This window comes from Podarcis erhardii (genome assembly GCF_964252035.2).
Source record: "Podarcis erhardii genome assembly, chromosome: 9".
Taxonomy (NCBI): Eukaryota; Metazoa; Chordata; class Lepidosauria; order Squamata; family Lacertidae; genus Podarcis; species Podarcis erhardii.
The window spans coordinates 57844980-57989158 of NC_138512.1; the positions used below are offsets into that span (position 1 = coordinate 57844980).

The following is a 144179-nucleotide window of genomic DNA, read 5'->3' on the forward strand; positions in this document are numbered from 1 at the left end:
GCTTTAAAAGTGAACTTTCAACGCCACTGTGCGTCAATCAAGATGAAGGGAACAAATCATTCAAGTAAAGTTGACACCACTCAGAAGTATCTTCAAGTATGGCTATAGTCAACCTGATAATCCTATACAAGCAATGTTATGTCTGCTCCCCCCTCCCCCCAGTTCACTGAGGCAGGGTTCTGTACATCAAAATTACAACTTTTATTTACAATACATATTTCTCCTCCCGGCCCCACTCCCCCTTCCCAAATTCCCAAACTAAGTTTTCTTCTGCCTGCAAGCAATTTGGCAAATGACGGGGGTTGGATACAAGCCCCCACTTCGGCATGTGGATGGGGTCTTCCAATCACAGAAGGGTTGCCTGACACTTTGCGTCTGAAGTACCACAAGACAAAAAGGGAACTGAGCAATGTTCCCGCAACTTTTTGCAGAATTAGCAGCACCCTAGCTGCTCTAGAACCGAGCATGGCACAGTGTTGAACTCTCCTGCACAAACATGTGCAGAACAGCTCTACCAAAAATGTGCATGTTGCTCATGGTTCTTTGGCAGGGCTGGATTTAGGTTTGATGAGGCCCTAAGCTACTGAAGGTAATGGGGCCCTTTATATGTCCAGCTGTCCTTTGTCAACAACACTGTTTTTTGTGTTGATATATGGTAATTTATGGACCTAATAGGTATCTAAAGCCATTTGCACATAACAAAATATGTATTTTATCAAAGTAATTGATATAGAAATGAGCAAACCAGTGATATTTTAGGGAGCAGGCTAGCAGGCAGGGCCCATTACATACATCATAAGAGCCTACACAACACAAAACACTGTTGCTGTATGTAGGTTTTATTTTATTTGTTTTTTATCTTATATTTTGGAAATGTACATCCAGGTTTTTTTCTTTAATTTTTTGGGGCCCCCAAGAGAGTGGGGCCCTAAGCTATAGCTTGTTTAGCTTATACGTAAATCCAACACTGTTCTCTGGAATCCAACCTAAAACCTGTTTTTAAATTGGCACTTCTCGCCTTAAGTCAGCAAAGAAATGGTAAATGGAAAAACATGATATTACTGGAAGATGGTTTGATTAAGTGGATTTAGCAGCTCCCACGTGGAGCTCCACACAAGCAGAGGCTGTTTGGTTTGGATTCAATGCAATGTTGAGAATCATCACTGACCAGGTTTTTCTCAACATGCAGCAAAGCAGAGCAGCCTTGGCTTGTACTGAGGTCTCAGAGATTCACCCAGCTTTGGGTGATTGCAAGGATGCTCATTAATTAAAGTTGCAAAGGTTAAAGATTTGTTTCCAAGTTAAATATTCAAAGGACTTGTATTTACAGTGTGGTGTTGGCAGTAGAATGAGGAGGGGATGTCTCTAACTGCAGTTCTCCAACATTCAACGATGATTATAATGCTGCTTTTAAAAGGCCAAATTCAGGCACTGGTCCTGTAATGGTCAATATTTATGTTGCCCAATTACACACAGTGCTATCGGTGGGACAATAAAATGTATAGAGTGAAGCAGCAACTTGTTTCATGGGTCAGGGTCTTTGCCTCATAATATATTGCCCAGCCAAACATTGAGGCATTAGGCCTGCATTTTTCAAAAGCAAGACGTCCTAAGAACATTGCTTGATCAGACCAACATTAGCCAATCGGATGCCTCTGGGAATCCTAAAAGCAGGACATGACTGCAAAAGCCCTTTCTCATGGTGGGTCCTCTTCAGCTGCCTGGAGGCAGCATAGAGTCACCTTGACTAGAAGTAGCCACTTATTCCTCATAAAATTGTCTAATCTCCCTACTCACAGCTCCTGCTCCCGCCAATTAACTTTTAATCTCCTTGGAAACACACAACCCTCTAGCAAATGGTCAGTTGCCAAATCCTTGCCTCCACAACAGGAACGAGGAGTCTGTGGCCAGCTCCTATCTTCCCTAGCTCACATGGGAGTTGTAGTCCTGCGACAGATGGGGAACCAAGTTCCCCCCTTCCCCTGCTTTACAGTTTCCCTTTTGACCGCTCAGTGCATTCTACTTTCCATTTTGTGACTGGGCCATACAACCCCTCCCAGAAGAAAACAGAGTTTAAAACGTTAAAACACTCTCATCACTGTATAAAGGAGCGGATGAATTTACACAAAATATAGCTTTAATCGCCATCAGTACATTTACAAGTATTAGAGAAAGATAAAGATTGAATCCTCAAACAATAGAATAGAATAAAATAAAATAAAAACCCTCAAGGATAATATTTTGATCAACATTCACAACACATTCACACACCCTCGCACAATAGTCTCTCTCTCGCACACTCACTCTCACCCCTACTCTCTCACACACTTGGATCATATGTTGGCTTACAAAGGAGATCATGAGCTGATATATCCCTGAATTTTTAGAACAAAAACATTTAAAAGTCGAAGTTCAAGTTATACTTGCTATAATATCAAGTAGCGAGTGAGAGAGAGAAAATATCTTGTTTTTCAAAGAATCAGGGGGGAAGAGAGGGAGGGGAAGGTGATATAACAATGTTATAAGCTTCCGCTCCCAATTTAACATCCTATTGCCAACTAGTGTTGAGGTATATGACAAGTAGGAACATCATTCAAACATTTTAATGTATTTTTAGATCACATTATATTTTAATAGCAGGCTGAGTAGCACCGTGATGTGAATTCAGCTCCAAACCCATATATATATATCTATGTATATATATATATCTAGATATATAATAGATTTATATTTATATATTTGTACAGTATTAAAATACTAAAGCATTAAAAAAAATTGTTTACAAGTTAAGTTACTTACTATACATCTCTTTTGCTTGCATTTTGTTTAATACAAATTACCAATTTAAAAACCCACCACAGCAAGCCAGCTGCCTGTTCTGTATCCTTCCCCCCCCCCCACGACAGAATCGCACAGAATAACCCTGTATCTCGTGTCATCTTGATTCTACTCAAACCTTCCTAGCGAAGATGGGCACCTTACACTGAGCAGTGTGACGTATACGGTAACATAAATAATCCATTGAGCACCTCAGTCTGCCCAGCTATTTGGAGAACTTTTATGGATCCTTAAAAAAAAAAGTAGACTAAACTACACAATTATCAAGTCTAACCCATGCTGTTAATTATCCGAAGCTAATATTAAACAAAAACAAAATGTATATATGATTTGAGGGATACACTCATCAACATAATGGTAAGGAAAAACATGTTCACAGTACAGCTGTGTAAGATGAGCACCAAGGAATTGGAAGATTTGGGGGGGGGGAAGTGTGTTGTAAAGGCAATGCCTTGCATCCATTCAACCCAAGCATGATTCTGCCTTTAAAAGCGGGTGTTCCTCTTGTACACCAGTAGATGTTTAAGTAAGAGGCTTATCTACATAGTCTCAACCCCTATTTTTAGGGGGGGGGGGGAGGAAAGGATGCTGCAGGGAAAGGGATAATCACGCTCCCCTGCTACTTCTCAAGACTGAAATTGCCCCTCCCATTTTTATTTTTGAAAAAGCATAGTATTGGGGCTCTTTTACATGGATTTGCCCCAAAGATAAAATAAGTTTCTAACATGTTTTAGTACCCCAGTGGTGTTTGCCAATGCTTCAGGCAGACAAAGTACTTTTCAAGCACCATTAAATAAAACAAAACAACCCCACACATTTCTATTATTTTTTCTTCTTAATCAGGCTTTGACTTGATGGATGCCTTCAAATGAGATCCAACAGAGCTTATATGGGCATGCAGCCTAAGGGCTATTGGGCTGAGGGGTCTTTCTAGATGACCCAAACCCTTGATTTTTGCCTTTATCACTCAATTTACTTAAGTCAGCAGTATGCTATTCCGTCTCTGCACAATAGATTGTAAGTCTCCTTGCTGAAGTATAGCACCACCAAGAAAATATTTTTAAAATCCAATATTTCCAGCAGAAATATAGCAAGCCAGAGGAAGGGATGGGCTAGGAATTAAAAGTGAGAACTAAGAACACAGAAACATAAGAAGAGCCTGTGAAATCAAGCCAATGGGCCACATTTTTCAGCAACCCATTCTCACGGGGTCTGAGGGAGCAACAAGGCATGTTGCAGTGCTGTGGTACTGCACTGATAATAATAATAATAATAATAATAATAATAATAATAATAATAATAATAATATTTTTTATTTATATCCCGCCCTCCCCAGCCGAAGCCGGGCTCAGGGCGGCTAACAACACTAAAACAGTGCAACATTATAAAAAAATTATAAAAATTAATTAAAATCAAAATTGATGGCAACCATAAACTAAACTTTTGTAAAGATTGCCAAAGGAGGGAGTCAGGCTGCGCCCTGACCAAAGGCCTGGTGGAACAGCTTTGTCTTGCAGGCCCTGCGGAAAGATGTCAAGTCCTGCAGGGCCCTTGTCTCTTGTGACAGAGCGTTCCACCAGGTTGGAGCCGCAGCCGAAAAAGCCCTGGCTCTAGTTGAGGCCAGCCTAACCTCTCTGTGGCCTGGGACCTTCAAGATGTTTTTATTTGAAGACCGTAAGTTCCTCTGTGGGGCATACCAGGAGAGGCGGTCCCGTAGGTACGAGGGTCCTAGGCCGTATAGGGCTTTAAAGGTTAAAACCAGCACCTTAAACCTGATCCTGTACTCCACCGGGAGCCAGTGCAGCTGGTATAGCACCGGATGAATGTGATCTCGCAGCGAGGACCCCGTAAGGAGTCTCGCCACGGCATTCTGCACCCGCTGGAGTTTCTGGGTCAGTCTCAAGGGCAGCCCCACGTAGAGCGAGTTACAATAATCCAGTCTGGAGGTGACCATTGCATGGATCACAGTGACTAGGTCAGGGCGAGAGAGGTAAGGAGCCAACTGGTTAGCTTGGCGGAGATGGAAAAATGCCGCCTTTGTTATAGCTGCAACCAGCGCCTCCATAACATAACCCTACCCATATAGCATCTAAAGTAGCCTTAGTGAATTGCCCACAGCTAGCAATTCTGACTGCAGTCCCAAACAACCATAAAGCTCATGGGAAATGAATTTGCACCCAGCCAGAGGCTTTTTAGAATTTTTTTACTGCAGTTTCCCCACAGGGTTCAAACAGGGAAGTCTAGGATTGTGACCACTGGGGATTAAATTTCTTTTGACCCTGAGTGCTCAGAAAAATCTGTCAAAATCTTCACAGTCATTTGGAAACGGGGAAGTTAAATAAAATATTAACACCAGGGAGTACCTTCCATGCAGTTAACAAGTATATTTAGCAAAATTACAAAGAAAATGCCTTTCTTCATCTTAATTTATTTTTAAAAAATCAAAACTCAAACAAGTTTTATTGGATTTGCTGAAAATCTGTTCAGCACTCCCTTCTCAAATTCCTCCTTTTTTACTCAGTAAACTAGCCCATTGAGATGCTTCCCTGACATTAGCCAGGTCTTTATTTTCCGCAAGGTACTGAATGACCATTCTATGGTAGAAGTGGTGTATAGCTAAGCAAGAGAGATAGCCAGTTAGACACACTGCAGTAGTATCCTAAATTCTGATGTTATGTAGAGAATGGCTGAAATGATATGCTACATGCATAACTGTAACAAAAGCCGGCACTGACTTTTTCTAGGGAAACGCTCGCTAGGGAGGGAGATAGTGGCACCTCAGTGAGCATTTCAATTTCAAATATTCTGATTCTTTCTACTTTGAGTTAAGTATTATTTACAGTTGTACCTTGGTTGTCAAACGCCTTGGTACTCAGATATTTTGGCTCCCGAACACCGCAAACCCGAAGTGAGTGTTGCGGTTTGCAAACGTTTTTTTGGAAGCTGAACGTTTGATGGGGCTTCCACAGCTTCCGACTGAGTGCAGGAAGCTTCTTCAGCTGATCGGAAGCCACGCCTTGGTTTTTGAACCATTCTGGGAGTCGAAGGAACTCCCAGAACAGATTAAGTTTGACAACCAAGGTACCACTGTACTTGATTTGGGGGTGGGGTGGGCAGGGGCCCCACTGGCTATACCCATGGAGGAGAAGAGCATGCAGACCCAAGGCTTGATTCTGCTCATTCATGTACAGTAAACAATGTCTTAGTGTTATGTCCTAAACAGGCTGCTGTCTGGATGCTGTCTTTGAAACTTCCATTGCTGAAAAGGGAGACTGCTGTTCAGTTTAAAATGTTGCTTTTGCTTCTTTGCCCATGCAACCAACTATAATGAAAAGCTCCAGAGAGCTTCACACAAAGTCACCCGACTGCTCATATATAAGCTTTGCTGGATCTTGGTCCTGCCTGAGCACAATTCCCATATTTTAAAAACTGGGTGTTTTTTACTTTTAAGCACCAGATTACAAACAAATACAATTTGGATACAAACACAAAAATAAAAAGGTCCTGTTTGCCGTTTAAGGAGAGCACAGCATACTTTTTAACGTTTTCATGGTTATAAAAGGCATTAAAACTGTTCAGCTGCTGCATTAGACACCATTCTTATACATAGCACCATGTTTTAGAATAGCCAAACAAATTCAGTGTTTTGCTTCGTATTCTTTATGTAATATATATGTCGCTATCCTGATTAATAAAAATCAAGTCAAGATTAAGATTACAGCAACAAACAAACCCCTGCATGTTAAAAAGCTGCATTTCCAGTATTTCAGCACATCATAGATTCAGCACCAGTTGGTAATTTAAAATTTCTGCTACTGAAATACTACAGTATTTTTTACTTTAAAAACAAACTTCTCTTAATTAACTTGCTTTCATTTAAATGGTCACAGATGTAAAAATTTTAAAGGTTATGCATACAGATTATCTGTCTTCCAGTAAGTAGTCAAGCCAGTATTTCAGCGTTAAATTTGCATAGGGTGCTTTGGTTTTTAGTTGTTAACGTGTTACCTGTGACCAGTTATCAAATGAATGTGGTGGCAATGTTACCTCTTTTGCTGGTACAAGGAGGTTTTCCCATTGACAAGTTAAAAAGAAAAACGAAAAAACAAACAAACAAACAAACAAACCCTGTCTCTTGCCCTTTTCCCTTGTCTCCAGCCTAGAAAGAACGACTACCTACCAACATAAAAACAAAAACAAAAAACAGATGAGGTAATGAACGAAGATCTGATGTTTATATATATCTGTTGTAAGGCCCTGTAACCCGTGTAAAGGCATATGGAGATGTGGTAACTGTGGAGTTTGTGGTGAGAGACATAGTCCTTTGTGCAAGAGACCTGATGAAACGCATGTAGGTTGGCTCCAAATTCTCATTCAGTTCAGCCGGCTCCCGCTTCACTTTTTTGCCATGCACTTTCTGAGGCACATAATCTGGCCCGTACTTTTCGCAGTCCTCCTCTTTCTCCCTCGCCTTCTCCGCCATCTTGGCCTCCCACAAAGCTAGGCCGTGCTTTGGCTCGTTCATGCTTTTGTGCTGGTAGAAGACGAGCGATATCCTTGTGGGGTGGTTCCTGTTCGGGTTCTTCAGCGGGGTCGTCGCGTGGAGCTCACGTTTCGCGCACTCTATGAGAATTGACCCGTGCGACGGGGCAACCGCCACGCCACCTATATCTGGATCCAGAAAGCTCTGCTCATTGTCTGACCAGACGTCATCGGGATCTTCTGGCGGGAGCACCTCAGTTTTATTTGCGCTTTCTTGGGAAGCGGTCCGATTGTGGTTAAGACCTGGAAGCATGTTTGACAAGCCATTTTGGTTATTCTTGTTCTGGAGGTGGAGTGGATGAGCAGGGCCACCGAACATATCAGCGGCAGGGTGGTAGTCATGTGTTAAGTGCGGAGGGGGGTAGAGATGGTCGCCATTTTTATTCATGTAGTCCACACTTGGATTATTTAGATTTGATTTCAGTCTAGAGGCAATGTCCATAAAAGGACCATCAGCCTCATGTGTGGGGTAAGGAGGGAAGGAACCTGCATGCTGAATATTTGGTCTAATTGTGCAACTGTTGAGAGCATCTACCTGCACATTTTGGTTTCCATAATTCAAGTACCTGGGTCCAAAGTTCTGGTTGTTTCCAAACCTATGCTGATATAATGTATGAATTGGAGGTAGACTTAGCTTAGATAGAGAGTCTTGGCTCTGATACCTAAACAAGTCCATATGCTGAGGCTGAGACGAATAGGAGTTGTAGTAGGAGGAACAGTTCTCCAGAGGCAAGTTTCCGTTGCATTGATAATGCGGATATTGGTTATTTTGACCCAAGTGTACAGAATAGGGATTCACGAGACCAGGAGAATTCAAATAAGCTCCTGCAGGTTGTGAAGACGTTGGGTAGATATTCATGGGGCTGGACCCACCATAAGGATCTGAGGCATGTGAAGAGTTTGGATAGGGATTGGCTGGATTTGGCAAACCCATGTAGAGGTTTGTGGGACCTGAAGCAGTGTATGAGTTGATGTGGTTTGACTGAGGTTTAGTAGGGAGGGCATGATGTGGATGTTGGTAGAGCTTCTGCTGTGTCATGGCTGGTCCTGAAAGACGTAACAGATCTGTGGAAGGGGAAAGAGAGAGGGGAAGAAATAGCTTTAGGAGGTAAGAACACCAATTATCACAGGCACAGGAATCATTTTCTGGCTTCTTGTGTATCAGCAGGGGCACTGCTACTCCAACCACTCAAAGATGTTGGTGCATCTCAGCACAGGAGATTTCTCCCCTGCTATTAAGAACATAAATAATACCACCACGGGTCAGTCCAAATGCCCATCTGCTCCAATATTTTGTTCTCAAGGTGGCCAATGAGATGCCCGTGGAAATCCCACAAGCAGAATAAGGAGACAATAGCATTTTCCTACTTGTGCTCTTCGGTGACTGTTATTCAAGAGGCGCATGCTGTCTTGGAAACTGGAGATAACATTTCACCATCATGACCAGGAGCAACTGATAGCCTTATCAGTGTATCTAAGGCTGTGCACGCATTGCCAGCTAGGCTGCTCTCTCTCTCTTTAAAAAAACAACAATTTTCATTAAAGATTTTCTTCGTTTACAAAAGTGCGTGCATTGTCTCTTTTTTCAGGTTGTGTTTTCTACATTTCAATTACATTTGTTGTGAGACATTAGTGTTATATGCAGTATAAAGCTGGAGAAGAAAAAGGGGAGGGGAGAAAAAGATGGCCCTACTGAACATCTTTTTCTCAATTATGTTCGAAGCTGATTTAGAGAGAATGCATGAATATGCAGAATTTCATAACAAATAGCAGGACAGCTACGGATTATGGTTAATGTCATGCACACACTGCTTCCCAAATCAGCAATGAGAGCACACTGGTTATAAAGAGCAGTGTGTACACAGCCCAATTCCCTTTTAAACCTGCTGGTGGTTGCAATCACCAAATCTTACATTCGTCAATTCCATAACTCATCTATATGCTGTGTCAGTGGTTCCCAATTAACTAAGTACTGTGGACCCCTTGTTTTTCAAAAGCCAAGCCATGGACCCCCTACTTTTGAAAATTTTGACATATCTATGGCAGTTTTTGATATGCGAATGGTGCCATTGACCCCCTGGGGTCTGTGGACCACAAATTGGGAACATTGTGCTATGTAAATAAGTACATTCTTTTGTTTGTCTTGAAGATCCCAACATTCAGCTTCACTCTGGATTCTAGCATTATGAGAGTGGGAGAACACCTCCCTAGTCATTTTCTCCACACCACTTACAATCTTGACTTCCTTTCCTTGATTTCTTTCTAAGCCCAAACTTCCCCCAAATGAGCAACCTTTTCTCATAGGTAAGTTGTTCCAGACCCTTGATAATTTTGGCTGCCCTTTTCTGTGCCTTTTCCATCTATTGAAGAGAAAGCAGGGATGTTGCCTCTTCCCAGCACAGCCATAAGAACGTAACATAAGATCACACCATCTATCCCAGGGGTCAGTAACCTTTTTCAGCTGTGGGCTGGTCCACCATCCCTCAGACCATGTGGTGGGCCGGACTATATTTTGGGGGGGAAATGAACGAATTCCTATGCCCCACAAATAACCCAGAGATGCATTTTAAATAAAAACACACATTCAACTCATGTAAAAACACCAGGCAGGCCCCACAAATAACAGAGAGATGCATTTTAATTAAAAGAACGCATTCTACTCATGTAAAAACATGCTGATTCCTGGACCTTCTGCAGGCTGGATTGAGAAGGAGATTGGGCTGCATCCAGCCTGCAGGCCTTAGGTTGCCAACCCCTGATCTATCCCAACATCCTGTTCCCACAATGGCCAACCAGATGCTTATATAAAGCCTGCAGGTAGTGCTTGGGCCCTCCATCTCCCAGTTCTCAGAGGTGGTTTTCTAGGACTCAAGGAGGCTGCAGGAGAGAAAAAAGCCCCACTGCTTGCTTTTCTCTGGAATGAACTGTCTGTGACCTCCACAATGTAAGTGCAACACAACAACCCCAAACCATCCTGCCTAGCAAGTTGTTAAGTACGGTTTGTCTTGTGAGTGTAAGAAAGTAAGCAAGGAAAAGTTAAACAACAAGAACCCCACTGTTTGTATTTCTTCGTGCTTGACATGGCTAGGGAAAGAACATCCTTAGGAGATTGTATACACACAGCTTTTTGCAGCTTATGTCTTGTTTGCCCACAGAAAAAAATAGGAACCCTGAAGGCTGTAAGGGCATTTCTGCGCACTAAGAGGTTGTTCGGTCTTCATACTTATTCAAGAGGCCCATTCGGATAGAAGCCTAGGGGCCAACCTGGATATGTTAAATGCATTATTGCTATTCTCCCCCCTTCTGTGCACTTTAGAAAATGTAAATGGCACCCAGGGTAGCTGTAATAGGTGGGGAAGGACAACATAAACCTTAAAAGCTCCCCTCTCAAATGACGCTACTTACACTGGAATGAAAGCTCCCACTAGATGCATTTTTAAATATATATATATGTTTAAGATCACAGTAAGATTGGCCCCAAATAACCTCTTGAATTATTTACTTCTAACATACTTTTCACATGCTTTATCAAGGAAAAGGCAATGGAATTGCTGGGTGGCCCATCGGCTGCCTCCATCTGCACATCAGGTGAATGCTTGAGGAAAGCTGCTGCCAGTCAAAGTAGGCATTATTGGGCGATGAAGAGGGACACATTGCCTGAATTGGTATAAGCAAGTATGTTTAAACAACTATGGGTTGAGGTCTATAGCTTGAATCAAACACCGCTTTGGTGTAAGGAAAGGCGGTATACAAATACCTTAAATAACTGAAGTTGTTCACTGAACTATAGAAGACACTAAAAGCTGAACACATGCACTGCCTGCCACCTAACCTGCCTCACCCTTATCTTGAGTGTAAATAATACAAATGGCACAGGAAGCAGCACCATGACCCATGGTGCATACTCATTACAAACCATACCTGCTAACTGCTTTGCATGACCCGATGCTTCTGAGATGGCCTGCTTTTGGCGTGCTGCGTTCGACTTCTCTCTCTCGTGTTTGCTTGACCCATTATCCATAGCAGCAAGCTTCTCAGTGGCTGCTTTCTTAGCTTCCAACTTTTTTTGCCGGCAAGTCTTAACTGGCTCCGAAAGCATCCTTACTTTTCTCCGGAAGGAACTAAGGACCTGGATGCTGCCGTTCCGTTTTTTCTCTTCCTGACCTTCTGCACTTCCGAACTCGTCCACATTGGAGATTTTGTACAAAGGGAGCACATGCAATTGCTCATCTTCGGGTGTCTGGCCAATTTCACGATTGTCTTCTCTGGTGAGCGTACAGACCTGTTAAAACAATGAATGCCCTCTTAGCATGACAAGAACACAAAGGTCTGTCATATGGCATGTGTCTCTAATGGGCTTATTTGCTTTATTATCCCATCTTTTCTGCAACAAGGGCAAGGTGGCATTCTCTCAACAGCTCTGTGAAGCAGGTTAGACTGAGAGAGTGGGGGCCACAATAGCAGTCATGAAATATGACTGATCTTCAGGTGAGTCAGAAAGCAAAGAGACGTCCAAGAAAGGGGAGGAGCTCACATCCAGTTAAGGGTGACATATCTGCCTCTTCAAATGACTGAAGCATAGCAACACCCACCTAGTGCCATTCCAATGCCCACTCAAGAACTATTGATGGATTTATTTATTACATTTATATCCCACCTTTCCTCCAAGGAGCTGAAGATGGCATTCATGGTTCTCCCCCTCTTCATTTTAACCACACAACAACCCTGTGAGGTAGGACAGGCTGAGAATGTGTGACTGGCACAAAGTCACCCAGTGGGGATTTGAACCCTGGTCTCTTGGGTCTTAGTCCAACAATCTAACCACTACACCACCCTGGCTGTCTTTAGAAGGTTTACTTAGGACCCGTCGTGATAAAGGGAGAGAAGGGACACTGGATTAGTTGGCATACCCAAAACATGCTGTTGGGAGTTGAAGCACACGACTTTCTGAGAAAGTCCTTTGCTTTTCTCAGCTTTAAAGGAATGTGCTTCCCTCTGCCTCCAGCTGGGAACTTTAAGAGTCTCAGGATTCAAATGAAGATGTCAGATTTTGCACTTTTTGCAAGTTAAACTTCCCATTCAGGAGCTGATTATAACCACATAGCTCTTGAGCTCTCCTAGTCTTATATTGTTTCGCTGTGTAATAAAAGCAAGGCTAGGAGCAAGGATTTTAAGAATGAACCCTGGGAATCTCCATCATCTTTTAATTAAAAGTCTGGAGGGTTTCACATTCCTCTTCATATAAGCATTTTGCCGTTCTCACTCCCCAACCCCCCCCCCCGACAGCCATCATGTGCCAATTTAATAGAAATACAGATTATGAAAAAATAATGAACTTAATAGAGGAAATTAGTTCTGCATGAGTACGGCTGCATGCATCACTGACTTACCAGTGTGCTGCCATTCTGCATATTATGCAAGTCCCTGTGAGCATGAGCACAGAAATCCAGGCAGGCAGTGACCCCTGAGAACGGACGGCCTTCTTTTAAACCCAGACGGCACTCGGGTGCTCTGTGTTCATATTCAATCTGAAACAAAACAAGCGCACACATGCATTACTGAAATAGTCTAATTTAAAAATGCTGTATTATCCCAGAGGAAATCATAGTCTCAGCTGTGTTTGTTTTTATTTTTTTTGACCTAGCTGGATTATTTTGATTTGTCATGTGGAGTGCAGGGGCCAAGTAACCTCTCTGGGGGGATATCCATTACAGTGTTGAAGTCAAAACCTTGTAGGGCAAAGACAGTGACGGAAGACCACCAGACTCCCTGAAGTCAGCACTGCTAATAAGCTACCAAGTATAAGACCTCAGGGATGGCCCAATGAGGAGGCAGAATGAGACAATGATGTCAGGCATATGGAAGTGGCAAACTGGCTTCCTTGGACCTCCTCCTTAACTCATTACTGGGCAGGTAGGCTTGGCAATGCATTCTGGGTGAGGTGACCTGGAGAATGCCAGTGGCACTGCTTTCTGTAGCAGCTAGGAAGCCTGCTCAAACTTTTTTTTTAAAAGGTGCTTGTTGCAGCTTACAAGAAACTGTAATTTTGTTAGTGGGCTTTCTACATGCCATGTCAAGCCTGAGGAATCTCTCCCTCCCCTCCCGGTGGTTCAAGGAGCCAGGAGAAAACAAAAAAGCTTTTAAGTATGACTTATTCAGTCACTGCGGTAACAGACAAAGAATTTCCCGTTTGCATCCTGAACGGAATGCAAGATGCGACGCCGCGTGCGCGGGTTGCGTTTCACCGCTACCATGCATGTGCGTGACATCATTTTGAGTGTCTGTGCATGCGCGAGCGGCGAAAGCCAGAAGTAACACGCTCCGTTACTTCCGGGTTGCTGCGGAGCGCAACTCGAATGCGCTCAACCCGAAGCGCATTCAACTCGAGGTACGACTGTACAGGAGGAAAGAATCAGCAGCATCAAAGAGTCCCAGTCTTTGGGTTCCCACATTGCAGGGGTGCCAACTTAAATAAAATATTGTGGGGCCCAGGTAAGCCCTGCATCACATAATTGAACACGGGATGTGGTGCACACACACCACTTGAATGGCAATGCACATCAACTCTGGGGCAGGGGTCTCGGGCCCCTCAAATATTTTAGGGAGGGGCGAAGGGACCTTGGCCTCTAGGAGGTGGCTCCTATGCCACTTTTGTGCAGAATTTGGTGGATATATATATATATATATATATATATGTAAAATAGAGATTATGGAATAGTATTAGATGTGTGTTGTAATCAAATGTATTGGGGCAATTCAAAGTATATAAGGAGCATCTCATGGAGTGACATTATACTGTGTGAAATGAAAAAATCCCAACCTAAGTCTACTAGCAGAGTTAATTTTTTGGACCACTGCAATCAGTGCCATGAAGAACATGCAAGATCAACTGCTGCCAGAAGCTGAGGAATTCTGGTGTGGGGAAGATCTGAATCTTGGGAAGTCCTGGGGAAGTCTTTCTTGGGGATTCGGCCATTACTTTCAATACAAGATCATAAGAGGTCCCAAATAACTCCTTAACATGTTTCATCCATTGTTCGGCTTCACATAATTAGAAGTAATTTTTATCCCACTTTCCTCCATTATCATAAGTACATTTACAACAATTCTAATTTGCATTAGTCACAGCACAGAGTGATCTTAGGAGTGGTAGCTATTTCCAACTAATTACCCTAAAATAAGAAGCATGTGGTGTTTAAATGTACTCTAAAGATGTTATTCAAGCTTTTTTTAAACTTCAGATTCCCAAGGTCTCTGCCAAAGACTTATTATTATAATGAAACTTAATGTGATTGCAAAATAAATCAGGTTGTTTTAGTGTTGATAACTAGCACCCCACCCATTTTTTAGCCTACCTGGTTGTTGTACGCATCAGGTGCCAGTTTCTTGTAAGTGGGTGCCATCAGAGTCGAGAGAGTTTGCAAATTGGACTCCAGCTTTTCTTCCTATTTTTCAGTAAAGGAGTGATTTTGCGTGTTAACATTCAACTGTATTAAGTTTACATTGTAGCCCTAATTATCCATTACAAGCCAAAAAAGGGGGAGATGGAATGGAGATATTGCAATAGATTAAGTTACTGCAGTTACAATATGCAATGCTAGTAAATCAGCAAACACAGAGGAAAGTTAAGGTTACAAAACAGAGGAATTTTGAATTTGCAAATAAATCAGGGAAACTGCTGGCTTGGCAGCTAAAAAATGAATGAAGGGGGAATGGAGAAAAGATGAAAAGTTTGTTTCTGTGCATGTGTGTGAGAAGGGGAAGGAGGGAGGGAAAGGGTATCCTGCTCACTTCTGACCTTGACTCCACCCATTACCTGCATTCAGGCCCTGCCCACTTCCCCCTAAAGGAATGCAGCCCCTGATTTCAGAAAGGTTCCTCACCTTCCTGCATCAGACAGAAGAGGTAGATGGAAACACTTAGAAATAAATACCATTCTAGGGCGGAATGTTGTACTTTGACAAAACTTAAGACCAGACTTCCGGGTTGGCGCCTCCGGCAATGGCGGAGTTCCTCCGATCGGGAGGAATTTGCTCCATGGAAATCAGGGTCTGACCGCCGCGGTGAAGGCGGAGACCCACTAAAATCACAGGCGGGAGAAACCTGTGAATGTGGGATTCGGCTGGCACCTTTTGTGCCTCCCCTACTTGTGGGGAGACCCGGTTTCGGGGATCTGGAGCGACGTGGGGTGAGTGGTGCGGTGCTTCGAATTGACTGCTTTTTTCACAGAGTGAAGCCGCATTGCTGTTGCTGGAGAGCACTGACTTTTTCCTGTGGACAATTTGACTTTAAACAACTACCCGTGAGTAGAACGGAAAATTGGATTTACAAAAGTCTTAATTTGGTACCGAAACGGGAAGGTTTCAAACAGGAAGTCCGCCTTCCCCTTTTGTAAATAGATTGAAGCAAAGAAGCTGCAAGCTAAGGTCTTGGAAAGCCTTATGTAAAGGATTAAACTTCCATCGATTAAAATCATTAAACCCCCCTTGGAAGCAGGAGAAGAGGGGGGAAGTTTTGGATTGTGTAAGCCTGCAGGAGAGAGTGATAAAAATTAAATTACCACTGCTCTGAACCTGGAAACGGGCTGCCAGTAGATTGACGTTTTGGGAGAGTTCATTGACTGTGAATAAAACATGTTGACAGTTAGTTAAATAAGAGAAATATATTGTTTCCATTGTCCTCTTCTGCGTTTAAAAAGGAGGAAAAGTAACTGAAAATTGAAACTAACTTTACTTTTTGAACTGTGCTTGAAAGGATTGATACAAGTGGAGACTGTTTCCCTCTAGAGGGAGCTTTGGAAACTGTTACAAGAGTGGAGCTGGGGAATCTCCAGCTGCAGGATAAGAACTGTGAGAATCAGGGATTGACCTTGGACCATTTAAGAATGTCGACAGGAGAAGCCTTAGTGACTGCATTATGTAAGATAAGCTATTTGTTGGAACAGCTTCACAAGAAGACCGATGTTATGACTACTAAAATTGATAACTTGGGACAAAAAGCGATTAATTTGGGACAAAAAGTGAGCACCAATACAGAAATTATTCAGGATTTGGTACAGGAATCTATTTCAGCAGAACAAATTGTGGAGAAGGAGAAGGAGAAGGAGAAGGAGAAAGTTGTTGTCAAACCTAAAGTAATACAGGTGGAAGCCTCAGCCTTACAGAGGCAAATTGAGGACTATAAGTTGAGGCCTTTTATGATTGATTCTAGAAAAAGTCAGATTTTGAGGATCGGAGCCCGGACTGGACTGGAGAAGGAAAGCTGTAAAGATCCCTCCATGCAGGGATTAACTGAATTTTGGGACATGGACTTGGGTCAGGAGGAGACTGGAGTTCTGGGGGCCTTTGGATTTGGAGGAATCTTGAAACATGTTCTGAAATACTTTATGGATCTTAGCTTTAACTATGGAAATCTGGCTGACCTGTCGAGGAGGAATAAAAATATTGTTGGGTCGGAGTTTTCCCGAGATCTGCTCTATAGCATCAAAGAATATGAAGAAGACCTGCAGAAGGGACTTGGAAAAGAGTTAAGAGCCTCGGACATAAGATCTCCAGGTTGATGGACTGTATGGACTGTATGGAGTTGACGGAAGTGACTGGCAGAGTCCGAGATGGGGGAGAGGAGATGGTGGAAGAGAATTGGAAAATTTAAAGTCTGTATTTTGAAATACTGTAAAATTAATGAGTGATAGAAAAATGTTGGAATGAAATTTTATGGCCTTAGTAGAAATGTTATAAGGAGTTAAGCTTAAATATGTATATTAGTTTTAATGGAAATAAGATTAAAAATATGTTAAGATATTTATATGACAGAAAATAGAGAAAGATGGAAAGGAATTGCTGAAACAATTAATAGAAGTGGAATACAAAAAGGGAGGTGAGAGGAGGTCGATGAAACAAGGGAATGAAAGATAGAGTATGGAAAAGGTGTGATGTATGTTTTTTGTTTTGTTTTGTTTAGTTTATTGTGTTTAATTTAATGTGTTAAGGTTGTGTTTTGTATTGTTTATATATTGTACTGTATTGTTTTTTCTCTTTTTTGTTTTCTTTCTCCTGTCTTTTTTTTCTTTCTTTTTTGTAAGCTTTAAAAGTAATAAATATTATTTTTTAAAAAAAGAAAAGACAAAACTTAAGACCATCATCTGACACTGTGAGTCATTTTATAAAAATTGAGTTTTGTCTTATCTTATCATTCATTCATTCATTCATTCATTCATTCCCAACCCTTTTCCCTGACAAAGACTCAAGGCAGCTTACTGATTAAAACAAGAACTGCTAAAATCATAGGGGGCGGGGAAACCAATAATTTAAAAACCATTAAATATGGATAGGATTAAAACTATATATAATCTATTAAAACCATGCAAAGGATTACAATAAGAAAGCACCAGCCTTTATATTCAAAGCAGTCAGTTCCAACAAGAACACCTGCACTTGCAGGCAGAAGGACAACAAAGAGGGAGCCAGTCTTAACACCTCTAGGGTGGGGGTTCCAAAGTCTGGGAGCAGCTACCACAACTAGAATAGAAATGCTTTGGAGAGTGCCACACATGCCATCTATTTAGTCCCTACCTCTCTTGGATCATCCCCCAATAGTTTAAACTTCCTTGGGATCTTGCTTCTGGCAAACTTGCACCCATTGTAGTACATACTCCACGAGCAGCCGAAGGAAAACGATGCGCCACAACTCTCGGGGTCCAGGCCTTGGCATGCGCAAGTTCGCCTAAGAAAGGAAAGAACTGCATTTGTAGCAACCTAAAAGCATAGTGTGGACACCTGCAAAGAATCCCTGCCTGGAAAAAATTTTTACACATCATAATGTTTTTGCAGCTATATGCACTACGCCCAACTTCTGCACTCCCTGAAGAACCCTTCAACAGGCCTCTAATAAAAGTTCGTAGGAAAGGAGAGCCACCCGTTGGCCATGTGTCTAAGGAAGTCTTGGCCATGATGTTGTTGCAACCAGAGCAAACTGCAGACAACTGATCATCTTCTATGAAAAGCCTTTAGCAGTACCAAGAGTGGTTGTAAGTGAAGTCAACTGCTTGTGTTCTACCTTCATCTATAGATATTTGATACAGAAGCAAAACAACAACCTTCTACGTGTGTAGGGGGTGTGTGCGTGTGCACGTATGAAAGTGGTTTCCTTACAAGCTTCTGAAAACCAGCAGTTCACATTAAGGTTGCAATTCCATACATACTGTGAAGAAGAACCACTCAACTCAATGGGACTTGTTTCTGTGTATTCATACATAGTATTGCACTGTAAACAATTACTTTATTAAAAAATGAAAACCAAAGGAAGGCATCTTAGCTCTGAATTATATTGAATAGGTCCAGAGATCCCATGAGTGGTGGGACACTCATGAAATGCTCCAGCTGATAGGAGGAGGTAAGGTGTGATGTCTACTGACTTTCCTTCCTGCAACACCTCCACTTCCCAAATTTATTCCCAGTGGTTTTGAGAGACACCCAGAACATTCTGGGCACAAGCCTGCTGGGAGGCTGCAGAGGGAAAGAATGGCCAAAAATCGCCTCCATCTCTTTCTATCTGCAGATCAAAAGACCCTTCTGCAAACAGAAGGACCTCACCTGTTTGTGGAAAGGCCATGCTGGAGCCAATCCTATGTATTCACAAAATTCCAATACACCTGGCATAGTCGTGCAAACCCAGTACACCATTTTTACCATGCCTTGGAAAGAGCTCCCTTGCTATAGGGTATTCTTATTGGTCTTCTATGGTCCTGTCTTTGTTGGTATTGCAATAGGTCTTGTTAAAAGCCATCAAAGCACATGGCCAGATGAGCCATACAATAATCCCACCTGTCTCACTAAAACTGTGTAGCTATTCAGGGCATTGAAGATGTATAATAAATACATAGTAAGGGCTAATTTGGAAAGACAATTTATGTCTTAGGGAAGCTTTTAATGTTTAATAGATTATTGTATTTTAATATTATGTTGGAAGCCGCCCAGAGTGGCTGGGGAAACCCAGCCAGATGGGTGGGGTATAAATAATTTATTATTATTATTATTATTATTATTATTATTATTATTATTATTATTATTTCTATTGGAATACATTTCCATGAAACCATATGATTTCCTTAGGAAAATTGGTAGGGGAACACCCAACAGGAAGTTGTCTTCATAATATGACTGGGGCTGCAAAGACACAATACACTAAAATACACCCTCCCACAAAGAATCCTGGGAAGTGTAGTTTGCCCTTCCCAGAGCTGCAGTTCCCAGCACCCCAACAAACTACAGTTCCCAATATCCTTTTTTGTGTAGAGGGGGAAATGTGTTTTAAATGTATGGCATGTATGCAGACTGGGTAACTTCATTGAGCTAGGCACCACAAATGAAGCTTGCTCCCTATATGGTACTCCGTGTACTGGGCAGAATTTGTTGCAAGAAGTTTGATGCAGCAAGGAACATTAACAGCATCATGGTAGACATGGAACTAGACTCCAACCACTCATGCATATTGTCATGGCATAGTCCCAAAAGGGGTGTGCTGCAGAACTGAATGTGATGGGAATTGTGGCAATGATAGAAGGGAGGTGAAATGGGCTCTCTGTTAAACAAAGATGACTTTCTTGGTTACTGACAACATAAAGACAATAACTTCAGTGAGACCAATGACTAATGTCAGCTAAGAACATGAAAAGGAGAACATAGGATACATGACTTCAGTAGGAATTATTGTTCCTTAAATCTAGGCATTCAAGCTATAGCAAGATCACATTTTGAGAGAAACAAGTACATACTTCACTTACTCTTCATTTAGAGCACAGCGACGGTTTGTTAGCGTGCCATACTTCCTTAAAGTTTCGGAGAGTTCGGAATATAGCTTGTCTGCTAGGCTTCGAGAAATTCCTTCCCACACCAAGATAAGCACTACTATCACTGCCATTTCACAGCTGTGGCCTGCACGTTCCCGTACCAAACAAAGGAGTTTTTCTTCAGTGCTACTTCTACGAATCACCTGCAAATACAACCCCCCAAAAGAAGTTTTCTGGTTTTTAGTGAGATGCAAAATAGGATAGAATGTCTGTTTAAGGAAGACATTTATGCTCATATCCAGTCTGCCTGTAGCACAGTTTACTGCAGTGTTGTGAGCAGAAGATCTCAATGTAGGGCTGGGAAAGACCCCTGCCTGAGATATTAGATAGATGTCAATCAGAACAGACAAGACTGGGTTAGATGGACCAGCACCCTAAATAAATACAAGGTATTTCCCAACTTTGGGAGGCCTTTAATTGGAGGTACATTTCCAAAATACTATACTTTCCTTAGCTCAGTCCAATACTATTACTAGGTTACATTTAATCTTTGTATACATTTTGTTTTGCAAATTTTGCATGATTGGGCAGCCGTGAACTTTGAGATACAGTCTGTGTTTAGGTATTTTTTTATATATATAAACTCATTTCAAAGTTATAAGACCTCTTTTGACATCTATCCTAGATCAGAGGCTTAAAAAAAGTCAAAATGGTAATATTCTCTTTTAAAATGATCTGCATATTTACAGCAAACAAATACTAGTATTCTTTATTAAACTTAAAAATATATTTTATATGATCAAGTGGAAAAAAGGCTTACCCATTTAGCTATAGGACATCCTTGGGCACTTTTGCCTTCTTTCCCTGTATAGACAATCCGCTCTATCCTTATGGCTTTGCCTTTCTGTCCATACCTTTAAAAATCCAAACAAATGAATAAAAGTAAGTATTAACATTTGAACTGAGCAACAGAGATTCACATGCAGTGTGTGTGTGTGTGTGTGTATATATATATGTATAGAGAGAGAGAGAGAGAGTCGAGTCAGCCTTGTGCCATTATTTGTCCATTCTTCATCAAATCACATCCTTTACTTGTAGCTATTATGTGTATACACGATGCTTCAAGAAACTCACACCATACTTTTCAGGAGACAATACATTCATTGAGATTCCTGCATTTGCAGGGGGTTGGACTAGATGACCCTCAGGGTCCCTTCCAACTCTACAACTATATGATGTATCTATCTGATCTCCTTGCTCAAAAGAATAAAGGCATGAAGTGATCTTAGAAGAATATTAAGACCTGCCCTACAGGGCTAAAGCTATTTGTATAGCATTTGAAGCACAGCAGCTCTAAGAAAAAAAGAAGCTTAAACATTGAACTAATTACCTGAAAAAGGACTCTGCTCGTCATTTACATCTGATAATCTCGTGTTTTATCATATCAAACATATATGGAAATGTAAGTATGCAGAGGAAAAGGAGGCAATGTCTTGAAAAAAGGTGGACTGTGCTTTAAATTTGCTGCTAGGTGAACAAAGGCCCCCTTAAATTTGTGTTGAAGAGAAACAAGACCTAGAGTCCAGAATTTAGCTAATTTCAATTATGTGTGCCTTACATATAATGAAATCTCATCTGCATATAGCATTTGTTTGGCTGCCACTTGATTCTAACAACACAGAACAGGAAAAAAAACCTCACCCCGGCATATCAGATTAATGTGCTGTAAAAAAAAGGGGGGAGGGGTACTATGCTGTAGAAATAATGATCAAGTTTCCAAGCCAAAACAGGTCATTTATTCCTTTATAGAAGGCATCCCCAACCTTCAGCCCTGCAGATGCTTTGGACTACAATTCCCATCATCCCTGACCACTGGTCCTGTTAGCTAGAGATCATGGAAGTTGTAGGCCAAAACATCTGGAGGGCCGCAGGCTGGGGATGCCTGCTTTATGGAATTCAATAGATGGTACTAGATTCCTTAGCGTAAATAAACAGAAGGAAGATGAACTCTTAATTGTGTTGTGGTTTTTGTTTTGTTTTGGTGGAGTAGCCTGTTTGAGGTTTTCTTTCCTTGAGCTGCATATGCCTTTTGCCATCTCCCCTATGTACCTTGGCATGTGTGGTGGCCTGACTGGGAATGCTAGGTCCTTTCCTGCTTTTACAGTCAATGCCAATTCGCTAATTTGGCATGCTGGCCCTGTTGCTGGCATCTGCCTCAGAGTGGGCAGATCAGGACAGCAAGCCAGCCGACCTGTCAAATGTTGTCGTCCTCCAGTGAATAGCAATGTGCTGGCAAAGCAGGAAGAGCCAGCCTACCAAATAATTACTTGGGAGTATGCAATTGTGGTCTTCTTTGTGTGCAAATACCAAGTGTGTGTGTGTGTGTGTGTGTGTGTGTGTGTGTGTGTGTGTGGAAATCCTGACATACACAATGGATAAATTTTAATCTGCCGTGTGCCATAGCAAATTCATTACCGTTCTTCCATTATTTCTCTAATAGCAGCCACATTAGGGCCAGCTCCTAGATGGGTGTAGAAAGGGCCTTCGTCTTTTTCGATAATCTGTTCTGTTTAAAAGAAGACAGAAACAAACAAACAAACAAACAAACAAACAAAAAGGGTTAACACTGTATGCTTTTGAAGATGTCTTTAAAAGATATTACATAGAAAAGCATAGGTTCACCTTGTACACATATTTTGCTCACTTCAGGAAAAAATTCTCTTGGCAGGTCATCTGTGCACCAGATCATACATGGACTGATAGAAGGGCTAGGGGAAGCGTTACTATTTTCACTTGGGAATCGTTTTTTTAAAAAAAACTTTAAAAATGCAAATAGGGAATTATTGTACCAAACAAGAGAGTGAGCAATATTTGGGGCAGTTCTAATGCATAATGCCAGATGAACGATATTTTTTTTTTATATAAGGCATGGTTAATACAGTTACTGTAATAGGGGCCAATTAGGATATTATCTGTTCCCGTTACCATCAGGAATCAATAAAAGTTATTGCTGTGGAATAGCTAATGGAAGAAAATCAGATAGGGCATATTTTCGACTTTTGATATGTCAGCACCTCTGCTTGTTGCTTTTTTGGTGCAGAAATATTGGAAGGTGAAATCCCTTTATTACAGAGGCAAGAAACCTATGACCCTCCAATCTCAACTCCACAAGTCCCATTTTCCCTGATCACTGGCCACACCGCCTCGGGCTAATGGGAGCTCAAGTCCAAGAAGAACATCTGGAGAGCCACAAGTTCCCCATTCCTGCTTTATTACATCTGGTTCGACCATAAAGAAAGGTTGGAAATGAGTCTAGATTTTCATTGATAGTATTAGCCTTTTAGCTTTGCAGCAGTTCCTGCTATCTATATATGCACCCCAAGGCTCAGTTATTAAATTTTTTTAAAAGGTAAATTGGGGTTCAGATAAATTCCTTTAAAACCATCTGTTGAAAATGCAAATGTCTCAGTGTGACCAGTTCTATAAAGGCAGAGCAAAGTTTTGTACTATGCGTTGAAAGATTCTCATGCATCTGTGTCCATTATTCCCATTGTGGTACATACATGGAGGACAACTGTTCAGGCCCAAATTGCATGCATCTTGAAATGTTTCAAATAAAATGGGGCATGGGGATGTACCAATGGGGTGTACAATAGAAGAGGATGCTAAATGTCCTGCTGCTCTTCTGTACCCCATAGTAAAGGTAAAGGGACCCCTGACTATTAGGGCCAGTCGTGGCTGACTCTGGGGTTGCAGTGCTCATCTTGCTTTATTGGCCAAGGGAGCCGGCATACAGCTTCCGGGTCATGTGGTCAGCATGACTAAGCCACTTCTGGTGAACTAGAGCAGTGCACGGAAACGCCGTTTACCTTCCTACTGAAGCTGTACCTATTTATCTACTTGCACTTTGACGTGCTTTCGAACTGCTAGGTTGGCAGGAGCTGGGACCGAGCAACAGGAGCTCACCCCATTGCGGGGATTCAAACCGCCAACCTTCTGATCGGCAAGCCCTAGGCTCTGTGGTTTAACCCACAGCACCACCCTCTGTACCCCATAGCCAGATGCCAATACAGAGAGGGAGAGCCCACCTGGAGAAAAGGGCAGTGGCTATAGAGGGAAGGACCACAAATGGAGGATTCAGAACCCTCAAACAATGCACTTATTTAATACATTAAATCACACCTCTATCCCTTTGCTTTACATGTGGTGCTATGCCAAAGGTCTTTTATGAAGACGTTATCTTCTATTATGTGCAATTTGGTCTTAAGTCATTCTGCAACAACACTTTTCCAGTGTCCTAATTCACCATGACAAAACTAGATGCAATTTCCTCATTTTACTTGCACGGGTTATTTCAAAGAGACAGTTTTCCATTCTGTTTGCCTAGGAAATCATCTTGCATTTCTGGCCTTGTTCAGGTGATACCTTCAGAGGAGAAATCATACCTGCAAGGATCTCAACTCCACATGTGCCTTCACCTTGTCCAATCACACCCATATAATCTGCTCAGAATGTAGCGAACCAGCCATCTTTTTATGCCCATATTTGATTGTGGGGAAATCTATACACCATAAACCACTCCCAAAGACAAGTGAAGAGTGGATCATGGAGTCAGGATGATTCCATAGCCAACCACATGTTGTATAGCATCATTCAACTCATAGTATTTTCCATGAAGGAAACTGAAGGACAGAGTGGCTGGAACTGCAAGAGCCTGAGATACTTATAATTTTATGGATAAGAAATTCCAACCTGTGAACTGAGAAATGCAGTTTGGGACATTTATTTGAGAAGACAAGGGAAGTCTTCGCTATAGTAGAAAGGGGAGAAGGGTGGTGTGAGGAAGGGAGCTGGCTGGGCTTGGAAAATTATAGCAGAATAGTATTATCGTATTCATTTAAAAACAAACCCTGAAATATCAAACTCAACTCACCAACGCAGCTACATGATGGGAAATCGTACTGAGTTTTGACAGGTGTGTCCAGTAGGTTTTTCACAGGAGTATCTAATAACTTGGAAGGTGACTCTAAAAAATGATTGAGAGCTGTTCCAGCAGCCGTTCTTTTGGTTGGTGTTTTTTCAATGGAATGAATGGGCTGTTGATCTAAAGAGGCTGCGTGGCTGTTGAAATCTGCAGCGGCGGAATTCCTTGACAGAATAGTGATGGGTCCCACAGTTTCAACTTTCACATGTTTCGGTGATTTGATAGTAAGGGACTTGTGATCAAAGGGCGTTCTGACCTGAAACTGTTTCAGCTGCTGCTCCATGGTTTCGATTATACTCTTTTGTTGCATGTTCTCACAACCAAAGTGCTGAATCTCTTGTTTAATTGTTTTTTTCCACGCTTTGTTCTCCAGCTGCCCAGCTGATGGAGGGGTGCAGACATTCAACTTGGAGCCAGCTTCAGCTTTAATAGGCTTGTGTCCTACACCGTGACAGGTGTCAGATTTGTTTTGTTGTTCTTGCCTGTTTAAGATGTGACACCTGAGAGCAGCATGCTTCTGAAAATCCCTTTGAGGTTGAGTTGGAAGTTGGCAGCCTCTCTGATCAACTCCTGTATGGGACGCCGATTGCTGACTGTAGGGTACGTACCTTTGCTGAATCTGGGCTGGTTGTGGGCTACACATGTTGCTGGTCAAATTAGAATATCCCTGTGTTTGCTGGAAGGGTAGTTGTCCAGCTGAAGTTGGTGGAGACTGGGAAGCTTCTTCCTGAAAGCAATGGGGCACATCTTGTTTGGGGGCCATACTATGTGTGTAATATTGCATATGCTGTAAGTCATGAGTTACATTTTCTGCAAAGAGCTCAGTGTTCATAGGCTTTTCTTTTTTCTCAGAGACTAAGTGCATGTTGTTCAAGTAGGAATGCTTCATAACAGTATTTGCTTTGAAAGCATGATTGTAAAGGGAATCTTTACTGTTCATATCGGACACCGGTCCTGGCCTGACCTGGGAGTTTTGCATTGGGAAGTCAGTTGATTTGAAGTAATTGTTTGCAGTTTCAAAACATTCTTCCAATTTAAGCTGACTGAAAGATGTCCCCTCTAGCTGCTGCTCTTGTCTGCTTTGGGAATGAGGAAAGGTCTGAGGAAGTTCTCTGCTCTTCATGTGCAATGATTGCTGCTGGGAGCCCATGGTTAGCTGTGGACTGTGTGGCAACTGTGTTGGCTGGGTCTGGAGCATCTGTTGCAATATATGTGAACGGAGGAACTGTTCATTTTCCAGTGGTGGAAGATTTAAGTGCTGTGGCTTCATCTGTGACTCCAGGGACTGTTCAGTGTGGTGTTCAGCTTGCGGCTGAAAGTGGAAGTGCTTTGCATTTTGCTGCTGTTCGTGGGATTTGAGCAGAGTATCCATCTTTGTAGGCTGTGGTGAGTGCTTTTGGAATTGCATTTGCTTCTCAGCTGTAAGATGAGGTGGCAGCTGTGTTGCCTCACCCTTGTACAGTGCTGGCATCTGCTCACATTGTGTGATGTTCTGGAAGCAAGTTTGCCCTGTAACCTCCTTTGATGCATTGGGGCTCCCAGGATATTCTTTTGGATGGGTCTGATCAGCTGAATTTGACTGAAGCTGAAGCATTGTCCTTAAGAGCACCTCATTTGATTTTTGGGGAGACTCACTGGGGCGAAAGTGAGGGGAAGATATTCCTGTCCAAGATGTTTGCAAGTGAGGGTGTGACTGATGCATCTGATTTTTCACCAAGTCTTTTTCATTGCTAGTTATGGTCTCCTGGTTAATTTGGCCCAGGAGATGTTGATAATGTTGTTGCAACTCTTTACTGCTTCCTACTATTTCTGTGTCTTGAACCTGTGGCTCCAGTTTTGACTGCAGTTCATCAGGATATTGTTGCCTGATGCCTGATGCCATTGCAGAAAGCATCAGATCTCTTGTTTCATTGCCAGTCTGTTGTGAAACCTGAACCTCTTGTTGAAGACCCTGTTGAGAACTAAGTGCTTGCTGGCAAAGGCCAGGAATTTGTGCTGCAAGCTCCCCCTGCTGCTGCTGCTGCTCTCCATTCTTCTCTTTCTTCAAATGAGTCTCTTGACTTTGGGTCTCATAATGGTTATGCACTTCTGAAACACTCATGGAAAGAATGCTGTTTATTTCTGGAAGAGGAGAAGAAGCTGCAACAGGAGGTGGGCTGAAATAACTCTTCTTGAACATGGGGTCTTGTTGGAACAAAGCACCATTTTCCTCTGCTGGCTCTGCTGGTCTCTCTGAGCTATTGTTATGAGCTTTCATATTGCTGTTGGGATTTAGTGAGAAATCTTGACTGGGCAGTGAGAAATCTTGACTGGGAACCTGCCCCATGTTTCCTGGAACATCAGTATTCTCTGTAGGGGACTGGCATGCATTTTCGGATTTTTGCTGCTCCAATTGCAGTTCTGGTTTCTGAAAAGTGTAGCAGGCTGGCAATGTGGATATCTTACTGCCGTCTTCTGTGCTGCGGACTTCAGTGGCCACAGAATCTAGCACCTGAGGCAGCTCAGAGTTTGAGGTTTGTGGGGAGTTGATCTGCCCTGAGGTATGGGATGAATGTGGTGTGCCACAAGTCAATTCATTAGCAGCCTGTGTGTTTATGGCATTTGTAAGAGATGTGGTTTTCTGCATTGCAATGGACACATGATCCGGATTATACTGAGATAGCGTTTTCTCAAGAAGTTCACCATGCATGTTTTCCATAGAAGAGGCAGAAACTATAGCACCATTAGGCATTGACACCGCCTTGCTCTTGCAGAGCAAGGCAATGTCCCTGTTGTGGCAATTCATGTTTTCACTCTCCTGTTCATTCTGAACCTGGGGAGCAGGAGGAGTTTCTGAAGCACCACGGTTGTTTTTGGAGGACTGTATGAGAACTGAAGCTGCATCTTCTTCCATTCTAAAACCCACCAAGTCCTCCTCGCTGCATGAATTGGGAACACTCGGTTGATCACTGCCATCCAAAGAGGTTTCTTTCCCTCCTTTTGCTTCTTCATCTTGTCTAAGCTTTTTGTTCTGGTGAAGCCCGTACAGAGAAGGCTCGCTGAAAGTGCGTTTTATCCCACCATTTTGCATATACCTGCCACACTCTCTCTTTTCTTGCAGAAGGTCTGGGCTTATTCTGTTATTTGCATTTCCTCTGACAGCGTGCTTCATGCCATAGTTGGCCTTGAAATGCAGCCACGTGTGGTCGCCATTGACTTCAGCCTGGCCCTTCTCTGCTGGTGGGCTCCCATTCTGTAGCTTCACTGACAAAGGCTCTCCCTGGCAAACATGAGAAGGATGTGGTATTAGAAATGGGCTCAAACTACTGCCTTCAACATGGCTGGTTCTATCCTGTTCCATCTGGCCTACTCTGGGGCCATCCACAAGGCTGCCCTCCTATTGTATCTGAAAGAGAGAATGGGGGAGGGGGGAAAATCCATGTTTATTTGATGCACGCTACACAACCCCACATGGCAATTACACACTTCATCTAATGCACTTCCCCTTCCTAGATCAAGAGCCTCATAGAAATTGTGACAGTGTCTAAAAGTGCTGGGATATACTGTATTTTTCGCGCCATAAGATGCACCCGACCATAAGACGCACCTAGTTTTTAGAGGAGGAAAACAAGAAAAAAATAATTCTGAACAAAACAGTGGATGCGTGATTTTTGTGGTGCAGGCTATGTGATCTGATGGTGAATTTGGGGTGACCCAATGCAAAAATCCTGAGGATCCATGTGGATCCACGCTTTGTAACCACATTTTTGCACCATTGAGGCCCACCAAAACAGTGGATGCATGATTTTTTTGGTGCAGGCTATAGCCATGGACATGCTATGTGATCTGGTGGTGAATTTGGGATGACCCAATGCAAAAATCCAGGGCCCACGCATTTGCTCCATAAGACACACAGACATTTCCCATTACTTTTTAGGAAGAAAAAGGTGTGTCTTATGGAGCGAAAAATACGGTATATTATGTCAAAAAATATACAGCTGTGCATCTTTCTTGGAGAATAGCAACATGTATGGGAAGACTCTAGAAGCGGTCTAAGAATTGCAAGCTCTCTTTCCAAAAGAGAGATATTACAATCAATGCTATAATGGAACTCAACAGCTCTGAGACTGAACAGATGATGGGTTGTTGTTGTTTTTTAAATGCTCTCAAAAGCAGTGAACACAGCTGGACAGATGTTCACTCTTTCATCAGGGGAGAAGACAGCACTAAACAGCTTTGAGCATTCTGAGGTTCCAACATCAAAGCTTAGAAGAGCACCCACAGAGAATTCAGAGTCCCAAGTATGTCTCTGAATACAAGTTGTTGGGAATCACAGTTGATGTTGAGGTGGAGCACTGCTGCACTCAGGTCCTGTGTGTGGGCTTCCCATAGGCATTGCACTGCCCACTGTGAGAACAGGATGCTGGACTAGTGGACCTTTTGCCTGATCCAGCAGAGCTCTTCTTATATTTGGAGGTCTGTGAGCTCCATCTTGGGACAAGCCAAGTTTCAAATCATATGAAGTTTGTCATTAAAAACACTGCTGCTAGTGAAATGGGATGTGAACGCTTCAATATGATTAATTAACACCTGCTTGAATTATTAAAACAGGATATTTGCATGCAAAGATTGCTTGCTCCCTTTTCTGTGTGATGTTTGAATGCTGTGCTCCACTTTCCATGGTTATTTCTGCCTTGTAATGTAAAAAGTAAAAGAAAACAGAAATTCAAATTTTTGCAGTTATCTAAAATGACCACATGTGAAGAAAAAACCAAAACATCTTAGAAAGTCCTCTGTATTAGATCTCTGCATTTAATAAGTGAGCTGGGGTGAGGCATTCCACACCCCAAAAAAATCCCATTAATTTTTTTCACTTGTGCCCTTTATCTAATATTGGGCCATAAAGACAAACAATAGGTGGAGGTGGAACTGTAAATATTGAAGTATGTCCCTCTGAAAGTGCAAGCTTTCATTCCAACAATTCCCACACAAGTTCAAAATTCTGAATTGCATTCATATAGTGCACATCTGTATGGTATGGTAAGCATGGCGATCCAAAATAATCCTAAATAGATCCCTGCTTTACTGTCCTTCATGGGACAGGAAAGCAGCTGGAGGAAGAGAAGTGGGCAGAGGCCAGAGAAAGAACAGTGAGTGGAGGGATGTTATTTTTGCATCCTTGGGACCCCCTGGGAAACTCACTAGACCTGCAGGACCCAGGTATGGAAAGTGTTATGTACTGAAGTTCTCACCCTGGGCCAGCAGGGGGATACTGTAGATAGTTATGCAAATGAAGGATCAAAAGTGACGTTCAGTGATTGGATAGTTTTAGAAAGTTGCAACAGTTACATTGTTCTGGAGCTCTATATAAGCAGGCTGACTGAGCTCCTCAGCTCAGTTCTGTTCCAGCTTACAAATAAAGAGCTGCTTTGGAAGAATCGCTGTGTCATCTGATATGTTCGCCCACAACTTAACAGAAAGTGTAGCTGACTGCTGAATAGGACACAGCTATAGGAAGCCCCATCCACCCCAAACACCAAGGCTAGAGACTAGGGGCAATGTTAACAGTTTCCAGGCACCCTTTGTGAGATTTTTGTGGGTGAACTATGCGTTTGTTTGGGCCCTGGGTGGGTGAGTAGAACCCAGGCGGCCGAGAAGGAAGGTGTGTCAGAAGGATGTAAAATTGATTTTGGTTCATATTTATTAATAATTTCATATTTTTATTAATGCAACTGTATTTTTATAGTATTTAAGTTTCTCATGTTTTTGTTGTCTATAAACTACTTATAGTGCATGCATATGCGTGTGTGTGTGTGTGTGTGTGTGTTTACACACATGCGTGCGTGTGCACACACACAAGTAAATAAGAAATAAAATTCAGGGGTTGAGAAGGGGAAGGATTGTGCCAGTTCTATATCAGCATCTGCCCACCATTCATGGTAGAACAACTGAGAGAGAAATTAGCCAATGTGGAAGTCAACTGGCTTATTCAACTGAGTTTGGGACATGGATAATATGTCCTTTAGCAAGGAAGAAATCACAGCCAACTTGAAGGTCATCTAGGGATTTCTGTTGGAGTTGGGTCACTACCAATATATTGAGTAGTTGTGTCACTGCTCAATATATTTATTTTCTTTCCAAAATGGTGAATTAGCAATCTGTAAATAGCTGGACAAATCCCTTCCCCTTTTGTGTGAAGTAAATTGTACCTCTTCCAAAGCAGAGTCTTTCCCCAAGTATAGTAATTTGTATTTCCTGCCCCCTTCAGTTACTGAACTCCAGCCAATATACTTATCAGCTTTACTTACACACACATACACACACACACAGGACCAGCCATAGTTTATTAGAAATTCATGGCACATCAGTAGCATCTGCGAAACAATGATTACATCTAGGACCAATTCTGCAGTCTAATCCATCATAATTATGACTGGCCTCTTTGAAGATGTCATGATGCATGACTTAGAACAGCACATTAGTGTGCAAAAGGGATAGGGATCGTATTTGTCCAATATGAATTTTAAATAATTCCACCCACACCAATTGACACTTTGTGAAACATGGAAATGTTGATATATTACTTTTCTCATATGGGGCATAAACTATTGCCAATTTAGACATATGCTGCTACTGTTGCTTTTTAAAAGATGCCCAACATCTCTTTTAATGTGCCTTCAAGTGCACCACATTGAGAAAAATGCGAGACACTACTTTTCAAGGAGGGGGCCAGGACCCCTCAAAATTATGTGGCTGCTGTCCTCACTCAGACACTTGCTAAATCACGGGGGCAAGCTTGCCCAAGACAGACAGATGCCAACAACCCTGACATTTTACTTCTATGCATCTACCACAATTCTCAGTCCAGCTGCTCATCTAATGAAGTAGGCTGTTGCCTGTCAAAGTGTATAGCATGGTATGTCATGAAGTTGCTATGGTGACAGGGGGCCTTTTGGTTTTCCTACTGTTACAGACTAGTGTGTTTATTTGTCTGGAGTTTCTTACACATTATTCGTTTGCTATATTTATATATTGCCATTCAACAGATGGGTTTTACAAGAGGACTGCATAGCAAAATTGGTCCATACCCTAGAACATCTTAACTGTATGATCCTTCACTACATTTTTTTTTCCTCTCTCTCTTTTAAAAAACTGGATATTCCTTACACCATGTAGGTGCAGTTGGGAAGGTGGTATCGGTGGGTTTTGGTGAAGTGGTTACCTGAAGGCCTGCAATGGCCACAGGGAGAAAAAGGTCTCCCTGGAAATATACTGAACTCTCTTCTCCTCAGGAACATTCCAGAAAGGTTGGCGAAACCAAGACAGCATTGAATGGCATAAGCTGCTTGCTCAAAACACACTTGGGAATACATATCAGAGGGAACAGGTGCCTAATCTTTTTATGGAAACATTGTCACAGCAGCATACCAAGCATGGCTTCCGCAGATAGAGAAACCATTCAAAAGTGTGATCTTAAAACTAAGTCCCACAACAGATGCACAGAGCTGCATAGAAACTCAACACTGTACGAAAGAAGCAATGAACCGGAATACCATAGCCAGTTGATGTTCTAGTCTGTCTCCCCTTTCCTTCCAAAAGGCCTGTATCTGCAAATGCATACACTTTCAGTGCTTATCACAGTGATGATGATGATGATGATGATGATGATGATAATAATAATAAATCTGATACTACTTCTGCTGGTGCCTTTCCCGGGAAAATCAGAGGCTCACTATGTCAGGTTCCTACTGGAAGACCGGACAAAAGCTAGAACGTTGGCAGTGGCAAAGTTTCTATCGGTGGCTGAAAGAACAAATGAGCCCTATATTCTAAACAAAATGATTAATTAACCTGGAGGTAGGCTGTATGAACTGTGTGTTGATTTGCAATGTTTTGTTGGGTCTCTGGACCGTAATAAATGTTGTTGTTGTTGTTGTTGTTGTTGTTGTTGTTGTTGTTGTTGTTGTTGTTGTAATAATAATAATAATAATAATAATAATTTTTATTTATACCCCGCCCTCCCCAGTCAAGACCAGGCTCAGAGCGACTAACACCAGGTATAAAAACAATTGATTAAAATATTATACTTTCCATTTTATTAGTCCACTCTCTTTAAGGTCTCATTATATTAAAATGGTATGGGGGGCAAGGAACCCTGCCTACATCTGTACATGGGCATCCATGTGAAGTTTTTTGTGGGAGTGGGTAAAGCACTGAAAAGGATGGAAGAGGCTAGATTCCTTCACACACACAAATGAGAAGAACAGTACCTGTACATTTTGACTCTTCTCTCACATTCAACATATGCTAGAAACTTTTTCTTTAAAGAAATGAAAGCTGGGAATTATTATTCATCCAGGGTGGGAGCATCCCCCCCCCCGATACGCATTCATCTGAAAGAAATCAGTCGCCCACATTTCACTGCTGGTTAGTTCTAGTCTTCACCAGCTAAGGCTTGGAACTACAATTCCAAGCAGTTCCACAGGGGCCTTTTGTACCGCTCTCCCTCACTTTCCTTTTAAAATGTTTTCAAAGCTTTGAGAATGGCACGTTTGACTTTGTTCTGGCAGTTTGCCATCTACTGCCAATTCAGTTTCAGCTCCTAATCTTCCAAAGTACCTAGAAACCCAATTAGATTCAGTATAATTTTAGATGGCTGAAGGAGTACTGAGTTACTTCCTATATTTTCAGATATTAAGGGAGACATACGAAAGGTTAATGAAAAAATGACCCTCTGTCGATTTTTCCACAGAGTTCCCCTTCATAGCCTGCCAAAAGCCAGTCACAAGATGTTATTTCACAGATTGGTAATTGTCTCCCCAAAGCATGGATGTAACCATTGGTTCACAAAAGCATCAGTGTGGCTAAAATGGATTATTTCTAAAACAGGAGGGTTTTCCTGACTTCGGTTTGGGTGCTGAATGAAGCTTTTATGGTCTATCCTGATAGCAATGCTCCTCCCCACCATTTTTAGCAGGTCACCAAGGAGCTTCATAAAGGATGTTAGGATGAATAGAAGCATTAATCTTATACCTTTGCTCAAGCATGGGAGTGAGGAAAAGATGTTGCTTCTCTGAAAGCAGTGAAATACTTTTGATGCTTTGAGACCCTGCAGATAAATGCCTGAATTATAAGGGGTCAGGCCTCTATGGTGACGCATTTATAGAATATTGGTAGATAGGCTATGATTTGGCTAAAAACTAAGGGGAGTCAGGAGGTAGAGTTCATCAAGGAACTCTGTACCTTTCACCCAATAATCTGAACACTGCTTTGGATACTTCCAGTTTATAGTTCACAATCAACAGGCATTTCTAGGAACACCACTTTTTAAACATACCATTTACTTAACCTGGGGTAAAGGTAAAGGTAAAGGGACCCCTGACCATTAGGTCCAGTTGTGACCGACTCTGGGGTTGCGCGCTCATCTTGCTCTATAGGCCGAGGGAGCCGGCGTTTGTCCGCAGACAGCTTCCGGGTCATGTGGCCAGCATGACTAAGCTGCTTCTGGCGAACCAGAGCAGCGCATGGAAACGCTGTTTACCTTCCCGCTGGAGTGGTCCCTATTTATCTACTTGCACTTTGACGTGCTTTCGAACTGCTAGGTTGGCAGGAGCAGGGACCGAGCAACGGGAGCACACCCCGTCGCAGGGATTCGAACCGCCAACCTTCTGATAAGCAAGTCCTAGGCTCTGTGGTTTAACCCACAGCGCCACCCGCATCCCTCTAACCTAGGGTAGGGTTAGGCAAATAAGTCTATCTTGGTTTCTCATTTTTCCAATCCTGTTTTCAGTGCATCCCATTTCCACATACATCTACAATTCTTTTTCTAAAGTCTACATGAATATTTGAATGCACTTTCATGCAATCTCTTCCAATAGACACATTTTTGTATGCAGTGTTGCCTAGTATATGCATTTGTGCAGGCAAGTTACCCATAAAAGAACGTATTTTAGCATGCACTTTACGCTAACATACACATTTTTTAGTGCATTCTTTGGCTGGGAAAAAAACCCTGTATTGCAAAATTCAGAGAAATGTGAATATGTCTCCTAATATCAAAAGCAAACAAATGGCTGCTTCACCCCTACTCTGGAGTACTTGTATGAAAATCAATGAAATGCTACCATAGATTGTGGTGGTAGCTATGGCCTAAGAATGTACTAGTGTGGGATTTCATGAGTCTGATGAAGCCGAGGAAATATGTCAAGATTAAGAAATCTTGGTCAAGTTCCACAGGTGTATGTTCAGTTTGAAATCTTTTCAGGCTGCAGCCCTGAAAGAAATGTAGCAGCAGCTGCTACAAAATAAATAAATAAATGGATGACTCCCAAGCTGCATTTGGTAGCGAAGAGCCTTTGGAAAAATGAACAGCTGTGGATGGAAAAACATGAGATAGCCACAGAGACCAATTATTAATTAAATCTAAAAAGCCACTCCTTTAAATTGAAATGCATTGCTTTCAAAAGCATGTAGGGATTTGAAGCTGGGTTTCCTAAGGCCCAACTCATTACACAGCAGTGTTCACAAGTAATCTTTTTTTCCCTTCTTTTTTTTTTAGGTGGGGAGGAAGAGAAAAGAAACACCATTCGTGCACATTATAAAGCAGACTTACAAAGTGAATGGTATTTTTTTTAAAAAAAAGGTTACTAAAACACCTTGTAGTGCCTCCTGTGACCTTCCACCAACTGGCCCCTGCACCCCAATATTTTCCATTATTTCCTTCTTAATGTCTGATTCCCCTATCAAAGGGAATGTTCATGCTCCCATTTTGTGTGTTGGTCCAACTGGCAATTCCCCTATGAGGCAGCTCCCTATGAAGAAACACTGGGGCCTTCCTTAGTTTGGGAAATGGTGAATAATGGAGAACATGATAGAGGTGTATGTTATGTATCTCATAATACTATACCTGAGTGTCATCCTGTGGAAGGTTCAGAAAAGGCAAAATATTTTTCCACAGTGTATAGTAAAACGATGGAATTTGTTCCCACAGGATGTAGTGATGGGCACCAGCTTGGATGGGTTTAAAAGAAGATTAGACCATTTCATGAAGGATAAAGCTATCAGCAGCAACTAGCTACAATAGCTATGCTTTGTCTCTACCGTTGGAGGAAGTATGTCTCTGAATATACCGTATTTTTCGCTCTATAGGACGCACCCAACCATAGGACACACCTTGTTTTAGAGGGGGAGAACAAGAAAAAAAAAATCTCCCCCTTTCTGCTCAGCGCCCCTTCAGCAAAGCGGCAGGAGAAATGGAGCCCCTTCCATTTCTCCTCCCGCTTGGCTGAAGGGGCGCTGCACAGCTCTCCCTCTCTGCTGAAGCAGGGAGAGTCTCCAGAGTGCAGTGGGACCTCCCGCTGCGCTCCGGAGGCTTCCTATCCCTGAAGCCTTCAGCAAAAGGAACCCGGCGGCTATCCCTGAAGCCTTCAGAGCGCAGCGCAGGTACCCGCTGTGCTCCACAGGCTTCGGGTTCCTTTTGCTGAAGCTGGGAGAGCAAGACTCTCCTGGCTTCAGCGAAAGGAACCTGAAGCCTCCGGAACGCAGCTATCCCTGAAGCCTGGAGAGTGAGAGGGGTCGGTGTGCAGAGGGAGCACTCCCTCTGTGCTTTGGAGGCTTTGCGTTGCTATCGCTGAAGCCAAGGAGCCTGCATTCGCTCCATAGGACACACACACATTTCCCCTTAATTTTTGGAGGGGAAAATGTGCGTCCTATAGAGCAAAAAATACGGTAAGCGGCTGGGAATCACAAGTGGAGAGAACTGTTACACCCATATCCTGGTTGTGGACTTTTCGTTGGCATTTGGTTGGCCACTGTGGGAACAGGATGCTGGTACTTTGGACTGATCCAGCAGGGCTCTTAATATTTTGTTACAGAAGCATCTAAGAACCCTTCCCCTGCCACATTACAAAATGCTCAGAGATTCATTGCTTTGTGTTGTTCAACTCAATTATTAAGTTCTCCCAATTTACTTTAAACTGCCCACTGCATGAAGATGTATGTACCTTCAAAACAGCGGTGTTCTTATGATAAGAAACACCCACAGAGGCTATCTCCACTTCTAAATTAATGCTTTAATGTGCAGTAATTCAACCATGCCGCAGGCATCGGAAGCTGCTGGACTGAGCAGGTATTTGGACAAAACATTAAATGAGACTGATCACATCCAGGCTGCATTAGGTAAGTGCAAAGTAGAAGTAAACACATCATAATGATAAAGGGCTTCAGTTATAATCAATCTATTGGAATTACGGGCAAAAAGAGAGAGATGTATCTATCCCTGGAATATGACCAACTCTTTTCTTCTAGAGGTGTTAAGCAGAGGTTGCTGTGAGCAGTGGTACAGACATGCTGAGCAGGTTTGTATCATAAGTATGGCACTCTGATTTTAACTCTGGCCCTAGTTTTTAACGTTCTACATTATGCTGCAGATGAACTCAGCAATAAAACAATCACTGGTGGAGACTCATGACTGAGCCTACCTGGTGATAGTGAAGGCAGCATAGAAGGCACACTGTGCTGCCTCCATTGTCTGGTCCAGAGGAGGTGGTAGAACCAACAGTAGCTCACTGTGACTTGTTTGCAAAGCACTCCCTCTGAAGGTGCAGGTACATAGCTTACAGGTACTTGTGGATACTTTGCTGTCTCTTGCGTGCCTTCCATCAGCTTTGGTTGGTGGCCCAGCTGCATCCCTATCTGGACAGCGGTAGCCTAACTAGTGTTCTCTATTCTCTGGTAACCTCTAGGTTAGATTACCACAACCTATTATACATAGGACTGCCTCTGAAGATGGTTTGGAAACTTCAGCTTGTGCAGAATTTGGTGGCCAAGTTGCTCACCAGGGCAAGACGGTTTGAGCACATTACACCAATTCTGGCCTGACTGCACTGGCTGCCATTAGTTTCTGGGCCCAATGCAAAGTGCTATGTTTGGACCTATAAAGCCTTAAGTAGCTCAGGACTGCAATACCTCAAGGACTATCTCTCGCCATATGAACCAACCAGGATGCTGCAATAATAATCCGAGGCTCTTCTTCGTGGGCCTCTTCTATGAGAGGTCTGGGGGGTGTCCATATGAGAATGGGCCTTTTCTGTGTTGGCTCCCCATTTGTGAAATGCTCTCCCCAGGGAGGCTTGCCTAGTGCCTTCATTACATGTATTTAGGCACCAGGTGAAATTTTTTCTCATTAGCTAGGCCTTTGGGTGATTAACATTCTATGGCTTTTAAGGGGGGGAGGGGAGTTATTGGTTTGTGCTTATGTTATTGTATATTTTGTGCTGTAATTTTGTATTTTTCTGTTGTGAACCACCCTGAGATCATCGGATGAAAGGCATCATACAAATTATTATTAATAATGATACTAAAACTTGCCATGAAACCCAGACCAACACATGACAAGCACACGGTCTGCTTACCACATGTCAGTGGACGACAGAAAATTGTACAACTGTGAAGAGGTTATACTGTGGTCATAAACAAGTATGCTGCTGTAGGTTTTTTTTAAGCAGACAAAGAGTATCATTTAGCTGTAGAAGAAAAGGAAATTTATCAAGAAAAGAGATGGCACTTTCCAAAATAATAATGCCCATTCAAGAGCTCATAACCCACCTACTCTCAGCAGCCAAAAACATCTTAGCCAAACACTGGAGAGACCTTTCAGGAGTAAGCATGGACCAATGGTATCAAATAGTATGGAAAACAGCCTTATTAGAAAAACTAACCAATAAACTGTAACTGACACGGGGACAAATAAAAGAAGACGCCTTCACCCCGGTATGGCTCCCCTTTATCACATACACAGCCCAACAAGACAACGACAAGAATCCACTAACAGCATATGAATCAATCTGGCTAACTTGATAAAAAAAAACCCCACTCACACATGAAAACAAAGTTCACCACAGCTAATCACAAACAAACAACCATACCCTAGGCCAGCGGTTCTCAACTTGTGGGTTCCCAGATGTTGTTGGACTACAACTCCCATCACCCATGAGCTCTGGCTTTGCTAGCTAGGGGTGATGGGAGTTGTAGTTCAACAACATCTGGGGACCCACAGGTTGAGAAAGGCTGCCCTAGGCCAACCCCAACCTGTTTCGCCACCAAAGGAGTACAAGAGAATAGTAAAGAGAACCCGCACAAGCGACGCCGACACAAAACCCCACACATACATTAAGTAGAACAGAAGCACTGCCACCCCACCCTACCCCCACTCACCACAGCCCCCTCCACCTCTTTCCCCCCTTTTCTTCCTAATGTAACACTAATGTCTCAACAAATGAAACTGATCTGTAGAAAATGTAACTTGAAAAAAGCACATACTTTTGTAAACCAAGAAATCTTTAATGAAAAATGTTAAAAAAAGAAAAAGAAGATGGCACTTATCAATATTCTGATGAAATAAATAAATAAAATAAAATAAAATAAGGACATATTTCAGATACAACAACAACTGCTGTACTTTAGGCTGCAAACACACTAATCAATTTATAACACAAAAATACAGTCGTTTCCCCCCCCCAATCTGGAATAATTCACGCTCTTTCACAGCCTGCTGCTTTCAATCTAGTTTCCAGCGCCTGCTACCAAGAAGGGTAGGTGCAGTTGCAAGATATGCATTTGACAACCCTCCCCTTGATTAGGCCATACATGTTTTCTCCTCTCTGATCATGCCCAGACGTACACGAAGAAGGAAGAGAAGATTGTGATGCTAGTAGCTGAGACCACCTACATCGATTTTCAAATGGACACACTGAAGTAATCAATCTACAACACATTTTAATTTCTGTAATGAAACCAGTCTCTTAAGCACATTTCAGGGGCAAAAAAATATGCAATAGATCTATTTTGTGTGCGGACTACATAGAAAGTCTCCATTGTACACAACCTTACTATTAGTATTAGAGTTGACTGCATAACATTGCACCTGTTGGCTTATCGGGTACCAAATGGGTTACCTACTGAGATGAAGTCACCTGGAGCTGGACCAAAATGCCCTTGTAGCAAGAGACCACTATGGGGTAAAAATCTGCTATTTTGGAAGAAGTGCGCAAACTCTGGCTGAATCTGCAGTGTGCACAGAAAGGTTTGGGCATAATTATTTATGTTTGGATAGATGAATTTTCACATAACAAGCAGGCAGATAGCAGGACCTGTGTGTATCATGAATGGGTACTTTATGGGGAGTCGGATTTTTGTTGCATGAATGGATCCTACTTTTGTGCAACCTGTAAATGATGTGATGGGTCTGTTCACACAACCAGCTAAATGTGACCATGTCAGGGGCAAGGCAAACCTCTCTCCTCAACACATTCATTGTACCTAGATTGAACATATGAACTGGGCTATTGCTGTCAACACTGGAGGGGGGATATTCAGGATTTTATATATATTCACATACACACACACACACACACACACATACATACACACACGCACACATATACACCACTGTACCACAAAAAAGATATCAAAAGTGGCTTACGACAATTAGAACATAAAACCAATCAGTAAAGACATAAAAAGGTGAAAAACAAGTTAAAAACAAAAATCAGAATGAGGGCAATCGGTTTTGGATGGGATCACCCTAGGAAGCAGTCCATAACAAACAAACAAACCCACAGTCACAGCAGTGAGAATAGTGACTGAAAGCACCCAAAAGCACCATTTCCCCACCCTTTGAACACGGTAATGGATGAACAATTAGTGCAGCTCTAATTTACAGATAGCTTTTTCCAAAAATGAGGGGGGGGTGTGACTTTCAGTATTTTTATTATGCCTCCAGGCTGACCTAGTGAACCTAATATTTTTCAGTTGCTCAACAGTTTCATAAAAGCAGGCAGGTGGTACCCCTTACAAGAGGGCTGATGTGAAACTAAAGCACTGCCCGTAATGAAGACAGAAACGAGAAAGTGTGCACTCAGAGACCAGGAAAAAGAACAAAGATGCAGATTGTTTCATTGGTCTCTTCTAATTTTAATTAGGGTCTTCTTGGTGGGGAAGATTGAGATTATTCCAAGGAAGTCCCTGGTTCTTTACACATTCTCATTCGCTCCCCACAGAATGAATAATCACCCTCCTGCTTTTTTGCTCCGTGCTCTTTTTTTTGACAGAAGACACCCACAAAAAATCTAAATTTTGCATTGTTTTGCAATTAACATGCTGAGTAAATGCAGCCGCATCCCCAAAGGATTTTGAGTGATGCAAAATGTCCTTTCACTGTGAGATACAAAAGCTGAAGCTTGTTAATGTTAAAGAAACCTGTGCTCTTTGAAGTCTGGAAACACTGAATCTGTTTTCAGTGAGGGACTATTCTTCCCAAGGCTCTCTTGTTAAAGGAACAAAAGGAGAGAAAAGCGCTTCCCCCTTTCTCAATGCGCTTCGGAGAATCTATTAGCTTTTGTGCAGAAGCATCAGCGACTGGAAGAAATTGCCTGCCATTTTGATTGGGCTGCATTAAGATACATTAATCGGTTGCCCACCGTCTCAAACCTCCCCTGTTTTGCTCCCGTTTCCAATCATCCTCTCACTCCCATAACTCAGCTGTCAGAGATGCTTCCAGCACTTCTGCTGTTGTTGCATCTCGCAGGCAGACCTCCATCCCTAGAAGAAAATAAATCCTTGTACATAATACACCAGAGATGTGAACCGGATATGGAAGACATTAAAATGGAGGGTATTGTTGTCCAGGCTGCTGCTGAACTCAAATTTTAAGAAGAAAAACGATTGCCCTGAGTCAGCTTTATGGCTTTCGTGAAAGGAAATAGTTTACACTTCCTCTGGTTTGTTTGTTTGCTTGTTCTTTCACCACTCAGGAAAGGGAGTGGGGAATCGCAGAATCAACGCATTGTAGAGTTGGAAGGGCCCTTGAGGGACATTTAGTCCAACCCCCTGCATTGCAGGAATCTAAACTAGATAATATATGACAGATGGCCATCCAATCTCTGCTTATAAACCTCCAAGGAAGTAGAGTCTACCACCTCTCTTGGGAGTCTTCCAATGTCAAGCAGCTCTCACTGGGTGGACTGCGTGGACCCCACCCGTTTACCTCTCAAAGCTTTCACTCTCTCTTGAAATCCCTCTTCAAAGTCCCTTTCAACTTTCCCTTATGGTACCTGATGACTATCAGTCTCGTGAAGGAGTTAAAAGAAAGAAACTCTCATGTTTGGGGAAATGAAACATTTATTTCACCCGCCTGTAAGTTTTCGCCAGCCAACCCTTATGATGAAGACCTATGAATCAGGAAACTTTAAAAAGCAGCTAACTCTGAATAGTCTACTATCAGCTCTGATAGGTGATAATGGTACCATTTCTAGCCCTTGTGCAATAGACTTTCTTCACAGAGTGACTGTTACATTGGACAAATAGCCCTACCCCAACCCCTTAACTGCAAGGCCTGCTACTGCGGCTTCTTAGAAAACTTTATCCTCCCTTCTCCTGTTCTCCTGCTGTCGCTGTGGAAATTCCAGCTGCCTTCCTGCTTGAGCCCTGGCTACCATCATTGCTCCAGGTGCGGGAGAAGATGGGATTTTTTTCCTCTCCCAAAGGGCAGATATATTAGACAGAAGCAGGGCACATTTTTGCAAAGTGAAACCGAGAAGACTTTCCCCCACCATTACTGCAGCAAGTCCAGCTGCTTGTTGAAGGGGGGGGGGAAATGAGGTGAAATTGACAAATGGTTTCTCTCCAGGAATCCATAGAACAGAATAGCTGTGTGAAAGGCTGCCTACACCTGGGGAAATGGTACAGATGTTAAATTTCACTAAAAAGTTAGATTATCTGAGGATGTGGGTGAAGGAAGCTGAACATGGAAAATCTGCAAGGTGTATGACATCAGGCAAGCACCCCTTAAAGGTGAGCGAATAGAGAGCGGCTATTCAGTGTCAATATGCAGATAAATCCCAGATCTATTTCTCCAGGTCACCTGAGACAGGTGAGAGCATGCAGGCCCCCAGAGCAGTGTCTGGATGCAGTGATGGACTGGTTGTTAGGTAATATTGAAACCAAGTGACAACAAGATGTAAGTCCTTTGGGATGGTGTTCCCAGGTCTGAGAATTAGGTAATTTTCAGTCAGTACCTTTTAGCACCACATATTCCCCCTGCCTGGCAATCTGTTAATTAGTGCCAACACTTAGCCCACTTCTTAAAGAAGTTATTGTAATCATGGAGCATGGCCTAAATAAAAAAGTGCTTTATCACAAATTAGAAAGTGCTCTAGAAGAAATTGAAAACACACACACACACACACACACACACACACGTACATTCTGGAGGCCCGTTCACAACATGAAAGGAACGCAACCCGCAGCTGTGCGTCTGCGCACACGCGGATTGCAACTCGTCGCTTCTGTGCATGCATGTGACGTCATTTTGCACGTGTGCACATGTGCAAGCAGCAAAACCCGGAAGTAACCCTTTCTGGTACTTCCAGGTCGCCACGGGACGTAACCTGAAAGAACGTAACATGAAGCAGACATAACATGAGGTATGACGGTATATATATCAATTGACTGGAGGAAAATAGATGAAAGCAATGGCATATTCAGGTGAAGTGTCCCTTCCCAGACTGCATGGCCATACCATAACTGCTTATATGGACAGGAGACAGGGGGATATACAAACTGAAAAGAGCACTCTATCCCCAAAGAGCGAAGAGTCAGTTGCAATTCCACACACAGCAACAGCACCATAGGAATTGTTAGCAGTGCTAGGAGCTGCCAGTCTGGAAGCTATTGTGTGCCCAAGTACTTGAGAGAAGGCAACATGACAGAAGTGCATGCAGTTATTCAGGACACAGAAAAAGTGCACAGAAAAAAGTTATTCTCCTTCATAACTCTAGAACTCGTGGAGATGCAATGAAGTACAGTGGTACCTCGGGTTACAGACGCTTCAGGTTACAGACTCCGCTAACCCAGAAATAGTACCTTGGGTTAAGAACTTTGCTTCAGGATGAGAACAGAAATCATGCTCTGGCCGTGCAGCGGCAGCAAGAGGCCCCATTAGCTAAAGTGGTGCTTCAGGTTAAGAACAGTTTCAGGTTAAGAACGGACCTCCGGAATGAATTAAGTACTTAACCTGAGGTACCACTGTAGAATGTTGAGGGATTCAGGAAAGACAAAAACACCTCAGGACATAGTTAAAATTATGACGCAGCGATGGGCACCAATTTGGATTAGAAGTAGATTAGACAAATTCATGGAGGTAAAGCCTATGAAACATGAATGCTGTGCTCTGGCTCCATGCCTGAGGCAGTATGCTTCTGAATGCCAGGTGTGGGCATCGCAAGAGGGACATGTGCTGCTGTGCCCACGTCCTCCTCTGGGGCTTCCACAGGTTGGCCACTGTGAGAACAGGATGCTGGACTAGATGTGCCACTGGCCTGATCCAGCAGGCTCTTCTTACGTTCTTATAAACTTGACAGTAATCCCTACTGAATCCAATGGGATTAATTTAAGAGAAAATATCCCTAGGAGTGTTACTTAGGACCACCTACAAGTGGATACATTACTGTGAAAGATAAGGCATACATGTACTACAATTTGCATGTGCAAGTGAAATGTGTTCTTGAAAATGTTTGTGTATACATGCTGTGCATTTATGTGCCCACTATTGTCAGAGAAAGTTGTTTCTGAACTTTTTTTTTTTTTAATGCAGAAATCACCAGATAATAATTGCTGGTTTAAAAACAGCCTGTAAGTATTTATCTTAAAGGTAAAGGGACCCCTGACCATTAGGTCCACTCATGGCCGACTCTGGGGTTGTGGAGTTCATCTCACTTTATTGGCCGAGGGAGCCGGTGTACAGCTTCCAGGTCATTCTGGCGAACCAGAGCAGCGCACAGAAATGCCATTTACCTTCCCGCCGAAGCGGTACCTATTTATCTACTTGCACTTTGATGTGCTTTCGAACTGCTAGGTTGGCAGGAGCAGGGACTGAGCAACGGGAGCTCACCCCGTTGCAGGGAATTGAACCGCTGACCTTCTGATCAGCAAGTCCTAGGCTCTGTGGTTTAACCCACAGCGCCACCCGCATCCCTATTTATCTTACTCAGCACCAAATCCTGTGTTCTTGATCGCAGAGTAAATGAACCAGGCAGTTGAAAATGGAGGGGGAATTCAGCCATAATACTGTGGGGGTGGGAGTAAAGAAACAGTGTTTTGTTTGACTCATGTCTGTGTGATCATCTTCCTCCTCTGAGCTAACTTTCAACCAACTGCATGACAAAGTGAGAATGTGGTTTTGCATTTCCTGTGGTTTGCTTTCTGAGCAAGATCTAAATCAAGAGGCAGTGAATGCTGTGGTTGTTAATGCTCTAAAAAGCATGTGGATACAGCAAGGAGGCTGGAAAATAAATATCATAAGGATGGCTTGCCCATCACTTCTTGTGTCACCTGCCCCTATCACCGCCACTCAGTACGAATGGCTGCTTTCTCCCTCTGTCCGCTCACAGTGTGTGCTCACCCGACAGTCAAATATGGGAGAGCTCTGTGGCTACCTCAGTTCTGGCACTTTCATTTTTTTCTCACTGTTGCAGACAGAAATGGGAAGGGCGGGGAGGCAGACCACAGAGGCAGCAGCTGTAGCACATTGCTGTGTTTCTCCCAGACAGAGAATTCTCCAAAGCGTGCTTTGGCTAAACTTAGGTGGAATCTAGACACATATGGAAGTGAGAGCTGGACCATAAAGAAGGCTGATCACCGAAGAATTGATGCTTTTCAATTATGGTGCTGGAGGAGACTCTTGAGAGTCCCATGGACTGCAAGAAGATCAAACCTATCCATTCTGAAGGAAATCAGCCCTGAGTGCTCACTGGAAGGACAGATCCTGAAGCTGAGACTCCAATATTTTGGCCACCTCATGAGAAGAGAAGACTCCCTGGAAAAGACCCTGATGTTGGGAAAGATGGAGGGCACAAGGAGAAGGGGACGACGGAGGACGAGATGGTTGGACAGTGTTCTCGAAGCTACGAACATGAGTCTGACCAAACTGCGGGAGGCAGTGGAAGACAGGAGTGCCTGGCATGCTCTGGTCCATGGGGTCACGAAGAGTCGGAAACGACTAAACAACAACAACAACAGACACATATAAAAACCGCTCTGAAAATAAATTGAATTTTCCATAAGGCTCATCACCGCCATCTAGTGTCACATTGCATACTGCACTTAAAACACACTTAAAACATTTTATTTACACACTTAAAACATTTTAGACTTGGTGTTCTCTGCATACAGAAACCAACAGAGGTGCCATCCTATCCTCAACCGTCTGGATCTGCCCTGCCTCTGGTCAGCTTAGCATGGGTCCTTTTCTCTGCTTTTCGTTATTAAAAAAAAAAGTGGACTAGCACAGCTTCACCTGAACAAGCAGAATCTGAATGTGGTGTCATTTCTAAAAGGTTATCTAGGAGACAAACCTGGGATTATCAAGGGAGGGGTTTCTGTCAATCCCACCCTCACAGGCACATTTGGTGGGGATGCGGGAAACGGCTGTCTTGGGAGCTGCTCCCAGATTCTGGAACTCTCTCCCTGAAGCTAGACTGGCTGCTTCTTTGTTGTCCTGGTGAAGACGTTCTTGTTCTGACAGGCTTAGGGGAACCAACTACTTTCAATGAAAGGACTGGTGCCATGCTGTTTTTATTGTAATTACAGTGGACCCTTGGGTTACATTACCTTCAGGTAACATAACTTTCGGGTTGTGAATGCGGCAAACCCAGAATGTATTCTTCTGGGTTTCACTGCACGCATAAGCGAAAATGCTCTGCACACCTTGCGCATGCGCAGAAACGCTCTATCGCACTGCACACGTGCGCAGAAGCGGCACCTCTACTTGCGGATTTTTGGGGGTACATACGGAACTCTGAAATGAATTACATTCATATCCAGAAGGTCCACTGTATTTGTATATTTTAAACAAGATTTTATATATGTATATAGTTTTCATTATATCAGTGTTTAATGGTTTTTAATTGATTGTTTCTTCTATGTTTTCAGCCATTCTTGTTTTTATACGTAAGCTACTTTGAGGTCCACAGGGAAAAAAGCAGAGTATAAATAAATGTATCATCATCATCAAATTTATCTAATAGAATAATTACAACTCCCCACTTCTGCCACCAGGCCTCTGTAAAGCAGTTGAGCTACTGCTGCATTCACAGCCCGGCAACTTGTGAAGGAGGACTTTCACACAGACTTTTAAAAATATAAAATCTCAAAGTAATGTGGAGATGTGGAAAACTGAACTTATGTTTGGAAAAATGAAAAATCAAGGAAAACTGAAATCAACAGATTCGCCCAACCCTACTCATAAAGGTAAAGGGCCCCCTGACCATTAGGTCCAGTCGTGGCTGACTCTGGGGTTGCGGCGCTCATCTCGCTTTATTGGCCGAGGGAGCCGGCATACAGCTTCCGGGTCATGTGGCCAGCATGACAAAGCCGCTTCTGGCGAACCAGAGCAGCGCACAGAAACGCCCTTTACCTTCCTGCCGGAGCGGTACCTGCCGTATTTTTCGCCCTATAGGACACACCTAGTTTTCAGGGGGGAAATCAAGGGGGGAAGATATGATTCCCGCCCCCCCCCGCAGCTCTGGGAGCAGTGGAAAGGCTGCACACAGCCTGTGCGCTACTCCAAGACCTTCTTCCTGCTTTTGCGGGAGGTGGCGGAATTCCCCCACCTCCAGCAAAAGCTCACAGGAGCCGCGCGTGACTCCTGCAGGCTTTTCGACCAGGAGGGAGAAGGGACTCAAATGGCCAGTCAGTCCCTTCTCCCTCCTTGGGGAAAAGCCCCCAAGAGCAGTGCGCTCTTTAAAGGCTGTGCGGCTCCTACGGGCTTTTCTAGGAGGTGGGGGAATTCCCCCACCTCCTAGAACAGCCAGCAAAGCCGCGCAGCCCCTTTAAAGAGTGCGCAGCTTTTGCCTGCTTTTGCGGGAGGTGGGGAAATTCCCCCATCTCCTGCAAAAGCCCACAGGAGCGAGAAGGGATGGACTCCGCCAGTCAGTCCCTTCTCCCTCTCTGGGGAAAGGCCTGCTTTCCCCCACCGCCAGCCTCAAAGCAGGGTTGGAGAGTAGCGGGAAGGCGTCGCGCGCCTTCCCGCTGCCCCCCATCCTCTGGGGCTGGCAATGGGGGAAGCGCTGCTTTCCCCCACCGCCAGCCTCAAAGAGCAGACTCTCCTGGCTTCAGTGGAAGCAACGTGAAGCCTCAGGAGCACAGGCTTCGGAGGCTTCGCGTTGCTATCGCTGAAGCCAAGGAGCCTGCATTCGCCCCATAAGACGCACACACATTTCCCCTTCATTTTTGGAGGGGAAAAGTGCGTCTTATAGGGCGAAAAATACGGTATTTATCTACTTGCACTTTGAGGTGCTTTCGAACTGCTAGGTTGGCAGGAGCAGGGACTGAGCAATGGGAGCTCACCCCGTTGCGGGGATTCGAACTGCCGACCTGATCAGCAAGTCCTAGGCTCTGTGGTTTAACCCACAGCGCCACCCGCATCCCTAACCCTACTCATAGTTATTATTGGGGTATATGAAAATAGATGCTTGCTCTTTTGTCTTGATGTACAGGATACACAGAAGTGTGTGTTTGTGTGTGTTTTAATAAAGGACAGAACACAGAATATAAATGTTTGGAGTGATTAATTTGCTGTCCTGCAAGTACTGTTGGACTACTATGGACTGATGAGAGTTCAGTAACAACCTTTAGATATTAGTTACCTTCAAGGTAAATGGTAATATTCACAGGTCCGTCCCCCCCCCAAAAAAAAATACAACGAAAGTATTCTGATCATAGAAGATCTTTTGGCAGTTGCTTTAGTAAAAACATGGATAATAATTCATTACCTTGAGTTTGGAATGTTGGCCAATGAAACCACCCTATGAACGCTCAATTGGAAGTGCATCAGGTACAGATCTAGATTTGCATGACTTGGACCAGCCGTTGAAACACAATTCCATTTGTAATTGATGCACAAGTTTCTTCAAAATCAGATAAGCCTGACTGCAGGCTAATTTATTAAACAGTGGCTTGGACAAAGAAGCCTGCCAGGTTCAAGTAAGGACAGAGAAAAGTATGTGTCGTGACTAAAATGATAAATGAGGTCATGTGTTATCAAGAGGGAGGTCAGCAGTTGCATAAATCAATCCTTGGAAGCATCGACTCATGAAGTATCTTTTTTGTTGCAGGTCTCCAATTCCTGCAAAAGGAAATGGATGCGTTCCAAGCTGCCCGAAAGCAGGTCAGTTTATCTGCCCGTCTAGCCCAGTATTTATTGTTGTGACTGGCATCAGCTCTCTGAGTAGAGGCTGGTGTTTCCCCATAACCTGCTACCTTTAGCTGAAGATGTCACAAGTGACCATGACAAGCACGAAAAGCTTGCCACTGAGCTATGGCTACTGAGCTAAAACATATTTGGGAAACTATTAGTCTCCTGCACATTTACAAAAAAAACCAGGGGTGGCTCAACATGTTTTTGCCCAAACAGTACACTATATGAAGTTTATATTGAAATCAAAAGTTAAGATTAATGCTCTCATTTCAGTATCCATTCAGTGATGCCACCAGAGTGCTGTTTGGGGAAGAGGTCCATGGCCCTGCAGCAGAACTGGCTTACCATAATTTGAAGTAAGTGAAATAAAATACACCGCCATCCCCCTTCCACACACAGGCAGAAGAGGAGGGAGAACATTTCTGTTTGTTTATTTTCTTAAACTCTACAGTTTCACACTGGCATTTCCAATGCTTGTTTTTGTCCTCCAATAGGCTTTAAAACTTGTGGCTGTCTTAAATGTTGCCTATGAAGTTGTGATGAATACTGTTGTTGTTGCTGCTGCTGCTGCTGCTGCTGCTGTTGTAGTAAAAGCAGAGCATCATAGGATTAAAAATAAAATAATAATAATGAAACTTTTAACTTTTGAAAAAAACAACCACCTGATAATGTTTTTTAACAAGAAGAATTAGAATGCTTCAGAGCTCTGGGGGCAACATTTTTTTGAAATTCTCACTTTTTGCAAAGCTCATGGACCTAGAGAAACATAGGGAAAACATAGAGCTATTAAGTTCATAAAAACATGATGCTTTGCAGACCCCCGATCTACATAACTGTCAACGTTTCCCCTTTTTTAAGGGAAATTCCCTTATTCCAAACAGGATTCCTCGCAAGAAGAGGGAAAAGTTGACAGCTATGCCGATCGAACTGGTGGAGTTAACATCACAAGTCAGCCTGGAAGTGTGGGAAAGACTCTTCAGTCACAATTCGCTTGATTATTGAGCCCCCAAAGAGAGCTTAGTAAAGGAGAGTCTTACTCATCTCTGAGTACAATTTTAACAGATTCAGCTGTGCTTTCAGTGGTTTGGATATTTCGTTTAAAGTTGCTTTAATTGAATAGTTCTGCTTTTCTAAGCAGCACATCACAAATATTAATGTGATTTTTCTTTTCATTCCAAAAGGTGGACATTTTACTCTTTTTAATTGGTAATTGAGATTCATGAGCCAACTTTCCATTGAGGACAAAATTGGTATTCTTAGGATATCTGTGGATATTCTTGCCTCATATTAGTTGTTCCCTGAAGTGATAAGTGATGCAAAAGGAGTCAGAAAAGCTTTTTAACTGTGACTTACGAACAAACTTCTAGATAGGACACTCGCATCATGTAAGTTGTTTTATTATTTCATGAAAAAACACTGCCAGAAAACGAGTGCAGGAAATATTAAGAGTCCCAAATAATACTCCATCGGATTCCTCATCTGTTGCAGTGAAAACAACAACCACGACTACCTTTTTTGAATTTGTCCCAAATAATTTAGATTCTGGCATTTAGCTCAAGTCATCTGTAAAAAATCTTCACCGGCCTTAAGCAATAAGAACATATCCGCCCCGCCCCCCGTGTGTATATGTGTGTGTGTGTCTTGTTGATATTCTTCCTTCAAGCATGACTTGAGACTAACAACCCATTCCCACTGAAACTAGGTGTTCTTGCCTTTCTGCACCCAGTGGATTTTGGATTAAGCTATCTTGTGCAACAACAACTGTGTTTCTAACAATGAGCAGGACTATATAATATCAAAGCAATTCAGAAAGCTAGATAAAGTCATTAAGGTGGAGCCACGATTGTCAAGTAATTCAGTAAACCTGACTGGAAGAAGGTTTATAGCAAATAAAAAGAAATGTTTCTTAACGCAATTCACACTTCTAGCATTCATTGCCACAAAATACGTTGATTCTCACTATCTTCAATGGCTTTTTGAGAGAAAAAGACCAAATCTATGACATCTTAAAATAAAAATACTAATAAATAATAAAAACAATTATGACTTGCATTAGTGTATACAGTGGTACCTCGGGTTACAGACGCTTCAGGGTACAGGCTCCGCTAACCCAGAAATAGTACCTCAACAGAAATCGTGCTCTGAAGGTGCGGTGGCGGCAGGAGGCCCCATTAGCTAAAATGGTGTTTCAGGTTAAGAACAGTTTCAGGTTAAGAACAGACCTCCAGAACGAATTAAGTTCTTAACCCGAGGTACCACTGTAATTCAATGTACCAGTGTAAAAAGGCGCAAGAAAATTCAAATCCATATGCTTCACTGAAAATAATAATAATAATTAAAATTAAAATTTCTACACCGTCCTCCTGGTAGATCATGGAGTTCTAGAAATAAAGTAGATTCCGCAAGCCTGTCCCTCTGTAAGCTGATTCAATGGGATTCCTACAGCAAATGCTCCAATTCTAATGTGTGAACATCCAGACTAAGTTTCCCTGCTAGCTGCAGTTAAATCGGGTTGTTAGGCAGCACATGTGGGATGTCATGCATGCACAATGGCTCCCCCAATGTTGGGAGCAACTCGGCGCATCTGCCGACAGCCCCAAGAGCCCTCCCTCCACCTTCCCAAATGGAGAGGAGGCAGGAGGGCTCCAGCACTCTGTCAGAGCCCGGGCACCTCCTTCCCAAAGCTCAGGAAGCTTCTGTCTGACTTAGGGGGACGTGATGCATACACATGCAACATCAAGATGTCACAGGTACAACATCATCCCGCCCCCCCATCACCCTTGCAAGCTGGTGCCTGTGGCCCTAACTGTTCTCCTGCCAAAAATTTCACCCCATGCCACTGCTCTCAATCCACATGAAAATCTAACATTGATGCTTCTGCAGTACAGTGAACTTGACCACAGTTCAGCCTTGATTGCAGCATTGTGGTGAGGTTAAGGTGGGATAAATTGGTGGTTAGCACAGAATCTAGGGGTGGGGAAGCCTACTATTCTTCTGACAAGATGGAGTTGGTCAAAAGCAGGGCTGGTGATTGATGTGGCCTGAAGCTCCAAGCACAGCCAGAAAGCCACAAGTATATAGAAGTGAGAAAGCCACCTTAGCCAAGGAACTCTTTATACACACCATCTACACTGCATGTCCCTGTGGTCACAAGGGGTGCTATTGTTAGCCTACTCTCCCCACCACAGTCTCTCACTGGTGCAGATAAGCACGGATCCAGTTCACAAGTGGTCTCTTGCAAACCCAGGACATGTCTTCCAAGCCACGTTAGTGACACCAAATGAAACAAACAAGCCACAACTGATTTTCCGAAGTCTCAGAGTCTGAAACTGCTTTCAAACATGTGGTGCCTAGCCCAATATAATCAGCTTCATTCATCAAGATCACAGCAAGCAAGTTTTAAGGTAATCTCCAGGAAAGCACAAACTGTTCATGAAGCCGTTTGCCCCCGGTGCAGTTGTGCCAGACAGTTGTGCCAGACAGCACCCTGTAGATATACAATGAGTGTAATGATTTCTTTGGTGCTGGCACTAAAATGGCATAGTCTTTAAAAAAAAAAAAAACCAATATGTGCAGCACTGCATGGGCTTTGTTCAATTACCTGCTTTCCCACTTCGTTCACACCCTGTGTCACCTAAAGAGAATTGTGCCAATGAAAATATGCAAGGCCTGGGAGCAAGCATGTAAATTCTTAAGTGAAAGGCAAACCTCCTTTTGCTCAGTCTTCATTCAAAGATGTGCTGTGGCATTGTAAAGTCATGAGAGCTGTGAATTAGATCTATACTGCTTCTTCCAGTACATGTGTAAGAATGACTGGTGTCTTAAAAAGCAATGATTATTATCCCTTCCTCCAGTTTCTCAGGATTTCATTGTTGTGGTTTAGTCATTTAGTCATGTCCGACTCTTCGTGACCCCATGGACCAGAGCACGCCAGGCACTCCTGTCTTCCGCTGCCTCCCGCAGTTTGGTCAAATTCATGCTGGTAGCTTCGAGAACACTGTCCAACCATCTCGTCCTCTGTCGTCCCCTTCTCCTTGTGCCCTCCATCTTTCCCAACATCAGGGTCTTTTCCAGGGAGTTGGTAGGATAGTAAATGCTAGCAGATGCCCTTGTATCCTAGCCACCACTCCTAGTTCCTGAAGACTGAGTTTGCTAGGAAGTTCTGCCTGTGACCCATCTTTTGGGAAACAATGGGATATTGTGTTCCAGATCCAAATCTTGAAACAAACCTGCAAGTACAGTAGCTTCTCTCTTTCCCCAGAAAACAGTAGCCATGGTCAACTGCAGTAACTACATTGCCAATGTTCTCCTGCCCCTACTGAAGATTCAATTATACAGCCCATAATGCATGTATCACCAACATACCATATAATGGCTTGAGGTTTCTTCATACTAAGAGTCATGGATTTCCCACACAATAACAACAGATGAGCCGTTTCATACACACCTATCTCAGTACCTCCAGTGATCTCAGTCTGCAAGACAGCAATTCATTCCGCAAATGTGTGCATCTTGATCATGGATCTGAAGTAAGCTGGTGTCTGTCAGCAGATACAAAGCTGCAGACAGAGTAATCAGGTCAAATTGAATCCAACAGTCAGACTAGTAGCAAGCAACAGCAGAGGTAAGGCAGCAATCCCTGTCCCTTCCCTACCATAGTAATAATTTGCACCCGTGCTATAGTAAGTTTCTATGCAGAAGTCCGTGTTCCATAACCTTCCAAAAAAAGTATAAGATATCAAATGTCCCCCTCTTCATGTTAGCCCTGTCTGGGTGTTCAGTTCACTTGGGTGAAGACTAAAACATGAAGGACAGCGAGGACATGCTGGCCTCCAGGTTCTAAGGACTTAACTACAGAGCTGCAAATATAACGTTTTAACTGTGTTTTAAGTGCATTATACAAATGTGACACTAGATGGCGATGGTGAACGAATGACACACACACACACACACACACACACACACAAGCGCATTTTTAAAAAATGTATTTTCACAGCATTTTTCATATATATGTAAATTCCACCTAAATCACTTTAGGAACCTCCAAAAGTACAGAAATCTCCTTACTTCAGAATGCTGCCCTGCAACTCACAGAAGGCTGTCAAGGACTAAAAAATAAATAAACGCTCTGAATATGCTCTGCAAAAAACCATTGTAAAGCTCACAATTGAAAATATCACTGAGTTGCGATTTCATCTCTACAGCGCCATTTGGTGCCACAGTGTTATAACACATTGATAATGCTGTATTTTGACTAATGTAGCTGAGTCGAAGGAGAAAAACACAAACTGGGGAAGACGGAAATTGTCAGCATGCTGCTTCATGCGGTTGTCTTCATGTAAAATATGAACTGAACACCCAAACAGGACTACTGTGCACAAGATTAAATGGAATACAGTTATTGGACGTGCTGCTTGTCAGACTTAAACATGGGAAGTTATGGGTGCACATAAACTAAACCTGAACACTCATATTTACTGTAAGGATTGCCAACAAGATTTGTGGCCCGTTAATAGGCAGTACTGCTTGCTACGGAAGTGCCCCCACATCTTCTAACATAATCCCTAGAACCCAGAGAGTATATATACACCAGCACTGAATTGTTTGACTTGTAGTCCTAAGGTTTCCTGGAGAGGTCTTTCCTAGTCTTGGCATTTGAGCAGCGAGAGGAGCCAAGGATTAAATCGGAGATCTTCTGCATGCAAAACATATGTTCTTCCAGCCAGCCCCTTTGCTGTGTTTGTAGGGCATGACAACAATAGGAAGAATGGATATACTGCTCTTTCCTTCATCTCTCGGATGTAGGAATGTGTATGCATGTGAAGAATTTGTCCAGCTATTATACAGTAATGCATCAGCAGCAGAACAGAGCTTTCTTTAGAATATCAATCTTACCTCCACGCATACTCCATGTAGCTTCAAGGAAATCCTTAGCAAACCACAGAAAAATCAACTGTCCAGCTCAAGCAGAACGCACTTAAAATAAAAGCTTCCATTCAGGTGGGCATGTTATCTTTTTATTCTCTCTTACACCACCTCTCTGAGCATCTGCTTCAAGAGCCTTTCAGCTGTTTAGTAAGGAGACCACACATTACACAAACCACAGCATTCACAGCACAGTTTCCATAGTAACCATCTTATTAAAGCAGCCATCTGCTTTAAATATTAAACTTCATAAGACCATCATGGCTTTAAAACAATATCACATGTTCATGAAATATTAAAACGGGGAACAAAGGGCTGCAAAGAAGAACTTCTCCTGATTTTATTTTATTTTAAACTCTGATGGATTATCCTGGAGTTTGTTCTGACTCTTTAGAAACATAAATGTGTAAATGTGTAACAAATCCATAAATATACCTACTGCAAAAGCAGTCTCTCTCTCTCTCTCTCTCTCTTATTTTAGCATATTCACAGAGCAAGCAAACAAAAACTACATAAGTAGGGACTTTCCGAGGTGTTTTTTTTAAAAGCAAATTTAAACCTATTTCATTTTAATAATCATTCATTCACCAGATCTCATGAGCATTGCAAAAGAAGTGTTTGAGACAATGGGGAACAAGATAGGTGCTCCTCTCCTGCACTGTTACATAATGAATAATTTTAAAGGTCTCATATTGTGCACAATCAATTTACTAGGAGATCATCTGTGAAGGCTAGAATTACAACACAATGTCAAGTCTTCTTTCCAAATAAAGGATGAGGTCTGGAACCTTTAAATACTTTATCAGCAGCAATTCAAATTCAAATAGCAGCCTGCTTTACTTAATGGTGACTTCAAGTTTAGATTTTATTATCATTTATTGAATTTATATACCGTCCTATACTTGGAGGTCTCAGGATGGTTCACAGAAAAGATCAACATAAAAACCACAATATATATAATCAAAAGAGCCACATTTTAAAGGGGCATAGGATGTCTATCAGACCAACCAAATGTCTGGTTAAAAAGGAACGTTTTTTGCCTGGCACCTAAAGGTGTATAATGAAGTTGCCAGGTGAACTTCCCTGGGGAGAGTATTCCACAGATGGGGAGCCACCACAGAGAAGGCCTGTTCTCCTGTTGCCACCCTCCTGACCTCTTCAGGAGGAGGTACATGAAGAAGGGCCTCAGAAGATGACCTCAGGGTCTGGGCAGGTTCATATGGGAAGAAGCGGTCCTTGAGGTATTGCAGTCCTGAGCAGTTTTATTTCACTGCGTTTTGTCTTCTCTATTTAAATGCAGTCATTTTGTTCACTGACATTTCATACTGTTTGGTTATTGGAGGAGTACTATCAAGTTTTGTTTTGTTTTGTTTTGTTTTTTAAATACCCATAGAAGCAACAAAGGCCCGTATAGTAAAAGCTATGGTTTTCCCAGTAGTGATGTATGGAAGTGAGAGCTGGACCATCAAGAAGGCTGATCGCCGAAGAATTGATACTTTTGAATTATGGTGCTGGAGGAGACTCTTGAGAGTCCCACGGACTGCAAGAAGACCAAACTTATCCATTCTGAAGGAAATCAGCCCTGAGTGCTCACCGGAAGGACAGATCGTGAAGCTGAGGCTCCAATACTTTGGCCACCTCATGAGAAGAGAAGACTCCCTGGAAAAGACCCTGATGCTGGGAAAGATGGAGGGCACAAGGAGAAGGGGACGACAGAGGACGAGATGATTAGAGAGTGTTCTTGAAGCTACGAACATGAGTTTGATCAAACTGCGGGAGGCAGTGGAAGACAGGAGTGCCTGGCGTGCTCTGGTCCATGGGGTCACGAAGAGTCGGACATGACTAAACGACTAAACAACAACAGCAAGAAGCAGTGAGTGATTTCTGCCCTAGCCCTCAGGAAGCAATGGCATAAGCCACGGGTCCTGCCCTACACACAGTGTTTATCAAAGTCCAGCAAAAGGGTTCCTTTTTCAGTTTTCCTTCTTTTCTGCTCCATTGCTGTTCTCCCCCTTTTTTCTTTTGAAGTAAGGTTATCTAAGGCAATACATTCTTTTCAGATAGTCAGATGCACCACTTCTTGAGGACTACTCCGGAGTCATTCAGCAGTGAAGAACTTCAGAAATAAGAGGTTTACAACTCAAGACTGCTGTATTCCAAAAAGGAATCCTCTCTTCCTCTTGAACTCAATCTCTGTTTGAAGCACAGGAACTTTTGCTCGCATCAGTCAAGCAACTCAGAGGCCTATGGGCCACTGCTGTGTCCTGCCATGCCTTGATGCACTTTCAAGCAACATTCTTCCACAGATACAAAATTACAAAGTAGTCTCTCAGTTCTGCCCTCAAATACCCAAGATCCACTTCTTCAAAAGCAAAGGCGGAAGAATAATTCAGCTCTTAGGTGCGGCTTCGGCTAAACCAGCTATTCAGGATTTCTCTTTCTTCTACTGTTTAGATGACAAACCCATGACAGCGTCTGTATTTATTCTGAGATATTAATCTAAACTGACACATCGTGCTTGCCTTCCGGCAGAAACCTCTTTCCCAATGTCCTGCACATCTATCAATCCTATTCTCTAAAAATTAAGCTCTGCAGAATCCCCAACAATCTCCAAAGCACTCTGGCAGCTAAGTGCAAGGGGCAAAGTCCTCATGAGCATTCATTTTTACTTATTATTATTATTATAGCCACCTCACATTGTTAATCAGGCTTTGCAATAATGATAATACTGGTGAAATAATAACAAGTGGTCTGTAACACTTCAAGCAAGGACTCCCATGCTTCCTTGATTCTCTGTTCTAAAACACCGCACAGAGAAAACAAGTTGCCACACCTAGCCTTCTCCCTGAAAAATGCTACTCTTCTACATGTAGGGAATATCCTTCCCTATGCAGAAACAGCCATCCAGTCAACCTGCAGATTGTATCTCAAGTCACAACACACAGACATATATTTACTCACAGAAATATGTTTACCGTCTCATCTCAAAACAGCATGCATTTCTTTTGTAGTACTTTTGCGATAAGAACTGTCAGGAACTATATCTTGTTAACCACAGTGTTTCCCAATTGGCAAACTATTGTAGACTTCCTGTTTTTTCAAAAGTCAAGCCATGGACCCTCTACTTTCGAAAATGTTGATATCTTGGTGGCAGTTTTGGTTATGTGAATGCTGCATGTCCCAGCACAAAACTGGGTTGTGTGTCTTCCAGAGCCATGAGAGCCATGTGAGAGCACAGTGGTCCCTAAACACATATTTTTGGGCACCATGATCTCCCATGAGATGCGCTTCTGGCCACAACCTCACACATTTCTGGGCACTGTACTCTCACGTGAGAGCATGCTCTCTGAAAAATGGGATGTGACAGACAGTTGATGGATATGTGTCACGGACCCCCTGGGTGGGTTACACAACACCCCCCCCCCCGGGGTCCACAGACCCACAATTGGGGACTGCTGTCTTAGTAGATTCACAGCACAATCCTAACCATTTCTATTCAGGAGTAGGTCCTATTGAATTCAATTAGGTTTACACCCAGTTAAGTGGGGTTAGGACTGCAGCCTTACCATTCCAAAAACTTGTGGAAACCATTGGGATTCTAGACATTATATGTAATATTAGCATGCAATGTTAACACATGTTTTTGACAGAATAATGCAATAGTAGAGTTGGAAGGGACACCTGTTGGAAGTCCAACCTCCTAAAATGCAGAAATCCTGCCCACAGCTCGAAACACATACCTTCTGGTTAGCAGCCAGACCCACTGTCCCACTGCTAAATTGTTTTAAAATTACTGGTTTTGTGGTGTGTGTTTTTTTAATGTAACTTGCTTTTAATGTTTGTTTATATATGGCTTTTGTAAAGTGCTTGGAGTTTTTCTCCCTCAAGTAAGCAGTATATAAATTTAATAAATAAATAATTTTAATAAAGAAAAAGAAAAGAAAAGAATATGGTGCCCCTTCAGGCAATCATGTTGTCTGACCATGGCAGTCAGAACTGTAGTACCTAACATAAGACAGGGGTGGGGTGGGGGATAGAATGGTAATTGGGTCCATTCATATGTTTTGAATGGAAATCTGTCAATTACATGAAGATGTTGTTTTCAGGTTGTTTGAGTCAAAGTTAAAACTAAAGGTTTGGGTTTTTGTTTTGTTTTTGTTTTTTTTTAAAAGAGAGAGAGATTCATACCCTGGGAGAAGTACTTCAGGAGTTTCTTCACACACTTGACTGGATTACAGTGGTACCTTGGGCTACAGACACTACAGACGCTTCAGGTTATAGACCTGGAAGTAGTACCTCGGGTTAAGAACTTTGCCTCAGGATGAGAACAGAAATCGTGCAGCGGCAGCGGAAGGCCCCATTAGCTAAAGTGGTACCTCAGGTTAAGAACAATTTCAGGTTAAGAACGGACCTCCAGAACGAATTAAGTTCTTAACCCGAGGTACCACTGTACGTGGAAAACACTTTGAGAAAGATACCATTCTTAACTGAATTCTGTATGCCAGTTAATGCAAAATGTAAAGCTGTATGTGTCTCCTCAGAAGTAAGACTCATTCAGTTCAATGGGGCTTGCTCTCAGTTAAGTGGGCAGGGAACTGCGGGCATGGAATTTCAATTCTGTGCAATGGCTTGCTGCTTGTTTTATTCCTCCAGTCTCTTTCTTAAGAAAACTTTTTTTTATAAGGGTTTGGCTGTGGTTTTAGTCAGAGTGTATTTTTAAAAAGAGTGTAGTGAGCTGAGTAAAGCATTTAAAATTAGCTTAATGCCATGGGGTGGCAATAATTAAACTGCCACTTGTTATCTGATATCTATGAAACAAGAACTGAAACACATAGGAGCCAACTCAGTTTCAGGAGGTGAACTAAAAAGATGCAGCACAGATTTGACTGGCAGTTCCAAAGCCTGTATAAATCTAGAGAATCTGAACAAAACAAGTCTGGAAAAAAGAAAAGATAGGTAATGAGAAGCAATTTCTGACAACAGAGCCACAGTTGTTCCCAAATTTTAAAAAAATCATGCTTCGCTTACATCCCAAAGTGTTACTTTTATGGCTTGTTAAGAGTAAAGACTGTCACGATGTGGTATAATTAACAATTGCCCACTCTCAAGAGTGTTTCTGGGAATGTCTTGCATTGGACATGCAACCTTCTGGTGATTCATGTAATCACCCAATGGGAAGCCTCCCAGCCTCCCTTGTGCTCAGTGAGTGATCATCATTGATGAAATGAGGAGGGGGAGAATTACGTAGGCCACGTTGAGCTCCTTAGAGAAAAAAGTGGGGTACAAATGTAGCAGATAACAAAGCAAGAAAATCTGTTCATTCATTAAGGGACATGAGAAGTTCGATCATGGGCATCATCAATTTAAGGATGCTATATGCATCACATTCTTAACAGAGCTGCAAAGTAAAATTCTGCACTCACTTCAGGGTGGGAATCCAAACAAAATGTGGTCTCATGAATAGCTCAGCACACACTCTTCATTGTCATCCTGCATGCACTGAGAAAGCTCAATAAGTACTGTTTGTCTAATTAAGGACCCATTTTGGCCAACAGTTTCATCATTATCTTACACACAGCAGCACGGATGCCCCCACTGTTTGTTTTTAGGCCCAGCAAAACCACTTCTATTTACTCAGGCTTTTGATCCTTAATTGGAAGAGTAACTGGCTAAGTCTGTGTCCTTTTTTTTTTTTACTCACCCCTTTAAGTGGGGTAGTAGGATTTGTCCCCCTCCCCCTACGCACACCACTTCCTTTTCTAAGATATTCATGGCACATTTACAAACTTAATGTATGGCATACTGAGTGGTTGATTAGCCTGAGAAGATCCCACAGTCTTCATAATTAAAAATGGAAGTGTGCAAAACCCTGATATCCACAACTGATATTGCACAAAGATAATTACACGGCTCCATGCATACAAAGTCTTCTGCATATGAAATCCATATGTGGAACTGTGGAATGAATGTCTTTTTTTATTTTCCACCAATACCCGTTCTTTCCAACATGGAATTGTAAAAGTGGCAAACGGATTCTAATAAAGAATCTGAGACAAGTCCTTTCAGAAGAATATGTCACAAGACGAGCTCCTTTTGTACTTTTATAAAATGTTCCAAGTCACTACACACTCGAAGAAACGGAAGCTTACGACGATGAAGAAAGCGCCATCAAATTTATTCTGAGTTGCCTGAAACGCTTATTCAGGCTAGTTAGCGGCTGCATGAGTAAAGTTATGTGCTCACATACCCAACGTGCATTTTCCTAGCATGTGTGTTTTCCCACCTCCCGCCCAACTGCTCTGTTGAGTCTACGCCAACATCCGTGATCCAGGTCATTTTAGTGAGCCTGATACAGCACTTGCTAGCTGTTACATAACTGCCCTCAGGAATTCTGGGATCGTGTTTGTAAACACTACAGCCATGTGCGCGAAGCCACGTTGCGAGACATCAGAATGACCTGGAACGCCTGCTTTCGAGGTAAACCCTGACACTACAGTGTTTGTACATCCGAGCTGCGCTGCAAGGCGAAGACCAGCATGTTCCAGTCTATTTTGCCCTAGCAAGTTTCATCACCGGTGCCCACAAATGGCCCACAAATGTCAATCAATTCATGCTGCCAGGCATTTTTCTCCCAAAGAGAACTTCAAGGCAAAGTCTCTTCAATTCAGGGACCAAGAGCTGTGCTTTCTACTTCCAGCATTGGTTGATTTGATATATACACTAGGCAAAGAAATGATATGAGTACCACAAGGATACACAGACATTTAACAGTATAAATGCAGCTGCACAGAACCAGGCTTTCAGTGTTTAAAGGAGGAGACATTTAACTATTTCCACGCATTACAGTTGTATGGAAAACACACAAACAAAGCTCTATCACTCCCCCTCTTTTTTAGAGAAGCTTTCCTTTTGAAAAACAGCTGAAGGGGTTCACTGAAAATGTTATTCATAATCATGTACATTAAATGTTCTACTAATGTATCCAGGCAAATGGAAAAAGGTGTGGGGGGGGAGTGAATAGATTTGCCTCTGCCAAGCTAATTTAAATGCAGCTGCGAATCCCATTTGCTTTTGACCTTTATTGCAAGAGGAGAGAAAAGGATGGAGTTAAAACGTTGCTAAGCCCTGCTGAGTTTGCATTTCTTCAGACCGTTTAAGCCAGGAATAAGAAGGAAAATAGGCGAGGCCCGCCCCAAACTAAAACAAAGGGAGAACCTTAGAAAAGACAACAATATTTTTTTTCTTTTGCAGTAAGGTAACATGTCATTTGGAAAATCAAAGAGAAAAGAGTTCTAGAACTCTCAGCAATCAAGAAATAAAGTTTCAACAGAAGAGATATAAGAAGTGTGGGGTTTAACCATAATGCGTTACAACCTCAGCGTACACTTACCTGGAAGCAAGACCCATTGAATAAGGGTGTTCCAATTAATTAATTAATTTGTTAGATGCTTTATCTGGTCCAAGGCAATCCAAAGTGAATTACAACCAACCAACCAGACAAAAACAACCCCCGCACACATAGATGCATCAAAACCAGCGGAAGGAAACAGATTTTTAAAAACCCCACTCACTTCAAAATTATAACTCTCATTTGCCCACAAATTCTTGGAGATTCTAGGAAAGTGAAAGCGGGGGGTGCCAAGAGGAGGATGGCAAACAACAACAACAACAACCCAACGACAACAAACCCCCCTTTGGTAACAGAATTTCTTTCTACTGCAAACATTTATCCAAGAACTGATTGGATCCTATGAGTGAGCCTACGTCTCCAGCATTCAAAGCTGCTTCCATCCTTGAGAAATATGGATTACTCATGAGATCCAAGCAGTTATCGGAGAAAAGTTCAAGTTAGTTTTATTGCGGCAAAAGCCAGTGACACAGAACACCACAAGATCAAACAAAAGGAAATCAACAACAACATCAGAAGAAAAAAAAAATTACACAAGGGAACTTCGCAGTGTGCCATTCAACAGAAGAGATTTACGCTTCCTGATTGCTAAAGTGCAAAATTTGGCCACCTCATATGATATTGAGCTTGAGGAATCTTCCAGAAGGTATTTTCGTAGAATTTCGGGGGAGGATTCCAAGAGTTATCGGAGAAAAGGAGAATCACCTTCCCAAACAGTACCAGGTATTGCTTCATGAGACATTCTCACAGACCTTCAAGAAATTAAAGAGAACTGCAGCCACCACATCTCTCTTCTGAGTAAGCATGCTTAGGATAGCTGCATGATGGTCTTTGCACCTGTGAAAAGCATTTTCTAATGGCTGGCTAAAATGAATATGTTCTGAGATGGGTGCATGAAATGGGTGTTTGAAAGTTGGTGCCGCCATATGTGACACACTGTTTGAATCTCTGACAGCATACCCTGCTCAAACAACTATGAATGTGTCGCAGCCTGCTCACCTTAAAAAAAAGGTAAAGGACCCCTGACAGTTAAGTCCAGTTGCAAACGACTCTGGGGTTGCAGTGCTCATCTCGCTTTACTGGCCGAGGAAGCCGACATTTGTCCGCAGACAGTTTTTCCAGGTCATGTGGCCAGAATGACTAAGCCACTTCTGGCGAAACCAGAGCAGCACACGGAAATGCCTTCCCACCTTCCCACTGCAGCAGTACCTATTTATCTACTTGCACTGGTGTGCTTTTGAACTGCTAGCTTGGCAGGAGCAGAGACCAAGCAATGGGAGCTCACCCCATCGTGGGGATTTGAACAGCCAACCTTCTGATCGGCAAGCCCTAGGCTCAGTGGTTTAGACCACAACACCACCCGCATCCCACCTTACCACCCCTCACACCTGTAAAGCACTTTAAAACCGTAACAAGAAAATCACTGCAGTAGCAAAAAGTTTGCCTGCGTTTTTGGTTGGAAGAGTTAAAATGTTTAGACTACAATTCTGGACAGCTAATCTGCTACAGCATGTTCTTCTGTGCGATTTATGCAGCCCTACTGTGTGTGCATGACTCCAGCCTGGGTTAAAGACTGCTGATTCGAGTGTTTAGCATTTCCCCCCATAGATCCAAATAGCAAGGACGCACCCAGCATTACTTTCATATGTTTGCAGTTGTCTGCAGATTATTAGTCCTTTCGGAAAGCAGAAACTACGTCTACTCCCCATGGCACACAAGGTTTGCACTGGCTGGTTCCAGTTCTTTGTCAAGCGGTGAAGCTTCTATTTTTGGCTCACCGCAGATGACCTTGCTGTAAGCTACAGAGCTGAATGTCGCCTAAACAAAAGGAGATTATTAAGGGGGGGGAAGCAGGGAGGGAAAAGAACCCTGAGTATTGTGGAATACTCCAACCAGCCTATAACAAAGTTATGATGGCTGTGGGCGATAGTAAAAATGGAGGGGAAAGTAGACCATTGCGGGTGAACGCTGCCGACTCACGAACTGTTGCACCCGCCAGACTGTTACGCAACAGCTCTTGGGAATTCTGGGAGGGTGTTTGTAAACAGTCAGACATGTGCGCAAAGTCCACGTGGTGCTGACTGAGGCTGGATCGGAAGAAACTCTGAATGGAAAGAGCAGCTTGGTCTGCAGCATTGAAGGGAAAGCAAGTTGGAGCCATGCGTCTCGGGGCCTTCCTGGAGAGCAAAATGTTGCAAAAAGTGTGCATCCCACCACAGTGACAGACATTTCCTAGGACAGTTAGCTGCTTTCTCCAAAGCAAGAGGAAAACATGTGCTAACTATTGAGGAAAGAAATCAGAAGGAACTGTATGAGGAGTGAACAAGCTACGATGTAACTTTCTGTAACTCAAGTACAGGCAAAGGAACGTTAGCAACAAATTTAAAACAAGTATCCTCATGAAAATAAAGAATACTGATTGCTGTAACGAAGATACTGAAATTTATTTTCAAAGTTTCAGCTTTCACACAAAAGACACTGTTCAGTGGTTTCCCATAGGATACCTGGTCCTATCTGCATTAATTTCTAATGAAGTCCCTTGTGGGTTCATGAGTATCTACTTCCAGATATATAGACTTGATGGTTGCAGCATTTGGGCACAGTGAGTATGACGCTCTGCTTGAATATATTTTGTTTCTCTGTCCACTATACCCAGACACCTGGAAGGTTGCAATCTCAAACTACTAACTTGAAAGTGACTTCAGTCCAACAGGGCAATACTTGTCAATATGGTTTGAACAATGCAAGAAGTCATTCTGTCTTTGAACTCTTCCTATCTTTGGACTGGTAAGCAACCTACAGATGCTAAGTCTGAACTAATTAATGGTGTCATTGCATGTGGTATGTGATGTATACAAGTCAAAGAGCATACAGGTTTAATAAAAGAAACCAGAGCCCCTTGTTTATTGAAGTTATCCCCTAACTGATACTTTTAATTGTGGTTATTACTTCATAGTACAATTATTTTTGACAGAAGCATGCACTTCAAGAAAAAGCCAGGTTGAAATGCGGGTCCCCCCCCCCCAATCTGTTTGGTGTTCTTTTGGCTTCAAGTCTTGCATTCATTCATCTGCCATTAAAAAGCCATGGCCTGAGGCAGCCTTCCCACTGAAATAAGTTAAATATTTGGGATTATTCACTGAACTATAACAGACACAAATGAAAATTAAAGCTGTAGTGCAAGAACTAAAAGGGAAATCTAATTTCAAGAACTAAGGCCAGTTTACCTGGCATCACAGATTTGGATTTAATGTATGGGTAGAAAGTCAACAGGTAATATTTATTTTCCTGTATAAAGTTATTGGGTTTTCAGTTCCTGCCTCTAAAACAACTTATTTCAGCAAGCACTGAGTGTTAAACTTATTAGAAATCTGCAGTAGAACTATAGTAGATAATAGGTAGATAGATAAACACAACACATTTTTCAAGCTGAGTTGTGGACATTTTACTTTTCAAGGGAAACCCCTTTACACCTCAGTGGACCAGCTATGGACTCATACATTCTGGTACTTCCACATGCTAAGTTTTTTACCATGATAGTAGCATTCTTGTGCAAGGCAAGCCAGCACGTCATATATCCATAAGCTAGACAAATACTTCATCAATGCCAGTTAGTCCAAAGGTATCGACACTGTAATGGTTGTAAGGGGTTACTTGTGCGTAAGTTGCCTTCCGTTTTGGTTAGATTGCCTGGCCAACCATGCTTTGGCTGACAGCTCACACTCCGTGGCTGGTCAGTCACTTGCAGAATCCGTCAGTGGGCATTTCTTGAACCTCTTCCAGCATAAGAGCTGTTTGACGCCAAGTCTCCTCCTACTCTCCCTGCGCGGAACTCGTCTGCGCAAGTAAGGGGAAGGCAGAGGCGTGTCCGCACTCTCCCCACTAGTCTCGGGTGAAGGGTCTTGGAGACCTCTCTCCGAATCCTCCATTTCCCTCCCTTCCCTACCGGTGTTACACTGAATACCTTCCCCCCTGCTGGTCCCCTCTCCTGCATCGCTGTGGAGCCTTGCCTCCACCTCTCCTTCTGATGTCAGTTCCCTGACAGACACGTTTAGCTCATTTAGCCTTTGTGAAATGCCAGCAATGGTATCTCCAAGCCAGCATGGTACCAGGTCTCTCTTCTGTTACCAACTTCCTATTTCACTTAGGCTTGCACCCATCAAGTGGATAATGATAATGATAAGTGGATAAGTGGGGAAGTGGATAATGAGAGGTGCCCAAGAACTAGAGCTGTTTCCTTCCATTTCAAGTTCAGCACTTTGGAACAGGCCCTAGCTCCCATGTGCAAACAACAGGGTAAAAATATAACCCAAACAATAATTATTCCCTGTTAGTACTGCATTCAAGCCCAGATTGCCTTTCATCTTGAGACATAGCTCATGGAGCCTCCACAGCTAACTTTCCAGTGGGTCCCTTCAAACACAAGGATTTTGTGGAACAATAAAGCATTGTAAGCCACCCAAAGAACTCTGGTTCTGTGATGGCACAGAGTTGCCATAAATAAGTAAACAAATGAGGGATTAATTATAGGAGCAGAAATGTACACAATCTAGCATTGCTATCCAATCTTCTCTAGCACAACTATTACTTTATTGGATTACAACTCTCTCTTTTTATCTTAGCATCTCCATTTACTCTATTCACCACTTCCCATTCTATATACTAGCTTAGTGAAAAGGAAGTGATATAACAGGAGTGAGTAATCTATATTCCTCCAGATGTTGTTGAAACGCATAATCCCTTACCGCTGGCCATGTTAGCCGTGGCTATTGGGTATTGCAGTCCAACAACATCTGGAAAGCCACAGATCCCCCCTCCCCAGTTGTATAGACCATTAACTATTCTCTCAGTGTGATCACCCCCCCCCCAGAAAAAAGTGCATTTAGGCTCATTTTATAAAGCACACTTTCTGCACAAGACTCTAGCAAAAGCTTCACAATTCAATCAGAAACTCAAGACTAAAAGTCTATCTAGACCTCTAGCTGACTATATGTGCAGGGTAAAGGAATTATTCCAGAATTTTAGACAAGAGAATTAATTATCTGCGGCTGCAGCCAAAATGCCTTTCTCCCATATCCTGCTGCCTGCTTGGCAACTTATTCTCTGTAATACATTGTGCAAGACCTGAACTAAACTGTCATTTGGGGCAATTCCAGCCAAGAGATGTATATTTGTTGTAGGTTCCTCACCTGGCAAGTCAACAAAGCAATCACCTCGCTTTTAATAGACTAATGGCACAGTTCTTTCAGATGAACAAATATCAAGCTCTACACAGTTTCTTATGCTGGAGCAGAGAACAGAAAATGTGCATGTGTATACTATCACAATAATAAATGCATGGGTATCAATATATCCAGTTAAGTAATAAGCCCTCTCCAGGCCAGCACTCTTCCTCACCCTTCTACATTACAATAATATGAATTAATTAATCATTTCAAATAGAGGAGGGACACACACACAAACCCTTTTTTAAAAAGGTGCAAAGCTGTTGACCCAACTCCTGCTTTCGTCCTTTAAACCTCTTAAAAGCTCTGCTTCAAGATCTGTGGGAGAACCCCATCTTGGCATCCCATTACTGACTGAAATTCACTGTGATGTGGAATAGTGCCTTCTCAGTGGTGGCACCAGTTTCACGGAATATCCTCCCCTCTGTGATAATGGCTAGCCTCTGAAAAATTAAGAACTAGCCCATCTCATTTGGAGCACATTAATGTAGTGAGGCCAGACACTAATAGGGTCTTGCCTGCTGTAGGATTAGAACTGCATGGGGAATTTTATTTAGCATTTCAGGAAATTTTCCATTGTAGTGGTTTTATTATCCTGATCTGCGGTGTATGTTACATACACTGGAATCATTACACATTGAAGGGTGGGGTAGAATTTGAAAGAGAAATTAAAATAATACATCGAAACCCTTCTAAGGGCAGGTTCATATAGTCAAGGACATCACTTGGGTATGGGATGCCAATGAAAGTATGAACGGACTCCGTTTAGAAACACGTATGTAACTGCTATAGATACACACATCAGTGATTGATTCACACATGCCAGTCAGACCACTCCTGAACATGTGAAATAGACCTAAGAGTCCATGTCCATAGATCTCCACACTACATGTTGTCCTCTATTCCACACTTCCTTCTGTGAATAAGCAGTCACAGCTGTCCAGACATTATCACCATTACGGCTATAGGGGAACCCCAAACAAATCTGTTTAGTTTGCTTGGGGGCAAGAACGGCAGGTGATACACCCTTCTTGACAGAAGAACTACAAACTATAATTCAAAGTCTCCCGCTCATGTAAGTATTTTTCATGCCTGGCAATGGCAGGTGGTGGAGCTCTGCAAAATATGTGGAGCTTTGCCTTCTCCATTTACATGATGTATATGGTGTGGCTGTTTATGTATTCAGGGCTATTGCATAGGATTGCAGCCACAACCTCCAGTGTTGCATATTATCTGGAGTTTCAGCAAAACTGGATTTCCTTGCAGATCTGCTTCAAGTCCCATTTTCCTTGTGCAGAGGAAAACAATTTCAAATGCCAACGATTAAGAACAAGAACAGTTCTCAGCTGTTCTAGAATATATCTACAATACTGGCTGCATTCACACGCCATGGTAAACCATAGGACAGGGGACACCAGAAATGTGCTTTGCTTGCTGAAGCTCCATGATTCAATCTCTACTATCTTCAGGTAGGGCTGGGAAAGACTCCTGTTTGAAACCGAGTGTGTTCAGATCAAAGCTCTTCTTGCACTCTATACTGTTGCAATCCTTACAAGAATCCAGAAGACAGGGGAGTAGGAAGAAAGACTTACATCAGTGGTATAGTACATGCTTTGCAGGCAGAAATCCCACGTTCAGTCCCTAGGAATTCTGGGCAGGGCTGGGAAATATTATTGCCTTAAACTCTGGAGAGCCACCACCAGTCAGTGTTGAATGCTAACCTAGATGGGCCAGTGGTCTGACTTGGTTAAGGCAGCTATCCTATGCATTTGGGCTGGGGTTGAGGCCAAGGGAGTAGTTTGTCAGAAGCCAATTCATGACTTTAGGGCAGGGTTTCCCAAATATAAGTCTCCAGCTGTTTTTGAACTACAATTCCCATCATTCCTGACCACTGATCCTGCTAGCTAGGGATGATCGGAGCTGTAGTCCAAAAACAGCTGGAGACCCAAGTTTGGGAAACCCTGATTTAGGACAGTTGCACGGCTAAAGGGGGGGCGTTCCCAATTCATAGCACAGTATCTTCATCAGTAAAACTAGACATGGGTTAAATCAGTCACCAGCCCTTACAATTTAGGCTTCTTAAATCTTACACTGATTATTAGAATCTTCACAACTACACCTGTATCTGTGAGATGCTTTGTATTTCAGTAGCATCTTCAATTAGTGATTTTTCAAATAAATTTAAAAGACTTCTAAGTTTCCAGAGGTCAACTGAAGTGGATTTGTTGTTACCTGCAGTTCAGATTAAAATGACAACAGAGCTATAATAGGTATGTTCAAATCTCTCTTCAGCTTCTATCCATCTCTGATTCACACTGCAGTCAGTTTTTTATGATTCATAATGCATCCCACTGCGTTTCAGAACCAGATCAAACAAATAGCCTTTCTAGATGATGTCATAACATTAAGAACTGGCAAAATGCCTTCACAGCAGCCAGAGAGAACAAGACAAATCAATAGTTTATCTTGTTTGGCAAAATAATTTGAGATTGTGTTTTCCAGCATTGTTCAAAAGAACCACCAATTCTTTTCGAAACTTAGCAAGGGCTCAAGAGTGGAGAAAGGGGAGAAAGAGTGAGAAAGAAAACAAAGGAGAAAAACAGCACAGATGGAGCTAGCATTGATCTTGTACCAAAGCTGACCCAGTTGTGGCACTGGTCGTTGTTAAAAGGCTATGCTGCAGCAACGGCAGTTGTGAAGAATGCTTTGGAAACTCCAAAATGCCATCACATAGAATTCTTCTGGGTGGTGACAGACACAGTAAATCTAGACTGCCACTGCCCATAAAGACATAAGTGCTAACTTTCTGTATTGGATTAAATGTCTATCTAATCTAATCCACTTCTGACTGCTAGAGCTCTCAAGCAGATGCCCTGGGGAAGTTCACAAGCATGGTGTTCTGGGAACAGCCATTAGCCGTTCCTTATAATTTGGCCCCAGTATCTCGTAGTCAGCGATATTTTACCACTGGGCATGGCATAATATGCATATTTAGTTGGTATGTGCAATAGCTAATGATACATTTACCTTCCATGAATTAATCTAACACCAGGGCCCACCTTGCCACACACAGAGGCTTTCAAAAATACCTCCGGGTGCTTGAATTCCATGGAGAAGCTTTCAAGTTACATATCCAAGCTCAAAAGTGCCCTGGAGAAAACAGCCAGGTGTAAGTGAAATAAACATGGAGAATCTTCATCCCAGAGCAGCTATGAACCAACCAGGCCTTACAGATTTCCAGTTCCTAGAAGTTTAAGTTGCAATGGCTCTAATGTGGTGTCGTGGTTAAGAGTGGTGGACTCGTAATCTGGTGAACCAGGTTTGCGTCCCCGCTCCCCCACATGGAGCTGCTGGGTGACCTTGTCACACCTCTCTGAAGTCTCTCAGCCTCACTCAACTCACAGAGTGTTTGTTGTGGGGGAGGAAGGGAAAGGAGATTGTTAGCTGCTTTGAGACTCCTTCAGGTAGTGATAAAGTGGGATATCAAATCCAAACTCTTCTTCTTCTTCTTCTACTTGGTGACATGGCCATAACAATCTCTTTCAAGAAGATTGAAACAGAGTAGCCACTCTGCTTCTTGAATGTAACCAAACAACTTTGTAACCAAAGTGTTCATTACTGTAATGCCATTGACAATCCCTTAGGAAGTATAATCGTACTTTGGAAGTCGAACGGAATCCGTTCTGGGAGTCTGTTCAACTTCCAAAACGTTCACAAACCAAAGCACGGCTTCCGATTGGCTTCAGGAAGCTCCTGAAGCCAGTCAGAAGCCCCGTTGGACATTCGGGTTCCAAAAGAATGTTTGAAAACCAGAAGACTCACTTCCGGGTTTTGATCGTTCAGGGGCCGATTTTTTCGGGAGCCAAGGTGTCTTAGATCCAAGGTATGACTGTACAGTGAATACAACATGCATACAGCCCACATCTACATGGTGGGAAGTCACTAGCAGTATATTACATCCATGCTGCATCATCTGCATGAGCTTCCTATTGATTCCAGGCCCAAGTCAAGGTGACAGTTTTGACCTAGAGTCTCATGTATGGCTCAAGAGAATCATGCCTGCATCTTATCACGATCCTCGACTATAATGGGGAAAACTAAGTTTAGCAACCAAGTTTAGCATCTCACACAGAGATGAATTTTTAGCAACTGCTTCTCAGAAGTTGCTCAGCAAAGTCACAGTTTTTCTTTATCTAGCTGTTGGGGAGTGTGGGAAATATCTCTTTGAGTCTCATATCTGTTTACCTGCCCTTAAACAATTGACTAGCCCACAGATCTACTGACAGCAGCATACACACATTCCAATCCAAAAAATTCAGGTTCTGGTAAATCATAGAATCACAGAATTGTAGAACAAGAAAACTTATTTACATGGAACATGAAAAAAGATCTCTTTGCTCTCTTCAAAATCAGCAATATTGCCCTGAACAGAACGTTTTGCCAATAGTTATCTTATCCTTGCAGGGAATTAAAAAGTGAATGTACTCCCCATCACTTTAAGGATTCCATTTCCCCTTTGCGCATTTATTATCAAGAAAGAAATTATTTCTCAATCTTTCATTAGCAATGTGAATACTCTAGAGTTGGCATGGACAGTGAACATCCCATGGACGTTGGGGAAAGTTGTCGTTTTTTTAAGTAGTCAGTGGGTTTGATCCAGACTGGCAATGAAGTCCTACATGTGTCTATTCATGAGTAACCTTTAATTAGTTCAATGAGACTTGCTCTCAGGGTAATTGTGTTTAGGAACACAGTCTGTTAGCTGAACTTGAGTTCCACTGAAATCAGTGCGAAAAGTTAGCCATAGTTAAACCTCAGCAAGTTTAATAGAAATAAAGCACCACTAACTTATGGGTTGGTCCAGCCCATAAGGTTAAAACTGCACTGTACCAATCAAGTAGCATCCTAAGTAAAACAGCAATCCCAGCAGAACAAGCACTTAGGCAAGCTGCAACAAAATAGTGGTGTTTGCCACATCTACATTTATGAAACCTTGAGGACAGAGATGCTTTTGAGAAGGGCAACCAGTTTTAGTTGGTCCTGCAGGAATAATGTACTGATTTCGAATGGCAATTTCAGTGCTACACATTATTTTGAAACTCAAGACAATCACCATGACTCTAAACATGTTTGCTTAGAAGCAAGCCCCGCTGAGATTAGGATTGCAGCCACAGTCACTTCACATTGCCCTTTTGCCATTCAAAATTGAGTAACAATTGAACAACCATAACAATTTATCAGGGCACAACACTTTTGGCATAACAAAGTCTCAGAGTAGGAACCTCATTTCAAAAATGAGGTTTGTATATGCAGAACAATACAATAAGTGAAAGGTCCCAGAAGTAATAACAATAACATGCTTTATCTCTAGAAGGGCAACATTCTGATAAAGTTGTTCACTGTTTATTCTGATGATATGCAGTAACCTAGAACTCTTATCGCATCCACTAGGATGTTCAACAATGGAACTTTTAAAGAGAAAAAGTCATTCACTCTACAGTATATATTATGTATACATTTTGCTAAGCTAAAGGTTTTATCCTACAAGTTACACAAGTAAAGATTTAAGTACTTTTGAGGCAGGATCTAGATGCCCTTACCCTTACTAAGTACAAGATGCTACAGAATCTGTCAGAGAACATTGGTAATATATTTATGGTAAATGTAAAAGACCCCTAGATGGTTAAGCCCAGTCAAAGGCGATTATGGGGTTGCAGCGCTCATCTTGCTTTCAGGCCGAGGGATCCAGCGTTTGTCCACAGACAGCTTTCTAGGTTGTGTGGCCAGCATGACTAAACCGCTTCTGGCACAATGGAACACCATGACGGAAACCAGAGTGCACGGAAACACCGTTTACCCTCCTGCCGCAGCCATACCTATTTATCTACTTGCACTGGCGTGTTTTTGAACTGCTAGGTTGGCAGGAGCTGGGACAGAGCAATGGGAGCTCGCTCCATCACAGAGATTCGAACCGCTGACCTTCTGATCAGCAGGCCCAAGAGGCTCAGTGGTTTAGACCACAGCGCCACCTGCATCCTTTACCATATTTATGGACTACATGATGCGGCAAATGAACTTTATGAACTGTGCTGACTTGTTACCTGCTTTCCTAGAAACCAGTGTCATGCTGATGCTCAGTGCTCCTAAGCCGAGATACATTTGTGTGCACCAATATGCATGTAGCCCAAGACTGTAATTTGGGATAGAGACCAATTTCACTGACATGCAAAGAGAAGGATGAGCCCACTTCCATATTGTGAATGGAAGCTGTACTGGATCCCCAACCAATCTGTGTGTGGAGTTCCCAACTGAGAAAGAGAATCTGTGTGCAGAAGCTGCTTTCAAAGGTTAATCCCATCAGCAGTACTTGAGGATTTAATTTTTTTGTTTAAGCTTTTCAGAATATTGAATGTTCTTGACAAAACACCAAAGGCTCAGGTCATGATTATGGAAGAAAGTTTTCCCATTGCAGAGAGAGAGGTCTGGTAGGTGGATACTGTTTTGTTTAAAGAAAACAGCTATTTTCCACTGTACTTCATACGTGTGTCACTAACTTAAATAAAACAACAATTATTATCTGGGAACATATCAAGCAGCACATGAGAACAATGCATACTGCTATTTTTATTATTACTGAAAAATAATAGAACAATGTGAGGAAATATGAACTTCTTAAGCTTATACGAAAAAAATCAACCCTCCGCTGATGTAACCAGAAAAAGTCAACAAAGCACATTAACCTTTGAGGAGTAATGTGGGAGTTGTTGCTAACATCCCTTTTACTTCTCAAAGCAGACTGCAGCTTGGACACAAGCTAATTGAGTGAATTTGTTAACAGAGATAAGAGCAGCAAGAACTGACAAGGGAGTTTCAACAGGTTGGGGAGGTTGGTGTTTCTTAGTTTTTGTTTAAGACCAAGGCATGCATTGGGTATGGGGTTGTTTCTGCCTTCTGATCAAACCCCCACCCCAATAACTGAAGCCTGCTCATTATGCTTGACCATTAACACCCATCTGCTGAATTTGTTTTACAAATAAGCTCTGTTCTATTGGCTTTAGTTCTCAACTGAAAGTGCCATCATGGAATACACATGCAATTCCACAAATGACTGTAAGGCTATTGCTATTCCTCCTCTCCACCCCTCTTCCTGGAGTGTCAGCCTGCCATTAAAATGCAAATACAATGGCCTTATTAGCTAGCAAACAACCAACCACCCACTGACCTCCTTCTACAGAAGGAAGGCATCTTTTCCGTCATTGTTTAAAAAATGCATTTGTGAATATATAACAGCCAGACAAGTCCTATTCTACCACTGCTTACCATCTCATGGTATCAGGTTTTGTATTTGCATACTCACCATGGAGGGGAAAAACATATCTCAAAATGAGATCATCAGAGTGAACGTTTCAGTGGAAAGCTGCTAAGATCACATCAGCTCCTTCCATCCCCACCACAATCAGTTTACAAAGGCAAATTTTATATAAGGTGCAGCCAAGTACTGTTGCAGAAAGCATGCTAAGTGGCAAAAAAGAAACACTTCCAATTCGATTAAAGCTCCCATTACAGATCTAACATATGACCTATGGGAGTGATAGGAATTAGGTTTAATGCTAAATAATAAATACAAGAAGGCACAACGTTTTGCATTTGACTGGCACGTTCCTGGTAGATTATGGTTTTAGTAGCCTTGATCTCGTTAAATAGCAATTATTTTAAAAGGGCATAAGGAAGCTTCCCTCGTCGTCCTCCCACCCCCCGCCCACCACCCACATTGAGTAACTGGCTCTCATCACGGGATCCAGCAATTATGAAGCCAAGATAGCAAGCACAGAGAATGGCAAAGGTAGAGAAAATAAGCCGGGGAGCAAATGTCCTCTCCAATTCTCTCTTCCTTCCCCAGGATGGGGGGGGGGGGCTTCACTTTCCTTCTGCGCCCCTGACCTTGCCGTCCTGAAAAGTCCACAGACCCCCTCTCTCTTCCCCCCTCCCGCCCTCTCTCTTGGACTGCGCCTGCCTTTGTGTCTGCTTGTCACTCACCGGTAAACCAAATGAGAGCTGATTCATGAAAAGCACAAAGCCGGGGGAAAAAACACACTTTCACACATTAAAAATCTCGCACGCACGCACGCCTCTCTAACCCGCTGCGTCCAGGAAGAACGTCCCTGCCCTCTAACGCTGGGCACCTCTCAAGAAAGAGTTTGCTTTTGCCCAGAGATCACAAACCCTCTTCCACTTTATTGCTATTATTTTTTTAAATAAGGGCATATACTCTTAAAGTTTTGGTCACATAACCCAACCATCGATTTTTAAATTTTTTTTTGTAAAGCGACCCTCCGCAAACTTGCTTTCCCCAAGGCCACTTGGGAGTCTCTTTCCAGAATAAAGCCCGGACGCGATTAAGAACTCAGCACGTGTGTAAGCGAGAACACACGTTTAAAGGGCGGCTGCAACTGGGGGTGAGGGGTGCAGCGTGGAAGCGAAGAGGAGGAAAAAGAAGTGCAATTTTATAAGACAGAAAAAAACAAAACTTAAAGCAGATCGACTTCTCTGTCCAACAAACACAAAGGTGGCGGGGGGGGGGGAGGCTCACCCACCCCAAACCCAAGTAGCTAAAACAGCAAAGTTCACAAGGCGAAAGCTACACACATACAGGGGGAAATAGAAGGGGGAAGGAACCCCCAAAATAGCTTCGATTTTTTTTTCTATTTGTCAGCCATGTTGGCGAAGCTGCTGTAATTTTCTTTTCCATTTGGACCCGCGGAGAGTTTTGTGTGTGTGTGTGTGTGTGTGTGTGTGTGTTTCTTTCCCTAAAAGTCACACCAAGGAGCCCCACGGGCTACTAAAGGAGGTCAGAAAAGGAGAGCGTTTCGGAACAGCGGGGGAAAGGGAAAGAGAGACAGAGAGAGGGAAGAAGGAGAGAGAGAGAAGCGCGCCTCTGACCTCTTTCCAGCAGTCCCCTCCGCCTCGCCGAATCCAGCCGAAGCAATCTGCTCTCCCTGCTAACCAATCCTAAAAGGCAGCCATCTTGCTTCCTTCTGCTCCTTTACGAAAGCAGCCTAGCCTCCGTATCAATATTCATAAGGCCGTTTTGACGTCTGCTCCCTCCTCGCTCGGCGGAGCCCCAGCGTCGCTCCCAGCGGCGGACGTGACTGCCATCCGAACGAGGGCGGGAGAGGGGGAGGCGGCGGCGGCTGCTGCTGCTGCTGCTGCTTCGCTGTCTCCCCAACAGCGCCAGGGCGGGCGAGCGGGCTCGGGCCACTGGCTACTGGCAGAGACGCCAGCCTCTCCCCCTTTGGGGGTTTTCCCACACAAAGGCGTGGGAGACTTTTTACTGGGATATCTCCATTGGGTTGTTCTAACAGGGGAGCCGGATAGGAAAGGGTGGTGTTGTAACGCGCGTGGGGGGGGGCGTTGTTTGGTGGATTTTATTATTATTTTTTTATCACTTTTTCGGCTCTAAACCAGAAGGGCAGGAAATGCCAAAAAGCAGCCGCGTGTTTTTTGTGTGTGTTTGTGTGTTTCCCCAGCCCCCCCCCATCCGCCCTTTTCCTTGCTGCTGCACTGCAGCCCCAATAATGTGACACAGTTGCAGACAAAGGACTCAAAACAAGGAGCTGTCATTCTTCACAGATGTTGTTTCCTGGTTAGGGAGGGCGAGCGCGTGCTCGCGCGCACGCGCGCATCCCACTCCCGGGCCCTTTAAGCAGCAAGAGGCTGCTTCTCCGACAATGGCTCGCTTGCTTGCTTGCTTGCTTGGCAAGGCGAACTTCGGCTCGGGCGCAGGCCCCGCCCCTCGATTTGCATATTCAGCGCTCGCTCGGGCGCCATTGGCTGGAAGCGCGGGCTCGGCGGTGCTTTTTAAAGGGTTGCTGCGCCCAAGTTCTCCAAAGTCCGCGGGGTTTCTCTCGCCGCCGTCGCCGCCTCCTCCTCCTCCTCCAGTCCCACCTCCTGTTTACGCCGGGCATGTGAGCGCACGGGGAGCAGCACGTGGATGGCACCGATCAAGGTCGGAACTCTTTGGTGGTTTGTGTTTTGCTGCAGACAGAAGAATCCGTTGGCTCAGAGAGAGTCATGAGGGGATCAGCCCAGTCCTGTGGGATCAATGGGTCCGGGCACGTTTAACTGGACTGCATGTTGCAGCATATTCATTGAAAAACCACCCTGCGTTTTGTTTTTAAGAAGTTGTAAAACGAGAACAGACTGCCTTTTGTTGCACTTAAAAAGAAAAAGGAAAAAGGAGGAAAGAGAGAAAAGTTAATCCAAACCATTGGATCATTTTTGGAATCTCGTCAAGGTGTGGTCACAAATAAAAAGGATGGATATAGAATAATATCTTCCTAAACCATACTCGGAGTAAAGCTATTGCAATCCATAGGCTTAAGTTCCACCGAATGGAAATACAAGATAACATGGCAGACGTTGTACAATTGAAACATGTATTGCAAAGAAATACGCACAAGCATTAGATACAAAAGAGTAACACTGAAGCAGCACATGGAGATAGTTTGTTGCTTTGAAACTTGTTTTGCACATTTGTAGTGATACAGTTTGTGTTGATGAATTGTTTTCGTTTAAAGCATTTGTATTTTGCTGTAGAATATAACAGCAGGCAATAATAATAATAATAATATTTTTATTTATACCCCACCCACCTGGCTGGGTTTCCCCAGCCACTCTGGGCAGCTTATAGAATATAAAAAAAAAACAGCAGGTGGATGGTCATTCTTAACCATATTTCATAACCATACTGAATAGTTTTACATACCCGTATAATAATATGATTTATGATATGTAATAGGATGGTATATATTTTGATAATGGTTATTATTATGAACTAAGAAGAAGAACACACGAGGGTAGATTTTACAAAAGACACTGGGCTTCACCATTTTTCTATTGATTGTATAAACTAAGCTGACTCTAAAGGTGCAATCCTAAATCCACTTACCTGGGAATAAGCACCATTGAACACAATGATACAGTGGTTAAGAACTTAATTCGTTCTGGAGGTCCGTTCTTAAACTGAAACTGTTCTTAACCTGAAGCACCACTTTAGCTAATGGGGCCTCCTGCTGCTGCCGCACCACCGGAGCACGATTTCTGTTCTCATCCTGAAGCAAAGTTCTTAACCCGAGGTAATATTTCTGGGTTAGCAAAGTCTGTAACCTGAAGCGTCTGTAACCTGAAGCGTCTGTAACCCGAGGTACCACTGTACAAATTGTGCTCCGGTTGCATGGCAGCAGTGGGAGGCCCCATTAGCTAAAGTGGTGCTTCAGGTTAAGAACAGTTTCAGGTTAAGAACAGACCTCCGGAACGAATTAAGTACTTAACCCACTGTACTTCCTTTTGAACAGATGTGTATAGATAGGACTGCACTCTTCAGGCAGCAATCCCATGCACCAGAATCTGGTTTAAAGTTGCAACAGATCTAGGACCCATTCAGCAGCTGCATAAGCCTGGCAGAGGGTAAACAAGCTTTTAAAATAGCGTGTCATACCAGGTTGTCAGGTCATGATGTGAACTGAGGAGAATGGATTTAGGATCCAGCCGAAGTACCCCGTTTGTGGTCCTGCCTCTGCCACTCCCCCAGAATGCCCCTTTGGGGAATTTATATTAGCCTCAGCCCTGCCATCTTGGTTCAGCTGGCTGAGTCAGAATAAGGAAATTACACCTGCATAAAGGTAAAAAAGGTAAAGGACCCCTGGACGATTATGTCCAGCCAAAGGTGACTACAGTGGTACCTCACAAGACGAATGCCTCGTAAGATGAAAAACTCGCAAAATGAAAGAGTTTTTCGTTTTTTGAGTTGCTTCGCAAGACGGATTTCCCTATGGGCTTGCTTCGCAAGACGAAAACGTCTTGCAAGTTTATTTCCTTTGTCTTGCAAGTTTGTTTCCTTTTTCTTAAAACCGTGCATTCACTCTGAGGAGCAACTCATAGCCCGCGGTGTGGTAGCCTTTTTTGAGGTTTTTGAAGACTTTGGTGATTTTTGAAGCTTTTCCAAAGTCCGTGCTTCGCAAGACGAAAAAATTGCAAGACGAAAAAACTCGCGGAACGAATTAATTTCGTCTTGCGAGGCACCACTGTATAGGGTGTGGTGCTCATCTCACTTTCAGGTTGAGGGAGCCGGTGTTTGTCCACAGACAGCTTTCCGGGTCATGGGGCCAGTATGACTAAACTGCTACTGGCACACCTTCCCGTGCAGCGGTACCTATTTATTTACTTGCACTGGCATGCTTCTGAACTGCTGAGCCAGATTTGGGGAGTTAATGCTGGCTGATCCCAGCTGAGCTGGAAATCCTAAACTGCTCATCCCAGCAGATCTTACCATAGGATTGCCCTTTGAATGTGTGAACATAGGGAGCAAGTCTTTCTTTCACGAAACCCTCAGAATTCCCTGTTTAAGGAGGTCCATGTGACATTCATTCAGAATTGTTGCACATGGAGTCTTGTGAGTGGCTAAAAGGTGCAGAACCTCCTCCGTTCCTTTCTTTAGAAACTTTCAGAGACGTTGCATGATCACTTCCTCCTTTGGCAATTTATTCCACTGCCTGACTGTTCTTATAGTGTCTTGACAGGATTATCAAGACAATCTAGAACAGAGTGGTCCAATCTGCAGCTTGCAGGCTGCTTTTGGCAGACCTTGGCAACATTCAAGAAAATACATCTTAAAGCCTTAAAAAATTAAGTCTGATTACTTGAAATATCATTTAAATATATTAAATGTGTAGTTAATTATGCATATATTTAATTAACTATATTGTGTATATTAAATCATGTTAAATATATTGCCAACACTTTAATTTATGCTGTGGAAATATATTTCAGCATGTGGCTCATGGGATCTGTGTCAAAGTACTCCTGCAGTCCACTTAGTATGAAAAGTTGGATCACCCTGATCTAGAGCAACTTGGTTGCAAAAAAGTGCCGTTTTAACATGTTTTATCCAAATCTGCAAACTGTTACGGTATCCTCCATCCTTTAATCACTCTTTTCTCTAAACTACATATACTAAGTTCTTTCAGCTTTTTAAAAATAGGCCATGTGTGCCAACAGGCCATGGTGTTATGCATGTTTGCTTGAAAGTAAACCCCACTGAGATGGGGCAATGTGGATAGGATAGTACCCACACAGTTGTAATAAATGCTGGTTATGACACGGGTGGCACTGTGGGTTAAACCACAGAGCCTAGGACTTGCTGATCAGAAGGTCGGCGGTTCGAATCCCCACGACAGGGTGAGCTCCCGTTGCTCGGTCCCTGCTCCTGCCAACCTAGCAGTTCGAAAGCATGTAAAAGTGCAAGTAGATAAATAGGTGCCACTCCAGTGGGAAGGTAAATGGCGTTTTCGTGCGCTGCTCTGATTCGCCAGAAGTGGCTTAGTCATGCTAGCCACATGACCCGGAAGCTCCCTCGGCCAATAAAGCGAGATGAGCACCACAACCCCAGAGTCGACCACAACTGGACCTAATGGTCAGGGGTTTACCTTTATGACCCCTAAAACCCTATATGGCTTGGCTGCAGGCTACCTGAAAGATTATATCTCCTTATACAAACCTACTACGATCCTTCGGTGAGCATCTTTTCTTGGTCCCATCAACATCTGAGGCATAATTGGTGGTGACATGAGATATAGGCATTCTCTCTTACCACAACATATAGGAGGAAGCCTGATCAAAGAATATGGATTGGATCCATACTTATGCTACAGTCCTAATCCCAATTGTTGGGGAGTCAGCCCCACTGAATTCAGCAGAACTTACCTTTGAGTTGACATGGTTATTGCACCATTAGTCATACATATCACTAGGTCATTGAAATAAATGAGGTTTAACCATGACCAACTTGAGCACCATTGGTTTAAATGGGTCTACCTCACCTGGACTATAAACTTAAAGCAGTATGGTACCACCTTAAACAGTCACAACTTCCCCTAAAGAATCCTGGGAACTATAGCTTGTGGGTGCTGTGAGCTGATAGGAGACCCCCTATTCCCTTCACAGTGCTACAATTCCCAGAGTTCCCTGGGAAGTGGGCTTGATGGTTAAACCACCCTTATCATCTTACCACGTATATGCTTTGTCTGCAAAACTGGCACTGTTACAGGTGCCACATAATACCCTTTTCCTGGGATAAACCAATCTTTTAGTGTGGCAGCACCCACATTTTGGAACTCCTTGCTTATTGGCATCAGACTGGTGCCTTCCTTGTTCTTTTTTCAGTATCTACTCAAAGCATTCTTGTTAGGCAAGCCTATCCATACATGTAAAATGTTGACAAGTGTCTTAATCTGGTTTTCAGCTTCTTGTTGGTTTAAACTATTTTTTAGATGGTTGTTTCTGCTGCTGTTTTTTTTTTTTAAACCGATAATTTTATTGTAAACCACTTTGAAAGGTTTCTTATTTCATGTTACAACCCAACAGTATTTGCATTTTGTGGAATAAATATATAAAATAATGCGTTCACACGAGGTGGCTGCACAACTAACACTCTGCTATACTGTTCTTGCAGTGGATGGACAACAGTGCCATGTTTGAATAGGAAGCAACCTTGGTTTGCCTCTGCAGGGACTGTGGGCCACCTTAGTTTACTCAAAACACAGTGCCTATAGATGCATGGAACTAGGTTTCTATATTTACGCACGTTATGTTTAGTAAAACGATCCATAAGGTCACCTCCCTTTTTTCATTTCATCTTTTAAGCCTCTCCCTGCCCTGATCTGTGTCCTTCTATGTTATAACAGGTGGTTCTTGTCTGCCTGGAATCTTCTTTGGCTTTCGCCCAGCTTGGAAACAAGCCTAGACCCCTTCCTTGCCAATGTTCCCCCTCCTGTGCTATGACATATGCTGCTCTCTTTTTAAAAAAGAGAAGTGCTTCTTAGCCCCCACCAAAAGAAGCAGCTGCTGACCTGAGCAGCCTGAAGATCATAAAGAAAACATGTTTTCTTAGGAATACTTTGCATGCAGCTTACTTGATACCCCTTTCTCTTGTTATATAGCATAGCAAAAGAGACACACAAGCATGCTTTGTTCTCTGAGCTGCATGTAGTAAATGAGGACATTCTTGAAATGCTTACTTTTCTAGGTGTGGCATGGCTATTTTTGAGAAGCACTTCAGTATGCCCAACAAGAGATCTTATTTCTTAACAGCCTTGATAAAACCAAGAACAGCAGTTCGAACAAAGCAGCGGGATATCATTTCACCACAGAATGTAACCCTTGGCTACAAAATGTCTGCCTTATGTTTTTTTCTGAATTATCTTGGTCTCCAGGGCTGCTAATTGACACCATGGCTTTCAATTAACATATTTAAATTTATTTCCCACCCTATCCACAAGGGCTTGGGGCAGGTTACAGTATTACCTAAGTATTGTCATAAGGCTGTTACTAGGCCGAGATTCTTTATCCTTCCACCAGAACTTCAGTGATGGGCAAGGATTCCACCCCAAGTTCTTCTGTGACTGTGCAGACTGTATGCATCTTCTTGTGGTGTTGATGTGGGTTTATTGGAGGCTGTAGGCAATTCACAAACTTTAATTACCACAGCCCACCGTGCATAGAGGCTGCATGCTGTGGCACAGTGTGAATCGGGTCAAAATCATTTATAAGTTCAAATTTTGATCTTCCTTTTTTCAAACCATTTCGAAATGCTGAGGGAGTGAATGAAAATGTCCTTCCTGAAATGTATTTTAAGCACTTGAAATTTATGCTGAAAATGCTAAACCAGTAAAACTTCATGCACCTGCTCTCTGCCTGTCCATGACTGCCAAGGTGGTCTTTGCTAGGCAATGAAAAACATTGCCCAACAATGCAGTCTGGTGCATGTCTACTCATAAGCCCATCCCACTGAGCTCAATGGGATTTACTTCAAGATAAGTACATATAGAATTGCATCTTAAAATAAGAGACCAGACCAGTTTGCACACAAAACTTAATTGGCTAAGTGTAATTGGGCAAGATTTTAGAGGAAAACTTGTGGCTACTTTGCTCCTCATTTGGTCCTGCTGCAGCTGCGTTACCCAGAGCTAAGCTATGGTTTGTTTAGCATTGCGTCCAAATCTGGGCTCATGGTTTGTTGTGAACTTTAGCATAGGCTTGTTCTTAGCTTACCACTTGTGGTTTGTCTGAGGAATATAAACCATACATTTGGACATAACACTAAGCTAAATAGTGGCTTAGCTCTGGCTAGTGCAGTAGCAGGAAGAATAAAGTACAGAGCATTTTCCTCTGAGAAACCAACCACAGTCTCACTCATTTGCACTTAGCCATGGCTTGAGTTATGTTCAACCCTGCCACCGGGTCTTTTAGGTTAAACAAATTGACCATTTCTCACATGATCCCTGTCGACTTCTGAGCCACTTGCCTCACGGAGACCAACTCTTTGCTACGTCTTAAGCTCTCCTTAGAATCCAATAAATAATACTGCCAATTGTTTCGTTTCAATAAGTCTTGCTGCTGCTACATGATTTTTAGCTTAATGACTGCAATGATTGCTTTTGTATCTCGTATAATGTGCATTTTGTGCATGTTAAATCTATGGTATATTTCAAGATAAATAAATAGAAAATACTTGTAGCTATGTCATCAACGTTTCTGCATTAAATATCCATGCCCCTCTCCTCAAAACCACGCTTGAAACAGAAATGTAAATTAAAAATTCAGGTTTGACATCATTTTTTATAATCATATCAGGGAGCTTGTGTGTGTGTGTGTGTGTGTGTGTGAGAGAGAGAGAGAGAGAGAGAGAGAGAGAGAGAGAGACATAGTACGAAGGAGCAACCTGAAAGTTAGAAACACGTTTGTGTTTGATTTGTGCTTGAATTAAATTTCTTATTATGGGTTGCTGCAGACAATAAACTACCAAGGACAAACTTAGCTAATCAGCTATCTGGCTGCCTGTAGCAGCTACATATGCAGTGAAAATTTCACTACAGCTACACATCTCTAGATTTATTAAAAGAGCAGGTGACAGTAAAATTCTCATCATCATGTGCATGGATGCTACAAATGAATGTAGTTTTGTCTACACAGTGGTAAATTTTCCTATCAAGAATTATCATCCTATAAACTACTTAATTTAAAAACATTATGTGAATTAGGAAAACTACTTCCAGGATCTACTTCTGTTCTGGGAGTGATCTCCAGTTAATTTGCTTATATCTAGTAGCAATGACGTTTTCCTGGTATTACTCACCTAGTATTACTCATCTCTCAGAGCCCCTTTTGAATCAGACTAGAGTGGAAACCTGAAAATTTCCCTTCCAGGTTCCTATTGCTATTTCCTGGCAGTAAAAGCTACCTTGTAAACACAGTGCAAGGTAAAGCACAAAAGCTCTGAAATAATTCCAAGAGGGTACAGCTGCTGGGTACAGGGTTATAATTGTCCACTACTCCACTTTTTTGTATGGTTGTGGGAGATTTTGCAGTCAAAGCTAAAAATGCATGTCTAAGTCTATGCTAGTTAGTAAATGAAGGGGTTAAGGACCATAGAGCTGTAAATTTCTAGATAAGGCACTATTAGGTCACACCCCGTCACCTTCAGGGAGGGAGGAAGTAAGGCTTGTTTCCTTCTCCCTCCCCCCCCTCTCTCTCTCGTAACTCCCCAGCCCAGACTCCATGTTTGAAGATACTTTTTGTGTTTTGTACTCAAGAATAGGTTTTTACCTGCATTGTTCATGCTGTAGCATTAACTGATGAGTGAGTGAGCATTTAAACTTAAGTTTGTGGTCTATTCACTGTGAGAGAGGGGTAGAGGTGTGGGAAGCACATTATGATCGCTCAGTCATGGGATATTTAAAAGTCTAACAACCTATATTTCGTGTGTTTTGCAAACACTGCATATATTCCAGTTTTGGTGAGCGAAGCCCTGTGCTCTTTGAATTCAGGCAGTCATCCATATTTTTTTTTACTTTCCCACATATGTGGGACTTCAGGATTAATTGGCATTCCCCAGTTATTTCCTAACAAAGTACACATTACACAGGGCAGTAGGACTGATTCCAGTTCAGGGTTCCTCTGGCACCACATACATTGTGTCTTTTGGCCACATGCCCTCTTCTCCTTCCTAAACAGGAGAGCGACAAGGCAGGCTATCAAGAACACCAGGAACTGATATTGGATTCCTGGAGGCTACTGCAGCTTTAACGTGATGGTTAGCTTGATCCAGAAAAAGACTTCAGTGTGGTGATGTTGCCCCTTCGTGTGTCTCCAGCCCATTTCTTTGGCTACTGCTGACATTGCTGACCCTCTAATATTTATTCTTTGCATTTATTAGTTGCCTGTTAACCTCTAGACAATACACAACACAAATCAAAGTATAGAATAAATCAATACACAACACAAATCAAAGTATAGAATAAAATAGCAAATAAAATAGCAGTCATAAAACATGTACATAAAAAACATAAAGGACCATAATAGTTCAATTAAATGCTCAAATGCTGCAAAAATGAGACTAAAATAATAATCTGTGCCTCTTGTAATTCATATTAAAAATCTTAAAATGTTAACAAGACTGGATGATCAGAAAGGTCTTCCTGGTGCTCCAAATGTCACTTGTAGACACCTGAAAAGGTTCTCTCTCTCTCTCTCTCTCTCTCTCTCTCTCTCTCTCTCTCTCTCTCTCATATTGCCACACTCCATTCTTTAGACTTGTAGAGGGATCTCAGTTTATTGTCTTAGGACACAGTTAAGTCCTCATAGGGAAAGGCATCTATTTAGGCCAGCAGTGGGGAACCACCAGCCTCCAGATCTGATTTGGCTTGTGAGGCTGGCTTCCACAAATCCTGCCCACCTGTCTCAGACCTGGCATAATAAGTGATGCCAGGTGTGTGTGTGTAGGAGGGGGGGGGGAGTAAAAGCTGCAAAGGACCAATTGGGAGCATAAAACACACTCTGGATTGTTCTTTGGCAGATGGGACTCTTTGGCAGCAAGCTCTACACCGGGATCAGCTGCGCCATGGAATTCCCAATTGAGGACTCTCTTGTGCAGCTAATGGAACTCGTCCCTTTGACACATTCACCTGCCATTGTAATAGTCACCCGCCTGTCAAAGTTGGCACACAGTGGGGTGGGGGAGGCCTGCCAGCTGGATCCAATTCTCCACTCCTGTTTTAGGTACTGAGGTCCCAAGCTGTGTAGGGCTTTGCAGGTCAAAACTAGTTGTTTGAACAGAGACCAGAAATGAATCGGAAGCCAGTGAAGAAGCAAAAAGGCTATTGAACACAGGAACATATGAGGCTATTGATTCAGAATATTGGTCTACCTTTCTCAGTATTGTCTGCACTGCTTGGCAGTGGCTTTCCAGGGTTTCGGACAGGGGACCTTTCTAGCCCCTCCTGGAGATGCTGGAAAATGAACTTCTTGCATGCACAGCAGATGCTGAACCACTCAACTAATGTCCTTTCCTCGCTGCCATATTCTGCACCAGCTAAAATTTCTCTTGATCACATCTGTACAGGACTATTGAGTGGCCTGTGAAGAAATGGCTGATTCTTAAGAGTCAGTCAAGAGATAAACGAAGGCATTGAGGAGATTGTGTGTAGGATCTCTGAGCTCCTACTGGTATGGAGGGGTAGCATCAGGACTGGCACAATGACAGAAAGCAGCTTACAGTCAGCTTCCACGGGGTCTTTCAACCCACAGTATACATCTGTTTCAGTTCATCTTACCTCACAGGCTCCTGCTAGCAGCCGCCTAATGAGAAGAGCTCACAGACAAATTTTATGTTGGAGCAATTCCATGGACTCAAAGCCACGATTATAGAAAAGATGACCTCATTGCACACAACCTGTTTCCATCTATAAAACTGGAAAATGCCATTTACGCACAATCATACCTTTCAACTTAATTGAACGTGGAATAGCTGCCGTCCCACTGGTTCCAAACTCAAACATACATTTGCACACTGAAAACTAGTGCTCCAGCTGCACCCAATCTGGGATTGGTCATGGTGATGCATGTCTTAGTTGCATCCCAGTTGGATCGCTGTAACTTGCTGTGTAAGGCTGCCTTTGGAAAGTGCTAGGAAACTTCAGCAAGTTTAAGATGCTGCGGCCAGATTGCTGAAAGGAGCTGGCTAAAGGGGGAACAGAAACTTCTTGTTACAACAGTGCCACTGGTTACCCATCCATTTCTGGGCAGAATTCAAAGTGCTGGTTATGACTTCCGATGCCCTATATGGCTTGAGTCCAGGTTATCTGAAAGACCATAGCCCCCATAGGAGCCTGCCTGGGGGCTTTGAGATCTTCTGGGAAAACCTTTCTCTCTGACCCATCATCTTCATAGGCACCTTTAGTGAACCCACAAGTTTTTCCAGTGCTGTTTTAAATAGGGTAACTTATTGAATTTTTAAATATTTATATTGATTGTCTATTTTTAACTACAGTGGTACCTCGGGTTAAGAACTTAATTCGTTCTGAAGGTCCGTTCTTAACCTGAAACTGTTCTTAACCCGAGATACCACTTTAGCTAATGGGGGCTCCCGCCGCCGCTGCGCAATTTCTGTTCTCATCCTGAAGCAAAGTTCTTAACTCAAGGTACTATTCAGCTATCAAATATATCTGTGTAATGTATTAGTGCCAAGGAATCAAGCAAAAAGTCATTTTAAAGGAAGTATGAAAACTTTGTCATATTTGTTTCTGCCATTCTGCCTGCCAGTAAAGGAAGATAATATTTCATCTTTACTCAATCTAGCTGCCATAACTGTAGACTAACAACAGACAACATCTCTTGACTATGAATAATTTGACAAAGTCTACATATAAATATTAAACAGGGGCAGATCAGAAGCCTATAGAATGTCATTCATTATCTCCACCCCCCCCCGAGAACAATAGCCACCTATTGATATATCTGTTGTATGGTCAGGTGTTTTATGAATGAAGCCATCTTAGAACGGAACCAGGCAACTTGTAAAAATACATGAGGGATTTCGCCAAGTATATAATAATCAGCTGCATTGAAAGCTGTACAATGATTAAGTGCTTTAGGATGTGGATAGATGCCTAGACAAAAGAAGTAAATATAAGAAAGCCATTCATAACCTTCACAGGCGGAGTCTATACTACCTAGAGCTTTAGCATAATGAATACAGGGTATTTTGATAGAGCATCATACAGAGATTTATGCATTGCCCACTGAAGAAATATCAGGAATGGTTGGGAAAGATGTGGGAGGGGAACACTTAGACCTTGGTTGTTCTTGGAACATTGCTGCTGAAAGAAGCCCAGGATTCTTCCACAGCTACTCTTTCATATACCTTTACTCCGTAATTGCATACTTAATAGCTTCAACAGAACTTCTCATTGCCACTCTAGGTACACTCATTGCCATTAATGCTCCTGATTTAGGCTTCCAACTACATCTAACTTAAATAAATCCTCATCCTCCTTTGAGAATTTTTTTTTTAAAAAAAGAATAACAAAGTAGTGTTCCATCAGAGCTATTCAGCCAATCACTTGGAGATAAAAGAGGTACCACTGGATCCAGGGGACAACCAGAAGGCCAGAGGGGAGGCATCTGAGCATAGTGGAAAGGTGTGCATTGCTAGGAATCACAGTGATGGGAGAAGTCTTTGTCTTTGTCCTGAAACAACCAGTCACATCACGGGATGTAGATCTGCCCCAAGTATGAGTATGATACACTACTTCTTGTTGTGCTCTCCACAGTTTCCTATTTATTTATTACATTTATCTCTTGCCTTTCCTGCAAGCAGCTGCCTTATTTCAAGTCAGGACATTGGCCACTCTTGATCCATATTGTCTACATTGACTGACAGCAGCTCTCCAGGGTTTCAGACAGGGGTCTTTACCAGCCCAACCTATAGATGCTGGGGATTGAACTTGGTTTGTTTCTGCATGCAAAGAAAGTGCTCTAGCGCTGAGCCAACTCATCAATCATTAGAACATTTGTTTTGCTATGTAAAAGCTCTTATTGCAGTACAAAAGAGATTTTGCTAAAAATGCCTCAGTGCCTCAGGTTGGTAAGCGTTATAGCCCATCATTTGCTCCATAGGTTACAACTGGCAACCTGCCTCCTTTCCCCCTCCCCCAATAATGAAGAAGTTAAGAAGAAATGTCCTGGGAAGAACAAACAGAAATATCATTAAAACACATGATTTCCACACTCCACAACAAGCCCATTTTGTCTGGCTAGCATCCTGCCAAAGCTAGAGTGTGTGAGAGGAAAGACGAAAAAAGTAGGACACTCCTTTGTCATGCATTTTAAAGAGGGGTTTTTAAAGCCAGACTTAAGAAAAGAGGGACCGTGATTATTCTATAAAAGAGATCTTTTTAAAAAATCCACACTTTATTACCATTTTCATGCCGTTTTCCATTTGCCTCTTTATTGCATAGTTCCCAGGTTATAAAGCATTCTTTGCATACCCTTAGGGGAAATTTTGAATCATTCTTAACACTAGCTGTGCTGGCAACAGAGAGAGACACAGACAGAAGGAAAACCACACAGTGTTATTCAATTATGTTCTGCATTTCAACCTGCAAGGTAGCAGTGACTCTGTTATAGTCATTTACACATAGATTCAAGAAGTTAGGAACTACCCAAGTTTAATAATCAAACCCAATACAGCAGACATGCATTGGGTTCTATGGGACTTATTTCTAGCTGAAGTGAGTATAGGATAGGGTTACCAGACATCCCCAGTTCCTGGGGACAGTCCCCTCGCTGCGGTGGCATATGCCATTTTTCCTCACCGAAAGTCCCCATATGGTGTGTCTTGTGAACAACAAATCATATGGGGACTTCTGGCAAGGAAAAATGGTGGGCACCATGGCAGCGAGCAGCTCATGAAGCTAGCCAGAGCCAACTGCGCTACCAGGCTGGCTCCAGGCTGCTGATTGCCGCCGCCGCCGCCACTGCCACTGCCAAAGGGGAACCGGGGACGTCCGGCAGTACAGATCTCCTGCCCCCTTCCCCCTTTGTTTTGACTGATCAGGGGAGGCTCTGGAGTCACAGGTGGGCAGTGCGCTGTTGCCCAGTTTTTTAAAAAACTTTGCACATTTATGTTTCACAGGGTGCGAAAGAAGGGCTTTGCACCTTTATACAATACTTGTGTGCTTGGTTGCTTTATACAATACTTGTGTGCTTGGGCCCAGGGTCTTTTGCCTCACCATCCCCACTACTGACTCCCTGTTGCTACTCAGCTAAAAAAAAAAAAAAGTGTCCCCGGATTCATTGAAAAAAATCTGGTAACCATAGTATAGGATTGTTTGATACCCAATGCAATGGGACATTTATTCCAGCTTAGGCCAAACATGCAATTATAGACACAAATTTAACATTCCTTCATTATGCCTCTGAGTACCAGTTGCTGGGAATAACAGGTGGGCAGAGTGCTCATGTGTTCAGGTCCTGCTTGAGAATTTCCCACAGTTGTCTGGTCCACCACTGTGAGAACAGTATGCTGGATGGGCCGTTGGTCTGATCAGCAGGTGTGCCTTATGATCTTAGTCACCAAAGACCTGCTATTGACTTGACTCAGATACCATGGTAATCCAAACTGTTTCCTTTCCCACCTTCTCCTGCCTCTCCCTCCTCTAACTCTCTATTTCTCTCTGGACCTTTCTTTCCAACTCCCTCTCTGTGGATCATTGTTGTCTTTTCATCTCATCCATATCTCCTCAGTCAGATCCAACCTTCTGTTCATCCTCCTCCTGCAGTGGAGTATTTGGTCCTGTGCATTTTACTTAAATTGTCATATTGTCAACAAAAAGGGAGACAGCATGACAGGATTTAGCAGATGTGCATTTAGCTATCTGGATAGGAATGCAGCCTAATGTGTGATCAGGTAAGAACAGGCACCCCCCCAAACACACACACACACACACACACACACACACACACACACACTTGAACTGAGCGTGATCAGTAGTCATGGAACGTTGAATGTCAGTTGCGCCCCCTGATACCATACCTGTAAAACACTGTGATACCACGTTAAATAGCCATGCCTTTCCCGAAAGGATCATGGGGGCTGTAGCTTATTAAGAATGTTGAGCATTGTTAGAACTCCCTACTCCAGGGGTAGGCAATCTAAGGCCCGGGGGCCGGATGTGGCCCAATCGCCTTCTCAATCTGGCCTGTGGATGGTCTGGGAAGCAGCGTGTTTTTACATGAGTGGAATGTGTCCTTTTTAAAAAAATGCATCTCTGGGTTATTTGTGGGGCCTGCTTGGTGTTTTTACATGAATAGCATGTGTGCTTTTATTTAAAACGCATCTCTGGGTTATTTGTGGGGCATAGGAATTTGTTTATTTTCCCCCCTCCAAAATATAGTCCGGCCCCCCACATAGTCTGAGGGACAGTGGACTGGCCCCCTGCTGAAAAAGGTTGCTGACCCATGCCCTACTCCCTTCACAGAGCTCCAATTCCCAGAGTTCCCTGTGAAGAGGGATTGATTGTTAACCCACTCTGGGAACTGTACCTCTCTAAGGCACCTAGGGGTTCTCCCTACAACTCTCAGTGCCCTAAACAAGCTTCAGCTCCCAGACTTCTTTGGAGAAGTTGTGGCTGTTTCGAGTGGTCTGATACTGCTTTTAATGTATGGTGTGCATGTGGCCTTGAAAGAGAAAAATGGAAGGGTGGCATTTAAAGCTAATTTCCAGGAGGCTGGCTGGCTGGCAGGAACCCAGAGCAGGTTCACACTTGTGTGGAGGTGAGGTTGCACAGGAGTGTCCCCCGCCCTGTCCGTTCCTGTCTCACTTGTTGGTTCTGTACTCTGGCAAGCTCTGGAAGTCTGAATCAAAAGTAAGTGGCAAGTCTCTTCTGCATCAAATGTCAGTGCTGGGACTGTGAAACGCTCATATGTCTCTTAAAAAATAACAACATACTGTTTGTAATCCTTGTTGAGTCCTAAAACAGTAACCGAACATCATACAACACTGATCAAAAGATGTAATTACTCAGACTCTAGTAAGCATTAGAAGATAATCTGTTGATTCTAAAATTGTTTAAGGCTGCAGCTCGAACCCCATTTACCTGGGAGCAAGCCCCATTGCATTTAATAGGTTTTACTTCTGTGTAGGCGAGGCTAATTTAGCACTGTTACAGCAAAATACCCTAGCTTTAAGACATAACTTCTTTTGGCGTTCCCATATCTGAAAGCACACTTATAATGCAATTCAACACATGTCTATTCAGAAGTAAGTCTTACTGGGTTCAATGGGGTTATTCCTAGGTAAGTGGTTTGTCTTACTCATCTCTCATACTAAAGTCCCAAGATAGGTAAGCTGTCAACTGTGACAGATGTATTACTTTCTGCAAGGTTTTGGTGCTATGTTTCTCAGACACTAAGTTATTGATTGAATTGGCTTTTCAGGTTTGAAATGGCACAATTGGTTGGTGTGGGGTTTCCCCCTGAAAGGGATGCAAAATCTAAATTAAAAATAAGCCTTCCTTTCTGAATGAATCTGAAGCAAGGATTGGTGCTTTTCCTGCTGTTAGCAAACACACGATGGAAGCTGATCTTTCATTGTTTACCTTGTAATTGCTTACAAACAACAAAAAGAATGCACAAGTGTACAGAGTAGGTTGAAATGACTAAAAAGGTATTTTGCCTTCACGTGACATATTTCACCAAGTATTGCACAAAGGTATATAAGTACAAACCATCACCACAGAAGAAGAGCTGGAGGGGGCTTGAGAGCAAACGAATACATTCAAGATCAGTATAAACAAATCTGTTGATACTTTTCCACACAGGTGGGTGCTCCAAAAATATTCAGGCTGGCATAGGAGAGGGAGGGCTTGGCTATAGTACCAATCACACACTATGAAGTTTAACTATGCTTAATAAACCCCTAGGAACAATGACAACAAATAGTTCCTCTGCAAGATCAACTGAAGCTAATTTGATTAGTGCAAGGAGGGATCTGTAATCAGCCTCCCATTCACTCCAGGAGGGGACAGGCAGGAAAGACCTGGGGAGGAGCACCCCCTCTTTCTTGCAAGCCAAATTTACTTTTCTGATTTGTGGCCCAGCTTAACAGCACTATTTAGGCCACTCAAAGAACCATACCCAACATGAAGCTTTCTAAACAACGGTTTGTCCAATCGGCACTTGGAGTGTAAATGACCGGGGATACAGCCACTGTTATCAGCAGGCTGGCATCGGCCACAGTGATAGGTCTCTGTATTGCATTGATTATTCCAAAGCACTCGAACTATAGTGAGGGCGATCTGGCTGCGACATCTGTCACCCCATTGATCGCCAGGGTTGATTCGGCTGATCTGGCTGGGTAGGCGGGTGTCCCCTTCCTCCCTCACTGCTCCATGTGCGTCCCTCCCGAAGCTGCATGCTCGGTAGAAGAGGACAACCATCCCAGATAGAAGGAGTGTACCGTTCTTCGGTCAAGGGTATACGATAGCTGCGCTCCCCTGCTAGAACCTCCAAACAAGCCTTCACGTGATTCCATAGAATCATAGAATCATAGAGTTGGAAGAGACCACAAGGGCCATCGAGTCCAACCCCCTGCCAAGCAGGAAACACCATCAGAGCACTCCTGACATATGGCTGTCAAGTCTCTGCTTAAAGACCTCCAAAGAAGGAGACTCCACCACACTCCTTGGCAGCAAATTCCACTGTCGAACAGCTCTTACTGTCAGGAAGTTCTTCCTAATGTTTAGGTGGAATCTTCTTTCTTGTAGTTTGGAACGATTGCTCCGTGTCCGCTTCTCTGGAGCAGCAGAAAACAACCTTTCTCCCTCCTCTATGTGACATCCTTTTATATATTTGAACATGGCTATCATATCACCCCTTAACCTCCTCTTCTCCAGGCTAAACATGGCCAGCTCCCTTAGCCGTTCCTCATAAGGCATTGTTTCCAGGCCTTTGACCATTTTGGTTGCCCTCCTCTGGACACGTTCCAGTTTGTCAGTGTCCTTCTTGAACTATGGTGCCCAGAACTGGACACAGTACTCCAGGTGAGGTCTGACCAGAGCAGAATACAGTGGCACTATTACTTCCCTTGATCTAGATGCTATACTCCTATTGATGCAGCCCAGAATTGCATTGGCTTTTTTAGCTGCCGCGTCACACTGTTGGCTCATGTCAAGTTTGTGGTCAACCAAGACTCCTAGATCCTTTTCACATGTACTGCTCTCAAGCCAGGTGTCACCCATCTTGTATTTGTGCCTCTCATTTTTTTTGCCCAAGTGCAATACTTTACATTTCTCCCTGTTAAAATTCATCTTGTTTGTTTTGGCCCAGTTCTCTAATCTGTCAAGGTCGTTTTGAAGTGTGATCCTGTCCTCTGGGGTGTTAGCCACCCCTTCCAGTTTGGTGTCATCTGCAAATTTGATCAGGATGCCCTTGAGTCCATCATCCAAGTCATTGATAAAGATGTTGAATAAGACCGGGCCCAAGACAGAACCCTGTGGCACCCCACTAGTCACTCTTCTCCAGGATGAAGAGGAACCATTGATGAGCACCCTTTGGGTTCGGTCAGTCAGCCAGTTACAAATCCACTGAGTGGTAGCATAGTCAAGACCGCATTTTACCAGCTTCTTTACAAGAATATCATGGGGCACCTTGTCAAATGCCTTGCTGAAATCAAGGTAGGCTATATCCACTGCGTTCCCTTCATCTACCAGGGTTGTAATTCTGTCAAAAAACGAAATCAGGTTAGTCTGACATGACTTATTTTTCAGAAATCCATGCTGACTATTGGTGATCACAGCATTCCTTTCTAGGTGCTCACAGACTGTTTGCTTAATGATCTGCTCCAGAATCTTCCCTGGTATTGATGTCAGACTGACTGGGCGGTAATTATTTGGGTCCTCTCTTTTCCCCTTTTTGAAAATAGGGACAACATTTGCCCTCCTCCAGTCTGCCGGGACTTCGCAGAGACTTCCCATTCTTTTGTAATGAAGTTTGCATTTGAGGTGTTCCATGTAAACTTTGCTTCTCAGCCTTTAGGTGAGACCACAAGTGTAGCCTGGGCTGATGAATCTGTTGGGTGCAATTAGTGAGTTGGTGGAAATAGAGAACTCTTGGCATACTTATTCATTTTCTTCCTGTTCAGCTGTCCCGTTTTCTGACTTTTTTTTGTATGTGTCTTCAGCTGCATGTACCGAATCTCAGCATACTGTGTGCTGTGGAATTATCTTAACAATGTTATAAGGCCCCAGTAGCCAGTCCTATTTCAAACATGGAAAAATAGCATGTGATACAGTCCTTCCTGGGTCATCTCAGAGTGTAGGCAGATAATGCCATGTTTGAATTCTCCTCCATGTTCCTGCAAGGGGAAAAATAGCAGAGCAGAGAGGAATTTATGAGATGCTTTTTTGCCTGACACCCTAGTTTTGCATGTGCAGAAGGTGGCATATTCACACATGCAATTCCACACCCACAGATAGAAGTAGTGCATTTGAATTAACCTTTACAGAAAAAGACCCAAGTAGTGTGTGTGTGTGTGTGTGTGTGTGCATGCACAATATATAAAATATCACACTTTGATGACAACCCTTCCTCTAGCATTCAATAGAAAGAGTTTCTCTCTGCATATCATGCCAGCACAAATAATTGTTAAGTCATTAGCAAAGACTGTGAATGCCAGTTATCCTAATATTAAGCCTTCTGCTGCTCTCCCTGGAATTGTTTGACTTGATTGCATCCCCGTTGCACTGACAATCTGTTTTCTGTTATCAGCAGATAGGCTGACAGCCATTTAAATTCTCATTTAGAAAAATCCAAGAGCACTTGCTTCTTTGCTCCCAGAAGGATGAATCACTGAAACCAATGATTTACACAGAACAGTATAAAATAGAGGGAAAGGGGTGGGGGTGGGGACAGTAGTGAGTCTTGTCAGCTGAGCAGAAGCCATATTACTGCAAAACTGGGCTATTAGCTGGATGCAGGGAGCTGGAATTCCTACCCTGGAAGTTTGTTTCCACACGCTGAAGTTTGTTTAGAACTTCTTGCCAGTTTTGACAGCAACCACTCACATGATTCCACGCAGAAAAGCAGCATTCTTTGCAGTTTGGAGTTTTCCTTCCCAATGGGTTTGGTCATTTCAGGGACCCAGGCATTCTGATTATTCATTCAGACAGTCAGACTTCCACCTGATAGAGAGGAATGCCCAGATTCCACTCAGACCTTTTTAGCAGGGCTAACCAGAGCCATGACTGTCCTCTTGTCCATTTGAGTCTTTTCCTGGAGTTGCTTTTCCACAGAAGCTTCCCCACCACCCACCGAAGTCCTGAACATGTCACAGCTGAAATACACAATGTTCTGCCTGTTTGAGCAGAAGCAAGCCCTTAATGGAGGTATTTAATCAGAGACTGAACAACCATCTGCTAGAAATGCTGCCATTGCACCCTGTGTTTTAGATCCTGAACTGGTGTTAGGAAAGATTACCTCCAAGGACCATTCCAACTCAATGATTAGGCAAGCCATCCATCGATAACCTGTAGTTTCCACCTGGGATGTCTACTCCATGCTTTGCAAAATCTTCTCTGCATTTTACAGCAATGGCCATGCCCATGCAGAAAAGGCACACCAGCCCATCTCCTTGAAGAGCACTCTCTCTATGTTTTGCAGCAGATGGGAAAAGTTCATTTATTGCAATCACATGAGTCATTATACATATGCTGCCATGGTGTGATTTTCTAATAGGAAATGATGCACAATTGATTACTTCCACTTAACCCATACAGTACAGCACCACCTTCACAGTGCTACTGTAATATAGCAGCAGTGCTTCAGCCTCGGCCCAGACCAACACCTTGATGGGTTTATACATGTGGGAAAGTATGGGAAAGGAGTGATCTCATATATGGGAAGGGATGTGGAGAAGAGAAGCTCAGAATCCTAGGCAGCAACATGATGATACAGGGAATGAGCTTCTCTGGCTTAGGGTACCGTTCTCCACAAAACACAAGAAATCAACTGCAGCCTTTGGGATGGCATGTATTGTAGTTTCCAGCAGTGGTGGTGGTGGTGAAGGATTTACAAATAATAATTTACAAACAAACAGCAATTTCCTCCTTTATTTAAAAGTATTTATATTTAACCTTTCCTCACCTGAGCTCAAAGTTGTTAATAACAGTAAAACAACCATTATAGTATAATGGTTAAATACTTTCTCTCTCTCTCTCTCTCTCTCTCTCTCTCTCTCTCTCTCTCCCCACACACACACACACACACAAACAAAATAATAGGAAAATAAAAAGGAGCTCCTAAAACCAATTTCACCAAAATAGTTTCCAGCAAGTTAAACAAATAATCAAAAGTGCTTAAAACATTAATGACCCAGTAGCATTCCTAAAAAGGCAGGTTTTAACAATTCAGTGGAGAGCCACTGAAAGTTAGGATGCCAGTAACTATTCTATATATTCTTAAAAAATTTTTTTAATGGCAAATAGAACAGAAGAAAGTAACTTTGACAGTTCTGCAATGGGATCATTAGATTTCAGTTTTTCCCCAGGCAATCAAGACAGGCCTGTGGTTTAAAAATAAGGTCAGCAGAACAGACAACCCGAATAAAAGATGCTGTAGCTCTTTCCAAAACACTTCTCTGTCTGCCCAGGTGCATTCTAGTCAAACAAAAGAACTACGTGTGTGAATTACTGTGTAGTGGGCAGTATCCAGGCCTGAAAAAAAATGCCTTATCTCCCTTGGCTGGTTTGTAGTTTTTAACTGGTTGGGAACCAAGGCGACATTCAGTAAAGCAAACAAGGGCACTGGAAAAGGGACTACCATGCAATTCAGGAGAGAGATGGGCCCGTCACACATCAACAACAGATGGCACTCAGGTCAACAACAGGAAAAGATAGGATTCGGTGTGTACAGAATGGGAAGGCCTGAGGTTGCATCGAAACAAGATACTTGCCAACTCCTACCACTTTTGCTTGCAATTGTCTGTCCCTGATGAAAATTTAACTGCTCAGTATCCAAGCATATGGTGAGCCGGTGAGCTGAGCTGTCAAAAGTAGAAATTAATAGAAGCACTTCTCAACTGCATCGTGGAAACCAGGGCTGGCTCAAGACATTTTCCCACCTGATGGTTTCCCTGTTCAACTTGGAGGAAGAGTGGAATTAAAACAAAAACCTTACTAATAGTGAGATCTAAAAGTAGCCAGATTGATCTGTGGAATGCACAGGTTTTCCTGTGAGTGATGCGGGCAAGTCCCACTTTGCAGGCTGCAGCAGAGAGCGGAAAAACAGAAGCACCAGCAGCCTGGTCTTTCTTTCCCTGCTTCGCACATGAATGGGCTCCTACACTGTGCTTGGTAGAATGTGCTGTAAGCCTAAGCGTTGGCACATGGTTGGTCTTGCTCATTGTAATCACTTATCTGAATTAGAAGCAGGTGTGGCGGATTATTTCCAGAATCATTATGACTTCCATTCTCAGATGCTCAGGTTACAAGTGTTAGCATTCCCCCCCCCCCCCCGCTGTAGATGAGTCATCTGAGTAAGCTGACATTTGTAACAGAGACTGTCTCAGAGTCGTTGTCTACTGTGGCCCTTTCTGCCGACTCCTACTCATATGTCAGAAGAATAGCTGTGTTAGTCTGTGAAGCAAAATTAAAGGGGTCTGGTCACACCTTAAAGGCCAAGCAGCTTAGCGTGGCATGAGCCCAGTTCATCAAATGCAAGAAGTGGGATGGAAAGTTAATGGATATAGCCCCAAGAAGCTGACCAAAAGATAAGTGGGATGATATCATCATCATCATCATCATCTCAGCTCCAGATCATCTGCACATGTAGCCTCTATGTTGTCTTCTTCTTTGGCGATCACTCATAGCCGAGTAAGATTGTCTTCCATAAACACGGTTTTAACGATGAGTCTGTAAGTGACTGTGGAGGCCAAGTCTGGATAAACACGTCCTTCCACAGTGGGGACATTGGTTTCTGGGAGAGAGTTGATCACGGTGTGGATTTGCCAAGCGTGCCTTCCTCTTAGCATGTTTCTCCCTTGTGTCCTGAGTTTGAGTGTCTTCAAAGCCCATGACACCTTTGGTAAAGGCTGTTCTCCAACTGGAGCGCTCACAGGCCAGTGTTTCCCAGTTGTCAGTGTTTATACTACATTTTTTTAGATTTCCCTTGAGACAGTCTTTAAACCTCTTTTGTTGACCACCTATTATTACGCTTTCCATTTTTAAGTTCAGATTAGAGTAGTTGCTTTGGAAGACGATCATCAGGCATCTTCACAACATGACCAGTCCAAAGAAGTTGATGTTGAAGAATCATTGCCCTATGTTGTAGGGCAGGGGTTTCCAAACTTTTTTTCAAAGAGCACCAGATTTGATGAAGTGAACATGCGTGAGGGCCGACCAAAGTTGCTGAACTTTTTTTAGGATTGCAATTGTTGAGCTTTTTATTGTATTGAAGTTGTTGAGCTTTTTTAGGATTTTACCCAGGAAATAAACAGGGGCCGGATTAAACCAACTGCCGGGCTGGATTAGGCCCCCGAAACAGACTTTGGGCATGTGCCTGTTGTAACATAAGGTGACCACCTGCACTTTTTTGTAGTGTAAAATTGCATACCCTCCAACTTTTCTCTGATGAAAATAGGGGCATCCTATTCCATAATAATAATATTCATAATAATTTTACTATTTATACTCTGTCCTGCTGACTGGGTTGCCCTAGCCACTCTGGGTGGCATCTAACATATATAAAAGCATAATAAAACATTAAACATTTTTTAAAAAACTTCCCTTCAGATAGCTCTTGGGTCAGTTAGCTCCATACCACCCAACATTCCTCTGATGAAAATAGGGACATCTTAAGGAAAAGTGAGACAGGATCAAATAAGAAACCAGGACAGCTTCTATAAATCTGGGACTGTCCCTGGAAAATAGGGACACTTGGAGGGTCTGAAATTGTCAGTCAAAAAGAGGACAAAGGTTTGCATGAAATTGGCATGTGCCAATTTATATGCACATTTATAAATCATTGCTAACGTTTAAATACAAACAACACATCTTCGCATAGTGGAGACCAGAAGTTCTGTGATCAGTATAGATTTAAAAATATTTGGATGGCCCTAACGTAGCAATCTTTGCACTGTGTCTAATCTGTGACTTAATCTCGGTAGGAGGGGGGTCCATTTTTACCTCACCCAGCTCTTAGAGTAGCTTGGAGTCACTTAAGGTGTAATTGTAAGAAATATATGGAGATTTCCCTTCCTCTTTCACTCCCCAGAGTATGTGAGCCAATGATGTGAAAAATGGAAAGCAATAATCCATCAGCAGCAGAGAACAGTAATAAATTATTTGCACACTCTATAACATATCGCCATTGAGCAAATCAGAGGTCTCATCTCAATATATCTGTATCTGTCTCTATTTTAAACTGTAATGCTTTCCAATCCTGCCCAATTAGGCAAGGCATTAATACAACAAACTGTTTACTGGTTCAAAAGCAAAAAGGAGATTGTGGCAAGAGTGGATTGTTCTATTAGCCACAGCTACTTCTACCACCCACTTGCAGGTTCTGAAAACCTTCCTCCAATCAAGAACTGAGTTGCTCTTTGTTATAATACATTTGTCTAAGAAAAGGTTCTGATCTTTTTATTTTTACACACACAGAGAAAGAGAGAGAGCAAGAAAAAAAAGAAGTCCCCTTTTCTAGAGGTGTGCACAGACCTCATGATTCCCTTTGTATTGTTATGTTTTTAAAAATTCCAGTCTGTTCCTGAGTCACTCTGTGCTTTCTGTCGTGAACTGTAATTCAGTTCTGACCTGCTCTGCATAAGATCTAGCTTTGATTCCCACATTCTCTATAATGGGGAATCTAAATATGGCTATAACTTTTTCAGTTTTTGGCCAAAGCAGATTAAATTTACAGGCACAGATGAAGGAATGGGTTTCTGTGCAGTCAGTTTGAAACACTCAACCCCCCCTTTCTTCTTACTCCAAGAGAGCATTTCTAAAATGCATTAACTTGAGCTGTTGAGCAAATGCATAACAAGAATACAGCTGTATAAACAAAGCTCTCTCCTTTATCAGTCACGGCAATGGATGACCTTGGCTGTTCCAGTAGAGTAGGGATGACATGTCTAGGTCTTATCTTACGTCCTGACCACACTCTGATGCACAGACCTAGTCCGGGAACAGTGCCGGAGTATGTTCTTGGAGTTGGTCACCTCTTGCTCCAAGATAAGAGTATAGGAAGGAAAACCCTTTTATGGTTAAGAGTGCTGGAGCAGGAACGTTTGTGATGTCAACCTGTGTGTATAAGCTGACATGGCTGGATTCCTGGGGGAAGAGGGAGAGGGTGCCTGGAGGATATATATACTGCATGAAATTCCTCATTTCTTTGGACTTGCTGTGGACTGACCACATAAGTGCCTTTCTGCTGCTCCGGAGAGCAGAAATAAAGAACTCTTTCTCTGAACCAACCCTCGGTGTCACTTGACTTCCTTCCTCCCGTCCGGGAGCAACACAGAGCCCACCAATTGGTAAAGTCCAATAAGGCTACACAGAATCTCCTCTAGACTGGATTAAGCCTGCCAAACTGCAAACAAATACATTGAGGGGCTTGTGTGTCTGTGTGTGTGTGGGGGGGGGTAATATGCTTTAATATGCTCTATAATCCCTTATGAAGAGGGAGGGGTTGCCTCTTGCTCTTTCTTACTTTAACATAATCAAGACGTAGCCAATTGGTGTACATTTTTGCATGGGCATTTTTAAAAGAAACTTTTCAGCTTCACACTTGTCTTTCCTTTCTGGTGCTTGTTTGGGTTCTATGATAGGCCTCAGGTAGGTCTTGCAACACAAAGCTATCCAAAATGTTGTCTGCAGAGTTCCAAAGAACCAATACTTTAAACTAAATGCAGAAAATTTGGAAACTAATGTCATTTTTCCCTTTACAGAAATCTAAGCCCTATTCAGACAACGGTATCCATGAATATGTATATGAATGTTGCAGCAAGGATGTATGTGGGTGCTTGACTTAGTACATCTGTCCTGTAATGTTTATCTAAGTTGGTTTCAGTTACCAGGCCAAATTAACTCCACCATATAGGACTAGACTATCAATGGTTAGTAAAGGTAAAGATAAAGGGGCCCCTGACCATTAGGTCCAGTCGTGACCAACTCTGGGGTTGCGGCGCTCATCTCGTTTTATTGGCCGAGGGAGCCGGCGTACAGCTTCCGGGTCATGTGGCCAGCATGACTAAGCCGCTTCTGGCGAACCACAGCAGCACACGGAAATGCCGTTTACCTTCCTGCCAGAGTGGTACCTATTTATCTATTTGCACTTTTATGTGCTTTCGAACTGCTAGGTTGGCAGGAGCAGGGACCGAGCAACGGGAGCTCACCCCGTTGCGGGGATTCAAACTGCCAACCTTTTGATCGGCAAGTCCTAGGCTCTGTGGTTTAACCCACAGCGCCACCCGCGTCCCTATCAATGGTTAGTAGCCAAGATCAATAAGGTCACTTCCAGATAACCTATTGCTAGTGTTCTCTTCAGCCAGAACTTCAGTGGTCTCTTCTTAAGTTCTTAGTGATTCTTCACTTTTGGTGGCATCAGTTGTCTTCAGCCTCCTAAGGCCCCCATCAGTTAATGAGCCGGTGAGTGTAGGATTTCACCCAGGGTTTATTTATTACGTTTATTAGTCACTCCATAATTCAATTTTCTTTGGGCAATGGCCCAATTTGAGATCACAAAAAATCAGAGCAGACAATGGCACACTACAAAATGCAGCCACAGAGCAGAGAGATGAATACAGATTCAGCCATAATAATAAAATAAAAAATGAGGAGTGCCACAGTTTGGGGCTAACACTCAGGCATAACATGAGCCTGCAGTACATGTGAAGCTTAAGTTGTTAAAACTTTGACCCAATCTGCAAACAGATTTCAAATGTTTATTTGGATTTTATACCTGGTTCTAAAAGACGCAAATAGCACCACTGTATGATGGCAGGGGATGATAATGATTTGTATCACAGACTGCATGGAGGGGGGATTGAACCCCTTCCTCCCACACTGGAGTCCATGAGCACCAGCGGTGGATTTCCCCCCAAAGCAAACATCAGCTTCAAAGGAGGGGCTTTCCTCAGGAAAGCATAACACTTTCACATCCACGCCTGTTGTAATCCCCATAATTATTTTTAAAAACCCCCCACTGAACTAATGTGATTTGCATAAGAAACCAAGCCAAACTCTGACCTCTTAAATATAAGGCTGCATTTAACACCCCCTCTATTTTAACCATAAGATGTACTAATTTAAATAAAAGTATGTATGAGTGGCTTCATGGGACATGATTGCTGTCTAATAATACAAGGTACATAACAAATGGAGAGGTCTAGAACAATCTATTGGTATACAATTTTCCCCTCGTTGATTCTGGCAGGGTAGAGGAAACATTGTATTCTCTTTTCAGTCAGCCATAGAAGGTTCCCTCACTAATTTTTTCAAGCCTCACTAACTTTAATTTAGTTTTTCTACATCTCTTAATTTAGAAGAAAGAGGGTTGCATATTTTTTTTAAAAAAGCAACACACTTTGTTTCTTAAAACCCATTTGACTTTGCCTCGAAACAGACAGTTAAGAAAGCATTATAACACTCCATTACTCAAAATATCTTTCCCAACAGATGTGCTCTTCCACTAGATACTGTTTCTTAGTTTGTGGGTGCCTTTCCTTTCCCCATCTAAAAATAAGACCACCAGAAAAGCCAACTTCCTCCCTCCCCCCGCTTTCCTAATTGAATGTGTCTGCAGAGTGTGAAGGTGCAATCTATTGTAATTAATGCTAATTAATTATTACATGGTCAAATGAGCAAGTAATGCACAGCCAGATTCTGAAAAGTTAATTGTATGAAAATTGGATAAGCAATTGCACGTTTGAATGCACGCACACACAGGTGATCCGTGGCTTGGCATGGCACTTCGTCTTGTGTTTTTCCCTTTAAAGATCAGTGGAGGGTTTTTTTGTTTTCTGTTTTTAAAAATAAATACATGAAAGCAAACCTTTTCCCTAAAACTCTCCTGACTGTATGGGAGAAAAACAAAAGGGAAAGCAAGCAAAAGCTGAAAAGGAAAAACAGCCGCCGCCAATTTCAATAGCCCATGCCTTCAAAGAAAGAATATTTTATATTCAGTGCTGTGTACAGGCATCGTCGTCGTCAACATCATCATCATCAAATGGATGTAAAGGTTGTGAATTTGGTACCTGAATTAAGACTTGCTCAATTCTGGCACCATACTTCAATGTTCTTTATAACAAAGACAGCACATAGTTAAATCTATGGAACTTACTATCATAAGATGTAGTTATGGTCACCGACGGGGATGGCTTTCAAAGAGGATTAGAGAAATTCATGGAGGATAAGACTATCAAGGACTATCAGTACTCTTCCTCCACTGTCAGAGGCAATATGTTTCTGAATACCAGTTTCTGGGAATTGCAGGTGGGCAGAGAGAGTTTTCTGTGGGCATGCTGGACCAGATGGGCCTTTGGCCAGAACCAGCAGAGCTCTTCTTATGTCCTTAGTAGTTTGAGCTTGTTTTGTTCCTCTTGAGTTCTTTCACTGTACAGTACATGTCTAGCACAGGGGTGGGGAAACTGTAGCCCTCTAGATGGTGCTGGACTCTAATACCCATCTTTCTTAGTTAGCACAGTCAATGGTCAGGGAGGATGGAAGTTCAAGTTCAGCAAGTCCTGGAGGGCCAGAGATATCCCCATTCCTGTTATGGAACTAGAACCAGCCAGCGTGGTCAAGGATAGTGACGGAAGTTCAGGGACATGGTGAACCGGAGGCTCCCCATCTCTGCTACAAATATTTGCGAAGAGTATTACCTCCTTACACATTCAACTTTCACTAAACAGTCTTCTCTCTTGCTGTATTAGAACTGATATACATTTAATTTTTGATTCCCATTACAGATTTCAGGGTGGGGGGGAATAAATTGAGGACAGGGACATTAAAGGTGAATTGAAAGGGAATATGGAAGCTGTATTTTAAAAATTAAACCCTGCAAACTAAATGGTAATTACAGTGGTACCTTGGGTTACAAACACTTCAGGTTACAGACTATGCTAACCCAGAAATAGTACTTCGGGTTAAGAACTTTGCTTCAGGATGAGAACAGAAATTGTGCTCTGGTAGCGCGGTGGCAGCGGGAGGCCCTATTAGCTAAAGTGGTGCTTCAGGTTAAAAACAGTTTCAGGTTAAGAACGGACCTCTGGAACGAATTAAGTTCTTAACCCGAGGTACGACTGTATCAGTAACAGACAGGACTGGTCCACCTATGGGGCAAGGTTAAGTGACTGCTTCAGGTAGCACAATCCACAGGGGCAGCAGCTCCAGCCTCCAATCACCTGCTGCTGTTTTTTTTTTTTATAATATTTATTAGAATTTTTCAAAGTGATACATTGTAAAAAAAAGAAAGAAAAAAAAACCACCAAAATACATAATACAAAAAATACAAAAACAGAAAAAATAAAAAGACATAAAATTTCCATTTACTTATTTTCTTTTAACTTATTTTCCGGACCTCCTCAAACCTCCCTTTCTTATATTCCAATTCAAATTATTAGTTCAGCAAATCCTCACCATTAGTTTTTGCTTATTTCAAAACCTTATTTTTCATATCTCTTAGGGCATTACAGCTGGAAACCACTTAATTTCTATCCAACATCATTCTAGCATTCCTTAATTTTGCAATATTTCTGCAAATAGTCTTTAAACTTCTTCCAATCTTCTTCCGCCGACTCTGTTCCCTGGTCTTGGATTCTGCCGGTCATTTCTGCCAGTCCCATGTAGTCTATCATCTTCATCTGCCATTCTTCCAGCGTGGGTAGATCCTGTGTCTTCCAATATTTTGCAATAAGTATTCTTGCTGCAATCACCTGCTGCTGTTATGGCAACAAGGAGCTGCAATGTGCTCCTTGGATGTGGTGCCTCCCCAATGCTGCCTTTACAGTGTCTTCTTGGTGAAGAGGAGGTACTGCCGGTCTCCTCTCATCTTTGTTTCTGATGTAGATCTTCACTCACCCCCTTCTTCCCAAGTGAGCAGGAGGAACCATTTTGTGATTCACCTCAGGTGCCAAAAGGTCTTGGGCCAGACAAAGTCAGGGCTTTTTTCAACTGGAACTCACAGGAAGTGAGTTCCTACACTACTCAGGTGGGGACCATTGCCATTGTAAGAGAACAAGGGAGGTGTTCATGGTGAGTTCTGGCACCTCTTTTTCTAGAAAATAGTACAGTGGTACCTCGGGTTACATACGCTTCAGGTTACAGACTTCGCTAACCCAGAAATATTACCTTGGGTTGAGAACTTTGTTTCAGGATGAGAACAGAAATCATGCAGCAGCGGTATGGCAGCAGCAGGAGGCCCCATTAGCTAAAGTGGTGCTTCAGGTTAAGAACAGTTTCAGGTTAAGAACGGACCTCCGGAACGAATTAAGTACTTAACCCGAGGTACCACTGTACTAGATAAAGCTAATAATTCCTGAAGCAATTATGCATGCTGGTAAATAATGGGTTAATCATATAAATAGTGTCAGGAGCAGCTTTAACTAACACATTTGGATAATTTGCTTTCCTGCAAATTATGTCTTCCTAGGTTGCATCTGCCCTATCTAGAACCAATAGCTTATAATTTGGGATCAGCCTACAACATCTCATGATGAAATCTTTGGGGTGGCATTCAACTATGTTTTACTCTGAGTAGACCTGTTGAAATTAATGAACATGGATATCATGGCTTCTGCTGCTCAGGCTCAATTCCTGTGTGAATGTTAAGATAGCCTTGTATGTTATACAGACATAAATGTTACCGGCTTTATTTCACATTTGCACTGCATCCAAACTGCTCGAAGGTTTCTAGGGTCTTAGGAGGTGAGTAAAACACAACTGCCTTCTGCAAAGTGGGCTGGTGGGTGAGTAATTAAATACACAAAATTGGGTTTTCTCCCTCTTCCATAGCACTAGAACTTGGGGTCATCCAGTGATGCTGAACTTTGGATGATTCAGGATAGACCAAAGAAAATAATTCTCCACACAGCACATAGTCACAAAGTGATTACTTCCCACAGGAAGTAGTGATACCACCAATGTCAGTGGCTTTAAAAGAGGATTAGAAAGATTCCTGGATGGTAAGGCTATCAGTGCCTAGTAGACTTGCTGGCTACACTCTCTTTCCACTCTTGGAAACTCTTGGGTGCAGTTCATCTTCTAAGGACTTTGTGTCTGATACCAATTCAGAGCTAGGCATGTCATACACATAGGCTGAGGTGGTCCTTCAGATACTGTGGTCCCAAGTAGCCACTGAAGATTATAAGAAACTGGAGTCATGGGATTGTATGTTACATACATTCCCATAAAACTGTTTTAGCTGAGCAAAGCATCCTACCTTTTCTTCATCTGCTATAGATGCTTGTTGCCTGTTCTAGAGAATAAGAGATATAAAATAGGCCATTTTTTTGTAGCACCACCATCTGACCAAACATACAAGTACACAGAATCTTTCCAGAGAAAACAAGAAACCAAAACTGAGATGAGCCATTGGCCGTTGGGGAAGAGAGCAAGAGGCTACACCTTCTTTCCCTGGCTCCTTGTAATTATCCTTCTTTTTCTTTTTGATCTCTGCCGATTCAGCATTATAGTAACATTCATTTGTTGAGTTGCCAATACCCCACTCAAGCCCAGCAACATAAAAAACCATTTTGCGAATGCATACAACTTGTGAAGATTCCTTATTAATCAAGTTGAACATGCACAAAACAGCATGGGACAGAAATGCCCGGGGATTCCCATGAGCCTTTCCAACCTTTTCACATATTAATGAGTCCAGTTGTGAACAACAATTACTTTTAATTAAAAGGAACACTTCATGCCTTACCCCTTCGATTCCTTCATCTTGGTTGCCAGAATCTTTGCTCATTCATTATTATTCCAGTTGAGAAATAGCAAGACACTGCGGCACCTGTATTAGCAGTTCAAAAGCACGCCAGTGCAAGTAGATAAATAGGTACTGCTGTGGCAGGAAGGTAAATGGTGTTTCTGTGCGCTCTGGTTTCTGTCACGGTGTTCTGTTGCACCAGAAGCAGTTTAGTCATGCTGGCCACATGACCCAGAAAGCTGTCTGTGGGCAAGCGCCAGCTCCCTCGGCCTGAAAGCGAGATGAGCACCTCAACCGCATAGTCACCTTTGACTGGACTTAACCATCCAGGGGTCCTTTATCTTTACCTTTTTACCTTAGTAATCCTTCCAACTGACATGTAAGATAGGGTGGTATTATTATCTCCATGCTGAAGAATGGGGTGTGGAACTTTGAGAGAATCACAGCTAGTGCAACAAGTTTCTAGGTCCTAGCACTAGAACACCCTATTGCTGCAATGCTACACTAGATTTCATGGGACCCCAACACACTGTCCAGCACCAGTGTAGTTTAGGTGTTGCCAGTAGTGTGTCAGCTAGATGAACAGGGAATGAATTACTAATAAGCATTTGACATCAGTTATCAGTTCTGGGAGATTAAATAACAAGACATACATGAACTCACTTAATAATTAGCTACCACTATAGCAGCTTGATAAAGGAAGGCTATTACGTATGCCTGACATGGCACTAAATAGAACCTTTTAATATTTAATTATTTTTAACCTGGAAGATTAAGATAAAGCAACTGTCAAGGATTATCCTGTAACACCTTCTCAAAGACTTTGAAGTACAGAAGTGTATTTGTGTGCTGCGGGGGTGGGGGAGGCAAAGTCAGAGGCTAATTGGAAGTGGTTAACGCTGACTCCAGGTCTATCAGGACGTATTTGACAAAAGTGTGAATGGAATCACACACCCCTGGGAAAGGAATGAAGAAGTGGGGATGGTAATGGCAGAATGGGAATGGTAACCTACCCTCTGCAACTGAGAAGAATCAGCTGAGAAGGGTTTTTTTTTTTTTTTTGCTTGTGTGTCCTGTGTGAGAGTGTGCACTCATTATTGGCATACAGTTCTCAGAAAGAGTTGACTAGTGGTGAATGTGACCAAACAAACTTAGCCACCCCTGGTTTATAGAAGCTATTTTTATTGGATCAGCTGTCTAAATTATTGTGAAAAGGGGGCGAATTGACAGTGGAAAGAATTAATCAAAGGAGTGAGATCCTGATGGTAAGTCTTAATTGTTATTAATTCAACATTTCACAGATTATGAAATTAGTATTGACCCAAAACATTAAAATAGCAAATTACTTATAGGGCAGGCAAGACTACAATAGGGATGATTAAATTAGTTAATAAATCAAAATTAAATGATGGCTGGGCTAATTATATTCATGAGTGCAACTGTACTCTTTACAGATTTCTAAAGCAAAGTCCATAAGAATGAGTAGGGGCATTTTCCCTCTAGAATTCTTATTCAAAAGGGGGAATTTCCTAATTTTCTTCAATATGAGGTTTAAACAAGTATAAGTGAAACTCTTTCAATATGTTGCAGTACCACCACACTTTATGTCTGCTCCTAGATCACGTCTCAAGCTGTAGAGGCAGTTGTCTCCTACAGCTTGATTAAAAGGAAAAGAAGAATGAAGAACCAATGAAGAATGTTGCAGTTCTGAGACTTGTTCATTCTCAGAGGCAATGTGCCATTGGGTGTCACAGGGGTTGCCAAGCTTTTGGGGCCAGTGGGGCACCTTTGGAATTTTTAGAAAGTATCTTGGGTGCCAGTCACAAAATGGCTACCATGGGGTGTGTGGCATAACACAAAATGGCAGCAGAAAAAGAGACCAGGCTGCAAAATAGTGTGGACACGTGTCCCATCACCTCCCAACCATTTGTTGTGGTGTGTGTGTATCCACACACAGGATCTTGGGAGCAAGGCTAAGGGCTCAAGTGGTCAAGCACAAGAGTACTCTTGGAAGAAAGCCACAGTCATCAAAGGAGAGTGAACTCATTGATCTGATTACATGAGTAATCCAAAGACACAGCATCTTCTGGGGTAACCTTCTGCTGCCCAGATCCTTCTACTCTACTCTGCCTTTTTGGTTGGACAATGAACCTGCTGCAGCCAAACACCTTTTGGACTTGTTCTTGCTGCTGTTGCAATGGCTTGGTTGGAACAGAACACTCTGGCATTTTGGCGCATTGATACTAAAGGTATAATAACAATTTGTACGGCTTCAGAAAGCCTTTGGAACTGTATTGGAGCATTCAAAAGCAACAGTTAGTGAAGGAAAAATGTTTGCACATGTAGCAACACCTAAAGGCTAAGCAACATCCATTCACCACCAAAGAATTCTGTGAGCCTATTGTGGAAATCCCTGGTCAAAGAAGAAATAATAATAATTTTATTATTTGTATCCTGCCCATCTAACTAAGTTGCGCCAACCACTCTGGGAGGCTTCCAGCATATACAAAAACATAATAAAACATTAAACATTTAACACTTCCCCATGCAGGGGCTGCCTTCAGATGTCTTCTAAACATTGTATAGATACTTCTTGACATCTGATTGGAGGACATTGCGCAGGGTGTTTGGAAGTCCTCCTTGTGAACTACTGCACAGGTTTGTAGAGGTAGTTGCTGGAGTATTGTTGTGCTGAAACATCTCTGAAAGTGGAAGAGGACCCCTACCCAAGCCTGTTTAAATCCAGGTATATTTCTGAAGACACCCAAACATAATGAAGAACTTGGGTGTAGGAATTAGGAATTATTATGCTTTGCCCTTTGATCCTCCTCACTGCAGCCATACCGTAACAAGACCTTGCAGGATACACTTGGGGGTGGCTGCTGAAAACAGCAGTTCTGCGTGTTTCCTTCCTCCTTCTCTTTCCCTTGGTAATGCCAAGAATGGCCTTTCCCAAACTGATACTTTCCAGTTGTCTTGGGCTATATTTCCCATTAGCCCCAGTCAGCATGACCATGTTGGTTCAGGGGGTGGGGCTGAAGGGACCTCGGCCTTTAGGAGTTGGCTCCCATGCTGGTGGGAATTATGGTCTGAAACATCTGGAGAGCACCAGGTTGAAGAAACCTAGTCTGGTGCTGCAGTATGACACTTTATCACAAGCAACATTTGATCACCCTACCCTTAGTTCTTAGCTCAGGGGTCAGCAAACGTTTTCAACAGGGGGCCAGTCCACTGTCCCTCAGACCTTGTGGGGGGGCTGGACTATATTTTGGGGGGGAAATGAACGAATTCTTATGCCCCACAAATAACCCAGAGATGCATTTTAAATAAAAGCACACATTCTACTCATGTAAAAACACCAGGCAGGCCCCACAAATAACCCAGAGATGCATTTTAAATAAAAGGACACATTGTACTCATGTAAAAACACGCTGATTCCCGGGCCATCTGTGGGCCGGATTTAGAAGGCAATTGGGCCGGATCTGGCCCCTGGGGCCTTAGTTTGCTTACACATGTCTTAGCTCATGAAGCATAGTGGTTAGAATGTTGGACTAATGCCTGGGAAACGGAGATTCCAGTCTCCATTCAGCTATGAAGCTCACTGGGAGACCTTAGACTGGCCACTCTCGCTCAGCCCTCCTCACAGGGTTGTTGTGAGGATAAAATAGGGAGAGGGAGAACTATGTACGCCACCATGATCTCCTTGGAGAAAAGTTGGAATATAAATGTAATAAACAAATAGTTCTTGGGGAGAAGCACAGACATCCTAATGCAGTAAGGAAGAAATGGAGACTTGGTGGTTTTGCTTTGTATGTGCAGAAGCAGAGATTTATAATGTTGCTGAGCCCAATCTAATCAAACTGGCCTAATGCTGGAGGGCAGTAACAGATAAGGAAAGAAATAAGTTTCAGAGTAATGGTAATTAAAGACAGCTGGATGATGTCAGCTTGCCTTCAAGGCTGAATCATAAACGGCTCAGAACCATTCTTGAAATACTCATATTAAATGGATAGTCTCACATTTTATACTGCCATATGCATGTTTATTTTTTATATGCGGGCAGGAATTCTTGCAGAGTATTCAGCATCTCATGCTGTTTTTGAGATAGGAAAAGCCTCTCATAAGGACATTATTATTATTACTTGAGAAAAGAGTGACCAGGCCACACCAATAGATTAATAATTTGAGTAGGGTGCACAATTAGAACAGATTAATTTGGCTGTTCTGATTTTCTTTCTTTAATTACTTAATTGCACTGGTAATTGCCTCCATTCCTTTGAACTTGGGGGGGGGTCTCAGTCTTTGTGGGATAACCTATTTTTTGTTTTGCTGTCAGACAATATAGGAAAAGCTGAGTGTGGGGTTTTTTTGGGTAGTTTTTCTTTGCTTGATGCCAAAAGTGTTCAGCTTTGTATATGTTTGGGCCAAAACAGACGCCACAGGCTGGAATTAGGGATGGGATGGAAGTATCTGCCAATTTTGGTTCTTTCATTTTTTTATTTCATGAAATTCACTAGTAGTAATAACAAGCTTATGCATGGCATTTTGAAGTAGACTTTTTTTGCAAGCAATTTAGCCCCATACAATGCATTTTTGCGTGCTATTTTCACTAATAACTTCATTTTTAGGCACACTTTCCCCTAAAATATGCATTTTTCTGAGCAATGGTTGGTTCAAGAACTGCACTGCAAACTTGGTAAGGTAAACAACATTTCCGTGTGCTGCTCTGGTTCACCAGAAGTGGCTTAGTCATGCTGGCCACATGACCCGGAAGCTGTCTGCAGACAAACGCCGGCTCCCTCGCCCTATAGAGTGAGATGAGCGTGCAACCCCAGAGCCGTCCATGACTGGACCTAACGGTCAGGGGTACCTTTACCTTCACCTACCCCACCCTTTTCTTCAAGATATTCAAGTACATGGGTCTTCCCCTCCTCAGTTAAACCCCACCACAACCCTGTGGGGTACATTAGGCTGAGAGGCAGTGACTGGCCCAGTGAACTCTGTGGCTAAGTCAGTGGTGTAGCGGGGGGCTGGGGGAACAGGGGCGGTTGCCATGGGTGCAAAATTGTTAAAGGTAAAGGTACCCCTGCCCGTACGGGCCAGTCTTGACAGACTCTAGGGTTGTGCGCTCATTTCACTCTAGAGGCTGGGAGCCAGCGTTGTCCGCAGACACTTCCGGGTCACGTGGCCAGCGTGACGAAGCTGCTCTGCTGAACCGGCACCAGAGCAGCACACGGAACGCCGTTTACCTTCCCGCTATAAAGCGGTACCTATTTATCTACTTGCACTTAAGGGTGATTTCGAACTGCTAGGTGGGCAGGAGCTGGGACCGAACGACGGGAGCTCACCCCGCCGCAGGGATTCGAACCGCCGACCATGCGATCGGCAAGTCCTAGGCGCTGAGGTTTTACCCACAGCGCCACCCGCGTCTCACGCAAAATTGTTAGGGGTGCACAATTTCAACACCCAGTGCTGCCTCAATACAACTGTGTGCTTCTGTTGCTGGGCTCTGTTGAAAACAGCTTCTCCATGATAACTAGGAAGTGACATCTCCAGACTATGAAATGACTCTACTTTTCTTATATCTGCAGCTGCGATCTCTTGGGTGACGTGGATGCCTTAGGCAGTTGAAGGCACATGTGTATTCCATCCTTTTTCCTACCTCCCCCACTCTCTGCATGGCCCTGGGCACTGACAATCCACAATATGCCACTGGGCTATGTGGGGAATTGAACTCTGATCTTCCTGGTCTTGGTTGGACACTCTAACCACTACACTGGCTCTTAAACTGAATTGAGAATTTCCTCCACATCCCTAGCTGGAATGAAACATCCATTTAAATATGGGAGAAACATTATTTATTTATTAAGGAGGTTTGGCAATCTTTCAGACCATCTAATCCAATGCCTAATGATATGCATAGCTCAGTTCCTACAAAATCTAGATTATCTTGCATTTTGCCCTTGTTTATTCATTTGCATTGATGTTTATGGATGAACCCTTATTTCAGGGGCTACGTGGCTCTCTGATTGGCCTCATTAAGTAAGTGCTTGCCTTTTATTTGGAAGCAATTGTTTCCTAATTTCTGGTTGATAGAGGCACCCAGGCACACTGTTCTTCTGCTGAGAAAGAAAGTGAGCAGAGAGCAGGGGCATTAATATCCTTAATGGCTCATGGGGTTTTAATAGTTGTACATGTAATTGCTAGATAATTGTGATTTTTCTTTTTACCCTATGTGATGTGATGTGACTTATGTCGCCACTGTCAAGAGTTAAGTTTAACATCATCTTGTTTAATGATCTCTGTGAAGAGCCCCATTCTCATTCTCATTAATGTGCGACTGTCAAATAAAGCAACGCTCACTTTCCTTTTAATATGGCTGCCTTCTAACTTTGTTAAATTTGATATGGGGAATAGATGCTCTTTAAAAAAAAATTAATAGAAAGCTGTTGTGGGAAAGGGATGTATTAAAAGGAATTAGCATCATCTTTAATTTGGAGTAAGTTGTTATCTGCATGTCCTAATGGGAGCAGCGATGCCTACAGAGCTATGATTGTTCTAAAATTATCCCATTTGCACACACTTGATATGGGGCTGTTGTGATATCATACACACATTCTTCTGCTGCCCCCTTCTGATGGGTGTCTCTTAACTCTTGCAAAGCCCTTTTCAAATCTAAATTACAGTATTTTTCGCCCCATAGGACGCACCGGCCCATAGGACGCACCAAGTTTCTTTGGGGGGAAATAAAGAAAAAAAAATTATTTTCCCCCAGGCGCTTGTGGGGCCGGCAGTGGGGAGAAGCACTCTTCTCCCTGCCGCCCACCTGCAGATCAGGTCCGGGGACAGCGGGAGGACGCGCTGCGCCTCCCAACTGTCCCTGGAGCTTGCGGGGCAGGCAGCGGGGAGAAGCGCTCTTCTCCCCGCCGCCCGCCTGCAGATCAGGTCTGGGGACAGTGGGAGGACGGGCTGCGCCTCCCAGCTGTCCCCGGAGCTTGCGGGGCTGGCGGCCGGGAGAAGCACGCGTCTCCCCGCCATCAGCCTCCAAACCACATTGGGAGACAGCGGGATGGCGGCGTTCCGCCTCCCCGCTGTCCCCCGACCTTGTGGGACTGGCGCTGTGGCTCTCCTGAAGCCTGGAGAGCGAGAGGGATCGGTGCGCACCGACCCCTCTCGCTCTCCAGGCTTCAGCGAAAGCCTGCATTTGCCCCATAGGACGCACACGCATTTCCCCTGCATTTTTGGAGGGGAAAAAGTGCATCCTATAGGGAGAAAAATACGGTAGTGATTATCAATATGATTTTCCTCCATGCATGTAGGATACTTGTGCTCCACTATGGTGCAAAATTTCCTGGCAAATAGAAGGGGAAGAAATGGAGGAAGTGAGAGATTTTACTTTCTTGGGCTCTGTGATCACTGCAGATGGTGACAGCAGCCACAAAATTAAAAGATGCCTGCTTCTGGGGAGAAAAGCAATGGCAAACCTAGACAGCATCTTAAAAAGCAGAGACATCACCTTGCCAACAAAGGTCCATATAGTTAAAGCTATGGTTTTCCCAGCAGTGATGTATGGAAGTGAGAGCTGGACCATAAAGAAGGCTGATCGCCGAAGAATTGATGCTTTTGAATTATGGTGCTGGAGGAGACTCTTGAGAGTCCCATGGACTGCAAGAAGATCAAACCTCTCAATTCTGAAGGAAATCAGCCCTGAGTGCTCACTGGAAGGACAGATCCTGAAGCTGAGGCTCCAATACTTTGGCCACCTCATGAGAAGAGAAGACTCTCTGGAAAAGACCCCGATGTTGGGAAAGATGGAGGGCACAAGGAGAAGGGGATGACAGAGGACGAGATGGTTGGATAGTGTTTTCGAAGCTACCAGCATGAGTTTGACTAAACTGCGGGAGGCAGTGGAAGACAGAAGTGCCTGGTGTGCTCTGGTCCATGGGGTCACGAAGAGTTGGACACGACTAAACGACTAAACAACAACAACAACATGGTGCAAAAATGAAGCCATTTCCGAGGAGGAGGAAAACAATGGAGTAATGAGGATATCACTGAATGCTTCCTGAAACCAGCAGAAGTCCTTTGAGTTTCATGAGATATGGGGATAAATTCTAGGCGGAGCTGTACTGTTCAAATACAAATATCCAAATCTCCCTCCCTTCCTGTAGCTGGATTTCAAACATTGTACTAAGTCAGACTATTGGCCCATTTTGCTATATACTGGCCCTTCTGGCAGTGGTTCTCCAGATGTCTCCTAGCTGAACCTGGATCCATGCCTTCCTCAGTTCACACACTCCAACATGTCCCCAAACCACCCCAGGCACACATCCTTTTTGACTCAGAGCTCCAGTGTCGGTAGGCAAGAGCCATGGAAGTTTTCATAGCAGTGGGGAGGGAAAATCCAACACTGAATCTCTGTCTCTAAGCTTGCAGCCTTTTCTCCCAGGTACCAGGAACAAAAGCTATTAGGAGGAAAATTGCTGTTGGCATCCATCTGTCTCAGAAGACAGTGGGATACGTTTGGGGTGCCATCAAACCGTTGGAGAGTTATAGCACTTGCTGTGACTGTAGAGACCGATACGGGAGAGACATGTTTTGTTGCAGCTGGGACAGATGAAGGCGACGGGTTGTGCTGATGCAAGTGTACCATGGCATTTAAATTTTAAGCATGGTTCCTGTTTAGAAGGTGTGCAAATATTTCTTGAATGGCTCACAGCCATGCCAAAATGTTGAAAGGCAGGCTTCCTTCTAGACTGGGGGTTTTCTAACACCTTGTGTGTGCTGGCATTTTGATCAAATATGAGACTGGCAGGAATTCACGGTTTTAAACAGTAAGAGTTTAATTTCTCCTTTCTCCCTTGCATTTATAATGGCAGCAATGAAAGGAACTTGTATGACTGTGAGATGTCTGTCTATAATTCCACAACCAAAACACCCATAGAAGCCAATTAAGAGGGAAAGGTTAAACATGCAAACCTGTTACGCCATGCAAATGACAAGTGCGTTGCTATAACTGACATTGGTACATCACATTGCTATAACCGCTAGACCAGGGGTAGGCAACCTAAGGCCCAGGGACCAGATGCAGCCCAATTGCCTTCTCAATCTGGCCTGTGGACGGTCCGGGAATCAGCATGTTTTTACATGAGTAGAATGTGTCCTTTTATTTAAAATGCATCTCTGGGTTATTTGTGGGGCCTACCTGGTGTTTTTACATGAGTAGAATGTGTTCTTTTTTAAAACAAAATGCATTTCTGGGTTATTTGTGGGGCATAGGAATTCATTCATATTTTTTTTTCTTCAAAATATAGTCCGCCCCCCCACATGGTCTGAGGGACAGTGGACCAGCCCATGGCTGAAAAAGGTTGCTGACCCCTGCGCTAGACTCTATACCTCTATAGGGAACACCTTACAGTTTTGGCAGGTAAATGCAATAGACCTCCTAAGTCTGTTCTGAATATATATATATATATATATATATATATATATATATATATATGCGCCATTGCTGATCTTCCTTCACTGCAACTATAAGGTGATGTAGATTATAGCAGAGGGGGACTGTTGACGAAGCTCTGGAGGCTATCCCAACCTTCTGGGGACTATTTGTGTGGCACAGGAGATGGTATATGGAGAGAAGAGGAAGGTGAAATTTGACTCTGCAGGCAGAAGTCTGTTCCACTGGCACATGGACACATGTGAACAATAATATTTGTTAAGCTAGAAATGTTCCAGAATTTTTGCAAGAGCTTTGCTGCTTACTACCATCAAAACAAACACCAGAGTTGCTTAATAACTGAACCTATGTGCGGAGCATGGGCTGGGAGCCTGTGGCCCTCTATATGTTGTTAGACTCCAACTCTCATCATCCTTTAGTGTTGGCCATGCCGGCTGAGGCTGAAAGAAGCTGGAGTCCAGGAACACGACAAGGCTGCCCTATTTCCCCATTGTTATTTATCTCGGTCCTGGAGGTGCTCTTGAATATGATTAGAGGAGACCAGTTGGTTGAAGGAATCCAGGTTGGAGCGAAACAGTACAAACTTAAAGCATTTGCAGATGACCTAGTTTTGACTTTACAGGAGCCAGAATCTAGTACGAAAAGAGTATTACAATTGATTCAAGAGTTTGGTCGGGTGGCGGGATTTAAGTTAAATAAGCAAAAAACTAAGGTATTGGAAAAAAAAATTGACAGTTACAGAGTCAGAAAGGTTTCAGAAGGAGACAGAGTTAAGCGTGGTTAAAAAAGTAAAATACCTAGGGGTAAACATAACAGCAAAAAACTTGAGTCTATTTAAGGATAACTATGAGAAATGCTGGTCAGAAATTAAAAGAGACTTAGAAAGTTGGACAAGATTGAAGCTTTCCTTGTTAGGCCGAATCGCTGCTATAAAGATAAATGTATTGCCAAAAATGCTATTTTTGTTTCAAACTTTGCAGATTGTGGACAAGACAGAGTGCTTTCGGAAGTGGCAGAGAGACATTTCCAAATTTGTCTGGCAGGGCAAAAAGCCCAGAATTAAGTTTAAGATATTAACTGATGCGAAAGAAAGAGGGGGCTTTGCCCTGCCAGACTTAAGGTTGTATTATGAATCAGCAGCTTTCTGCTGGCTAAAAGACTGGCTACTTCTCAAAGACACTGATGTATTAGATTTAGAAGGTTTTAACAATGCTTTTGGTTGGCATGCATATCTATGGTATGACAAGGTTAAGATTAACAAGGTTTTCAAGAACCATATTGTCAGGAAAGCAGTGTTTAATGTCTGGATAAAATACAAAGACTTATTGGAAAATGAAACTCCAAGGTGGCTTTCACCATTGGAAGCTAAGGCCTGGAAAAGACTCAATATGGAGGCCAAATGGCCGAAGTATTGGGAAATACAGTGGTGCCCCGCAAGACGAACGCCTCGCAAGACGGAAAACCCGCTAGACGAAAGGGTTTTCCGTTTTGGAGGCGCTTCGCTAAACGAATTTCTCTATGGGGTTGCTTCGCAAGACGAAAAAATCTTGCGAGTTCCCACGGGTTTTTTCCGCTCCCCCCCCCTTTCCTAAGCCGCTAAGCCGCTTATCAGCTGTTCCGCTGATAAGCCGCCTCTCAGCTGATCGCTAAAAGCTGCTAGACCGCTAATAGCGCTAATCCGCTAAGCTGTCAATGGGCTTGCTTCGCAAGACGAAAAAACCGCTAGACGAAGAGAATCGTGGAACGGATTCTTTTCGTCTTGCGAGGCACCACTGTATTAGAAAAAGATGGAGATAACTGGAAATTGCAGAGTCAGGAGAAAATGAAAGACAAAGTGCGAGATTGGTTACACTACGCTCAGATTAAAGAAGTTTTTAAACTTGACAAAAAGTTAGGATTCCAGATGGAAAAATCGAAGCTAGAAACGGAATTGTTAGAGCCTAAGACTAAGGTACTTTCAAGAATGTATAACTTGCTGTTAAAATGGAACACTCAAGATGAAACGGTTAAATCGGCTATGATAAAGTGGGCACAGGATATTGGATATAATATCATGTTTGAGGACTGGGAGAAGTTGTGGACTAGTGGGTTGAATTTTACTGCATGTAATACTTTGAAAGAGAATGTTATGAAAATGATATAAAGATGGTACTTGACCCCAGTCAAACTTGCAAAAATTTACCACTTGTCTGATAACAAATGTTGGAAATGTAAGGAAAATGAAGGAACATTCTTTCACCTCTGGTGGACCTGCCCTAGAGTGAAGGCCTTCTGGGAAATGACATATAATGAGCTGAAAAAGGTACTTAAGTATACCTTCCCTAAGAAACCAGAGGCCTTCCTTCTGGGTATTGTCGGCCAGAAGGTGTTAAAGAAGGATCGAACATTTTTTATGTATGCAACAACAGCAGCAAGGATACTCGTCGCCAAGCATTGGAAAACTCAAGATTTACCCACACTGGAAGAATGGCAGATGCAACTGATAGACTACATGGAACTGGCTGAGATGACTGGTAGAATCCGAGACATGGGAGAAGAGACGGTGGAAGAAGATTGGAAGAAATTCAAGACCTATTTACAAAAATATTGTAAACTTTATGAATGTTAAGAAGGATGCTAGAGTAAAAACAACTTGGCACCATTAAGCTAGATGAGGAGAAATATGAAGATAAGTTAAATTTAAGAAAAGATAAAGTTTTGGAAATTTTCGGTTATATTTAAACTTTTAAGATCTAAATAAAGGATATTTAAATTAGAGATATAACATCGGAAAACTAGACAATAAGAATAGAAACAAGGAGATAAATTTGCTGGAAAAAATTTATAGTCAGGAATGCAGGAGTGGGAGATGAGAGGGAGTCCAAGAAGTTAAGAAAATCATGTTAAGAGATGTGTTGTATTGATTTTTTTGGTATTGCAATTAAAACAAAAATTGCTAATAAATATTATTTTTTTAAAAAATGAAAGAAGCTGGAGTCCAACAATATGTGGACAGCCACAGGTTTCCCTATCCCTGATTTAGAGTATAAACTAAAAAATATGAAAAGGGTTCTAAGAGAATCACGTCTCACCTTTCTTCAGTTCAGTCACTGACAATGGAAGCCCTGAAATAGCCACTTATCTCAATTCCAAGAGACACACCCATTGTTACAGGTCATTAAACTGTTAGGCATGTATAGACGTGCTGCATCTCTGCCTGTGCGATGTCTCCAGTTCTTCTGCAGCAATGCTCTGAACAATAAGAAAAAGCTAAGCTGTCATTTGTAAATTATGCAGTGGTGATTGAGCTTTGGCTAAGCTTCAGAATCCTGTTTGATAAAGCACTGGCTAGATCATCTAGGAGCATAAGAAGTTGCCTTATACTCAGCCAGACCACTGAGCCATCTAGTTCAGTGCAGGGACTGGCCGCAGCTCCCCTGGAATTCAAGACAGGGGACATTCACAATGCTACCTGGGACCTTCTGCATGGGAAGCAGGTGCTCTGCACTGAGCTATTGCCCTACCCCACTCTAGGAATACCAAAGAGAAGAAGGCTATCTATGGCTTTTAGCCACAATGGCTATGCTCTGTCTCCACTGTTGGACACAGCAAGTCTCTGAGTGCTAGTTGCTGGGAGTCACAAGCAGAGAGAGTGCTATTGAAATGAGATCCTGATTTCAGTACAGTGGTACCTTGGTTTTAGAACAGCTTGGTTTATGAACAACTTGGAAATAGAACGCTGCAAACCCGGAAGTAGGTGTTCCCGTTTGTGAACTTTGCCTTGGAAGTTGAACATGTTCTGCTTCCTATGGAGTGTAAATTGAATTCCCCGCTGCTAATCAGAGGCTTCCTGTTGAGTCTGTTGGCTGTTGAGTCCCTAGCACCCACGCAACACAGAGGTGATATTTGGAGCTTTAGTTTTTGCTATTTTTTGTGTTTTTGTTTGTGTGGCTTTTTCCTTTTTTTGACTATGACTTGTTCTTCGTTTTATGGGACTGACTTGTGACTGTGGCTTGTGACTTTGTTTTTGTGACTTGCTTTTGTGACTGTGTGGAACTCAGTTCAGCTACTAATTGATTGATTGTGTGACTGCAGAAATGGATAAAAGTCCCCCCATCCAAACAATGACTATCATCAGTGCATGTAAAATAATAATAATAATAAAAAATTATCATCTACAATACTGTCTTATTTATTTTATAGTACAGTACATTGATTATTGCTTTCATTTTATGGATCCATGGTCTCATCAGATAGTAAAATTCATGTTAAATTGCTGTTTTAGGGGTTCTTTTTAAAAGTCTGGAACTGATTAATCCATTTTGCATTACTTTCTATGGGAAAGCACACCTTGGTTTTAGAACGCTTTGGTTTTGGAACAGATTTCTGGAATGGATTAAGTTTGGGAACCAAGGTACCACTGTATTCCAATAAGCGTCTGCCTGGCCACTGTGAGAACAGGATGCTGGAAGAGATGCGCTGGGGTGGTTCTTATAAGAATATCACAAAGAGAGAGAGGGAAGGGGGTGCCCTGTCCACTTTGGCCCCACCCACCACTGGCTTTGCTCCACCCACTGCCTGCATGTGGACACTGACAAGTTCACAATAAGGAAATGCAACCCTCAACAAACAAACAACACCCCCCTTTATAGGGAAGTTTGCCTGTAGAGGAATTCTTCATGGTGCAAGACACACAAGACTCAATTGCGTGCTCTTTGCAACCTTATTATTTGAGAATCTGCCATTCTTGGAAATTTCAGAAATATTTCAGCACAGGCAAGATGTATAAACAAAATGTGGGGAAAAAAATCTATTTATTTATTTTTAAATGACATGAGTGTTGACTCTTTTCTATTTGGGGATGTCTTTTTGAAATTGACTTGTTATGAGAGTTAAATTCTTTTTCTACTCCAGAGTGTGATAGATAAGAGATTTAATTTCACATGTACTTGCTGAGCTTTGGCGGAAAGCTGTGACTGGCCCGGCATTTGGCATGGCACTCCACTTGCTCCATGATTGGATGATAGTGTCTCAACCCATTACTACTTAATCACCTGTTTAGCCTTAAGGTTTCTAGCAGTTGCATTGATTTAAATTCCATATTCGCATAGTCACTCACTGCGCTAATGAGGAAGGGTGTGAAAAAGCACCTCTGGCAATGAAACTCTTTAAGGCTGAATCTGTGGGCTAGAAGTTGTTCGGTTTGTTTTAAAGAGACACAGAGAAAGAGTCAGGTCACCTTAACCTTCCCCAAGCTTTTCTCTTGAAAAGAAATATAATAAGATTTGTCATCAGGACCTAGAAGCTCAATTGACCTTCATTCTGCCATTCTGACAGGGTAATTATATACATTTGCAGTTCTAACTGAAAAGCCTACAGTATTTTATTTTTTAATGTAATATATTTGCAATTCCAACTGAGAAGCTAGAATTTCAATTGCAGGTAGCTGCCTGTTTGCTGGTACCCAAGTAAGAGGTTGGAGGATGCTGAGCCTTTGTTTCTGTCAACCAATCCCTCATCCTAAGTATTCCCAGTACAAGGTCAAGTTCCTGCGTGTGCATTTCCAAATATACCTCATGCAACTAATGCAGCACAACAAATCTTTTCTATAGTTGCTTTTGGGGACAGATCTTTATCCATAAATAAGAATGGGAGGAGAGATTCTATTCAGGGTGCATTTCAAGCCAAATCTATCAACTCTGTACTTTCTGAATTAATAGTAGCACATATCTGAATATTGCAATTCAGTTCTGCAACAAACCAATGTTTTCAAAAATGCATATTTTAAGGGAAAGTGTGCACAAAAATGAAGAAATTAGTGAGAGTTGCAAACAGAAATGCATTATGTTAAGGGAAATTGCTTGCAAAAATGTATACATAAGTCAAAACTGCATATAAAAATGTGTTTGTTAGGAGAAATCTGCACTTAAATGCTGGCGAATTTTCATAAGTATTAAAAACACACACACCACAAATTGCTGCAAGAGAATTGAATTTGAAATGGGAAAAAGGACAAACTTGAAATAGACAGATCCTTGCAATCTAAGGAGAGGAATTCCGCATGCTTTGTAAGCAGAAGCTCCCAGGGTCAGATCTGGCGTCTCCAGTTAGAAGGATTAGATAGCAATTGATGTGAAAGACCTCAGCTTGAGAACTTGGAGATCCACTGCCAGTCAAAGTAAACAATACTAAACCAGATGAAGAAATGGCCTTCACCTTGTGCATCATCTTGTGTTCTGCTGAAGGATAATAACAAGACAAAGCTGGTGTTGGTTCCCAAGACAGACCTTTTAAAACTACTTCAGATCCACATAATGGAATGACACAGTCCTTATGCATGGTCTGTACCACCTCAAGCTTTATACAGGTGATTGTCAAATGAAAATGCCTTCCCTTTGGGAGGAGGCAGGAGGACTCTAGGACCCTGTCAGATCCCTCACACCTCCTTCCCAAAGCTAGCACTTACTAGGCTCTGGGAAGGAGGCAGGAAGGTGCCCTCTGGGCTTGGTGCTCTATTTGAGGGAATTGGTTGTGCTGCCCTGATCTTAGATGTGCTAAAACAGAATGGCTGACAAATGGCAATTATGACTGTTTTTTGGGTAACTAATATGTGACCATCTTACGCCATCATTTTACCCCGTCTTTCATCTCAGGGCAAAGTGCATTGTTCTTCACCTTCTCCCAAGTTATCTGTCCAACAACACAAGGAGGTAGTTTAGGCTGAATAATGGCTATTAATCCAAGATGATCTGCTTACATTTTATGGCAGAATGAAGATTTGAATATACTCTTCTGTCATTAGGAAAGGAATCAAAAATAAAACTGCCAATAGCACAATGCCATTATAAAATCTATGGTGAGACCCCACTTGGAATACTGTGTACAGTTCTGCTTGCCTCACCTCAAATAGGTCAATTTAGAGCAGGAAAAGTTTCAGAAGTAGGGCGGCCACAGTGATCAAGGGGGTTGGAACAACTCTGCTTTGAGAAGAGATTACAACTTCGGGCCTTCTAGTTTGGTGAAAAGATGAAAAACGGGGGACATGTTAGAGGTATGTAAGATAATGTATGTTGTGGAGAATGTGAATGGGGAGAAATTTTTCTCCCTTTCTTATAACACTAGGACTCAGAGACATCCCATAAAACTGAATGATGGAAGATTCAGGACAAAGGAAAGTACTTCTTCACATACACAACAAGCATATGTTGCAGTCTCCCTACATGCCTATGATATTAGGAAACGCTCAGTTAGCCAACACAGAAGCAGTATTGCATAATGTTCTGCATTTCTTCAGTTCAGCATACTTGGATATGGCCTCTGGTGATGTTGCATGATTTCTTTTTAAGGAACAGCCTGGAACATTTAGCAACTATATAACCACAAATATACTCTGCATGAAATTGAGAAGCTGGCAGATTGGAAGCACAGCAACTGGCAAGTCAGGTAGGCCAGGGCTGGTCTCTGCTGAGGTAGGTGAGCTGGGCAGGTAAAGCAAGACAGGCACTGAGCAGGTAGACAGACTGGTGAGCTTACAAGCAGTGAAGCAAACAAGCAAAGAAGCTCCTTCAAGAGCAATTGTGTTGCTTAATTTCTATTTGGATGCTAATGCCTCCGATGCTCAACAACACACAAAACACCCCCACACAAAACATGAACATCTATAGGAAGGGGTCCTTCACTAAAGGTGGCTGGAGCCCATTGGGACTTGTAGGGTGGAAGGCAGGGAGGCCAACAGTAGGTGGAGCTGGAGTCAATGACAGGAGGTGCCAACTAATTCTACTTGTGTCCCCATCTTCCTCCATTTTGAGTTCTACAAGGGCAAATTGGAGAATAAAGACGCTGACAGGCAGTCACCACTTGGACTGATTATAAATAGAAAGGCAGGTGGGTGGAGTAGGGGGAACCAAGACTAGACTGGTGGGTCTGTGCTTGTTTGGCTCTAATGAACCAGCCTCCACTAGCCTTCATGCCTATAGTGGTATGGAGAGACTCTCCTGAGATCTAGAACCCCAGTCATTCTGAGTTCCATATTCTGGGGAAGGCTTCATGAATACAACTATTTGCAGAAAGTTCTCCTTCCAAGTTTCTACCAACATTTGGGCTACACATGTCACCCTCAGGGAAGGAGTGTGTGGTGCAGAACTATTTGGCATGGCCCTGCTTTTTGCTCCCATTATTATGGGAGTTATAAACAGCCAGATGGGGTTTTAGATGCCATGTTTGCATCCTAATGTTAATGCTAGTGTGTGTCAGGAGTGTGTGCAGGAGCCAGGCACTGTGACCAGTAGGGCTTCGCAGGACTGGGGCCTTCCTAAGTTTGTTCTGGAGAGGCAAGGCGCAGCCGCACAGGTGAGGCCGATTGGTAACTCACAGCACCTGGTGGCAAGAGCCAGGAAGGGATATAAGGTCAGCATTTCCCTTCGGCTCTTTGCCACAGCAACACGTTTCCTGCCTTGCTGCGTTTGGCTCCTTGCTTCCTGATCCTCGGACCTTGGCTCCTTGACTCCTTGCTTCTCAACCCTCGGACCCTTGACTTTTTGACTCCCTGCTTCCTGACCCTTGGACACCTGGTTTCTGGACTCTCGTTCCTACTCCCACCCTGCCATCTTGCCCCCAGTCCTGACGTCCTAAGCCGGGACTTCGATCGCCCATAGACCGGACCGTGACAGTGTGGAAGTGGACATTTAGAGGAGCAAATGCCGAGAATGAAAGGGAAGATTTCTTAGCTCTTTCCTCATTGGTAAATATACCCCACCAAAACATTTCAAATCCCCTTTTCTCCATTCAGACTCCAGGAATGACTACCCAACTGATCACTGCACTCTGCAAGAGAGAGCATCCTGCAGATACTATCTTATCGGGAGGATCATTCTGCACAGAGTAGGAATCAGGCCTTTAGTATGGCAGCTCATGCCTTTGGAACTCCTTCCCTTTGTTGTTGTTGTTGTTTAGTCATTCAGTCGTGTCAGACTCTTCGTGACCCCATGGACCAGAGCACGCCAGGCACTCCTGTCTTCCACTGCCTCTCAGTTTGGTCAGACTCATGTTTGTAGCTTCAAGAACACTGTCCAACCATCTTGCCCTCTTCTCCTTGTGCCCTCCATCTTTCCCAACATCAGGGTCTTTTCCAGAGGGTCTTCTCTTCTCATGAGGTGGCCAAAGTATTGGAGTCTCAGCTTCAGGATCTGTCCTTCCAGTGAGCACTCAGGGCTGATTTCCTTCAGAATGGATGCGTTTGATCTTCTTGCAGTCCATGGGACTCTCAAGAGTCTCCTCCAGCACCATAATTCAAAAGCATCAATTCTTCAGCGATCAGCCTTCTTTATGGTCCAGCTCTCACTTCCATACAGGGAAGGTATGGAAGTGAGAACCTTCCCTTTAGAATGTAGTAGACAATTGCCATCACTATTATATCTGAGGTAGTTATTGAAGACCTCTCTCTTCCAACAAGTCTTCTAAGTGGAGATCTTTTATTTTATTCAGTTGGTATTTGAAACTGTTTTATATATGAACTTGTTTTATATATGTTTTGTTGTGTTTGTTAAAGTCCTTATTCTTTATTGTTAAATCACATTGAGGAGCTTTATAGGAATCAGTTCATAGATGACTCAAAATAAATACTTAAAGACTGGTAGCAAATCTCTCTGTGTGAGAGAGACCTTGAGGAGAAAATACGTTGGTGTACAAAAGATTTAAGCATCCTTTGTCATCTACCAATTCTCTCTCACTACTGCTCCTGCATAGGATTGTAAAATGCAGGTTAGGCATGCACTTTTGACAAAGGGACATAGGTTTTATAGGCTCAGGTGAAAGCCCATTGGCCCCTTCAGTCATATGACATCAGTTGCGTTAGTAAACTGCAGTAACCTCTTTTCGACCAGCAGCTCCTCCTGCTGGCAAGCCATGAGAGTGCATGCAGAAGAGAGAGCAAATTGTTTATGGCTTGCTGTCAGTCATTGCTTCAAGAGTCTGTCTGCTTTAAACATCACCACTGACAGAGTGAGAGAGATGCACTGTTTGGGTAGGAGAAACAGAAAGTAATCAAAGGGGCATTGAACATGCAGGGCCAGCTGTACCATTAGGCAGAAGGAATAACAGAATAATAGAATCATAGAACTGTAGAGCTGGGAGGCAGGTGCTTCAAGGGGCAGGCGCAAAGGCGTGTGGAGTGGACAGAGCTCTTTGTGCCACCTGCTTTACCCTGCATCTCTGCAGCTACCTTCTGCTATCAGTGCAATGGAGGGCACTGTCCAATCACCAGTAATGAGCTAAGTTTCACGCGCTACTCTGGATGGCTTCTGTCTGAGGGGGGAATTTTGTTCTTTACCTCAGGCAGCAATATGTCTTGGGCGGGCCCTGTTAACACAAATGGCCTATCAAACTCATCTGGCTGGGCAGCGAGTCATATGGGGAGAATGGGTATTTCTAGGAAAACAAAGACCTGCTGCAGGTGTGGGTCTGGACTATAGGGAATCATGGTGGTTGGCTGCCAGGGGACAGGAAGGGGATATCTGGACAGGATACTAGATGGAATTGATAGGAACTCCAAAGTCAACTTTTTCCTCTCTACATGCTTGGTATTCATCTGCAGAGGATAAAAATTAGGGGTGGGTACATTTCCTCCATTCTATTTTTCAGTCCTGTTGGGTCATTCTGCCCTAAGATCCAAGGGGTGTGTGTGTCATGTCTGGGGGGGTGTCTGACAAGAAGGCACCCCGTGGGGTGCTTGCCTGGCCGCCCCTGGCCGCAGCAGCAAAAGCAGCCATCGCGCCGCCACAGCCACATGTGGAGGATCCTCCACAGCTGCACCGTCCTCATGCGCTGTACTTAGCAATGCCGCACATGCGCTGTACATAACGGTTTTTTGCCAGCGCTGCCCCAGCGCCATACGGACGGTGGTGAGATCCCTCCATCGCCACTACAGTCGCAAGAGTAGGATCCCTCTGCTGCTGCAGCAGCTGCGAGCAGAGGATCCCACCACCGTCCATATGGTGCTTGGGCGGTGCTGGCGACAAACCGCTATGTACAACACATGCACAGTGTCACACGCATGCGCTGTACGTAGTGACGCCGCACATACTCCCTATGTAGCATGTAGTAACACCATGCATGTGTCGTACATATTGGTGCAACGCATGCGCAGCTGGCGGTTTGCCCCGCCCCAGATGTCCTTTAGCCTTCGTTCGCCCCTGCTAAGGTCCACTTCTTTTGAATTCCAGTTTATCTAGGAGAATTTCTGAAATTCACCCCAGAATTTCTGAAATTGCAGCTTTTAGTTTGTTCAAGGTGAGCACAAGTTCATTAATAAAACACTGCCTCCCCCCCCCCCAGTCATCTGAAAGGAACTGGAAGATGAGCTATGTGCACACAGGTCTCTGCACAAAATTTGTAATTTAAACATCAATAGCAGGATCAGGAAAGGCAGCTGGTGCATTGGTTCCACTTCAGAAACAAGTCCAGGTTAACTATGAGATCTAAGGAGAATTGCAGCTTCTTGAAACATTGCCGTAATGACAAGGCGCTTCAAGCTTTTCGGGTGGTGACATGCAAGACCCTGCTTCTGCCTTAATTCTGTGTCCTCTCTGTCCTGTAAAGTTGGGGTGGAGCTTCCCTTCACTGCGCTGTGCAGGTTTGAGTGTCTGAGTGCTACTCCCAGCCTTGCCACTACACTCGCAAGAATATAACTGCTTCTGCCGAAGAGGCTCCCTTGACCACGCTGATGTCAAACCAGTTTTATCTGTCGGCCAGCAGCTTAGCTTCCTTTCATCTGATAGATACAGAACAACAGAACCAGTGATGAGTCACTCAATGGAATGCTCCATGCTGGAGCCCCCTCCCTCTGTTTTGGTCCACAGAACAAAGATACACTAACGTGTTGAAAGGGTAATGAGATATTGGGGGAGGGAGGGATACCGCTGTTAACAAGCTTATTATGAATGCAACTGTTTAAAATTGTTTGCGGAGAGTGTATTTACATAAACCAATAAATTAGGACCGAATAAACACATCTGAAAGAAGTGAAACAACTGCTTTTTCAGTGATTAGCTGTGAAAGCAATTTGCATACAGAAAATGATATCTGATTTTTTCAGTTACTGACGGCAACTTGCTCTCTATGGAACACAGGGTTTTGTTCTGCAGGGTGCCCCCTCAGTGGCAAAGCCCAGAACATGTGAAGAGTGTCAGCAGAGAACTCAATGTTGCCTCATCAGGTCCACATCTTCTCTGAAGACACTGGCTCAAAATTATTTGACTCTTGAAAAGAATGTTGTTATCGGTTTAGAGGGTCAGCCTTGATGAATCCTGTAGGTCCCTGCCAAAGTTGTGATCCTGTGTGTGTGAAGTTAGACTTTCTTAGAGCAAACCTGCTGAACCAGTCAGATTAGTGTCTTTGCAAGATAATGGCCTGAGCTAGCCAGTTAAGTACTGCCATTTACATGTCTCAAGAGGTTGCTGTGTTGCCATAGAGACAAATGGGAGGGCCTTTTCCCACCTCAGCTGGCTGGATGCCACATCATTCCAGGTGATAGTGTGTTTATGTGTGTGTGTGAGAGAGGGAGGGAGGGAGAGAGAGAGAGAGAGAGAGAGAGAGAGAGAGAGAGAGAGTGTTGTTGGCTGAAGCTGGAAGCTGGAGACCTTCCCATCTTGAGAGACCACCTTATCCCTTATACCTTAAAGGACTTAATCCGTTCTGAAAGTCTGTTCTTAAACCGAAACCGTTCTTAAACCAAGGTGCACTTTCCCTAATGAGACCTCCTGCTGCCGGTGCCCTTCCACCCTTCGGATTCTGTTCTTAGACCGAGGTAAAATTCTCAAACCAAGACACCATTTCTGGTTTCGCACAGTTTGTAAACCAAATCGTTCTTAAACTGGACTGTTCTTAAACCGAGGTACCACTCATGTCATACCTCATTTTACGTCCACTTCAGGTTGCACTTGTGCAGACGCGACGCTTCGTGTTGCGGGCTTTTCACATTATGGACGGGCCTCCAGAACGGATCCCATCCGTAACATGAAGTACTACTGTATGCCCATTAGGTCACTGCAGTCTGTGGATATCAGAAGCTTGTTGCACAATAACTTGGAGTAGGGCTTTCAGTGTGGCTGCCCCTGTTCTGGGCAAAAGCATTCCTGTCAAGATATGACAGGACCCACTATCTGCTCTTTCTGGAAGCATTCAAAGGCTTTTCTTCTTTTTCTTTTTTGTTCCAACAAACTTTCCCTGCTAGATGTATAGGTCTCTTGATGTTGTTTTTAAAATTTACCTGTTGTTATTTTCTACATTGCTTTAAACAGTTTTTCAGCTGCCTTGATTTCATTTTGCACATCATGAGGCATGTGTGTGGAATGCAATTAATAAATAAGCATCACCCTTCTCTTCTATTGGTGATTAATTTATGGGCAACTTTGTTGACTTGATGTTGACTTGAAAGTAAATCTCACTTGGTTCACTGAGACTAACTCCCAGGTAAGTACGTAAATGACTGCAGCTTAAGATGTCTCTTCCACTTCACCCTGTGGACATATATACACAGATCATAATTTTGAACTATTTTGAAACATTTTATATGTGGAATTTTTAAAAGATTTATTGCTTTTTATATATGGAATTGTCTTTAATTGTCTTTATGCTTTTTATTGATTATATTCTTTTTTATATAAAATTTTATTAGTTTTTTAAGATATCATTTTCAACAGTAATTGAACATGCTTTTACATCTTATTCATTTTTTTTTTTTACTTCCATCAGTCCTGTCTGAAAATTTTCCAATCTAATCACTTAGTATGCATTTCTTATTTTCCCTATTACCGGTACATTTCAAACTCATAACCAATATCTCTATCATTTTCTACTTTGTAACACTTCGTATATTTCTCCTTAATTTTTATTTGGTTGTATTCAAAGCAGCACCAACAGAGATCTGTGGCCACAGCAGCACCTTTCTTTCCTCTTCCTCCCCCCCCATGTGCCCCCAAATCTTCTCCAGAGGGTTCCCCAAACTTCCAGAGCTGATTTTGAGGGGAAGCAGGGCCTTCAGGATACAGGTGGCGCTCTGGGTTAAACCACAGCGCCTAGGACTTGCCAATCAGAAGGTCAGTGGTTCAAATCCCTATGACGCTTTGAGCTCTCCTTGCTCGGTCCCTGCTTTTGCCAACCTAGCAGTTCAAAAGCACATCAAAGTGCAAGTAGATAAATAGGTACTGCTCCGGTGGGAAGGTAAACGGCATTTCCATGCGCTGCTCTGGTTCGCCAGAAGCGGCTTAGTCATGCTAGCCACATGACCCGGAAGCTGTACGCTGGCTCCCTTGGCCAATAAAGTGAGATGAGCACCGCAACCCCAGAGTTGGTCATGACTGGACCTAATGGTCAGGGGTCCCCTTAACTTTACCTTTAGGACCTTCAGGGAAGAGAGGAGGGGGAAAAGTTCATCTCTGCTAGCGCAAGTCTCTTACATTAGTGGAATGGGAGCTCAGGATACCATCGGATGGTTGTAACTGCTTTATTTGTTTTATAATTGCATGTTCTATTATTGTAACCAGTCCTGGACCCTTGTGGCAAAGGGTGGGTAAGAAATCTGATAAAATAAATATATACAATGGAAAAAGAGCCCAATAACTTTGGTTTTAATTTGCAAACTAAGGATCCTTTGTTGCAAAGAGACAATGAATACTAATAGAGCAATTTTCCTTCTGGGCACTAGAATACCTGTGTGTCTGCCTCTTGAAAGTTTTGGAATTCCAAGGGAACATTTCTGATTTCACGAGAAACTCATTTCCAATGTGATCTAACCAGTGCAGAAGACTCCTAACCAGACTACGTACAGGCAACAGATGGTATCTGCATCATAAATACAAAATGGTTTTTTGGGTGGGTGGGTTCTGTCTTATGTGAACCCAATGTACTTGTGGCTGCAATCCAAGACACACAAGCAGAGCGATCCAAAGTGACATGGGTAGGGAGAGAATTGGAGGCAAACAAACCACCATATTCAAAGCCCTGACAGACCCACACTGACGGGATGGAACATAAGGAGTGCTTCTTTCCCAGTTTCACCCCCTTTTCCAAGTCCCCGCCTCCATGATTCCTCCTCCTTTTCATCCTAATGGAAGGAGTACAGAACACCAACTCCATAGCTAAAGGCCTGATTCTCACATTATGCAGAAGGGATGTTCTGGTAAGCTAGTATCTGCAGAAGGACTTCAGCTGCAGAGTCCAGTGATTGATTGGGTATATAAAGGGTGAAACCTTTCAGATATCCTGCTCCCAAGCTGTATACAGTCGTACCTTGGAAGCTGAATGGAATCCGTTCCGGAAGTCTGTTCGACTTCCAAAACATTCAAATTTCAAGGTGCGGCTTCCAATTGGCTGCAGGAGCTTTCTGAAGCCAATCAGAAGCCATGGAAGCCCCACTGGACATTTGGCTTCCAAAAGAACATTCAAAAACTGGAACACTCACTTCTGGTTTTCAATTGTTCAGGAGTTGGAACGTTCAACTTCCAAGGCATTTGAGAGCCGAGGCAAAACCCAAATCAGCACCTAGGACTTCAGCATAAGTGTCCAAAGTAGAAGTAGAATTATTTATTTGCCCCAGAAATTTCTGCTTTGCAGATGTTGATGGTGACTATTTTCTGAAAGTTCTGCTTGCAGACATAACTACCAAAAGTTTTAGGCATAGATTTCTCAGTAGCAACTTGTATTTGATACTGTCTGTCAGCTAGCTAGGACCAGCAGCCCTACATCTGATGGTATCTGACATGTAGCAGTTTGTATTTGACAATATTTGCCAGGTGACACAAAGCAATAGTCAGGATTTGACAGCACTTGACAGCTGGCCTGCAGTAGCATTCTGTATACTTCACCCAGCCCAACAGGCATTTTGTTATTTTTTAAAAAATGTATTAAATTTTAATTTCAAAATTCAGTTGTTTAATCTTGATGTATAACTTGGGAATGTATTGGTTAAGCAAAAGGGGTGTCATCATTTAAAACAGCTAAGTGTTAAAATGGTATGACCAGGTGACATCCAGTTTTAACCAAAACGAAAGTGTGCGTGCAAAAAATAAAAAAATAAAAACATGGAAGCAATACTAGGCTACTGCTCTATCTCTCTTTCAAATCAGAACCAGTGAATGTGGTGAAGGTCCTGTGTGAGTGTCTGGAGGCAGTTGGAGGATGGATGGCGGCTGACAGATTGGTGTTGAATCCTGACAAGTACTGTTTTGGGGGGAGAAGAGGCGGGCAGGTGTGGAGGACTCTCTGGTTCTGAATGGGGTAACTGTGCCCCTGAAGGACCAGGTGCGCAGTCTGGGAGTCATTCTGGAATAACAGCTGTCCATGGAGGTGCAGGTCATTCTGTGTCCAGGACAGCTGTTTATCAGCTCCATCTGGTACGCAGGCTGAGACCCTACTTGCCTGCGGACTGTCTCGCCAGAGTGGTGCATATTCTAGTTATCTCTCACTTGGACTACTGCAATGTGCTCTATGTGGGGCTGCCTTTGAAGGTGATCCAGAAACTACAACTAATCCAGAATGCAGCAGATAGAGTGGTGACTGGGAGCAGCCGCCGAGACCACATAACACCGGTCTTGAAAGACCTACATTGGCTCCCAGTACATTTCTGGGCACAATTCAAAGTGTTGGTGCTGACCTTTAAAGCCCTACATGGCCTCGGTCTAGTATACCTGAAGGAGCTTCTCCACCCCCATCATTCTGCCCGGACTCTGAGGTCCAATGCCAAGGGCCTTCTGGCGGTTCCCTCACTGCAAGAAACCAAGTTACAGGGAACCAGGCAGAGGGCCTTCTCGGTAGTGGCACCCGCCCTGTGGAATGCCCTCCCATCAGATGTCAAAGAGAAAAACAACTACCAGACTTTTAGAAGATATCTGAAGGCAGCCCTGTTTAGGGAAGCTTTTAATGAGGCTATGTGATGATGTTGCATCCTTCAAAGGGATGCTGGGTGGGTGGAGAGATCGCTTTCCATGGGTCTGACCCAACAAAGTAACTTGTAACTCATTCGTCTCACTTCTCGTCCTTCAAACCTCATAAAATATACCAGATTAGATGTTGAAGAGATGGGAAAAGTGCAGAAACAGAAATCATTAGGCGGTTGAAGACCCTTACAAAGAAAGGCTAAAGCATGAGTAAAACGGGGGCAAGAAATCCACCGTGTGGAAACATTATGCATGCAGTGGGAAAAGTACAGGGTTGGCCAAGGTATTTTGCCGCCTGAGGCATAGTACCTGAGGCAAATTCAGTTAATTTTGCATCTGACGCACTCCATGCTGCAAGAGCCTCTCACTGTCTTCCACTAATGGAAGATGATGTTGCATAGAGCATTAGTTTGGATTTTTGCAGCATTTCCTGATTTGATCATTAGCCAAGAGCTCTGTTCATTCTTATTTCTGTAGAAATGCGTGTTTGTATTTGGAGGGGAGCAGGCCGGCTGGGGCAGTGCCTAGTGACTCTGCTCCCCAATTCTATGTGTTAACAGGATCCATATGAGCATAGCCAAAATAGTGTTATGCTTAGGGATGTGGATGGCGCTGTGGTCTAAAGCCTCTTGGACCTGCTGATCAGAAGGTTGGCGATTCGAGTCCCCATGATGGAGTGAGCTCCCGTTGCTCTGTCCCAGCTCCTGCCAACCTAGTAGTTCAAAAGCACACCAGTGCAATTAGATCAATAGGTAACACTGCGGCAGGAAGGTAAACAGCTTTCCCATGTGCTCTGGTTTCCGTCACAGTGTTCCATTGTGCCAGAAGCGGTTTAGTCATACTGACCCCATGACCCAGAAAGCTGTCTGTGGACAAACGCTGGCTCCATCAGCCTGAAAGTGAAATAAGCGCCACAACCCCATAGTCTCCTTTGACTGGACTTAACTGTTCAGAGGTCCTTTACTTTTACCTTTTTTTTACCTATGCTTAGAGTATTGGACTAGGGCTGGTGAGACCCTGGTTTAAATCCCCACTTAGCTTTCAAGCTCACTGGGTGACTAAGCTGATCTCTATCTCTGTGTTTAGATACTGGATTCGAGTGTTGGGAGCATTACCTTTGGATCCTTGGAATAAATTTGAGAGATGAATGCAATTAATAATAATCCTACACACCCATTTACTCAAGGTATGGATTGCACCTTGGGGAACTTTCATGCATTTGGGTAGACAGGGACCAAATACATTGATGTTCCTCAGGTAGTTGACCCCGGCAAGCATTTTCTTTCATAAATGGTCAAGGCAAGCTCTGATCAAGATGAGGACTTGACGTAGCGGGTGAGTGACTTTAACTCTTTGCCTCACACTCCACTTGCAATTTGCATTGGGAAAAAGAGCTCCCATTTGCTCTAATACATATGTAGGGGCCCTGATCCAGACTGGGACCATGAGGGGGTGAGGTGAAAGAAAAAGCTAGAAGTGTAGGAAGCTGACTTTTAACAACCTGGAATCATAGAATTGTAGATTTGTAAGGGACCCTGAGGGTCCTCTAGTCCAACTCCTGCAGCGCAAGAATCTCAACTAAAGCATCAAGGACAGATGTCCATCCAACATCTGCTTACAAACCACAAATGAAGGGAGTCCATTCTACTGTAGAATAGCTCTTATCATCAGAAAGTTCTTCCTGATTTTTAGCTGAAATCTCCTTTCTTGTAACTTGAATCCATTGGTTCGGGTCCTAGGCTCCAGAGCAGGAGAAAACAAGCTTCTTCCTCTTCTACATGATATTTAAAGATTACTATCATATCTCCTTTCACTCTCCTTTCTCTGGGTTAAACATACCCAACTCCCTCAACCATTCCTCATATGGCTTGGTTTCTAGACCCTTGATTATCTTGGTCACCTTTCTCTGCACGTGTTCCAGCTTGTCAACATCTTTCTTTAATTGTGGGGCTCAGGACTGGACACAGTATTCCAGGTGTGGTCTGACTAAGGCATAGTAGAGCAGAATGATGACCTTGATCTGGATTGTTGTTGCTGTTTAGTTGATTAGTCGTGTCCGACTCTTTGTGACCCCATGGACCAGCGCACGCCAGGCATTCCTGTCTTCTACTGCCTCCCGCAGTTTGGTCAAACTCATGCTGGTAGCTTCAAGAACACTGTCCAACCATCTCGTCCTCTGTCGTCCTCTTCTCCTTGTGCCCTCCATCTTTCCCAACATCAGGGTCTTTTCCAGGGAGTCTTCTCTTCTCATGAGGTGGCCAAAGTATTGGAGCCTCAGCTTCAGGATCTGTCCTTCCAGTGAGCACTCAGGGCTGATTTCTTTGATCTGGATACTATACTTCTATTGATGCAGCCTAGAATTGTATTCACTTTTTTGTTGTTGTTGCTGCTGCATTACACTTGGTCCATCTAGCTCAGTATTGTCTACACTGACTGCCAGTGGCTCTCCGGGGTTTCAGGCAAGGGTTGCTCTTCCAGCTGTACCTGGAGATGCCAGGGATTGAACCTGGGACCTTCTGCATGTAAAGCAGGTGCTCTAACACTGAGCTACAACCCTTCCCTCAGTACCAAATTATGTGATTCATGTCACATATAATTTGATCCTGAATGAAGATGTTGTGCACAGAGGACCCAGGCAACAAGAAGTTTCTCTCTAGATTGCCACGAAAAAAAATTCTCATCTTCATTAGTGGTTGTAACTTAATTGATTCCATAAGCTTGCCAGGATCCAACTTCAGGCACACCGAAGAGATGAGTGTGTTGACTTTAGGGGAAAAAACTGGTAATCAGCTCCTTTCACTGAATAGTAAACTGCTTTTACTCCTTTCACTGAATAGTAAACTGCTTCAAGTATCTGAAGAAGTGTACATGCACACGAAAGTTCACACCAGTAACAAACTTAGTTGGTTTCTAAGGTGCTACTGGAAGGATTTTTTTTAATTTTGTTTCGACTACAGCAGACCAACACGGCTACCTACCTGCTTTTAAAAGATTCCCCACAGCTTCATGGGTTGTAGAAAGGCCCTCCTTTGATAGAGATGATGGGAGTAGTTCTGGTGATCTCAGTCAATCATTTTCAGAGATCTGATGGTCCATTTGAGCTCTGGGCTGGTGTGAATGCCCTCATCCGCCCAAGCTGTTTTGGGGCAGCTCTCTGCTAGTGCCAATTCAGATGCATACATGAAGCCAGGAAGGCTTCTCTTCAAGTAATGTTACCAAGATGTAGCACAAAAAGGAGCTCTGCTGGATCAGGACCAACTGTGATGGCTTGTGCCCATTGAGATTAGAAGCAGAGATTTCCAGCAGAAGGTAGACAAGTCAGCCATAGAAAGGGCCAGAGCCGGCAACAAGAATATTATTGGCACAAAAATGGAAGCAAGAAGAACTATCGACGAAAGAAGAATGGAGGATGAAATTGATGGACTATGCAGAATTAGATAAATTAACAGGAAGGATTTGAAACCTGCGGGACCAGAGTTTCTTAGAAGACTGGAGTAAATACACAAACTATTGGAAAAGTAATAGTAATGAACAGTCTACGCTAGTAGGATTGCAAGAGGTTTTGTGAGGAGGACGATTTGAAATATTACAAGTAAGTATATGAGGAGAATTATTAGCTAATGATAATTAAGAGTAACAGAGAAATTAAAAAATGCAGAATAAGTGATAAAGAACGGAAAATCATCAGAGGTGTTGACGGAAGTCAAAAATATTGTAAGAAGTTATGTTATATGAATGTTGGAAATGATATGTTAAAACACACACACACACACACACACGAATGAAAGGGCCAGAGCCAATGACAGACAAAGCCTGTCTAGTTTCCTCCCTATCTTCCTCTTTGCAAGGGCAACACTGAGATTCAGGAGAAGGAATTGCCTCCCTTGGACTGAATGTAAGGGAGAAGGCAGCCAGGCAGGATGTGGCTGAGGAAGACAGAATGAGGTTGGTAGGACTAACATAGGGGACCATTCTCCATTGACGCCAAAGGCCCATGTAGTCCAGTATCCGGTTCTCACAGTGGCCAGTGAGATGCCTGAGGGAAGCAGGACCTACTCCACACCAGTTGTGATTCCCAACAAGTGGTTTTCAGAGGCACCCACTTTCTGACAGCGGAAGCTTAGCATAGCCACCGTGACTGGTAGCCACTGACAGCCTTATCCCCCCACAGAGTATGCAGAACCGTAGGCTATGCTACATTGATTTATGCAATATCATTACATGATAGGGAGAGACTGTAAAAGCAAAGGCTTATGCAGCATTTATAGCCAGTTTCTTCTTTTTTTAAAGGAAGTGATCACTGAAGCCTGTGCATAAAGGAAGACAAGGCACAATTATAAGCGAGAAGTAATTTTAAATGCAAATGCGCCAGCGAAAGCATAAAAGCTAATTGTCATTTCCACCCCCACCCCCCTTCCGCCAGCCATTTCAACGCCCTGTGTGTGCTACCTTCCTCCCTTAGGGAGTGTCGGCCTGCAGCTGTACTGACACACCATGACCTTTCCTGTGAAATACAGATGACCTGGATTTCTTTCTGTGAAGACTGAGATGCTAACCCTGTGAGGGAGCACCATAAAACCCCACAATCTATTTAATTTTTGCCAAAGGTGGGGCTGCAACAATATGCAGAATCAGGAACATCACACCAGGAAGGAGATTTTAATGGCTGCGATTATAATATTTTGTTATTTCATATATTTATTGCATTGTATAACATTCTTCCTCCTGGACTTTCAAGAGGGCAAATATTGAGACATCTCAGGATCAGACTATAAGTTACATTGGAAATCTGTCAGTGGGGTATTATTTGTTCACCAAAAAGCAGCTGTAGGAGTGTGTGTGTGTGCAGCGGCGTAGCGTGGGTTGTCAGCACCCGGGGCAAGGCAAGTAATTTGCGCCCCCTAACCCGTGGATTTGCGCCCCCTAACCCTAACCCCCAGATGTTGCGCCTGGTGCGGCCGGCCCCCCCTGCACCCCCCCACTACGCCACTGTGTGTGTGTGAGAGAGAGATAGAGGTCCAACAGGAACTGTTATTACCTATACAGAGGTCCCCATATATTTTCCCCAGGGCAGGATTTTGGGGGTGGGGGTGGGGTGGAGTCAGCCAGGAAATCAGCAGTGGTGTCTGGTCCATTAGGGCAAATGGGGCATTGCCTCACCAACCTCACTGTCCCTTCAGCCACCCCACACCCGCCTGCCTGCCTGCCACTGGTGGAGGAAGAGGAGTGTGGGGGGAGCGCAAGGCGCCGGCAGCGCGATCCTGGCAGGGTGCCATCACAGCTACCCCCCTGCACACGCTACCCCCCTGCACACGCGTGCCCCACCCCCACAGGCAGCGTGCCATGCCCCCAGGATGCGTCCCATGCCCCCAGGACATGCGCCAGCCCCACCCCGCCTGCTCTCTGCCCCCCGGTGCTGGAGCATGAAGCTCCGCCACTGCTGCCTGCCTAGAGGTAAGTATCTAGTCAGAGAGGTGGCCCAGACTGTCAGCTTTCACCTCCTTAGTCTCAGTGCTGCAACTGAAGAACTCAGCAAGGAGAAGCTAGAATTAGTTCATTGCCTCCTTCAACTGTTGGGTTCTCCACCTTCTGCCATGCTAGTCCCAAAGGGCAACGTGCCAACACCCACCACTGGGAGTCAGCGCAAGGATAAATTCTGGTGTGGGGAGGGTAAAAATGTAAAATTCAATGAGTAGGCTCCTGCAATGTATTTCTATTACTGCCTTCTTGCCTTCTTGCAAAACATTGGGGTAGTTTAAAACAATATATAGTGGTACCTCGGTTTATGAACTTACCCCTTCCTGAAGTCCGTTCTTAAACCGAACCCGTTCTTAAACCGAGGCATGCTTTCCCTAATGAGGCCTCCCACCGCTGGTGCCCTTCCACCGTTCAGTTTCCGTTTGTAGACTGAGGTAAAGTTTACAAACTGGAACACTATATCTGGTTTTGCGGAGTTTGTAAACCTAATCGTTCGTAAACAGGGCTGTTCTTAAACCAAGGTACCACTGTACAAACATAAATGCTAAGCTCCATGACTGGGAATCAGAGCTGCCAACGTGCATTTCTTGAAATGTGTCCACTTTCCAAGCAATCATGATGGTGTCATCAGCATGCCTGGTCTTTGTTTTCTTTCACACCGTGCTAAAGGAGGAGTCTGACTTAAAGCCTCATCAACATATTTTGCTCATTTTCAAAACCACATGTGTCTCCCGGTATGTTAACTCCTTCCAGGAAGATGCATTTGAATTTCAACATGATACATTCCAGACATTCCAACAAGCCTCCGAGATTTGAGAGTGAAGAGGGGAGGGACAGCTAGAAAAGAAGTGGGCATTTTAATGCCAGCCAATGAGAACAATCTCTTTCACGTGGTATGCCCATGGGCACAGGCGTGGGCAGGCTTCAGGTTTTGCCAAAACCCCAAAAGACATACCAACTAGAATCAGGTGCAAAATGCATAGAATTAAAAGCACAAATTGCCCCTGAGCATATTCTGAGCTCTAGGAAATGGTTTACCAGAACTGAACTGAGCTGACAGTCTCAATAGCACAGCTGACATTTTGTTGTTGTTGTTTAGTCGTGTCCGACTCTTCGTGACCCCATGGACCAGAGCACGCCAGGCACTCCTGTCTTCCACTGCCTCCCGCAGTTTGGTCAAACTCATGCTGGTAACTTCGAGAACACTATCCAACCATCTCGTCCTCTATCATCCCCTTCTCCTTGTGCCCTCCAGACATCAGGGTCTTTTCCAGGGGGTCTTCTCTTCTCATGAGGTGGCCAAAGTATTGGAGCCTCAGCTTCAGGATCTGTCCTTCCAGTGAGCACTCAGGGCTGATTTCCTTAAGAATGGATAAGTTTGATCTTCTTGCAGTCCAAGGTCTCAAGAGTCTCCTCCAGCACCATAATTCAAAAGCATCAATTCTTCGGCGATCAGCCTTCTTTATGGTCCAGCTCTCACTTCCATACATCATGACATTAGCTTTCTTATTTATTTTTTATACTTGTATGCCGCTCTCCCAAACAATGGGAAAGGGACTGTACCTCGGTGGTAGAACATCTGTTTTGCATGCAGAAGGTCCCAGGTTCGACTCCTGGCATCTCCAGGTAGGACTGGGAGCCACAGTCTCTCAAACTAACCTACCTCACATTGTTATTGTTAGGATAAAATGGGGAGATGGAGAACCATGTGTGCTACCTTGAGCTCCTAAGAGGAAAGGTGGGATATAAATGTAATAAATAACTAAAATGGGAGCAGGCCAGGCTGAAGCTTTTTTGGTTTTTTGGTCAGTTGGCAATCTTAGTACCCTCCCTCACTTTCTGCCATGTTCACCAACTCCTCTCTTTTGATCCAAGGATTGCTGTGAGATGAGGTGTTTTTTGTTTTGCTGGGGGGGATGCTTTCAAGATTTGCAGCTCATTTTTGTCCCCAGCCCTACTTCTCCTTCATGTTTGCTGAGGAGAAAGTAGAGCATTCCTCCCAGGGATGAGGTTTTTTTGATATGGATAGAAGAAAGTCTGGGAAGCCTACAGAACTTTACAGTGTGTGAGGATGAATCATTTCAGCTGCATGCACTCATTGCTAAATGTTTTCCTTTTTGCTTTCTCTTCCTTTTGAGACAAAAGTAATAATTAACAAATGTTGGGTGGAGGTGAGGGAAGGGGGGGGGGGAGAATCCTGAAGCTATTTCCTTGCATGCAGACATGGTGCTAGGCCTGAAGCTAGAGGATAAGAATTCCATAATTGCAGCTCTCTATAGTAATACGCCAAGAATTCTAAACCTCTGGCAGGCGTCATTTCAGAGAATAGAAGTTTCAGAATAAAGGAGGAATGTAAATATCTTTTAAGTGTCGTAACTGAAAAGGGGAAGGAAATTTAATAATAATAATAATAATTTATTATTTGTACCCCAGCCACTCTTAAGCAAAAGTATTCCTTCTCTCTCTCTCTCTCTCTCTCTCTCTCTAGATTCATGAAACATTAACTTGACTACAGTGGTACATCAGGTTAAGTACTTAATTCGTTCCGGAAGTCCGTACTAAACCTGAAACTGTTCTTAACCTGAAGCACCACTTTAGCTAATGGGGCCTCCTGCTGCTGCCACGCTGCCGGAGCACAACTTCTGTTCTCATCCTGAAGCAAAGTTCTTAACCTGAAGCACTATTTCTGGGTTAGTGGAGTCTGTAACCTGAAGCGTATGTAACCTGAGGTACCACTGTATAAGGAGAACCAGTCTGATGCATGGCTAGAGCAATGGGTCTCGATAGGAGAAATATCCCTGCTTAGCAATGAAGTGTATAGTGTGGCCATAGGGCTAGTTCACTCAAATGCAGGTTGGATATTTATAGATGCCTGTGGCAGGACACCAGGCCTACATATATGCCCCCTATTGTGTACATCATGTATCATATGATGTGCTGTGTACACATACTTATGTAGCAACAATAACACATCAAAGCCCATGATACAGTGTAACTGTGAATGACATATGTTTGTGGGAAAGCACCCTAGGCTTCTACATCCATATAAAGGTAAAGGTAAAGGTACCCCAACCATTAGGTCCAGTCGTGGCCGACTCTGGGGTTGCAGAGCTCATCTCACTTTATTGGCCGAAGGAGCCGGTGTACAGCTTCCGGGTCATGTGGCCAGCATGACTAAGCCGCTTCTGGCGAACCAGAGCAGTGCACAGAAAGCCACTTCCGAGCTTGGGAGGAGGTGGGGTTGCGGGTTCACCCCCTCCCACACCCGCGGGAGCTGGCCTTTAGCCCCCGCGAGAACGAGGGAATCCCCGGGTGTGCCTGTGACCCTGCCCACCAATCGGCGGGCTGGGGAGGTGTGGCCTAGCCCATTTAAGGCCAGGCATGCCTGGGGACTGCCCTCTTTGCCCTGTTCCAGCTGCCCGGTTTTCCCATCCCACCCACCCTTTAGGATTAGCTAGCTCTGACCTTGCTATGGACTCCGGTTGGTCGCTGCAAGGGGCCTGGTAGGAATTTTTCCAACTTGGCACACTTCCAGCCATTTGGTTTTTTGGCCTACCTCGTAGCAAACGTCACAA

General features: G+C 43.2%; 1 protein-coding gene and 2 long non-coding RNA genes across 4 annotated transcripts; 2 read left to right on the plus strand and 1 right to left on the minus strand.

Moving 5' to 3' along the window:
- Positions 1-2892: 2892 nt before the first annotated feature.
- TET2 (tet methylcytosine dioxygenase 2) lies at positions 2893-77136 on the minus strand. Of its 2 annotated transcripts, none has more exons than XM_081876615.1 (11): positions 76882-77136; positions 25101-28410; positions 22643-22733; positions 20988-21081; positions 20162-20370; positions 17952-18102; positions 14736-14825; positions 12771-12908; positions 11302-11662; positions 5570-8445; positions 2893-4956 (listed from the first exon to the last, which is right to left on the minus strand). In XM_081876615.1, the coding sequence occupies exons 2-10, from the start codon at positions 28300-28302 to the stop codon at positions 7073-7075; spliced, it is 5709 nt and encodes a 1902-aa protein (XP_081732741.1). In that variant the 5' UTR covers positions 28303-28410; positions 76882-77136; the 3' UTR covers positions 2893-4956; positions 5570-7072. The 2 variants fall into 2 exon arrangements, with proteins under 2 accessions (XP_081732741.1, XP_081732740.1); XM_081876614.1 differs by having other exon boundaries at positions 25101-28536.
- On the plus strand, positions 48893-59760 carry LOC309350499. The gene is made up of 3 exons (XR_014160440.1): positions 48893-49353; positions 49657-49739; positions 59481-59760. It is a non-coding gene; the product is annotated as an uncharacterized lncRNA (long non-coding RNA).
- A 32167-nt stretch (positions 77137-109303) lies between the features above and the next one.
- On the plus strand, positions 109304-111292 carry LOC309349357. Its single transcript, XR_014159873.1, has 2 exons — positions 109304-110021; positions 110375-111292. It is a non-coding gene; the product is annotated as an uncharacterized lncRNA (long non-coding RNA).
- The last annotated feature ends 32887 nt before the right edge of the window (positions 111293-144179 follow it).

Excerpts from the sequence above, each read along its gene's own strand:
- TET2 (XM_081876614.1), bottom strand. The coding sequence starts at position 28,491 with ATGGAACAGGATAGAACCAGCCATGTTGAAGGCAGTAGTTTGAGCCCA. Across the intron at positions 21,082-22,642 it reads AGAGAAATAATGGAAGAACG|GTATGGACAGAAAGGCAAAG; the intron begins GTAATGAATTTG and ends GGATTTTTAAAG. Across the intron at positions 8,446-11,301 it reads TCATGCAAAGCAGTTAGCAG|ATCTGTTACGTCTTTCAGGA; the intron begins GTATGGTTTGTA and ends CCCCTTCCACAG.